General features: G+C 34.1%; 1 protein-coding gene across 1 annotated transcript; it reads left to right on the top strand.

Annotated features, from left to right (window-relative positions):
• The first annotated feature begins 53,237 nt into the window (after window positions 1-53,237).
• On the top strand, window positions 53,238-93,983 carry LOC149575734 (muniscin carboxy-terminal mu-like domain protein). Its single transcript, XM_089815528.1, has 2 exons — window positions 53,238-53,543; window positions 91,252-93,983. Exon 2 carries the CDS (start codon window positions 91,324-91,326, stop codon window positions 93,226-93,228), a length of 1,905 nt encoding a protein of 634 aa, XP_089671654.1. The 5' UTR covers window positions 53,238-53,543; window positions 91,252-91,323; the 3' UTR covers window positions 93,229-93,983.
• The last annotated feature ends 50,196 nt before the right edge of the window (window positions 93,984-144,179 follow it).

The raw sequence follows: 144,179 nt of genomic DNA, 5'->3' as shown, positions 1-144,179 counted from the left end.
TAAAAAGTAATAAAATAATCCAAGAGAGCTTAATGTGAAGAATATTACCATAAACCAAATGAGTTTTCCAATGGATCAACAAGAATGAAGACAAGAGATTTTGAAAGGGGAAAGCAAAGAAAACCCCTTGTGTAATATTAAGAATGTGGCAATAGCCTAAGGAAGGTGAGAGGAGAAAGAATGATTGTGGAGCAAATTAGCTCATTACAATAACATCAAGAAGATATGTAGAAGAAGTTGTTGTAGAATAATGAGAGAGGCATCTCTTTTATAGAGATGAGAAAGGAGTTGCATGTGTAACTCCCATTTCTATGAATGTCAGCATTCATAATAAGTGTGTGCAAAGTGTCAATATCCTCTTAAGGAGGAATAAACTACTTTCCTTAATAAAGGAATTACAAAAAAGAGTTATCGTCACATGTGGACTAGAGGACAAGAAAATAATATGTCCTTCACATGTGTACTAAAGGATAAAATACATAAGGGATACCTTGGTTTATCCCATTTAATAAATAAATAAAACCAAGGAAAGATTACTACTTCTAACAAGATCTACCATCATCTTATCAGTTTTAGTCTTTGTATCGACAAGGTGGGAGATGTAGTTGGCTTCATGAGAGATAACTGATTCAATCCATTCATCAAATGCATAGGAGACTAACATGTCTCTCTTCAACTGGTTGATAAATTATTGATTTTCAAGAGAAGTGATGTCAACCATTGAAATAACATTAGGTTGTGCTTCAGCTTTGACAATTTAAAGTGTATGGATATATTCTGCTAGCAACTAATAGACTATTTTAGGTCTTTCTTGTCCTTCCAATCTTTCCAAATTTGGCTAATGACTCTTGCATGATCAACATCAAGGATTTTCATATCAATAGCTCTAGATGTTGGTCCAAGAACAATCCTTTCCATGGTATAATCTTGGGATGTAATATTATCAAGGTTTTTGTCCACAGATGGTTTATACACATCAGCCACCCAGTGTCTTGTTTTCTCATTTGCTTCTAACTAGGCTTATATCTTGGGCTTTTTTTTTAGGCATTTTGCCCAAGAATTTTTCAACCATGTCTTACACCAAAACATTCACCAGAACTATTCTTCTTTTCTTACTTATAGACAGATCAAACAAATTGAGTGTGGAAGAGCTACACTCAAGTGGAGGAGTCTGTAGAACATGGGAAGTCCTAATAGCCAACAAGTTCAAGGTGTTACCTCCATATACAAATTTTTGGTTGCTTTGATCCATGGTTTCAATCATATTAATAAAAAATTCAACCACGACTTCAATATCAATTGGTTCTATACTAACATTAACCATTGTAGCTTGTTGAGCTCTTTTCCTTTGAGTGCATGAATGAGCCCACCTAGCTGAGGGTGAAGGTTGAACTAAACTCCAAATAATAGATTCAATTTTACCTCCAAAGGAACATGTGACAACTTTATCGGTACAATGAATAAGCAATGTTGACTTGGAACTAGTAGAGTCCTTTTGGAGGTTTAACTCAACTTGTCCTAATTTGGACTTCCTTTTATCCACCAGTTAGTTCTTCATTTTTTTTTATGACAAGGAGATTTATAGCTTGAATATCATCTACTTTGGGCAAATCTTATTCTAGCTTAAGTAGGGGGAAAACCTCGATCAGAGTGACATAGAAAGGATCTACTACCTCTTCATTTTTATTTTCTTTGACATCATTGATATTCATATGTAACTTGAATTCTTTGATTATCTTCAAATTAAATCTAAACCTTCACCTTTTCCTTACTTCATAGTCTTCTTCACAATCTGTCTGCAAATATTCCATTTGAGGAATTTGAGAAAAAGATGGACATAGTTCAAATTGAGCTTGGACAAATCCTTTTCTATTGAACCCAAAGTGGGCAAAGTAAAATTTTGAGTTCATGGTCTTTAGTTCAATCTATATGCACCCTAAAATGGTCGCTTAGACTATGGGCCCCCATTATTCAATTTATCAAATTTCTAGAATCAATGGTTTACAATATTTTATTAAATCAATTCAAACAAATTTATTTGATCAAATTGTAATTAATTCAATTATTTCAACATTTCCTAAGGTTTGATCATTTTATCCTAAGTTTTATTTAATTAAAAGAAAACCTCTCTTTTAATTAAATAATTAATCCACATTTAATTAATTAGGAGAAAAACCCCTCTTTTAATTTTTATTTATTTTAATCAATAAACGGCCAAGGCCTTCAATGAATTTTGTTAATTAAAAGATAAATTACAACAGCTTTTCTCCATTCAAATGAGCACTGGTGGGAAATAACAGAGAAGAAAACCTCCAGTCTCGCCCAAGACAAATGTCCTATATTATTACATTTTTAAAAGGGGCATACCCCAGTGAACTCATTTAAAGGATTATGTTACATACATAAAAGGGGCATACCCCTGATTATTACATCGTCTCAGTAAGCTTCAAAATCTCTGCCATATGGAGCTAGGCCAAGAATCAGAAAATCGTCAAGCCCTTCTTTTAATTTAATTAATATATCCTATTTAATTAAAAGAACTTGCTCCCTTTTAATTAAATAAAATCCCATTTGAGAAAGGAAATTAAATAAATTATTTTTCCCTCTATACTTAAATGCACATATTTCTAATTGGGATTCCATTTAATTTTCCTTCTCTTTTTTCATTGGTGGAATTTTGTCTCACACAGATCATTCTTTCTCCACCCTTGATTAAATCTTATTGCCTCTTAATCTTAATCATCCATTCTTCTTTATAAGGGAGAGCCCTCTCCTCATTTTTGACATCCATGATTATGCTATTGTTATGCTACAATTTTAGAGAGCAATTTTTGGAGAAGGGGTTTGAGCATTAAAGCTTTTTGTAGAGAACTTCTATCTTCTTGTCTTCTTCTCTCATGCATCCATGGCTTCCATCATGATGATCCATCCTTGCATATTCATATTAGCTTAGATCCGTATTTTTTTTCATAGATTAATTTTGCATTGTTATTTCCTTTCATAGATTAGATTTCCTTTCTTGCATTGCTTTGCATTGTTATCATTTAGATTAGCTTGCATCTTCATTTGCATGCATAGTTTGATCTTTGAATCTCTCATTTTATGGTGTACTTGCATGGGCACAAACTAGGTCAAATTGAAGGCCTCTATTACAAACCCTTGCACTCCATGAATAGAGAGCTATGAGCCACCATTCGAGACCTCATTCTTGAGAAATCTTAGATATAATGACTCATAAAAGTGTGCTCATATTTTAGGCATACACAGTCTCCAGCTCAAAAGTATCTTGAATGCTTTTGCACTAATAATGGCCAAGTTCAATGGGGAAACCAGAACCTTTCCTCGATTTACAACTTTTATCCACATCTACCACCTGTCTATTGACTTCAATTAGGACATAGCAATCCAAACAACATTTGGGTAGCTTCAGGGTTTTACCTTCATATCCACCAACTCTTATGTATGTGAATTTGGGAAATTGGATGAAAACACTACCATAAATAGTAATGAACTGGGTCGCCTCTTCAGTCAACCTCCTATGATCTTTACCTTGGAGTTCAACAACCAATTTGGAAAGTAAGGTATCTTGTACCCTTTAAAAGTCTCTAGGATTCTTCTCCTTCTATTTATTTACCCAATCTTGGTGGGGTAAGCCCTCCCACTCTTTACAACAAGCTAGAATATAAAATAGGTAAGAAGCCTATAGTGCCTACCCCTAGTTTACATTTTGTTATTATTGCCAAACTCTTTTAGGCCAGTTTTATGCTTGATGATTAGTAGCATTATCTTTCAGATTATCAGATATTGTTTCATATTCAGTTGATTTTATGATGAGACTACTTGGTACTATTTACTTCATGTATGCATGATAATGATTATTACAGTGATTTTATTTATTTAATGATGATTAGTTAGATGGATTATCATACGTATTTTCTTATAGATACTTACCCCATACTGCATGTGTATGGTGTACATGTATATTTTCTTTATGTATGATGTTTCTAATGTGGTTAAGGAAGGGGGTCATAGTCACCTGCTAGTTGGGATCTACATGATGCACCACTTCCTGCCATTGCCTATTTAGTTTAGAATATATGTGCTTGTACATGCATGAATTTTATGCAAATTGCAGGTACCGGGTATTGACTTCCCTGAATTGCCAGGATGAGTGTACCCTATTGCATTATCTCAATGGTAAGAGAGGGGAGATAAATTCTTGAGTCCAAATCCTAACCTTTAAACCCATTTTTCCTAGAAAATTAGGACAAGTATCTAATATGATTACCTTCTGAATGCATCGTATGACCTAAATTCGTGATTATAACCCTTTAGGTTGATATTGTATGTGGTATTTTATGATGGGTTTTCGTATTTTTTCCTATAGGTCTTTGGTGATTTTTCTATTAATTAAGTCAAATTAAAAGATTAAATTAATGATGTAATTTAATGAAAATTATTATGATATTTTCAATATTTAATTAATTGGGAAATTAATTAAATTAAAAAAAATTATTTTAAAGATAAAATTATAAGTTTAATTTTAGAGCGTAATAATATTTATTTAATTTAATATATTTAGGAGATCTTTTTTTTTTCTTTTTTGGATCGGTAAGAGGCCGAAGCCAAGATTAATTATTATTTATTGTGATTAATTATTATTATTATTATTAAGTGTAAGTAGAATTGAACCCAAGACCTCTTCGATAAGAGGCTCACAATTTACCATTGTTGTGTAGGCTCTTGCCTATATTTAGGAGATCATTTTTACTCTCTTCCCACTTGTAATTCCAATGATTGGTATCAGAGCCAAGTTATTTAAAAGAGAAGCTTTGCAGATTAGAGGAAAGATCTTGAAATGGAAGTCTACAAGTTGGAAAAGACTATTGAGAACCAAGAGATTGAAATACATCTCATACTACATCAACTGAATGAGGCAAGAGATGAACTAAAGAAATCCTTGCAGAGAAGGAAAGAGATTGTTATTGTAGAGAATGACACACTATACAAAGAGATAGACACCACTGAGTTATTTACAGATGGTAACTTCAGTGAATTTGATGTAAAAGTTGTAGATCTAATGGAAAAGAAAAAAATCCAAGCTGAGGAAATCAAAAATCTCAAGCTAGAGCAAGAATCACAAGCTATACTACTATGTGAGGTGATTGAATAAAAGAAGAAAGCCATGAAAAATAAAAGAATTTAGAAGAAGACAAAAGAATTCTGGCAAACAAATTGGAAGAAAAGTCAATAGAGCTAACCAAGATATCCAATATGCAATTGGATACTCCAAGTCAAATGATGAATGCCAACTATGAACTGAATGTCAAGGACATTGAGATAACCACATTGAAGTTGTAGAATGAACAATTGCAGAATGACCTGAAAAGAGAAAATAAATTTGTTGAAAATCTCAACAAGCCAAATGAAGCCATCAAATACTTTGAGCAATTACTAAGATCCCCTAGATCCAACAAAGATACATTAGGATTGTGCTACACAAGCACTGAAAAAGGAGCATCATCCAAAGTCATTGAAGAAAGGAACATCAAAAGTAAGAACTCCAAACCTACTTGTCATAATAGTGGTAAGAAAGGACATACTACTAATGTGTGCAGAAGCAACAATATAAATCAAAATTTTAAGCCTAAGGACATGACTCATTGTCATAAGTGCAACAAGCAAGGTCATCAAGCACATGAATGCAGAACCAGAGCCATGCATAAATAAATATTTGAAGGATATTGCTATAACTATAAGAAGTATGGACATAAAACCTTTGAATGCAAATCCATATCCATGTGGTCATCAAACAAGCCAACAAAGGTAAGAAGCTATGGAAACTTTTATAATTGGGATTATAATATAAGATATAGCTGTCAATATTGTCAAGAATATGAACATGTTCCTGAGAATTGTATTAGAACACACTTCAGTGGTAACTAAAAAAGATGGTTGAGTCAAACTACATGTTTTAGCTATTTGAAGACTAGTCACATTAATAAGCATTGTCCAACTAGGTCAAAGGCACCAAGTTGTCAATTTGATAAAGACAAATGAAAGGCAGATGTTGAACACATCAGAGATGAGATGAACAAGACATGGAAAAAGAAAGATACTTGTAGCACATCAAATGTAGAAGGGATCACTTCACCCAATGGGTTAGGTGATCACACCTCATCAAATTGAACAAACAAGAGGTATGTGGAACTGATATTCAAGTGTAATATCATACATCAGTTCCAAGGGAGATAGTATTGAAAAGATTACATTAAAATGAATAAAGATGCAAGAATTTGTTGTAAATTCAAGTTAAATCTTTAAAGTTTTCATTTCGTTGCCGAGCATGAAATGTTTTATGTGTATGTTGAGTGGAATGGTAGTTGATGTGAAACTGCCAGACTAGCTAGTCGATGTCAAGTCTATAATAGCTATCAAGTGATGATAATATCAATAGATGCCGAATGATTCTAAAATTGAGTTGATGTCGAGTTTACAATTGTACAAGAACTAAGCATTAAATGCAAGGTTTTTGGAGGGTATATGATTTTTTCTTGCTCATTATTCATTATTTCAAATTTGAGCAAGAGTGAGCAGTGTGAAAGGTGATTCAAAAACTTATTCAAGGAATTTGTAGAGAATTTGATAGTGATCTCACACCATTTCTCCATATTTCACAAGGTATTTATCACAAGCTAAGCTATGTAGTTTTACTTTGCATAAACCCTAGTTTGACAAATGGCATCTAGCTTGAAGAATATAGAAGTGAAAGAGGTTTTGAATGTTTAGCTTGTCAGTAACAGAGTTAAACAACCTACATTTAAGGTCATTCCTGACATAGCTTACAGAGAAGACCCTTTTGGCTTTATCCATGATCCTGACAAATGTATTAATGGTGCAAGATGTAAGGAGATGTTATAATTGCAAAATTGGTTGAATTGGGAACTTAGAAATAAGAGAAGCATATGATAGGTTATGTGAAAATGGTTTTCAGAAGGAAGAGTATAAAATAGTTGAGAAGAAGGGTTTGACGCATGCCCTAGATTTTCTCAGTGTATTTAAAATTGAATGGATTAGAATTGTGTTGAGTCGAATACATGATGGATCTTTATGGATAGAGGGTGGACCAATTAAGATTACCAAAAGAATAACTCACGGGGTTACTGGCTACCCAACCCTAGATTAGCCCAAGACTATGAGGAGTGATTCCAAGGAAGTAATAAAGAAAAACACTAGAGCAAAATGGAATAAAAGAGGCATGACAATAGATACTATTACTAATCCATTGTTGAACTTTGATGTTAGGGTAATTTCTCATAAATTCTATCAATCTAGTAGATTGAATAGTGTACCATGTATTGTTGCAAATGTTGGCTACAAGATTGTGAAGAAAGATCATACTTATGATCTGGTTGAGCTTCAACTACAACAACTGATGGAAAATCTTGGAGCAATCAGAAAGACCAAGAGTGCTCAATGTAGATTTGGTTCAATTCTAGTTTGTATAATCTTTTATGTGCAAAATACATTTCCTTCCTTTGGTACTGTAAGTTGGAAAACAAATAGTTCAATTGCAGTGCAGATCAATGAGTTTATTGAACAGATGGGACAAAATTTTGAATCATTGATGACTAGTTATTTTGAAGATTTCAAGAAATCAATGAAGGAAAGAATGAGGATACCTGTTTCATTGGTTGAGCAAAATTATGATGATATATGTTTTCTAGTTGATGCTTATTACACTTTTGTACAAGCTGCCACACCAAGGGTTAGATGGTTAAGGCCACTTGGGTACGAGATTAATGTTGATGAAGCTTCAACAACCATCACAACACTCATAGTAGAGGATATTGACAAAAGTGCAAAGACATTTGGAAACTATGAAATGGTAAAATCAAAGATTACCATGGAGCTGAAAACTACCTCTACACTTAAGAAGAAAGATAAGCTAGTAAAGAAGCTAAAGGATAAATTTGGTGAGGGTGTAGATGAGGAAGAAGACGAAGGAGATGAATAGGATGAAGATGAAGAATAAGAACAAACTCAAGAACCTCTTGCACTGACTCAAGGCATGGGAGAGGATAAGGAAGAGGAAGAAACAAAAGGCGTCGAGGGAGAAGAAGCCAAGGAAGCACCCACACATGTCGAGCCAAAGAAGAGAAAGACTAAGACATACCCAGTGGCTAAGCAAAGAGAACTATTAAACCAAGCACAACCAAGCCTACATCACCTACCACTAGAGTAAGCACATGAGCCACAACACAAAAGGCCAAGGAGAAATCCAAGCAGACAGAGCAAGGTGGCCAAGTGCAAAAGAAACAAAGAAGAAAATATGTTTCACAGCCTGATTCAGATGATGAAAGGGCTGAATCAAATGATATAAGCCAATTCAAAATAGTAAATCACAAACCACTCTTTGATATTGAAAATTTGTGTAAAAATGTCAAGAATAATGCAGATTTATCTAGTTTTGGACATGTAAATTTTGATGATTTGGGTAAAGAGGAGAAAAGGCTAGTGGAAGAAGCCCTATATGCAATGATGTCTAAATTTAAGACAATGCCATTAGAATTTTCCAACTCGGTACCCAAGAAACTATATGACTTAGTTGAGCAAAAATTGCATTATTGTTTAAATTTGGAAAAACAAATAAGGGAAACCACTTTAGCACAAGTAATGAGTGAATTGACAAAAGGGAAGATTGCTAAGGCTACTAAGAAATATGGAGTTAGGTTTACACCTAAATATAGAGCCTTCAGCATACTTCAAAACAATATTAAAGATGTGGTCAAGAAATCTACCCAAATATGGAAACTTATCTATGGGTTGACCATTGTATAACAAGGAAAAGCTAACCCTTTTGAGGGTAAAGATGATGATATAGTGGGGAAGGAAACTGAAAAAACAAATTGATGACAAAGCAACAACTAAATAGCAACAAGATGAACAGAGTGTGCAAGACACACAAGTGTTGAGTGTCAATCCCCCACATGACATAGTCAAGTCTACTGAAACTATAATTACAAAGGATGTCTCTGATCTTTCAACTCAAAACATCAATCCCTTGACTGCAAAAGACTTAAAGAAGATACTAGACCAATCTACACTACAAGCCAAGCTATGTGAAAATCCATTTTTTGTCAATATAGATGAACTCCAAAAGGCAGCAATTGATGTCACAAGGGACAAGGTGAATACACAAGAACCACCTTATGTCATCCCTTCAGTTACTCAAGTACAACCTTTGACTCAAAAAATAGTAGATACATCTACTAAGGTTGATACATTTGTTAAAGTTGGCATACTTGAGTAGAGGTAGACTACAGAAGAAGAAAAAGACATTACTATTGAATAGCAGGAAGTAGAATAGATAGATTCCTCTATACCTGAAGCACAAGGAGTAGGTGCTCATCAAGTCATTGTAATAAACAAGAGAAAATCTAAAGAGAGTGAGAAAACACCTAAGGTAAAGGATCAAGAATCCATCCAAGCATTAGTAACTTTACCAACATATGACACTTCTCCTATAAAAGTTCTTCATAAGCCGAGCACAAAAGCTATACCATTGCAAATCTTAGTGCCAGGTTCTAGCTCTTCAAAAGTTGAAAAGGTAATTTAGTATGGAGATATCACTCTTGATGAAGAGATAGTTATACCTAAATTTGATTATGATACAATGACACTAGACCAAATAGGCGTTTTGCAACAAGCCTTAAAGAAGAAAAAGAATCAAGAAATGCTTAGCAGAGAACACAGGCAAAAGCAAGTGCTTTAAGACATTAAGGACATCTTTCTGGATGCATTTAATTTGCCAACTCCTGAAGAGACCAAGCCACTACAAGAACAATTGTCAAATATAGTGGAAAATATCAATAATGAAGACATTGATAGTAAAGCTAAACTCTTAGAATGGTCTGAAAAGAAATTCCAGAGCAAGGTAAATGAAAAAATATCTGGTGATATAATACTCACTCAAGTTGCATTGGCAACAAAGGTTGAGGATGTGAAGAAGTTACTTGAGAATATATTCTCATTGTACACCAAATTGTGTGACCTTACACTCTTCACCCAAGAGACCAGACATCATATTCTGAGCCTGGAGAGAAATCTTAACATATCAGCTACAAGATTACCTCAAAACCTTGCTTAGAGTGAGAAGCATTTTCATACATTGCTTCAGACACAATGTCAATTAGCTATGTTAACAGTAGGAGAGGCTAGCATAATAGCCAAATTGACATCTATACAAGAATCCCTCACTCCACACATGGAAATACTATACAAGGAACTAGGTTATGCAGAAAATCTACTGAAGAAAAACCCCAATCTTTCTACCTTAGATGGCCTAGTACACCTTGTTGTTGAGCTTGCAATCTAGATCAAATCATTAGATGTTGCATGTGACAACTAGGATGCAGCTCTCAAAATCATAATGGAAGTCCACAACCCTTTTTGGACAAACACACTATATGTGTATAGTCCTTTTGACATAAGTATCAAAAAAGGGTAGATAAATAAAGAGTATTGCGAGAGAATAAAGAAAAGGGGGGAGCTAGAAATAGAGAAATATAGAAAGGGAATATGAACAAAGGGGGAGTGATAAATAAAATAAAGGAAGACAATAAAATAAAGTTATATCATTGGGGTGATATACATATACATTTTTTAGAAGAGTAGTAAACAGATATAGAATACATTTTTTAGAAGAGTAATAAATAGATACATAATCAGCTATGACAAAGCATATCAAATGAAAGAGTATCAAATATAGTGCATTGAAGTCAGAGAGAAACATAGATTATGGATACAAAATAGACACATTAACTCAGGGGCAGTTATCAATTTTGAGGTACATAGGTTATTGCAGAATTTTGAAATTTTGAAGTTTTGTATATAAGTTGAGTCATGGATATGTTATGCTCGAGAAGTTAAGCAGAATATTGTATATTTAAGTGTTTTTAACACTCATGTCAAAGGGGGAGATTTTTTATCTCAGATTGGTTTTGACAAGTGAGTGTCAACACACTTAAACCATTTACTTAATTCATGCCAAACTAGTAATACATGCTGAGCCCACCATCTAAATGTTAGATCGTGATGAGTTGTAATGTGTGCCGAGTCACTCATGTGCCAAGTCACTCGAGTGCCAAGTAGATAGAACAATCCCAAGTGAATTCTAGTGTCGAGTAAATAGTGGATGTCGAGCAATCCAGGTGCCGAGTCAGAAGCAGAAATACAATGTGTGCCAAGCATTAGAGACTTTATATGCCAAGTGACACAATTTGGACATATTTGTTTGTAATAGCACAAACAACTATGTAAACCATTTTCAAGCCAACTTAAGGATAGATTTTGATCTTTTGGAGATAAGGACGAATCTATATGTGGATTCCCCATGCAATTGCATGTAGCCAATCAAAAAAATGGGAAGGTTTAAGCAGAAAAATGGATGAATCTCAGCTATAGATTCATACCTAACCCTAACCCACCAGAGTCTTCTTAAGGAGGACAAAGCCCTAAACTCTTTAAAATGATAAGGACAGTGTTCAAGGGATGAATGATCGAATTGGAAGAGCGAACAAAATTAGTTTGCAGAGCATTCAAGATGACTTAGAAGTAAGAGTGAATTGCAGAATCAGTTAGAGAAAAACAAAGGATAGAGAAGGATATAGCAATGGAGACATCATATCATGAAGGATCAATCAAAGATTATGTAGAGGTGATCTGTTATCAGGCAAGCAAGTGCCAACTGCTAGATCTATGCTAAGACATTTTAACAAGTGATTTTAGTTAAATCTCTTAATAGAGTAGTCCTAACAAGCTGTATGAAATCCTTTAACAGGGTGCTTGCTTAATTTTAAGTTGAAATCCTCTAACCAGGCACAGTTCTAATAGGGTGTTGAAATTCTCTAACAAGGTGGGACTTCACAGTCTTTGTAAGCCTTTAACAAGGTAGGCCTTTCATAGGGCAGACCATGATTCATGGCCAAACCATTGTAACCTTAATTGGATACACTTTATTGTTGCAGTAGTAAAGATTTGTGGGCGTCATCCCCACGCCCGTTTTACCTTCTTACTTGGAGGGTTTCTAGCTAATCATATCTGGTGTTATGTGTGTGATTGATTACATGTTTTGTTGATCTCAAATTGGTTTTGACAAGTGAGTTTCAACACACTTAAGACATTTACTTAGTTCATGTCGAACTAGTAATACATATCGAGTACAACATGTAAATATAAGACCACACTGAGTTGTAATGAGTGTCGAGTCACTCAAGTGCCAATTAGATAGACTATGTCGAGTGGTTCAAGTACTGAGTGAACAATAGATTTCAAACTATTCAGGTGCCAAGTGAACAGTATATGCCAAGCGGTTCAGGTGCCGAGTCAAAAGTAAAATTACAGTATATGCCGAGCATCAATAATTACATATGTTGAGTAACATAGATTGGACATATTTGTTTGATATGGCACAAACAACTATGTAAACCATTTTTTAGCCAACCTAAGGATAGATTATGATCTTTTAGAGATAAAGAAAAATCTATATGTAGATTCCCTATGCAAATTACATGCAGCTAATCAAAAAATGGGAAGGTTTAAGTAGCAAAATGGATGAATCTCAGCTGAAGATTCATACCTAACCCTAAGCCACCAAAATCTTTATAAGGAAGATGAAGCCCTACATTTTGAGAGAGAATCGAAAGCATTACAAAGGGGTGAATGATTGAATTAGAGAAGTGAACTAGATAGTTTGCAGAGCATTCAAGGTGACTTAGCAGTAAGAGTGAATTATAGAATTAGTTAAGTGAAGAACAGAGGATAGAGGATACAACATTGATACATTAGATTGTGAAGGATTAATTATAGATTGGATAGAGGTGATATGTTATCAGGCAAGCAAGTGCCAATCGTAAGATCTATGCTGAGACATTTTGACAGGTGATTTTAGTTAAATCTCCTAGGTGGAGTAGTCCTAACAGGCTTTACTAAATCCTTTAATAGGGTGGCATTCTAAGTGAATGACCTAAAGTCCTTTAACTAGGAACACTTCTAATAGGGTGTTGAAATCCTCTAACAAGGTGGGACTTAACAGTCTTTGTAAGCTTTTAACAGGGTAGGCCTTTCATAGGGTAGATCATGATTCATGGTCAAACCATTGTAACCTTAATTGGCTACACTTTATTGCTGCAATAGTGAAGACTTGTGGGTGTCATCCCCACCCAAGTTTGACCTTCTCATTTGAAGGGTTTCTGGGTAACCATATATGGTGTTATGTGTGTTTGATTACTTACATGTTTTATATGCATTTACTTTCATGTTATTTTAGTTTATATATTGAATGCAGCTAATGAATGGTGAAAGTATTATGGGTCCAAGTTTAAACTCCTAATTCACACCCCCCCCGCTAGAAGTTTATCTTTCCCACTTGTAATTCCAACAATTGGTACCAGAGCCAAGTTCTAAGAAAGAGAAGCTTTGCAGCTTAAAGGAAAGATCTTCAAATGGAAGTCTACAAATTGGGAAAGACTATTGAGAAACAAGAGATTGAAATACATCTTATACTACATCAACTAAATGAAGCTAGAGATGCTTTAAATAGTTCCTTGAAGAGAAGGAAAGAAATTGCTATAGCATAAAATAACATGCAATACAAAGAGATCGACACCACAAAGCTATTTGCAAATGGTAACTCCATTGAATCTGATGTAGTAGTTGTAGATATAATGGAGAAGAATAGAATCCAAGATGAAGAAATTAGAAATCTCAAGTTGGAGCAAGAATCACAAGCTATACTACTATGTGAGGTGACTGAACAAAAGAAGAAAGCCATGGAAGATAAGGGCATGATTGAAGAAGACAAAAGAATTCTGGCAAATAGACTGGAAGAGAAGTTAGTAGAGTTAACCAGGATCTCAAACATGCAATTGGATACCTTGAGCAAAATGATGAATGCTCATCATGAGTTGAATGTCAAGGACATTGAGATAACTAAATTGAAGTTGCAGAGTGAACAACTGCATAACAACCTAAAAAGAGAAAAGGAATTTGTTGAAAGTTTTAGCTAGCCAAATGAAGCCATCAAATACTTTGAGCAATTATTGAGATCCTCTAGATCTAACAAAGATACATCAGGATTGGGCTACACAAGCACTAAAGAAGGAGAATCATCCAAAGTTGTTGAAGAAAGGAACATCAAAGGTAAGAACTCCAAACCTACTTGTCACTTTTGTGGAAAGAAATGACATATTGCTAATGTGTGCAGGAGCAAGAATACAAATCAGAATGCTAAGCCTAAGAACATAGTTCACTGTTATAAGTGTAATAAACAAGGTCATCATGCACATGAATGTAGAACCAGAACCATGTATGCACCAAAATTTGAAGGATATTGCTACAACTGTCAAAAGTATGGACATAGAGCCTTTGAATGTAGATCCAAGTCCATGTGGTCATCAAACAATCTAGCAAGGGTAAGAAGCTATAGAAACTCTTATAATTGGGATTACAATACAAGATATAACTGCCACTGTTATCAAGAATATGGACATATTCATAAGAATTGTATTAGGACTCACTTTAGTGGTAACTACAAAAGGTGGTTGAGTCAAACCACATGCTTTAGCTATTTGAAGATTGGTCATATTAGTAAGCATTGTCCAACTAGGTCAAAGGCACCAAGTTGTGAATTTGATAAAGGCAAAGGCAAGGTAGATGTTGAACACATCAAGAATGAGATGAATAAGACATGGAAGAAGAAATATGGTTGTAGTACATCAAATGGAGAAGGGATCACTTCACCCAATGGGTCAGGTGGTCACACCTCATCAAACTAAGCAAACAAGAGGTATGTGGGACTGATATTTAAAGTATTATATCATACGTTAGTTCCAAAAGAAGTTAGTACTAAAAGGACTACATTAGCATGAATGAAGATGCAAGATGTTGTTGAAAATTCAAGATTAAATTTTTAAGTTTTCATGTAGTTATCGAGCATGAAAATTTTTCAATGGATATTGAGTGGAATACTAGTTAGTGTGGAGTTGCCAAATTAGCTAGTTGATGTCGAGTCTATAGTAGCTGCCGAGTGATGGTAATATCACTAGATTGATAAGTAGGAGATGATTTCCATAGCTAGTCAAATTGTGATGTGAATATCAGGATTTAACTGTGTGATTTTGAGTCAAACTCGATGACCCATGTTTCATGAGTAGTGATTCAACATGAATCCATCTCTCATGAGAATAAATGGAGCACTTAGCACTCATTGGATCTAGGTGATGCTCACAGGGGTGAAGCACCGGGACTTCCCGGGAGGTCACCCATCCCAGTACTACTCCAGCCTGAGTGCGCTTAACTACAGAGTTTCCTCCACAGTTAAACCCAAAGCTTGCAACCCCATTTGCAACCTTCACAGCTTACTAGATGCTGAGTGAATTTGAAATCAAGTTAATGTTGAGTTTATAGCTGTACAAGCACTAAGCATTAATTGCAAGGGTTTTTGAAGGGTATATGGTCATTTTTCACTCATTTCTCATCATTTTGAATTTGAGCAAGAGAAAATAGAATAGAAGGTGATTAAGAAATTTGTTCAAAGCAATTGCGAAGATTTCAGTGACGATTTCACTCCAATTTTTTAGATTCTTAAAGGTATTTATCATCTGAGCTACGCAGTTTGCATTTGCAAAAACCCTAGTTTGTCACAATGGTGTCTAGCTCAAGAAATGTAGAAGGAAAGAGGTCTTGAATGTCCAATTAGTTAGTAACAAGGTGAAATAGCCAAATTTCAAAGCAATTCCAGATGTAGCTTACAAATAACATCCTTCAGGCGCATTTTCCATGATTCCCCCAAATGTCATTATGGTTCAAGATGTCAAAAAATGTTACAACTATAAGATAGGAGGAATGGGTGACATGAAAATTAGGGAATGAAAACAACATCTTGAAAGAAGAATTCAAAATTGTTGAAAGGAAGGGTTTGATGTGTGCCCTAGAATTTCCTAGCATATTCAAGATAGAAGGCATAAGAATAGTATATGATCCAAATACATAGTGGATCCTTATGGTTGAAAGGTGGACCAATAAAGATATCAAATAGAATAATTCATAGGGTGACTGGATACCCAACCCTAGATTGGCCAAAGACTCTACAGAGTGATTCCAAAGAAGCAGTAGAGAAGAATACAGGAGCACAGTGGAACAAATGAGGAATGACAATAGACACTATAACAAATCCATTAATAAACTTCGTAGTAAGGGTTATTTCTCACAAGTTTTATCAATCCAATAGATTAAACAGTGTACCCTATATTGCAATAGATGTTGGATACAAAATTGTGAACAAAGATCATACTTATGATCTAGCTGAGCTTCAACTACAACAATTGATGGAAAACCTTGGAGCAGTAAGGAAGACTAAGAGTGTGTAACGCCCCGCCAAGGGATCCAAAAGAATTAACCTAAAGTTTCACTAAATTTGCTAAACTTTTTTTTTTTTTTTTTTTTTTTTTTTTTTTAAAGTAAGAAAGTATGACATACACATCAAACAAATAGTAGCGGAAGCAATAACATGTAATCATCGACAACCATACATTGCAAGTTACATTTCTTAAAGATCCCATGACGTTGAGTCACGTTTAAATTTAATTAATTCTAAGTCTAACAACTAACACATACATATAAAAGAATAATCAGAAACTCCAATGTCCATAATATACATTTGTTCCGAATGCTCCTTGGCAAATTAATTCGGAATGCTCATTCATCCACTGTACATGTCACAGGGTATGAAAGGCTTAAAAGAATATACATCTGTAAAGATCAAGATACAACATCCTCAAATCCATGATACAAAGTACAGTAAAAATATATGAAACTATTCACCATACATGATACATCCATACATCCATAATGATAAAACATCTATCATAAAATCTAACCATCCATCATAATAATCCAAGAACATAGTGAAGGTAAATGCCAATCACGAAATCTCCAGCCACGGTGACCATGGAACGAATCTCAATGGTAAGAGTAAAAGCACTACCACCCGACCGCGTGGAACCTAAATGGTCCACTCCCACCGCGCTGAGGAGATAGTCTCAAGTCCCAAATAGGATAACAAAACCTATAATCATAAATACTCTCTAAGTCCAGGAAATCCTATAAGTATGCTAACTCAAGGGTTCCTAAAAAGATCGACATCTAAATCCCAGAGGTACGACAAGACACGTAGGAAACCTAATATGCAAGCGGGAAAGTGTCATCGCAAAAGTCATGTAGAAGTTACCCGAGCAATCCCTTAGGAATCCCGGGTCCCTACTGATCCTGCGGCCACTAGTATCCTCTCGTACTGACGAGGCATACTATGGTATGCAAGGTCGTAACCAAGCGTCCTCTCTACCCCATCCTAGTCTGTACTAGCACTCATGGCATGGGAGAGAACATACAATTATCTTGTTAGGTTCATTTTCTCTCATTTAGTGTAAATGTTTTCACTTATTAAAAACAACTTACAATGGGTTTCTCTAGGCAGCCTCTTAGGGCTCCAACCCCCATTGCAAGCCACTTCCCGATTCTACACATAGATAACCTACCCTAGCTCATGAACTCATAAATCAAAGAATCATAATAAAACCATCTCAGTCCTATGCGAGCAACTGAAAATATCATAAAAAGATAATCCACAAAATATATCAGTTCTTCATGAGCAACAGATAACATCAAATAGTAATCAAGTAATCACGACAGTTCTCTATCAGCAACTGAAGGCATCAATGATAAGTCACAAAATCCAATGGTTCTCTAATGAGCAACCAGAAAGTAATACAAGTATAACTGATCGAGACTCGGAAATGGTTATCAAATATAATTGATCGAGACTCAAAAATGGTTAAGTTAGGTATTCTCAAATACATACATCTCAGCTTCACACAAGGAACTGGAAAGCAATCACAAACAGTAAACACAATCATGTCGTAGAGCACTTCATCACATTACCATGGTCAGGTTAAGAAAGATCGAGACCAAATTATCAAGACATCACATTCACAACCCCGAGCCTCTGGTAACAACCTGAACTGGTCAACGCTAAACCAACCCCAAAACATTCAAAGTACAAAGACAACATCAAAAGTCTCCGAGATTGGATCTGAAAGTATATTATTTAAGTTAAGGTAAGGTTTGTGATTTAGTTTAATGTCGAATTCAAGTAACAAAGTTTTCACAACTACCCTTTTTCGAATAACCCATTTCTATAATAACTTTCATTAAATCAATATCCAAATTTATAATTTAGTTAATTAAAATTCATTATTAATTAACTTAATTAAACTAATTTTAATTAATTTAATCAATATTCATTTGATCTAATTACTATTTTTAATCTATCCATTAATTGTTAAATTATTAATAATTTTTTTTTTTTAAACTAAAATTATCAATAATTTAATATTTACCATTTGTGTGAAATACATTTAATATTTATTATTTAAGTATTAATAAAATAAAACTTTTATTAAATAAAAATATATAATAATTTTATTTAAAAAATTTAATTAATAATAAAAATCGTTTTTTTTTTGTAAATAAAATATATTAAAAAAAATAAATGAATTTACAACTATACATATATATATATATATATTTTTTTTTTAAATAATAAAAAAAAACACTTTACAATATCCAACCGCCGGCTTAAATAAGCCGACGGCCTGCCGCAGACCTGCGGACGCAGGGCCTGCGGCAGCAGGTACGTCGTACCTGCTGTCGCAGTACCTGCGACGCAGGTCTGTCGGCTGAGCCGACCGTGGGGGGTGGGCACGGGGTAATTCCCTCCCCCCCCACACACACTTATAAAAACATTATTATATTTAATTTTATTTTATTTTATATATATATATTTTTTTTAAAAAAAACACAATCAATATTATATATGAACATTTTTTTTTAAAAAAACTATATATATATATTAAAATAATTAATTAATCTTTCTTTTTTTTTTTTTTTTTTTTTAAATTTATATATAAATATATGCCTTGAAAGATTGTTTCCTCCTCTATCTTGATATAGAAAATATAGTCATTCATCCAAACGTTAATCTAGAATCTCGGTATTAAATTCAACCCTTCCCATTTAAATCTCATGTTGGAAGAAGTTTATAAACAAGTAACTGATAAATACCAATTTCGTAATGTTTAAGTATTCTTCACAAGGAATTTCAGATTTACAAACCCCAGACACGAAGAAGACAGGAAAGGATAATTGCGTATTAAATCGATAATCGAAAACACCAGACCCTACCTGATTCTGATGCTATTATGCAATCTCCAGGAACTGTGAAAGAATTCGCTCCTCTCAATAATCTTCCTCTGGAAAACTTTCTTGGTATCAGCTTTCTGAAATTCGCTTCCAAAATTGTCTCTCCAAAAATTCTCGTCCAACTTCGTATCTCAAAAATGAACCCCCAAAGTTGTGATAAGCAAATTCTCCTCAATTCGGGGCACTAATTGTGCGTTTACCCGAGAAGACTCTTTGCACAACTCAGTTAACTCAAATTAACTTTTTATTATCTTTTCTAATTCTTTTGCATTCAACTTTCATGCACATTAAGTTGAATTATTAAATAACTTTATTTAAAATTTCACTTGACTTCAATTCTTAATTAATTTATTACTTTAAATCTTATGTGCACTTTTAAGAAATTAAAAATAACATTATTAATTTTTATAATTTAATCTTTTAATTTAATTCTTATATTTAACTCATGATTAGATCATGCGATCTAGAATTTTTTTTTTAATAAATTTATATCTTTCAACTTTTTTAATTTATTTTAGAACTTAATTGATAACATATTTAATTAATTTAAATAACAGTAATATTTAGCATTTATTTAAAAATGAACTTCAAATATATTATTATTAAATTAAATAAATATTATCCTATTCTAAATATATCTTAAACTTTAATTTCCAATTTTAATTCTTTTATTTAATTAATTAATTAATTAATTAAATATAAAGATATCATAATAATTCCTTATTAAATTAAATCATTAATTAGTCTTTTTTAATTAGACTTAATTAATAGAAAATACACCAAGGACTCATAAAGCAACATACGAAAACCCATCATAGAAAAATACATACCAAGTCAAACAGAAGGGTTATAATCACCAAATTACCTCAATTGATGCATTCGGAGGGTACTTAACTCAGATACTTGTCCTAATTATCAATTAGGACAATTGGCTAAAGGGTTTAGGATTTGGACTTAAGAGTTTATCTCCCCTCTCTTACCATTGAGACAGTGCGATAGGGTACGCTCATCCTGACAATTCAGGGAAGTCGATACCCGGTACCTGCAACCTGCATAAAATCCACGCATGTACAAACACAATATTCTAAGCTAAACAGGCAATGGCAGGAAGTGGTGCATCGTGTAGATCCCGACTAGCAGGTGACTACGACTCCCTTCCTTAACCATATCAGAAACACCATACATAAATAAAACAACACGCACACTATACACATGCAGTATGGGGTAAGTATCCATAAGAGGCACATGAAATAATAAGCCATCTAACTAATCATCATCGATAACTAAAACCATTGAATAATCATCATACATGTACGAAATATAGAGTACCAAGTAATCTCATCATATAATAAACTGAGTGTAAACATCCTCTGATAATCTCTAAAATAATAATACTACTCAACAAACATAAATTGGCCTAAAAGAGTTTGGCAATCATATCATAAATGTAGCACGAAAAAATGTAAACTAGGGGCAGGCACTACAAAGTGCACGGTGAAAATTTGGATCAATTCTAGTTTGCATATTTTTCTATGTATAGAATATGTTCCCATCTTTTGGCACTGTAGGATGGAAGACAAAAAGGTCAGTTTTTGTTCAAATAAATGAGTACATTGAACAAATGGGAGAAAATTTTGAAACTATAATGACAAGTTACTTTGAAGACTTTAAGAAGTCTATGAAGCAAGGGATGAGGATACCTATTTCTTTGGTTGAACAGTATTACAATGATATATGTTTTCTTACATATATTGATTACACATATGTATAGGTTGCCACACCTAGGGTAAGATGGCTAAGACCCTTAGGTTATGATATCAATGTTGATGAAGCCTCAATAGCCATCACTACACTTCTAGCAGAGGAAGTTGACAATACAACAAAAATCTTTGGAAACTATGATGTAATGAAGTTAAAGGTAGAAATGGAATTGAAGACAACCTCTACAGTAAAGAAGAAGGATAAACTAGTGAAGAAACTTAAAGCTAAATTTGGTGAAGATGTTGAAGAGGAAGAAGAAAAAGGAGATGAAGAGGATGAAGAGGAAGAAAAAGAACAAACCCAAGAACCTCTTGCATTAACCCAAGGCATGGGTGAGGATAAAGAAGAAGAGGAAATAGAAGGTGCTAAGGAAGAAGAAGTCGAGGAAGCACCAAGACATGCCAAACCAAAGAAGAGAAAGGCCAAGGCACAACCTATGGCTAAAGCAAAGAAAGTTGCTAAACCAAGCCTGACAAAGCCAACAACACCTATCACCAGAGCAAGCACGTGAGCTACCACACAAAAGGCCAAGGAGAAAACCAAGTAGATAGAACAAGGAGGCCAAGAGAAAAAGAAACAAAGAAGGAAATATATTACACAACCTAACTCAGATGAAGAGAGAACTAAATCAGATGACCTTAAGCCAATTCAAAGTGGTAAGTCACACACCACTTTCTGATCTTGAAAATTTGTGTGAAAATGTCAGAAATAATGCATATCTATATGGCCTTAAACACATAAATTTTGATGATTTGGGAAAAGAGGAGAAAAAGTTAGTAGAAGAAGCCCTATATGCAATAATGTCTAAATTTAAAGCTATTCCATTAGAATTTGCTAACTCAGTACCCAAGCAATTATATGATTTAGTTGAACAAAAATGGCATTATTGTTTAAATTTGGAAAAGAAAATAAGGGAAACTACTTTGACCCAAGTAATGCCAAAACTGACAAAAGGTCAGATTGCCAAGGTGAAAAAGAAATATGGAGGAAGGTTCACACCAAAGTATAGAGCCTTTAGCATTCTCCAAAATGACATTGAAGATGTAAAGAAATCCACTCAAATGTGGAAATTAATCTATGGATTAACTATTGTGAAACAAGGAGAAGAGGACCCCTTTGAGGGTAAGAATGATGACAAAGATGACAGAGAAGAGAATGAAAAAGAAGATAGTAAGGAAGGAAGAAATACAATTGAGCAGGAGAGTGAGAAGATGGATACTGACACGACAACAGCTGAACAATAGTAAGAGGAACAGAGTGTGCAAGACACACAAATGTCGAGTGCCAGTCCTCCTCATGACACAAGGGTAACTGCAGAAACTATTATTGTCAAGGATGTCTCTGATGCATCAGCTTATAACATCAATCCATTGACTTCAGAAGATTTGAAAAATATTCTAGATCAATCTACATTGCAAGCACAACTATGTGTAAATCCTATTTTGATCAATGTAGAAGAACTTCAAAAGGTAGTAACTAAAGTTACAAGGGATAAGGTGAATACACAAGAACCACCTTCTGTTATCCCTTCAATTACTAGTGATCAACCTTTGATTCAAACAACTCTAGACACATCTATTAAGGTTGACATTGTAATCACCTAAAAATGGTCATCTAGACTATTAGCCCCCTTCTTAGCATTTTGGCTAATTTAATTAATCATTTATCTAGACCAAATTGCTAATAATCAATTTAATTTGATTATGACCTATAGTTTGACTATGTTATCCTAAGTTCATTATTTGATTAAAAGGACATGTCCCCTTTTAATTGAATAAAAGACCCCATTCTTCTAACCCACTTAAAGTGCACACATAAAGTCCTTTTTCTATTTTGCAATTAAAAGAACAGGATTGTGAGAGTTTTGCCTTATATGACAAGTCAACTTATTTTCTATTGGTTGACTTGTGTGTACATGGATCCCTCCCATTTTTTAATTCAACCGTTGATCATCCACCATCTCAATCTTTATCTCTACTGTTCATACAACTTTAAAAGGGAGAGAGCTTTCACCCTCAAAGGATCCATCTTTTGAGTATTGTTATGCTGCAGGTTTTCTAATAGATTTCTTTGAAGCTTTGTGGAGAACTTCTAATTCCTTGTCTCATTCTATCATCCATTACATACTCGTATAGAATCATGCTTGCATGTAGCTTAAATTTTATTTTGCAAATAGTTTAAATTACATATTAATTAGTTGGATTGGTAACTTTCTTATCTTGTTTTAGCATAGCTTGCATTATGCATCTCATATTAGCATAGCTTCATTCTTGCATTGCATGCTCAAGAGCTCTTTGACACTAGCACTCTTGCTCTTGTCTAAAGAATCTCCCATCTCGTGGTTTACTAGCAAGGGTTGCATTCCTAAGACTCAGCTGAGAGCTCTTTTATGCTCATTTGTATGCCTCTTGCACTCCATGACTAGGGAGCCCTAAGCCGCCATTTCAAGTTGTCTAATCTATGGAAAACCTTGGATAGAAGGGTTTAGGGAAGTGCACTTTTCAAGTGTACAGACACAAGTGCTAAAGTGGATATAGTTGAGTAGAGGCAGACTTCCAAAGAAGAAATAGAGACAACAACAGAGCAAATAGGACAGATAGATTCATTTGTACATGAAGCACAGACACAAGGTGCAAGACAAGTCATTGTCATAGATCAAGATACGCTAGAAAAGCAGGAGCAATTACTGAAGGTAAAGAAACAAGAGGCCATCCAAGCATTGGTAATTTTACCAACGTCTGGCTCTTCACCTAAAAAAGCTCTTTAGAAGCTAAGCACGGAAGCTATACCCTTGCAGATCTTAGTGTCAGGCTCAAGTTCTTCTAAGGTTGATAAGGTAATTCACTATGGTGATATCACTTTAGATGAAGAGATAGTGATTCCTAAATTTGACTGTACGACAATGACATTAGAGCAAATAGGCATTTTGCAACAAACCTTAGAGAAGAAGAAGCATCAAGAAATGCTTAGGAAAGAATATAGGCAAAAGCAAGCACCGCAAGAAATCAAAGGCATCTTTTTAGATGCATTCAGATTGCCACCTTCTGAAGAAACCAAGCCACTACTGGAACAACTGTCAGATAATGTGGAAAAAGGTTAATAATGAAGACTTGGATACAAATGCTAAACTTTTAGAATGGTCTGAAAGAAAGTTTCAAGGGAAAGTAAATGAAAAAATATCTGGTGACATAGCACTGACTCAAGTTGCATTGGAAACCAAGGTTGAGGATTTGAAGAAGGTACTTGAGAATATCTTCTCATTGTACACCAAAATTGTGTGATCCCACACTCTTCACCCAAGAGACCAGACATAAAATTTTGAACCTGGAGAGGAATCTAAACATATCAGGCACATAGCTACCTAAGAACCCAGCTTAGAGTGAGAAGAATTTCCATACATTGCTTCAATCACAAAGTCAATTAGTTATGTTAACAATATAAGAGGCTAACATAAGAGCCAAATTGACAATTATTCAAGCATCTCTCGCCCCACACAATTTTTAGATTTTTTCAAGGTATTTTTGATTATTTATAATTTTTTCTTTATTTTTAATGAAAAATCATTTAAAGGGGAAAATTAGAGATTTTTTTGAAAAAATTTGCATTTTTGGAAACCTCTCTGAATTCTAAATAGAGTTGGTTCTTTGTGTTTTGATTTTAGAGATCATATTAGAGCTCAATAATTTGATTTGCACAAAACTGATATGTTTTGGCAAAATGGCTCCCTAGGGCACAAATGAAAATATATTTTTAAAATTCTAACATTTTTGGAGAGCTCTCTGATTTTTTATAGGGGTCATTTTTCTACATTTAGGGTTTTGGATCCGAATTCATATCATATAGGTCCAATCTTGATAACTAGGTCAAAAATCAATAAAAAAGGACATTTAACGAACAGCTTGCATTTAATTTTTACAATGGATCAATGCATGATGTGAGCTTTCATTTGGATTATTTGTTGATTATTATCACCTTAAAAATTAGATTTTCAAATCTAACCCTAGTTTTGCATAAGTTGGATATATATTGTATATATTGTGTTTGCTTATTTTGCTTGTTGCTTTGTTCATTATAAGTGAGCGTTCAAGCATAAATGAAAGGTACAACAGAGAAAAGATGCATTGCAAGGATTACTAGGTATTTCATTGGATCTCTATAACATTTGGATGTGGAAGTAAAATGAACCCTCTCACGTGTTTGGCTTGAGTGCTTTTACATGCTTTCATAGATTCACACTTTTTTTGGTGCTCTAAAATTGGATCTAGATTTGCTTTCACACATTTGTGTTTCACATAGTAATTAGGCCCTATGAACAATATTTGAGAGATCTTAAGAGACTGAGTTTCATTTACTTGTTTTACATGTGAAGCTCCTCTTGACGATGGATCTCCTTGTAGGTAGGGAATGATATTTGTTATTACCTCACTATTCCACTTGGATTTGTCCTCAACATCTATTAGTCCTTTCTCTTTTGAGATTGGTGATGTTTGTTGTTGGATTTTTTAAATAGTTGGTGAGGTGATTTCAAATTAGCATGTCAAAGAGTCTTGTTTGCTATGTTTGGGTAAGGTAAAGAGGCTAGAGGAGTATGTTATGTTCCCTTTTGGGCACATCAGAAACTTGAAAACCTTGAATCCAAACCAAGTTCCCATGTGGTACAACTTTGTGAGTCTTCCTTCATTAAAGAGGATTAAACCGTAGTGGACATTCTCTTTATTGGCTCAACCATGTAGATGAAACTTCAAGCGGTAATAATCATTTTTGATGTGGTAGTAGCAACCACTATATAAATGTCCTTGTGGGGGGAATCCTCACGGGTGTGCTCTTTTGCTGGGCTGTCAGATCTCCTTAGTATCTCTAATTGATTAAATTCTCGAAATATGTCAAAACCCTGGTATGCCAAGATTGAATTTTGCCCACTCTAGATTGCAAAAGTTGCAGAGTTGAACATTACTAAGAACCTTAGTGCTACCAAATTTTCTTTTTTAGGACTATGTGCATGATTGGAAAATATTTTGAGACCATACACAGTAGTGGTTCTAAGGATTAGATTGATACTACAACACTATTCTTGTTCATGTGCAAGGTTGCTTTGTCCCTTACTCATTATTTGAAGACATTTGCTTGAAATCCCCGATTGTTGTCTTGCATGCCTGGTTCGTGATTAAAAATCTATTGATAGACCTAGTTGGACATTTAAAATGAATAAAATCTGAGTTCCTAAGTCGAGACTTTATGCTCAAACTACTTTATTGTCCTATTATTTCCAATCTCCCTAGGTTGATCCAGTTCAAATTAGGCTACTCACTCCATTGTTAGAAGCTTGTTTGCACCTTGGGTTATCGTGCTTTGACCTCTTGAATTAGTAATCATTTATTTCACAAGAGACCTTGTTTGGAGTTGTTGAGTTAGAGACTATCTTTTTTGAGAAAGATATACTTTGGATTCTTTGATATTACACTTTGAGAGTCTTAGTAATCTCTTGTCCATCCACTTTCATCAAAATTCAATTTCAATTAATTAAAATTTGGATAAATCATCCTCCTAGTCCATATGTGCTAGGGCATTCACCCAAAGTTGTGGGCACCTCTGTGGCACTGTTGGTTTATGCCTGTTGCAATATTTTATCTTATCATTTCTCTTTTGGACAAGTGAGTATTTTTTCTATCCTAGCTTGGTACCAACGTTTCTTAGGGTTATCCTATCAACTAGTACCTTTTATTTCATATTGGTTACAAGTGCTATTACATGTTGCTCAACATTCAAATGAACTCAAATGGTATTAAATTTCATAAAATGACTCTTGGTATTCTTTCTCCTTCATCTTCCATGTCTTTCTAATCTCCCATTTGCATTATTCCTCTTCTTCATATCTTCTTGATTATTTTCCTCCTCTTATCATATAGTCTACCTTCTTCTATTCATCCTTTCTCTTCTTCCATGCTTGATTCTTCTTCTTCTAGAACCATGGATCTTGAATATCTTGTTAGGGACTCTCATTTGAGCATAGATAAGCTCAACCTTCGTAATGAATTTGAAAAGTGTTGTTACTCCAATAGATATATGGATGACAAGCTTGTGACAAAAATGATGGAAAAAGGGAAGAAATTAGACGTTCTTGATAGGATCATAAGTAATATTAGATCACAATATCCCTCTTCAAAATATTCCTTATCTTCCAAGTCTTACCATGATTCTTCTAAATATTGTTCAGATTCTACATCTTCTAAGTCTTAACACGATTCTTCTAAATATCATTCAGATTCTTCATCTTCTAAGTCTTATCACGATTCTTCTAAATATCATTCAGATTCTTCATCTTCAAAGTCTTATCATGATTCTTCTAAATATTATTCACCTTTTTCATATTCCAAGTCTTACCATGATTCTTCTAAGTATCATTCATGTAGGTCTTCACCTACCTCTGCTTCATGATATCATTCTTCTTCTACTTCTACCAAGAGTCTTATTCCTCTTATTAAGACATACCATAATGAACAACATGAAAAGTCTTGTGATATGCCTATCTATAATGCCTATAGTGACAATGATTATGATGACGATGACTATTATATTCCTACGAGTCCTAAAAATCCTCCTAGTCCTATGCTTATGCTTAAAGGGGATGAGTCACAGATAGATATTGATGGTAATCCATATGGCTCAAATTTTGAAAACAACATTGATAAATTTTGTGAATAATACCTAAATTATAAATCTACATTTTTTGAGGAAGAGAAAGAATTTTTTTGTGCTAAAATAAAACATCAATGGCATAAGAGTTCCTCTTCTAAGAACCCTTATGCTGAAAATAATGATTACACTCCTGAGCAAGATTGTGTTAATGTTGAACCTTTGTCTTCTAATGCTCCCCTTCCATCTTCTACTTCCTCCACTATCCATACATCCCCTAAAGATTTTGAGTCTCTCAATTCTTCTACCAATCCTTCATCCAACAAAGATCCTAATGTTTTTCATGTGATTCCCTATAGTTATCCTCAAAGACTACCTCTTAAAGAAACTCAAGCTAACCTTCACTTGGCTGCAAATACTTTTGATAATGCTAAACCTAAAGAAACTAAGCCTTCATGTGCTATAATGCCTACTTCAGCTAGTCCTTTATCATCTATTTCAAAGTCTTCCATACAACTCCAATATGCTTCCTTCTACTTAGGAGTGGCTTCATGTCAAGAGAACTCTAAAAATGATAAAGAAAAGAATATAAAGAAAGATCAAGATCAAGAACCCTCCATGTCATCTAATTATTTTCATGATGTCTCTGATCCATTTCATGGTTCTTTTGATCCTCCATGCCCTTCCTCATTCATTTCACCATGTCTTAAGTCTTCTCCTAAGCAAGATCAAGCTACTACTTACATCACTAAGCTTATTGACAATCAAAATGACCTTAATATAGTTGTGCCTTCCAAAGATGATACTTCCATTAAGGTTATTAAAAATAGTGTTGTTACTTCCAATGTTGAGCCAATTGAAAATCAAAAGAAAATCTCTACACTTATGCTATCCAAAGATCCTTGTCAAGATCAAAGTCTTCCATCTTCTTATTCTACCACTCCATGTTCCCTTCCACTTTCTACTCTTCCTAAGTCTTCTCAAGCTTCAAGTACTCCTATCAAAGAAGTTGCTCCTATTCAAGATGTTCATGATCCTATTGAAAATTCTAATGCTCACTCTAAAGATGTTGATGTCCTTGATTGTCATATAGATGTTGATGAACTTATTGATTACCCTTTTGCATCTTCCACATCCACCCTTGGATCTCCCCACCAATACTAAATGCTTCACATCTTCCTTCCATCTTAGGTCCTTATGTCCCTCCACTTTCCCCTCCCAACTCTACTAATTCATCATCCATCTTGGGTCCTTACATCCCTCTCTCTCCTATATTTCCTCAAGATCAACATAGATGCATATCCTTGAATCCTTTTCATCCACCCACTTACCTAAACCAGTCATATTACCCTTCTTCTCCCACAAGTCCCAAGTCTTTTGGAAGTAATCTGAATGTTCAATACAAGAAAAAAAGCAATTCAAGAATCCATATAAAAAAGAAGATCACCATGTCTCTTCTAATCGACATGGGGGCATAAAGTCAAAAGAGATATCTAAGAAAAAAATTATAAGACAAGTATGGGTTCCAAAATCCATCATTGAAGGTATTATCTCTAAATTATCAAAAATGAATGAAAAGAGGCCTACGACTATATGGATTTGAAAGTCACTCTTGAGGGAGTCTAATGTTGAACAAGAATTGAAATTGACATTCAAACTTCCAAAGGATTCCACTTCATCTTCTTCCAAAAGTATTTTTCCATTCCATGCACCTAATTTGCAACCTCTTCTATCCACTCAACATATTCCTTCACGTATTCCTTCATTCATGTTTTCTCCATCCTCTCGCCACCCTTCAAGGTGTGTGTTGACATTGATCTTGCCTTCATTTCCATTTTCCAATCTCACTCACTTTACATAAAGTCATATCCTCCATTTTTGTCTTCCATCTTCCTTTTTCTATCAGCATCTTTGAGCATATCATTTCAACTATTTTGCAAGTCATAGTTTAAAATTTCAAAGAACATTATCTAAAAAGCTTGACTTCTTCCAAAAAATTGAAAAAAATTGAAAAAAATTTTGTCCTATGGTGAAAACCACTCCCTTGTGGTGCCTTGGATAAGTACCACGATGAAAACTTGACAATCGGGCATCATGCGTAGTTCTTCTACATCTTTCATCCATTACGTCTTCTCTCTTTGATCTTGATAATGTTGACCTATACACAAACATTTGGCTATCTTGTGAGCTATCTTATGATGATCTTGGTTTCATTCCTTTCATGTTTAGCCTTCATATCTATTTTCTTCCATTCATTCTAGTCTTTCGCTATCCTTTTCTCATTTACCTCTTTGGTTTTGATATAATAAAAAAGAGTAAAATATGATGCTATGAAGCCTCTTGACATGTATCCTCCTTTGGATTGTATCTTTCCCACTTTTACATTATACTTTCATGAATTATCTTATGTTGGCCTTTCATTTCTTGTCCAAATGTGCCTTACATGACAAATTTTTCCTTAACTTGGGTACTGTTGAGGAGTTTTCCTTTGAGGATTTCTTCTCTTTATTCTCCTCCATTCTCTTGTCTTTCATTTCTTCCACCAACTTGCTAATCACTCTTGTCCTCCACCTTACTAGACATTGGGATTGCATGATGTGATCTCGCTTGAGAGTTTGGTCCTTATTTCTATCTGAGGCAATTGTATATTATTTATATATATTTAATGATCTTGAAAAAATACAAAAAAATCATATATTTCAAAAAAAATTAAAAATGATATATTGTGAAAATTCTAAAAATTGAAAAATGTCCTAAAAAAATGATCATCTTAGTAATAAGTGCTTTGATGTATCTCTAAAAAAAATTATATATTCCAAAAATAAAATAAAAATCCAAGTGGTGAAAACCTAGAAACAGGTGCTACTTGAGGCCTTTGCACCCTTGTTTCTTAGTGCACGTCCTCGACACTTAGCCTTTCTCCATCATGCCTTGTCCTTGTTGCCTTGGTTTGGAATTGGTCTTTGCCTAGGGAGCATAACTATGTTAGCTTTGGTCTCTTGGATGTGTTAGTCTTTAGGACACCTCACAAACAATGTTTTTCAACATCATCCTAATTGTATTGTTCAATACAACCCCTGACATCGAGTGTTTTTCAACACTTAACAGTTTGGTCTTACCCAGTTTTGTCATGTGATCTTCCCTGCTTGCAAGCATTCAATCCTTATCCTCAGAACTCAGTATCAGTTAACACACTTAAATTTTTAAACATAAACACTTAATGTTTGACTTATGTCATGGCCTTTTCTTTGTGTTGACTGATATTGATTTTTGTTGACTGTCCTTGTCTGATAAGTCTCTCCAGAATGCATAGCTAGAGGACTTGGGGCATGGGGCATGTTTTTATTTATTTTTTGCTTGTGGGTGTGGTCTTGAAACTCTAGAGTGTCTCTTGTTGTCCCCTTGAAATACTTAGGAGATTTGAGGCATCATCCTTGACTGCTTTTGTACAACCGTTCGTATGGTCATCCTAGCATTTATGCCTTGATGCGAGCATGGTTTTGCTACATTAAATTGGGTAAGCTAACATCGAAGCCATCTTGACCTTTATGTCTTTGATGCTTATGTTAGAATCTTTCCACATTCCGATCTGATATAAATCACATTCATATTTTCATAGTTGCACTTGTGACTAGTGATGATAGTGTGATTTTTCGATGTCTATTAATAATGGCCCAATGACAAAAATAAGTTCTTTTACATTCTCTAATGAATGATGAACACAAAATCCTATGTTACAATTGCTCTATTGCAAGTACACCATTGCATTTTCCTGTAACTTGCATTATTAGACTTCATGTTAGTTTGCATTTTTAGGCTACATCATGAGTTTGAGAGGGTTCTCCCTTCATATTTCTTGTGGACTTTTAATCAATTGTGGTCATGTTTTGATCTTCATTTCCTTATCTTCTTCCTTGATCTCAATCAAAATTTCTATCTTAAATAGTTGACTGATTTTGGAGCATTACATTTCTTATGAATTTTTTTTTGTTCTTCTTTTTGTTTCTTTTCATCTCTTCCAAACTTCTATCTTCCATTCTCTTTTACCCCGCTTATTTTCTTCTAATTCAACTTTGGGGCATCATATTTCATGCTTGATGATCTATCTTGGTTCTTTGATTCTTATATCTTTCATCTTACATCAAGAACTTTTTCTTTTGTTCAATTTGATCAAATTTATCAATTTGTTTTTTCTCCTCTATCCCATTTCGATTTCAATCATGAGGGGGCAGTACCTATCGACTTCAATCCTTGATTTAGTTTTATCAATTTTATCCTCAACTCTTTAAGTCAAAATTTATTTGTATTCTTTGTCCTGATGTGTTCCCAAATCGACCACACATCTAGGTTGTTTTGTGATCCCAAATCGACCTCACACTTTAATTTCTTTCTTTGACTACATGTGTTCCCAAATCGATCACACATTAGTCAAAGAGGGGTAAATGTATGCACCCTAAAATGGTTGCCTAGACTATGGGCCCCCAATATTCAATTTATCAATTTATCAAATTTCTTGAATCAATGGTTTGCAATATTTTATTAAATCAAATTTGATTATTTATTTTTCTAAGGTTGATCATTTTATCCTAAGTCTTATTTAATTAAAAGAAAATCTCCCTTTTAATTAAATAAAACAAGTCCCCATTTAATTAAAAGAAAACCTCTCTTTTAATTAAATAATTCATCCACATTTAATTAATTAAGAGAAAACCCCCTCTTTTAATTTAATTTAATATTTCCTTCTTCTTCTTTTTTTATTGGTACGAGGCCGAAGCCAAGATTAATTATTATGTGTTGTAATTAACTATTATTATTATTTATTAAGTGTGATCGTGAGTAGATTTGAACCCAAGATCTCTTTGATAAGAGGCTCACAATTTATCATTGTGTTGTAGGCTCTTGCCTAAATATTTCATGTTTAATTAATAGAACTTGCTCCCTTTTAATTAAATAAATCCCACGTGAAAAAGGAAATGAATTTTTTTTTTTAAATTAAAAAAATAATTTTTCCTTCTCTCATTTAATTCTTCTCCTCTTTTATCATTGGTGGAATTTTGTCTCACATGGATCAAACTCTATTATCCCATATTGGTTGTGAGAAGCTTCCCACCACCACATTTTCCTTTATAAGGGAGAGCCCTCTTCTCATTTTTGACATCCATTATTATGCTATTGTTATGCTGCAAGTTTCGAGGATGATTTTTGAAGGAGTTTGAATACTAAAGCTTTTTGTGGAGAATTTCTATCTTCTTGTTTTCTTCTCTCATGCATCCATGGCTTCCATCACGAGGTTTCATTCTTGCATTTTCATATTAGCTTAGATCTTGCATTGATAGATTAGATCTTGCTTTCATAGATTAGATCTTGCATTGTTTTGCATTGTTATCATATAGATTAGTTTTCATCTCCATTCACATTCATATTTTTATCCTTTAATCTCTTGTTTCATAGTGTACTTGCATGGGCACAAACTAGGTCAAACTGAGGGCCTCCATTACAAACCCTTGCACTCCATGAATAAAGAGCTAGGAGCCTCCATTTGAGACCTCATTTTTGAGAAATCTTGGATATAATGACTCATAAAAGTGTGCCCACATTTTAGGCATACACATAAATCCTTTTTGGACAAATACACTATAAGTGTATAGCCCATTTGACATAAGTGTCAAAAAGGGGGAGTAAGCCAGAAGAAAGGGGGAGTAAGTAAGCAAGGGGGAGAATAATGAAAGGGGGAGAGATACAAATGAAAATATGGGGAATAAGAAAGAGAATAAAGAAAAAGGGGAAACATGAACAAAGGGGAGTTATCAATATTTACCCCAATGATATACATTTTTGAGGAAGGTAGAAAACATATACAAATATCATCTATAATAGAGCGTATCAAATGAAAGAGTATCAGTTACAAGTGCATTGAAGTCAAAGAGTATCAACAGAGATAAATCTACTCAGAATGGAGAACATATTTTGGATACAAACCAAACATATTAACTCAGGGTGAGTTTTGAGGTATATAGGTTATTGCAAAATTTTGAAAATTTTGAAGTTTTATATATAAGCCGAGTCATGGATATGTTATACTTGAGAAGATTAGATCGATTATATATATTCAAGTTTTTTTGATACTCATGTCAAAGGGGGAGATTATTGATCTCATATTGGTTTTGACAAGTGAGTGTCAACACACTTAAGACATTTACTTAGTTCATACCAAACTAGTAATATATGTCAAGTACAACATGTAAATATAAGACCATGTCAAGTTGCAATGAGTGCCGAGTCACTCAAGTGTCGAGAAGATAGACCATGCTACGCAATTCAAGTGCCGAGTGAACAGTAGATGTCAAACTGTTTAGGTGCCAAGTAAATAGTAGATATCGAGCAATTCAGGTGTCGAGTCACAAGTAGAATTATAGTATATGCCGAGCATCAATAACTAGATATGCTGAGTAATGTATATTGGACATATTTGTTTGATATGGCACAAACAACTATGTAAACCATTTTTCAGCCAACCTAAGGATAGATTACAATCTTTTAGAAATAAGGACGAATCTATATGCAGATTCCCTATGCAAATTACATACAGCCAATCAAAGAATGGGAAGTTTTAAGAGAAAAATGGATGAATCTCAATCATAGATTCATACCTAACCCTAAGCCACCAAAGTCTTTATAAGGAAGATGAAGCCCTAAATTTTGAGAGAGAATTGAGAGCATTGCAAAGGGGTGAATGATTGAATTAGAGAAGCAAACTAGATAGTTTGCAGAGCATTCAAGGTGACTTAGCAGTAAGAGTGAATTACAGAATTAGTTAAGTGAAGAACATAAGACAGAGGATACAACATTGATACGTTAGATCATGAAGGATTAATAAGAAATTGAATAGAGGTGATCTGTTATCAGGCAAGCAAGTGCCAACAACAAGATCTATTCTAAGACATTTTGATACGTGATTTTAGTTAAATCTCCTAGGCAGAGTAGTCCTAACAGGCTTTACCAAATCCTTTAACAGGGTGGCATTCCAAGTGAATGACCTAAAGTCCTTTAACTAGGCACACTTCTAATAGGGTGTTGAAATCCTCTAATAAGGTGGGACTTAATAGTCTTTGTAAGCCTTTAACAGGGTAGGCCTTTTAGAGGGAAAATCATGATTTATGGTCAAACCATTGTAACCTTAATTGGCTATAATTTATTGCTGCAGTAGTGAAGATTTGTGCGTGTCATCCCCACCCTTGTTTTACCTTCTCATTTGAATGGTTTCTGGGTAACCATATCTAACATTATGTGTTTCATTACTTAAATGTTTTAGATGCATTTACTTTACATGTTATTTCAGTTTATATATTGAATGCAACTAATGAATGGTGAAAGTTTTATGGGTCCAAATTTAAACTCTTGATTCACCAACCTCCCCCCCACCCCACCCCACCCCTTTTTAGAATTTTATCTTTCACACTTGTAATTCCAACATGTTACATGATTGATGCATATGCTTTATATGTTATTTCAATATATTAATGCATGTGATGTATGAATGGTGAAAATTTTATGGGTCCAAGTCTAAACTCCTGATTCACCGCCCCCCCGCCTCCCCCCCCCCCCCACTCTCTCAAAAGTTTACTTTCTTACCACTTTTAATTCCAACAAAACCCTCTTTCAATAGATTTAAAATTGAAATTATACTAGGAAAGGTTTTGAATGGAAATTTTAAATAGAAAATTATATATATATATTGAGGGGATTGTATTAATTTTTATTTAAATAAAAAAATAAAAAAATTATATATACATTGGTGGGAGGCGAGGCCACCAAACCCCCACCTTCCACCATTTTCCTCACATGGCAGCAAAGGGATTGTCGGGCGGCCATTAAGGGTCGCACGACAGCATAGGGTGTTGGTGGCCATTAAAGGCCACACGACAGTAGGTTTGTCATGACTAGCAAAGTCGGTGGGCTTTATAAATATATGCAAGGACTTTTATTATATGTTTTATTTTATAAAAAAAATTATTATTCCTTTATTATTATTTAATAATTTTATTAAATAAGTTTTCTATTAATTTAATTATTAATAAATTTTTAAGTATATTTAAATATAGTTAATTTTAATAGTGTTATTAAATATTAATAATTAATAAGACATTAACATAGTTATTTTATATAGTTATTAATTAATTTAATTTAATGTAATTTAATTAAGTTTAATTAATATTAGAAGTTATTCAATGAAGTTTTAAATTTATTTATTATTAATATTAATACTAATTTTAATAAAATTATAAATTATTTTATTTGAAAATCAATAAGTATTATTTTAATAATTTAAATAAATAATTACCCTTAAGTTATTTTGGAAGAATGGACTTAAAATCGAATAGGGATAATTGTGCCTTTTATTAATATAAGAATGGGTTAAATTGTAAGGGTAAACTGTGAATGTCATCTACTCGAAACATAAATTGAAACGAAAACTTTACCTTATTGCTAACTTAAAACTATGTGCTTTCAAAATCAAACCAAACTACGAGCTACATTGTTATCTGTATGTTGTCTGTGCTTTGGGTTTGGGTTGACTAGAGTGTTAACCAATTTTATGATGTCTACCAGAGGCTTGGGAGTTTTGTGATTGTGGTATTATGATGATTTGATCTCTCTTTTAAACTCAACCATGGTAATGTGTTGGTATGCTCTATGATGAGTTTGGTTATCTTGTTGGTTATTGCTTTCAGTGTCTTTGTGGGATAACAAGATGGATGTTATGGCATATTGGACTTAACCATTTTGAGTCTTCGATCAATATTTTTGGGGTGTTTTCTAGTTGCTTGTAAAGAACTGATGGGTTATTGTGAACTATCTTTTGATGCTTTCTAGTCACTTGTATAGGACTGAGGTGATATATTATGATTCTTTGATTTGTGATTTCATGAGCTTAGGGTAGGTTACCTATATGTAATGTTAGGAAGTGGCTTGCAATGAAGGTCGGGGCCCAAAGTGGCTGCTAGGGTAATCCATTGTAAGTTGTTAATAATTGAAAACACTACACTAAATGGGAATAAAATGAACCTAATAAGAGTCTTTGTATGTCTCACCCATGCCTCGAGTGCTAGTAGAGACTAGGATGGGAGTAGAGAGAATGCTTGGTTGTGATCATGCAACATTAGTATGCCTTGTTAGTACGAAAGGATACTAGTGTCGCATAGAGTCACTATGGGATCAGAGTCAAGTTAGACTGCTAGGGTAACTCTAGTGTTGATTCATGTAATGACACTTGCCAGCTTATATAATAGATTTCCTACATATCTGTGTTTGCCTTTGGGTCTAGATGTCAATTTATCTTAAAACCTTTGAGTTAGATTACTTTTAGGGTTTCCTTGACTTAGATATTACTTTTGATTTTTGGATTGATATCCTATTTTGGACTTTAGATTATCTCCTCAACATAGTGGGAATGGGCCTTTTTGGGTTACCATGTGGTCGGGTAGTCATGCTTTTTACTCTTACCATTCAAATTCATCCATTGATGGCATGGCTAGAGTTCTCTGTCTGCTTTTCCTTTCATCCTATCTTTTTATATTATGATAGATGGTTATATCTTTACAATGGGTGGTTATATCTTTATGATGGATGATTTCACTTATTGTATTGTATTTGTTTCATGGATTCGAAAGGGATGATGTAACCTCTTTTTATGAACGTATATTCTTTCAATCTTTCATACACTGTGACATGTACAATGGATGATTGAGCATTATGAATTGATTGCCAAGTGGTATTCAAAACAAATGTATATTATTTAAATGGACTTGGACTTGTAATTATTCTTTCATGTGGACGTGGTATTTATTAGAATTACTATTATTTAAATTTAAATGTGACTCAACGTCTTGGGATCCTTAAGGAATGTAATATGTTATGTTTGCTTCTATATGATTGTATGTAATTGCTTCCACTACTTTACGTTTGATGTGTATGTTGTTGTTTATTTATTTATTTTTAAAAATGTTTGGAGAACTTAAGTAAAACTTTAGGTTAATTCTTTTTTATCCCTTGGCGAGGCGTTACAAAGCCATTAAAAACCCAAAAATCGCAAACACTTGTGAAAGCTCTTCATGTAATTTTTTTGCTATAATCTCAGCCCAATCAAGATGTTTCCCTTCACTTAGGATGTTCTAAAAAAAGAAGTACATGCAATTTTCCCAAAAAAGGTATTCTTGTTTCCCTTGACTTGGTTCGAGAGGGTAATTATATCTTTAACTTTGAGGATCATGGGTTCTCATGTGAGAGGGTGAGGAAGACGAGAACCTTCTTTCTCAAGCTTGGGCATCTAGTTTTTAGCAATGGCATTATTGGATTTGTTGGTATCAGTGACAGGTTGGGAATCAAACAGACTGATGGTCCAGGTTTCATATTCCTCATATAGAGGAACTCTCAGGGCACCCATGACTATAGCTTTGTTTACATACACCAACACTTCTCCTACATGTGTTCTAATGCACCTTTCTATAGTGTCATACTTGTTTCTGCATTCAAAAACCAGTTGTGGGCAAGAAATTGCCTCCAAAAAACCCTCAACCAACAACAACCCGCTCAAGGATACTTTCTTTGTAATTGACCTAGGCTTAGGTTTTGAGAACCTCATCATTAGTTTCCCAATATCCTCATTACCACGGAAAGTATCTCCTAGTTTAGCTAAGAAACTAATAAGGGTGGTGATTGCCTTTTCTTTAGGTAACTTAGGGTGGAAAGTGACAATGACATAGCGAAAGATTTCGATTTTATCCACAAGAAAAGACAAATTAAAAGAGGGTCAATATATTTTATCTCTACCTTTAAGCAAGAATAAAATAGATGAGGAAACATAATGAAACTCACCGGGAGGAATATACAATAGATCTCCAGATGAAAAATAGTATGTTGTGGCTCCTTATGTCTCTAGGAAAAATTAGAACACTTACCTCATATGCAGATGACAAAATGAACAAAAAGGTAAACTTTTTAATAGTTTAAATAGGAGAACATATCATAGGTAAATGAGGAAAGTACCATTTTGACAAGGGTTCTTAATAATTAATGATCGCTACTTATCTTCACACAGACCAAATCATTCTACCACCTTTCACACCAATTAGTAATTGTTGGTGTAATTAAATATTCACTAATTACACTTACTTAATCTTACTTAGGATAATATATTGCATAGTAGTTTGTGATTGAGACACTTAGGAGTTTGCACCTCAACTAAACACATGGTGTAGGAGAATTCCACTCTAGGTGGTCATAGTTGTTATCTCATTCCACCTTTAGTGTACTTATCACATTATTATCCTCATCATTGCACATACTTCATTGCATAATGGAGGATGATCCACCTTTGGTGGACATGTGATTCCACCTTGTATGGGTGATAGCTTATCTTCTCCTTATCATTGTCAAATATCGCCTCTCCTATATAAGGAGGCCTATTATGTACATTTCAAATCAATCTGTTGGATGTCAATCAAGTCCATTATCGATAATAGCATTCTTGCATCTTCATGCAATTGTCTTGCCAATCTCTTGTGGAAGTTTTCTTGGTCTTTCATTTGATCTTGGGGGTGTTGTAGAGTCACCTAAAACTCTAACATGGTATCAAAGCTCTCATGGTGTGAAGACCCCTTCTCAAGAAGTGCAATCTTGGCTTGACTTATTGTTGGTGCAAAATTGGCAATTTGGACATCACAATTTGGAGGAGACTTCAAGAGTCCTATTTTGTGTCCTTCTATTATAGGTGAAAATTGGAGCTTGGTGGTGCAAATCAAAGGTTGGCATCATATAGAGGAGGTCCAAAAACCCCTAAAGTGGATTTTGTTTCATCCAAATTGGACATTTGAGGCCAAATATACAACCATTTAATTTTTGAAGGTGCGGCAGCGGTGATTCAAAAAAAAAAATTTCAAATGCAATTTTCAAACACCGATATCTCCCTCATACGAATCCCTTTTTCCAAGCATTTTTTTTTTTGTTTTGGGGTAGAGTTTCACAATCTACATACTGGTGCAGGTGATTTTGGATTTCTGTCTCTGAATTTTAAAAAAAATTGCAAATCCCATTTTTTTACAACTTTCAAGGCTTTGTTTGGGCACATTCGGTAACATTTGCAGGTGCAATTTTTTTGAAAGTACATGATTTTTCCTCTACTTTCCAGATCTATAATTACATTTTAGTGATTTGGAGTGGACATATCACTTTTAGAAATAAGTCTTTTTTGGCTATATTTGCACTTGGTGAATACTTGGATTTCAAATTTCTTAATTGAATCAGTAATTTGAAGGAGTTATCAGTTGATTTCAATATGGATTTTTCAAAAGTTCCATTACTCACTCCATATGACTATCATGAATGGAAACAAATGGTTTCTAATCAGTTGATGAGTATTGGATTACTTAGAATGATTCTTGGATAGGATCTAAAACCAACTATAGGTGTTGTAGAAAGAAGGAAATGGTTTGATAGAAGGGATAAAGCACTTGGCTCTTTTAGATCTACCATCTCCAATGATTTGCTATATCATATTGCATCCTGCACACATCCTCATGATGCCTGGACAACATTGGAAGGAATCTTTGGTAAACTTGATAGAATAAGAAAATTCAAATTGGAGAATGAGCTTATAGGTCTAAGTCCATGTGATTTTGATAATATTCAAGACTTTTTCTCTTAATTCAATTCCATTAGATTGGAGCTTTCTAATTGTGGCATTACTAAAGATGATGAGCAATTCATATTATCTATTCTTTCCAAGCTAGGTCCTAAATATTCAATCTTTGTTTCCACATTCTATGCTACTATGGATGCTCTTGGTAGTGCATACAAAATGCCTTCTCTTTGTGAATTTTCAGCTCAACTCACAAGGGAACAAGAAAAGTTAGCACGCATGGTTCAACTGAAGCCTTTAAAGCATCAAGCATTGGTTGCAAATGACTCCTCTCCAAAGGCTCCCAAAGGAAAGGGAAACAAACACAAGGATCCTAAGCAACATGACAAAGATGATAACTCTCCTTCACTACATAATATTGAATCCAAGTCCTCTTCAAGATAGGAAACATCTAGAAGAAAGAGAGATAAATGTACTTATTGCAAAAATTTAGGACATGATGAGCATAAATGTTTCCATAAGAATATTGATGAGCTCACTCACATCCTTCAAAAGAACCATATCTAATTTCCCTCGTCAGTGTCTTCTCCTTCTTCCACACATCAGGTAGCTTCTACATCTACACCATCATCCAGAGCTAAAGAACAAGCACTCATTGCTTCCACACATCCTGAGCAAGGTAATTGGCTTCTTGATTCAGGTGCATCACATCATATGGCATCTTCTATGGATATGTTTTCTTCTATTGAGCCTTGTACTTCTCCACATATATTGATAGGTAATAATACATATATGAAGGTTTGTGGGAAAGGTTTTATTCCTATGAGACAAGGTACATTTAATGATGTTCTTTGTGTACCATCCTTGACCACTAATATCCTTTCTATTTACCAAATTACTCATGGGGCACAAGGTAAAATTGTTGAGTTCACTCCTAATTATGTCTATAGTAGGGACATGGAGACTATAGATGTCATAGCTATGGGAGTTGTTGATCATACATCACGCTTGTATTCTTTTGCACATTTTGTTGATAATGATGATGATATTCATGATGTACCTAACCCTTTATCAAGGGTGAATAATTCATATGAGGAGAACATTGGACACTTGAATCATTTTTTTCTTGAGACAAGTTTTGAACTTCCTACTCCTCCACCTCCTGCTTCTTTAGACATGAGTTTTTCTATTTAGCGGGATGATTTTTATGCTTTGGATCTTGCAGTTTGGGATGAATTCCTAGATGCTCTTTTAGATGAATCTCATAATGCAGATTTGGTTAATACATCTAAGGAGGTTTCTCTTCAAGATACTTCTTCACCTTATTTGGAGAGTAGATTTCCCAACTCTTCATGTTCTCTTGATTTTTCACATCTCATAGGTCAGCTTGATGGTGTGATAGAATCTTTGAGCTTGGAGACACCTATTCAGTCTTCAGAGATGCATAGATGGAGACCTTCTTCCTCCTTCCTCACTTTTTACATGGAGTGGCTTCTCCATCATTTGATGTATTTATCTCTTCCTAAGGAGAGACATGTTTCTTGTAGGAATTGGATTATATTTGCTTGCAAGTACTCTTCATATACATTGGAGCTTCTTCATTATGGGGGGATATCATGTCTCCTTAATTTCGGATCATTCTTTGTATATACATGATGTATGCAATTTTTGGGGGGTCTTGAGTACTCCATCCATCCATGCATCGTGTTTTCATCTCTCTTTTTGGGGAGGGTTTTTCCCGTGAGGTTTTCTCTCTTTCTCCACTTTATGAGAGATTACATTTCATGTATTGGATTGCGTATTATACATGGGTACCTAAAATGGCCTGAGGCCAGGATCCATCTTGCACTATGAGTTTAAGTGCATTCCCCTAAGTTGCACTTAAGGGGGGTGTTGGTGTAATTAAATATTCACTAATTACACTTACTTAAGCTTACTTAGAATAATGCATTGCATAGTAGTTTGTGATTGAGACACTTAGGAGTTTGCACCTCAATTAAACACATGGTGTAGGAGAATTCTACTCTAGGTGGTCATAGTTGTTATCTCATTCCACCTTCAGTGTACTTATCACATTATCATCCTCATCATCACACATACTTCATTGCATAATGAAGGGTGATCCACCTTCAGTGGACATGTGATTCCACCTTGTATGGGTGATAGCTTATCTTCTTCTTATCATTGTCTATTATTGCCTCTCCTATATAAGGAGACCTATTATGTACATTTCAAATCAATCCACTGGATGTTCATCAAGTCCATTATCAATAACAACATTCTTGCATCTTCATGCAATTGTCTTGCCAATCTCTTGTGGAAGTTTTCTTGGTCTTTTATTTGATCCTAGGGGTGTTGTAGAGTCACTTAAAACTCTAATAGTAATTAATGCATGTATTTTCTACCTTCTCAGGAAAGATTTGACAATCTTTGTACTACCACTTGTCATTATTTGATGAACTTTTAACTCTTGAACCATGGGAAAGGTTTGATGTTCAAGCTTGATAGTCTTAAAATGTGGGGATATGATGCTCATATATCAATCCATCATGATGGGAAAATTTAGCTATCACAAACTTTGAACTTGAACCACTTGACGATTCAAAGTTAAACTTCAAGTAGAGCACTAAAATCCAACTAATACCATCGGTCTTGTTGGGATTTAAGCAATATGTGGGTTGAACCAGTGAACTTTGAACTTTGAACCACTTGCTTCAAGAGATAAAGTTCAAGGTTCAGGTTGAAGGAAAAAATAATGTGGAATCAGGTGTGATCATAGGTGTCTCGATAAGAACAAGGTGACTTGAACCTTTGAACTTTGAAACAATTGGTTCAAGAGTTCAATTTCAAGGTTCATACCAGGATCGAGAACATCACAAAAAGAAAATTAACAAAATAAAGACAGAAGTGCAAAAGTTTAAGACAAAAACATGAGTAGCAAAAGTGAAAAAGAGGGAAAAGGCAAAAATATTATTGTTATTGGGCCATATTCATCTAAAGTCAGGAAAATGCCAACAACTACCCCTTCAACTCCCAAAGTTACAAGATCCAGAACCCAAGATGCTCAAGAGGCCACTCCTACATTAAGGAAAGGTATTGTGAATATCACTAAGCCCACTGAACAACAAGCAAATACTTCTCAAAAAAGGAAGCAAGCCCTCAAGTCCACAAGCAAATAGATTAGAAGACCAAACTAGAGGATAATAAATATCCTAATAAAAGATGATGATGATGGAAAAGAGGATAGTGAGCAAATAGAGTAAGATGAATAGGGGAAAAAATGGTATTCCCTTGCCCAAAAGACCAAAAACCATAGAAGATTTAACCAAGAAAATAAAGAATGGAGAAGGATTCAGTGATTTTGAATATTATAAGTATGTTTTGATGAGTGAATAGGACAAGCAAAAGATCAAGGAAGCATAGATAATACTGATGACAAGAGTTAAGTATACACCCTTGGAGATTGGAAATGAAATTCCTAAAGAATTACATCAAAGAATTGATAGCAGGTGGAAATATGCTCTAAAAATAAAGAAAGAAATGAGGAGCAAGACTCTAGCTAACTTAATGCCTAATTCTGGTCTGGAGGATGTGCTTGAAGCTCTAGAAAAGCATAATAACATATTTGTACAAAAGCATAGAGCTCTTTATGTTTTATCTAGTTAATTGAATATAGTAGATGAAGACACGAAGATGTTATGGAATTTTTTTTATAACATCGAGGATCTACATGTAACAACTGATGTTGATGATGCTCAAATCAAGTAGTATGTTGAGCTTGATAAATTAGATGATGAGGTTGATACCATTTCGTCGCAAGACATTGCAAAATAAGTTCATAAAATGGTGAGTGATATAACTAGAAAACAAGGTAGTGTGACTATTAAAGATATTCTTGATGAGGACCCTATTGAGCATTTAAAGAGAGATGAAGATGTCACAAGTCTACCGAGTCAGAGATTGAGGGAACACCACTTGATGAGCTAACACATACTCATATACCTAGATTTGATCCAATTATACATCAAATTAAAGATTTCCCCAAACCTAAGGAGTTAAATGAAAATGAAATGCCTATAGGCTCCCTACATATGTTAGTTGACATTGTTGTGAATACTGAGCAACAACAAACTAATGGAGAAACTAAGTAATAGGCTAAACTAGCTCAAGCGGGGCGAGGAGATGAAAGCACATGAGATGAGAATTTTGATACAAAACATGCTCAAATTGGAGGAGACTTCACTAAGCATAAGCTAGGTATTTCTATTATAGGTGATAAAGCACTAGCCCACTGCCTTTTAGTGAGGGAACAATTGGTCATGGCCAACTGATTTTATCACAAGATTAGAAAATAGGTGGACTTTCCTTTGTTAGTCCATTATCTAGTTTTTCTATTGATCCAATGTTTTTGCAAAACATTGTCTTCAAACTACTAGAAGTTAAAGTGCAAGCAATATTGAGTGCAAACTATAAGAATAATGAAGATAAAGATACATCACTAAGCATGGGAGTTGTTCCATTTGTGCCTACACCAACTCTATCGAATGTTCAACCATTGAAACAAGAGGAAGTACAAGAGATAGAATCCCAACATATCATTTCCAAATTGAGCAATTCAAGTTGCACAACCATAAAATGTTTCACCAAGTCCTAGCAAAGGAAAGAATCTTACAATGAAAAAGGAGTCTCATACATTTTGATCAAACCTAGTCACCCTAAAAGAGGAAATCATTGTATCGAGCTAGGATCCTAATACTTTAGATGGTGAAAAAATAGCTATTTATCTAGAACTATGTAAAATAAATAAGGAATAAGCAAGATTGAGAAAGGAGAAAAAGTAGAAGTAGGCATTGCATGATGTGAAAGATATACTTCTTGAGGTTGTACCAGATATAGTTGTGAATGAAAAAGTGCCCTATTGGATTAATTGGCTCAAATTGTTGACAAGTCGAATGATCCAGACAGAGACACAAGATCACTGTTGTTTGAAAGAAATGAAAAGAAATTTGAAAAAAAAATCTATTAGAGAAAGTCTTAAGTGATATGACACTTAAGCAAGTAGCTATGTCTACTTCTATTACAGATTTGAGGAGGCTAAAACAAATTGTCATATTAATCTTTCAAAAATAATGTAATATACCACTCTTCACAAGTGGAGTCAAGAAAAAATTACGAAAGGTAAATGAAGAAATGGAGGAGAGTGTAGAGTAATTAAAGAATAAACCAAATACATCTTCTATGTATTACTCCCCAATGAAATATTTGGTTTACAACATGTGTTTTACATGAAGAGAGCAACATAAAAAGATGAGATAAATGAAATCCAGGCTTTATTACTGTGACATCTTGAGGTGATTCAGTCATATTTGAAGAATGTGAGAGAATTAGTTATGACCCCTAGCTTAGTAATTGTAGAGCACATGTCGGGAAATTTTAGATTTTCTCCAAAGTACTAGCTACCACCCATGTTTACTATTCCTCCTATAGGGACCTATTCAAAGCCTCGTACCTCAAGCTTGAATGCCTCTCGAGGGACTTCCTCTGGGCCTCTGATACAGAGTAGCTTGGGATTTGTGTTGTCTTCCAAGGACTCTAGGGGTCAGTGGTCATAATAAGGTTTTCAAAGCCAATCCCCTTCCAGGTTGGCCACTAGTTCACATTTAGGGCACTTTTTTTTCTAAAATAATTTGGAAAGACATTAAATATTGGCTTCGCTGGGCTGGAAATGGGTTCAAAGATGGGCTCTCCACGAACCATCAAAACTTGTGGCGGTCTCCTTTGTTTGTTGTCCAAGGAGTGCCCCTTGGCAAGATTTAAGGGGCTAGCACTCTGCACTTATTCAGAAGGGGAATCAAGACACCCAAACATCTTTTTTCTAGAGTCATTATGAATCTTTGTTCATGGGAGGACCTGCAGGTGCAATTCCAGCTCAACTGTCTAGATTGCCAGATAGTTGATCTTCTAGTTTCCATGGTGCCTCCCCATATGTTACACAAGTTTGGTATCCATTCATCTTGCCCATGGTGGAAGGACATGAAGTGGTATCCTACCACTCCTTTGACTAGTTACAAACCCAAGTTGGGTTATCGGTGACTAGTTCCATGAGACTCAACCAATGTTGGCATTTACAATCCTCTTCCAAGCCTTGGAGTCTTAGATTTTCCACAGGTTGGAAAGCTATCATGTAGCCCAAGATAGCTCACCTTTTTTGGTGTAATCTCTTCTAGGGTCTACCTTTGGGCATTTGGCTTTGGAATTTGGGTGTCCTGGACCCCAAATGTCCTTTTATGGGCAACTAGAAAGTTTCCTGCATATTTTTTGCTTCTGTAGGAGGGAACATAATTACTGGATCTGGATTCATGATTTCTTCAAACCCTTACACCCAAAGGCCTTTTCCTGGCATATGGTTGTTCTAGGAGATTTGACTAGACTCCCTTTTAAGTATTCCTAGATTTGGCATGCTTTCATAATGAAGTTTTTGTTTACTACCTAGAAAGAGCACAATGAAGTTTTATTCTCTTACAACTTTCTTGATATAAATATTGCCATGCATGCTAAAGTGTGTATTTGTAATAATGTCATGATGTATATTCAAGTACAAACTAACAAGGTAGCACTAGAGGTTCCCCATCTACAGGAGCTTTTAGCTCACTAGGGTAACGCCCCTTACATGATCGTCAAGGTTCCATCAGACACTTTATCCGATGATCATACTCCTCCTCACAATCACCAAAGAGGCTATAACAGCTCAACTCACCGCTCACATACTCCCAGATTGCAACCTTCTCATCGCTCTCTTGGTGGCAGATTTGGTGGTTGTCATTACTTGGCCTTGCCTCTACTGAGGTCAGGATTGGGATAGTCTCTGGTGGCTCCTCTTGTTGCCCTTGATGTTGGATGGCCCTCTATCTACATGGACCCTAAATGGGCTTTCCCCCAACTGGATTTGGCTATCTCTCCTCCTAGGCCAGAGGGAGAAAAGGCAAGAGAAGATGTTGCTGCTGCCTTTGCTGATGGATGGACTCCCCTTGAGCCACCCACTAACCCCAATGATTTCTGGGGCTATGATGACAAAGATCCTCCCTCACCTGGCATTGCTCTTGCAACTTGAGGGCTTTGTTCTTGCTTTTTGCTTTGTTGCTTCATATTCAGCCTGAGGGCTTATGTTTTTTGGTGAATAATTGAATTGTCTGACCACGTGCCATGTGAACTTGAGGGTGATCATGTATCCCCCGACCTCTTTTTTTGTGAATATGTATCTTTAATATTTAATAAATAGAAAAGGGACTATTCATGAATTTTTTTTTGGGATAACATAATGGAAATCCTAAAGTTGCACCATAAATATTTTCTTGATCATTATGGATTACACCCCTAGTAAGCTTTCATGTATTATGTTATTTTGACATAAGTGTCAAAAAAGGGGGGATAAAATGTAAAAGAGAATAATGTGATATATTCTTGTATCTGTATATGTTTGTTTGTATTATGTATGTATTCGGAGAGATATAAGGAGTTGATGTAATGCAAACAAAATCAATTTCGAAAAATATTTGGAAACACTTTACAGCTATACCGAGGGCAAGCATATGTATAGGGGGAGCTTATGATTAAGAGTTTTTTTATCAAAATCAATGTAATCTATGCACATATTATTTTTGACATTAATGTCAAAGGGGGAGAATGTTACCCCTACACATAGTTACATTCACTATTAGTGTCAGCATGTGCATGGTAACCGAGTCATTACAGTACCCAGTCTATAAAGGATGAGATGACAAAATGCTATAGTTGTACCTAAGCTCTAGTGGAAATTGAGTGATACTGTATCCATTAAGCATAATTTTTACCTGAGTCAAGCTAAAAGTTATATTGAGAAAGTCAATAGTCACCGAGCAAAGTCTACACAGAGTGTCAGCATGTATGAACATTATATCTATTGAGTGATACATGAATGACATAAAAGTTTGAATTTGCACATAATCTAATGTAAAATGACTACACCAAGCAAGGAAAATGATTTACAATAATTGAGGTAATGATTTGTTAAGATTTTATTGAAGAATATCAAGTGATTGTTGATGATTTTGAGGCATTATACACCAATGAAAATAAAGTTGAAACAAAAGGAAGGAATGGATGACTCCTGGAACATTGATCATGATCAAAGGTATATTCTAGAAGATTCTAAAACCCCAAGTAATCAGGTAAAGCTACAAAATGACAAAAATATACTATAAAAGAGGCAGTTAAGGACAATTTGAAGTTGTTGTTGATGTTATGGTTGAGGATATTTTAATGGAGAAGTAAATGTTGCCGAGGAAGGATTTGAAGCGACAATACAAAACATAGGTTAGAAATTGGAGTTAGTGACAGCACAAAGAGGAATTGTAGATCTATCACATGAAGGTGATAATCATTTAGTAGAAGAGGGATCTAATCAAACAAAGTGAGTTGCTAATATAGGTCATTTTTTGCTACTTTATAATCACTATACTAGTTTCTTAAATCCTTGAAAAAGGTGAACTTGGTAGTCTAATTTGTAGATGTCTTAATCAAGTACACACTTAATGAGTGTTGTAAAATCCTTGTAAAAGGTACAAACTTACAGATCTTATTGTATACCCCTAATTGGGTAAGTCATCAGAAATGAGTAAACATTGTAGCCCTAACAAGGTAACCTCTTACTACAGTTGTGATGGATTTGTGGGTACCATCCCTATTGTAGTTTTCCCTCTAATCAAGGGTTTTTCAATAGCAAATACTTGTGTCAAGTGTTGTGTTTCATGATTTTATATGTTTTAAATTGCGAATGCTAAATAAGTTATTTTAGTTTCATTTACAAAGTAATGTGAAGAATAAAGTAATGTGAAGAAAACTTGTTATTACCGTGTTACAATAGGTGAAGAAAGGAAGGATTAAATTTGTTTGAGTAAGAAAGATTTAGAAGATACCAATTCACCCCCTCTCAAAATCCTATTTATCCTATATTACAACACTTATCAAGTTGAGTAACCAAAACTAAACTTATTATTCATTCATTCATGCATCAATTCATGTTGACTTGTGAAATTCAAGCACAAAAAAACTCATAAAAGCATCCACACAAGAAACAAAACAATACAAATATTTTTTACCATTGAAACCCTTGGTCAGAGGGAAAAATCACAACATGAATTGATACCCACAAGTATCTTGCACTCTTCTAAATCACACTCTGTTAAGAGCTTAGCCTTGTTAGGAACTTATAACAATGTTTGGTTAAGAATAGACGTTGTTACAAGTGACTCGATTAAGGGATTTACTTCTATCCCTATTAGGAGCTTTATTTTGTTAGGAATAACCTCGTTGGAGGATTTCTAACTCAAATTAATGAGCCACTCAATTAAAGGAATTAACTTCAATTTTTACTAAAGATCCTGCTCACCTTGTTAAAAGTGACCTTGTTAGAGGCTTTTATCTTGTCAACATGTTAGGATCAACCAAGTAGAATGATCTAGAAATAAAACTTCACAATTACTTATAAAAATCCTTTTCATTTCACCATTTTCATCTCTTCGCAAGCATTCATCTACCATTGATCACACAACCGTTGTCGATCAGAACTCTTCATCTATAGTTGAAAAATATCTCTCTTCCATATGCATACACTTCTCATCATTAGGTAACCCTAACCCTAAACATGTTAACCATAGAAATTCAATAACATTTGACCAAAACATGTTACACAACCTTAATCCATTATTAGTTGTTACAACATGATCAACATCTTCCATCGTGCATCGATCTGACACCACACATTTATTTTTTCACTTATTCTATTGAACAAACATAGTTCCAATATATTTCATCACAATCTTCAATATATAATTGATCCATAAAATCTCTTTGCTTTCATGTCATTGCCACACCATCAAGCAACTTACAAACTTGAAAGATCTACCACATGTTATTAGTTCAAGATCAAACTTAAATTTTCAACATATTCTTCACTAACCTTCTTCAACTTCATCCAATCGATCAAAACATACCTTCATATAAACCAAATCAAATATAACTATGACATTGATCTAACAACTTAATGACCTTCTTAAATCTTGGATTCATCACTCAAAACAACACATTGATAAACCAACCAAATTATTCACTGATTGTCATAATTTGACCAACTTGATAATAATGTTTCATTTCAATTATTTATAACTCAATCAACATTGATGTGTACTGCATGAAATCGCAAACATATAAAATAGAACATCTTTGAGTCTCCCATACCAATCATAGACACTAACTCATCATACGAATCAATCACACACTTGATTTGTCACCTGCAGAGTAAGGTAAGCTCTTCTTGATAAATAATTCAACACAAACTATTAAGTTGACATCAATGGCAACATAATAAATGCTTCAACCATCATCAAACATGTACTTCAAGACATCAAACTCTCCTATCAACTCTTAAAGACATCTTTATCTATTATGTCAACACTCGTGTATGAGGTTAATAATCAAGTTAGTTGTAATATAAATATTAAGATGCTTGTCATGATCTTGTTTAATCTTGCCTATCAACATTTTATGCATAAGCAAGACATCATATATACATACCGAGTGTCAAATTAATCCACTATGCCCATAATTAGTCCTTGTTTTTATCTATCATGGTAAAATTGCTTTAAATCAACAAGCTCCTTCTTAGATACGAGAGGTAATCAAGCTTGAGCTTTTCTTGGGTGAATGTTGGTGCAAATTGGACCTCATCATTGAAAGCTCTTTTTTATGGCTTCGTATTGTAGGCTCATTCGAAGAATGTTAGTTCAAATCTAGGTTCACCATTGACTAGGTAGTATCCAAGAAAGTTAGATATAGCTTTAATTTCATTCAATTTGGCCATTACTTGTAAATTAAGTTTAAAGCTCTAATCTAGTTAACACCTTTTTATTGGAGCACTTTTAGACCAAATAGATACTATCATTACATTGGGTAAAAGTTAAATAATCTCAATCATCTTATTAAAATTTAACATATTTCTTAATTAATTTAAATAATCTCAATCATCTTATTAGTTCCTGCCCATGGCAGGAATACTTATGCATTCATGTCATGCTAATATTACATTAACACTGACCAATTAAATCAAAATTTTTTAAAGATTATATAAAAGTTCAAATGTTTATATATTTTTTAAATTTTTCATTATTTAATAAATCATATTTTTCATTCATTCTATTGGTCCATACTATTTTTGGTGGGGGAGAAAATTAATTTCCTTCAACCAAAATACAAATATTTTTTAACTTTATCTTGCATTAATGAATGCATTAATTACAACTTTATCTTGTGCTAAGTTGATAAGATTTTTTTATTTTTTTTCAATCATTTTATCTTCCTCCTCACACAACATGTCTAATCAATATTAATTCTCAATAGCAATATAATTTCAATATGTTATATATTTGTATTTGAATTTCTAATTTTTTCAAAACTTTGTTTTTTAATAAAAGTAGTTAAATTATTACTATTATTTTACCTTGTAAAAATAAATTAAATAATATTATTTTTTAATTATATTTTATAATAGTGTTTGTAATATGTATAATTGATAAGTGTTACAATTTGTAAATTATATCATTTATTATTATTAATATTTTATATTTAAACAATTTATCATTTAGTTTAAATATATTTAAAACTTAAATATATATTTTAATATTAAATTAATAATTATATTTTACATCAAAAAAACATACTAAAAGAATTAACCACAAAAAAGAAATAATTCAATTCTATAAAATATGTAAATTATTATTAACTTTTTATAAATTATGTATTAAAATTAAATAGTTATATTCTATTTCTTATTTAATACATTATATATATTCATCAACATGTATTACATGCATTTATTATTTACAAATGTACATATTAAATTATATAGATATTATTTCATAATTAAAAATTACTTAATTTTATGAAAAAATTGGATATACAAAACATTAAATAGTAAACCTTCCCTAATTGTGTAAAATTAAACAATTAATTTTACTTATAAAATATTTTTATATTTCAATACATTTCATTTTTTTTTATACAAATGTGAGTTTTAATATAAAAATTTAATTCTTAGTTTCATTAATTAAAATATAACATATTTTAATTTTTCATTATAACCATGATTTTATTTTGACTATTTGTTTTATTAAGAAAAATAATTATATTTAATTCTCTCTCTCTCTCTCTCTCTCACACACACACACACACACACACACAAAACTTATGTTCGTATCGCTTTATCTTAATATTTTATCTCTCTTCCTCTTCTTCCTACATATTATCTATCATTTTTTCCTCTGCATATATGTTTCTGTTGTTATTGTTCTATACTACTATTTATCTCTATCCAATGTTTAAAATAGTGTGACTTCCATTTGATAATCATGATGAGAATAATACATAGTTGGGGACTTTGGCCTCTTATTATTGGACTTAAATGCCCAAACATATAATAATATAACACAAGAACTTAACAACACAATATGAGCCATCCTTTCAGATCACAACTGCATTTCTAGGACAAGAATTTAACAACAAAATATGAGCCATCCTATCAGATCATAAGTGCATTTCTAGACAAAAACTAATGCATTCACAATGTTAATTTAGAACTATTTAACCTTATTCTCACTCATCTACACCTCTACAACCATTATGCGTTAGGCAGGAACTATGACGCTTTGCGTCTCTTGTTAAAATTTAACATATTTCTTAATTAATAAACAAACCTTCTCAATCTAACTAATCTATAACTACATATTTTTAAATTAAATATAAAGATGATTATCATGTCATACAAAAATTGCTCCACATTCTCTTTCAATTGCTTATGTTTTGTATTTATGTTCCAACAACTAGAAACAATGTATACTAAGGGACCTGCCCCTAGTCAACCTAACATTCATTTATGATATTTTTCGAATCTACGAAACCAAGGGCCAAGTATTCAGACAGAATCCACTTATTTTCTAGACGGTACTCGAATTGAATTTGGCAAACTACGGATCTGCAAACTGGAAATGTTGGGATCAAGTGCTAATGATGTTTGACCAACAACCGTGAGAAATGAAGGATCTACTGTTGGGCTCCCTTTGTGTTCATCTGCTCGATCGAAATAAAAACACTTCAGAATAAGGTACGTATAATGCACGTGACTGAATTTTCTAAATCCTTTGTTGTTTGCATTTTTCTTGGTTGAGATCTGATATGGCGACGAGATCTGATAATTTTTAAAAGAAATTTGTCATTTTAAATTTTTTTATTGAAGCCTTGTCTTTAGGGTTCGTGATGATTAGGATCGGATTATATAGTTTATTTTGCAAGTTGAAGAGAACAATTTAAATAATAGATCGAGTTAGGTATTGGTTTATGGGTTTTGAGAATTAGTGGAGCACTTTAGGGCAACGTTGGCATGGCACAGAATGACAACTTAGCATAATTTTTTTGGGCAACTGGCTGCTAAACGTTTTGTTGGCTGAAAATGGTTGGAATGTTGTACTCTGTCAATTAAGGACCTAGTAGCAGGATGCAGGAGCCAAAATGATAGAAAATCCTTATTTTGGAAGATAGATACTGTGATTTTCTGGTTGTTTGACACTTGATTAGTATTTGGCAAGAGCAGTATTTAGCAGAGAAATATATTCTAGATGACGGTGATTGAATCAAATTTACTGTCCTCCTGTGACGGGATTTAATTCGAGGATCGCATGGCCTCCAGTGAGTGAGCTGTCCGTATTGTCTATTCGAGGATTTCTTAATTGTACTTCATACTTTCATCACAGTAACTTCTGGCTAAGATTGATCCCCAACCTTTACTAGCCCAAAAAAAGCAAGATTTCAAAATTACCACTAGATAAAGCCTTTCAGTTCAGTTTTTTGGTTTGAGTAGTAAATATAGGTGGTGTTTATAAGAGTAATTTTAAGTACTGTTGTGTTCAACACATGATACTGAATGGAGATCGTATATGGTCAAGGACAGAGAACCTCCAAAGGAGATGTCCAATCCTTGCAGTTAGATGTGCTACAGTAATTTCAAGCACTGTTGTGTTCAACACATGATATTGAATGGAGATTGTATACGGTCAAGGACAGAGAACCTCCAAAGGAGATGTCCAATCCTTGCAGCTAGATGTGCTACAGCTGAAATGCCCAAACGAACAAGTAGAAATGAACACCAATGGAAGAAATATCACTAGATTTAATCAAGTTGGTCTGCAAATGCACATAAATGAACCTTGATCTCCGATCACCATTGTCAATAGACAACTGCTAACAAATTAGATACATTCACTGCCTTCATTAACCTAATTGCAGCTGATCATCCCTCAAAATGAAGACACTGATACACACCCTATCTATCCCAGTTGCTTCTATCAATCCTTGTCCACCTAAACACGAACCATTACCCTACTTATATACAAGATTGCCAGCCACAGGTTTGCCTATCTGTTTATTAAATTCTAAGATAAGGAAACATATTACAAAAAATTGGTTAAAACCCGAATGCATAAAAACATTTCCAAATAGATACATCATGTTGTGTAGACACACAAGAGAGTTGATCAATCATAGAGCAACATAGAATAATGCACCACTAAGTATCGCATATTGTGGATCTTCATCGCAAGTCGTAACTCACCACCTTGACCATTAAAATAGGTAAGCTAGAATAAGACTGAACCAAACTTAAGATAACTTTATCTGGAAACATCGGAACAAGCTGCGAAGCTAGACATAGAATGTCCATGATGCCTAGACCACGCTATAAGGATTGCAGAAGATAACAAGCCAACCAGATCAATCGCCTACAAAAACAACTGGAAAATTGTCCAAATGAACATGAAACAAAAAATAAGAAAGGGAAATATTTTTGGGTGATGCAAGATTGCCAACAACCCAAAGATGTTTGTACATTAGGTTGAAATGTAATTATATTATTTTAAGCGATGGAGATGCAAAGGAAACTAAATCACTAAACAGTTCTGGATAAATTCTGCTTAATTGTTTGAAGGAATGTTTTCACATTAAAATTAGTATATGTGCATTGAAATGTAGGGATGTAGAAGCCATGAAGTAAACAAAAGCATTTGGATGGAGTAGTTGCACTTTCTTCCATGGGATTGTGCGATTATCATTTGATAAGAAAACTGTTCATTTTGTAATGTCACCTTATCAATCAAAATCGGTTTGTGGACATTTAGAAATTGGCGAGCAAATGAGAAATACAAAGTTTTTGAAGAGCACAAAATTAGTCAAGCTGTCGTGTTTGTTCAGGGCAGTGAGTTCAAATGGTCCTAGTAAAGCTTACGTTGCACTTAGAATGCAATTTTTCGTCTTTTAGGAGTTTTCCAAACTTCTTGGAGAAGCATGCTATTTTAATACGGGCATCAAGATGCTTCAATTCATTGTCCTAAGTCCTTAGTAACATATCCATATGATTATAATTTCATATTTGGTCTCATTTTGATGCATTTCAGAACTTAGCAACTTGTTAAAAAATTGAAAAATTATTATTTAAGTTGTCCTAAGGGGAAATATTGAAAAAGGAATTTAAGAATTATTGTTTATCTTAAAAGAGTGTGTAAGTGGTGCCTCTTGGGGTATGCCCAGGCAGAAGAGGGCCTTTTGCATATAATGAATTAATAATAATTTGAAAAAAAGAGTTGTGGAGAAAGGGAAATTATCATTTTATTACTTTCTATCTAGAATGTTCTAAAAAGAGGTTGTGAGCTCACTAGTGATGTTAGCCATGTTATGAAATTTGTTTCTATTTTAGAAGGATCCTATGATCATCTATAACTTTCTTGAGCATAAGAATCGTCTTCAAAATACTAGTGTCAGGGGCAAAAATCTCGTAGCTAGTTAAAGTGATTTCATCCAAGGATCAAACTCTGCTTGCAAGTGCAGTTTCAGTATTTGGTTGCTCAAAAATGGAGGTATTTGATCTCTTTTGAGAAGCTGTTTTGTATGTAAAAATCTTTGGTGCTCAAATTGTGTTAGTATTTTTGTATTGGAGTTAGCTAGAAGTGTCGGATCTCAGTTTGAGTGATGTTACTAGGAACTATAATAAGGTTATATCAGACATACACCAGCCTATGTTTCATTCAACAGAGGTACACAGCAATTGATTTATTGACAAGTTGATTTAATGACATTGGGTTCATTTTTGGATTGTTGCAGCAATTATTGAGTTAATAATGTATTTGATGTAACCTTGTGATACCTTGGATGATAGTATGACCAGCGCCTTTGCCATGCACCTTAATGTATTTTCTCACTCCATTGAATAAGTGGAAGTTGCTGCATTGTGTAATTGCACTCCGTTGAATAATCAAGTAGTGCTTGTGCTTTGTAACTGCATTCCATTTTAAGGAGTGGTGCTTGTGATTTGTAATTGGACACTCCTTTGCACAAACATGGAAGTGTTTTCCTTTCAGTTCTTGCATTACACACGCCATTGATGAAGTGAAGATTTGGCCGACATTACCACCTATTATGAGGTTTCACACCATCACCCCATTGTAAATGGGGACCCCTCTTTTGCTTCAGTTGTAGGAGTAGGTGGTCTAGGAATCTTAGATGGGAACAACTTCGAGCCTCCAAGTTTTAAGAAGAGGAGGATGCTAAGAGGTCGAGATGTCAAGGGAAAAGTAAGAAGTTAGTCAAGTCCTTGAATCTAAGTCCAAGTTCAAAAGGGAGGGCTTTGGAAGACATAGAAATGACCATGTCTGGGGTGGTGAGCTAAAGGAGATTCCCTAAGATGGGGTGGATTCTGCCCTCCTCTTTGGATTTCAGTCCCAGCACACCTTCAAACTCCGCCTTGCTCAAAATCCCAACACATAGGCATATTCCGCCCAAGAGTCAGGACCTAGCAATTTAACACCAGTTTCAATGGGCACATCCTTCGGAGAGCGTGAGAAATTAGATCTCACAATGCTCAATTCAGATCAGAAGGAGGATAGAGTTTGCCTCTGAACCCAAATTTCAAGTGCTGATTAAGGTAAGTGAATTCAAAACAAATTGGGGGATGAAAGGTTGAAGTTGAGGAAATTCCCTAATAAGGGGTGGATTCTGCCCTCTTCTTGGGATTTCAGTCCCAAACCCCCCTTCATTTCTGCCTCCCCAATCAGGCCTTCAAAGCATGAGATGATGAAAGAACTTTGAGCTTAAGTAAAACAAGGTGGATTGAGCATGAGTGAGAAAGGTAAACTCACATAGCAGAATTGAAGTTTGAATGAATAGAATCCTGAAAGCATGAGGGAATCTGCTGATCCCTTGGGAAAAATCCCAACTAAACCCAGATTTCCACCCTGTACTAAGGTAAAATCCATGAAGGCATGGGGGAGCAAAGTCAGATCCTTGGAAGATGGAATGGAGGAATTGAAGATAAGTTTTAAATACATAGTCAACCAATGCCAAATGTGGGGAGTTGAGGCAATTTATGACTAAATTTGATAACACCAGGTGGTGGGAAGAGAAAGTGCAGGAATCTGCCCTCTCCTTGCTATTCATAATCCTAAAAGGGGTGAAAATTCTGCCTCTAGACAGATGCAGAATCCCAACACTTAATTTATTTCCACCATCGGTTAGGACTGTTTGAAGCATATACTCATTCCCTAATTCGCATGATGAGGGAATGAAAACGATGACAGGTGCAAACAAAGGCAACACTCGGACAAAATGAATGAGATAGCGAACCAATCAGAGTTGAAAGCGAAATGGTTTTGGACTTAGTTGCTTCAGGTTGAAAGAAGAAAGCAAGGGGAGTGATTGAGATTTGATCAAGGGACATCCCAAGAAGAGGGTGGATTCTACCCTCTCCTTGGGATTTTTATCCCAACAACTCTTTTGTTTTCAACCAGAATTTGGTCTCGGCAAACAAGACAATGAGGGGCTTTGAACTTTGAGTTTTGATAAGTAAAATAATGCCATTTTATCTCTTTGTCCAAGTTGGTCAAGATAAGGATTAGAAGAAATTAAATTAAATTATTATTTTTGGTGCATAAGCCGAGGTCGACCTCCTAGAAAGTTGCACCGCTTGGACCTTAAGGAGAGTCAATGCAGATTATTTTACATAATTTTCAAAAAAAAAAAAAAGTTGTGTGAATTATCCCCTTATTAGGTGTTGAAGATTGTAGCTGCAATAGAGATCTTATATCTTTGATTTTTATCGTTATAACCATTATGGCCATTTTCAGTTGAAGAAGACATTTGTGATAATATTAAATATAGAGACATTTGTCATGCGTTATGCGTAGAGGCATGTGTATGGAAATATGAAGAGTTTTATATTTGGAAATTGAAGAGAACTTCAGTGGTGTAATGAAGAGTCTCTCTATTCTTTGTATATGTTGTATCAAGCAAAAAGTATTGTACACTTGAATTTTTATTTATTAATAAAAGTGATTTTTTTGTGGTGTGTCTGGGTTTTTTCCTTCAAGTGGAAGGGTTTTCCCAAGATAATCTCTTGTCTCTTGTACCTATTTTGTTCTTCTCTTATTACTATTTATCTTTATTTTTGGGCATAACTTTAACATGGTATTAGAGCTAGGTTGGATAACAATATATAAGGGTTCTTGTCATTGTCTTTATTTTATGTTGAGATCATTATTGGGTGATTCATTCATTCCAAGAAGATGGTGATGTGGTTTTTTGTGTTCTCCCAAATGAGCATTGTATTATCGTTCAGCTCTGTACTACACGGTGTTTTATTTTCTTGAACATTGTCTGGATTGGTTGTATTCATTGGAGACTCATGTCACATCAAAACCTATAGTAAGATTGGGAGGAATATTTTTGAGTATCATGTTAGAGGATAGGTAATATATTTGTGAACAGTGCTGGGTGGTTAACAGTCACAGTAACCTTTGAATGTGGTCAAGCAGTAGTATTCCTAATTTGGGAAAAAGTCATATAAATAGGGATGTGTGCGCATGTGCATGGTGATGATATATATATATATATATATGTTTTAGGGAAATATTCTAGGAGGCAATTGTTTGTTCTTTTTTTGAGATATTTCATAGTCCATTGGTGATATTACTCATGGGGTGCATCGGCATCCTTTTCCTCTTATTTTGCTTTGTCTGTGCAATCATGGCGGAAAGAGGCAAATTTGGACATGGACTTGGGCGTTGCGAAAGAGGCCATGGCATATGTGATTAAGGTGATCATTACCAAGCTAGGTTGCCTTGTAAAGGAGTGAAAAATCAAGTCTCTTAAACAAATTTATTTCTAATGGTGATTTCATCATTTATCTTTGTAGTTTATTGTTTGTCTTACCATCTTTGGGCATATTATCATTCGCAACTACTTGTTATTAATATTTAATGTTTTGGCTATGCTAAGTCTTGCTAAATCTTCATCGTACTACTTCATTTTCTTCTTTGAATAAATTGCTCCATATTGACATAAAAGGCGTTGCAAGTCATCACGGGTTCAAGATGCATGGAGAGGAGTGACCTATGCGCAAAATCAAGACAATTGTTTCTTCTCAGACTATAGTTTACTAACAAATGATGTGGAGAAAGTCATATCGTGGGCCAAAAAGGCATTGGGTTTGAAGCCAAAGGCAAAGAATCAATGGATAGGGCTTTCAGATCATGACATAGCACCATTATGTCTATATTTTGGTAGTTTAAGTTTGAAGCTCATCATGTTGGTAAATTAATTGGAGACTCAACTCGATGATCTTGACGTAAAAGACAATGAGACTCTTTTTGAAGGCTACTGTTCATTTATCATGGTTGCAATGTATTTCTTGTAACTTCCGATGGCTTTGGATTGTAGAATCAACTTCTTAATGCTGAGCAGTGGCAAGATTCTTTTGCAGACAATCAACATAGGTGTTGCAACTCTGCATATTGAGCAGAGTGACAATATTGCATGTGCAATTTTGTGGGAGAATGGGTGTCTAGCTTCCTATATATCATTGTTGTTATTTTCTCAAATATATGAGATTGATTTATGGTTAGTGATTTGTGTGGTGCACTGATTCAAGCACTAGTATTTCCATATTCATGGTTGGAGCATGAGTAGCATATTGAAGACTCTTGTCATTGCTCGTATTATTTTCATTGGTATTCAAAGCTGGAAACTATTGCGTCATGGCTTTTTTAAAGTGGTTATGCATTAGTAGTATCTTGTCATTTTTGGAGATCATAATCTGAAAAAACAATCATGAGATAAGTTTTCTTTTATTCTTGAATATTGGTTGTTATATCATTGAAAATAATGTATGCTTTTTAGCATTCATCTATATATTTCTTTATGAGAGGTTGATTTTTATTAATATCTCTCTTGGTTGCAGGATGTAACAAGAAGCAATAAGATGAATGTTGCTTTGATGATACATATTCGGAGGGAGATGCTTCAACTTCAGAGGGATGTTACATCAAATATCTTATTGTGGTGAACAAAGCTGTCTCAGCTGTGATTTTTCTTCATGTTGATTATGAGTTCTTATTCATGTGAAATTAATAAAGTTGTAAGGACAGCTATGAAAACTCTTCCACTTATGAGGGAAATCATAGGGAACATCATGTAGAGAGAGTCCATGATGTCATCACGTTGAAAGATTTCATGATAGGAGTTGGATGTCATGTTGAGAGATTCCATAACAACATCATGTTGAGAGTTCATGATGCAAGTTGTTTGTGATCCTTGTATGCAAGTAATGTTGAGAGTTTTCATGACAACATCACGTTGAGAGAGTCTGTGATGTAAGTTACTTGTGATCCTTACTGACCTATCATGTTGAGAGATTCCATGACAACATCACGTTGAGAGAGTCCATGATGTAAGCTGGTGGTGATCCTTGCAAGCCTTTCATGTTAAGTGATTACATGAATATAAAAAAATTACTTGTTCCTTTATTGTTAGGTTGAGAGAGTCCATGTCTGATAAATTTATTAATGAGGGAGAATTGCAGTTATTAATGCATTCTTCTCCGAGAGAAGTTTGAGGTGAAAGCTCTTCGATCCACCCTTTGCGTTGAGGCATGGTGGAATTATGTTATGTTGAGATAACTTATTTTTTATAATGTGATGAGAATTTGTCATTTACATTTTGTGGTTGCATCTATGTGTGATTGCTATACTAAATACTTGTCTTTTGCTAAGAGGGAGTGTTGAAGATTATAGCTGCAACAGAGATCTTTATCTCTGATTTTTTATTGTTATGACCGTTATGGGCATTTTCAGTTGAAGAAGATATCTTTGATAATATTAAATATACACATCTTGCGTCATGCGTAGAGGCTTGCACATGGCATTATGAAGAGTTCTATATTTGGAAATTGGAGAGACCTTCAGTGGCATAATGAAGAGCCTATCTATTCTTTACATATGTTGTATGAAGGGAAAAGTATTGTACACTCGAACATTTTTTTTATCAATAAAAGTGATTTTTTGTTGTGTGGTTAGGTTTTTCCCACAATTATCTTTTGTGTCTCTTGTACCTATTTTGTTCTTCTCTTCTTGTTGTTTATCTTTATTTTTGGGGGTAACTTTAATATTAGGAAGCAAAGTATCTTTTAGAGGGTGACAGATCCAAATGAGAGGGCATCAAGGATGACGGACCTAAGTGAGAGGGCATACCTCTTTTAAAGAATAAAATATGAAGGGTGGTAGAAGAGGCAAAAATCTAGGCATGTCATGCATTGCAAAGATCATGTAGAATCCACATTTTTTAAGTCTTCCATTTAACATTGCAATAACAAGATGATTTTATCAAAAGAAAATCAGAACTGAAAATTTGCGAAAGGAAAAGGTTTTGGTATTAAGGTTAAGAAATATCATTTTAACTCTTTGACGTTGATGTAATTATCTCATGGGGACTTTCAGATTTCCTTCCCTTTGCTTATCAATTTCATGAAGTTAAATGCCTTTCTTTTCCTTTGTTTTGCAAGGGGAATTCAAAAAGGTGGAGCATGGAAGGAAAAGAAATTCTAGGAGATCAAGTTTAACCTCAAGAACTTCACGCTCGTGCTCAAGAGTTTCAAGTGAGAAGGAAATACAAATCAAGTTGCCTAGGAAAAAATTCGAAGATGAAGACTAAGTCTACAAGTTCAAGATGCAAATTCAAGTCAAGCAATGAGAAAATTCTCGTGAAAGAAGATAAAGAAAACTTGAGAAGAGGAAGCAATTTGGGAATATGCCATCACAATTGAAGGCTTGATAATGTGAAGTTACAAAAGGATTGATCAAGTCTACGAGATAAGTACATGAAGGTGACACCTAGTTGTCTTCTACTGATCAAGAAATACCAATTTCAACATGTATTAATCACATCGTGCCAAGTGTACAATTTTACCATTGGCTATCAAAGTATTATAATCTTCTTATTGGTTTACAAGGTGGTGCATTCCTATAATTGGTTGACAGTTTGGCAACCCTGATTAGGGTTTGTAGGGATAAATATTGTTTCATCATTGTAATTGAGCAACTAGGAATGGCCAAGTCCTTCTCATTTGTAAAGTAGAGTTAGATAGTAGAAGATTAGACTTGGTTAGCAAAGGGAGAGACTTGTTGAACTTGTTGCCATAATGTTGTCAAAGTGATTGATGATTCATTGTTGGTCTTCATGGTGAATTACGTAATGTTGCTTTGAAGTTTTGCATGGTTTCTTTGATTGCTAACTTGGGGTAGATTTCATTTCATGTTGTTTAGAAGTAGTTTAGTTGGATGAAATAAATTGTGGATGTTTACTTGATTGACTCAAATTTAAACTAGGCCATTGGCCTCTCACTGAGGGTAAGAGCGCCTTGTGTGGTTAGATGGTGATTGTACTAATTACTCGCTTTATTATCCCTAGCAAGCTTAATTACATGTGTAGGAAAAACCTAAGAATAGGAAATAAATTTACTAACTAGGAAATAAAAAACTACGTTAACATCTTCTCTTAAACACAACTTGGGGCAAAAAAAGATAGGTACCCAAGTACAATAAAATTCCTCCAAACATAAGTTGTCCCAAAGAGAAAGAACACTACCAAAAGTGAGAGAGTAAAGAGGACTAATAATCCCCCAAACTAGACACCTGCCACTCCCCATCAAAGTTCACAAAGGAAGGGTTTGGCGAAGATGTCTACAAATTGGGCTGATGTCAGACTTGATACTTGAGATTAATGATCTGCTCATGAATCAACTCCCAAATGTAGTGAATGTGGAGATCAATCTGTTTTGTCTTTGATGATGGACCAAATTACAAGAGATTTGTATGGCACTCTGGTTGTCACAAAAGATGACAATGGGCTTTTGAAAACAATGCCGAACTCATTGAATGTTTTGATACCAAATAGCCTCAATAGCATCAATAATTGCTCCTCAATACTTAGCTTATGTAGACGAAAGAGCAATTCTAGAGTGCTTATTGCTCAACCGACAAAGTGGACTAGAATCAAGAGAGAAACAATAACTTGAAGTGGACTTGCGATCGTGAGAATTGCTTGCCCAATCCTAATTTGTTTATTCCACCATGCTCACAGCTTAGTGAATCTCATAATTTTGTGTACCTTGAATGTAGTGAGGAATCCTCTTAGTTGCTTTCTTGTGCAACTTATGAGGCTCCTGTATGAATCGAGATACCTTGCCTACAACATATGAAATATTAGGTCTAGTGAATCAAGTATTTGAGACTACCTAGAAGCTGTCAACGCAAAGTGCCATATGCCAAAGGTGAATAACATTTAGCCTCAACTTTCACGCCAAATAAAATGTAGTTTCAGCCATGAGAAATGTAGAGAACATATCAAGAGCATACTTATGTTGTGCAACAAACATCCTTGAAGAAGACTGAGTGATATCAATCCTCGAGAAGTAGTGCAAAAGGTGTAAGTAAAATTGTCAACATAGAGAACCAAAAAATAAGTATCATCCTAGTACACGACATAGACATTTGGATCATAATGGCAACAAGCGAACCCCACTATCAAAAGGAAGGAGTTAATTTGGCATGAGGCCATAGAGAGACTTTCAAAGATGAAAAACAAGTGAAGGATCCTAAATGAACCCCTATGGTTGCTCTATGTATATTTTCTACTAAAAGTTCAGCATAAAGAAATGTACTCTTCACATTCGTTTGATAAACTTCCTATCTATTAGCTGCAAAAATAGTAAGAACAAGTTAGATGGAATTCATTTTGGCGACTTGTGTAAAAGTCTCAACATAGTCAATTTTGGGAACTTGGGAAAACCATTTAGCAACCAAGTGATCCTTATGTTTATCAAATGACCTGTGTGAAGCAAATCATGTTTAATACATCCACTTGCATCAAGCAAGTCCCTCTTCCCTCTTCCTCTTCCTTACATGATCCGAAGTACGATTCCTCTCCAAGCAATTTAACTCTTCCTCCATAACTGCATCCCACTTAGAAACAATTGAAGCTTCTCTAAAAGATTACGATTTAAAATTGAAAAGATGAAGAGATGGGGATCTTGCTGAAATTGTGACCTTGTTCTTTTGGCATTTGAAGGATCACCAACCTAATCACTTGCTGATTTTATGTCTTTCAAGACCAAAGAGGTCTCGAGATTGGAGAATATGGAAGAAAATCATCATCCTTTAAATTATGATTGTGGAAGGAATGTAAACCCTCATCATTATTGTTGTTGAGAGTGTTGACCTGGTGGTCAACACCTCCTTGGAGATTTGTGTCGTGGATCTGGGTAAGTCTCGACATTTGTATTGAGTATTAATAGTTCGAGCTTTTGGTTCAACGAAAAATACTACCTACAATTGGTAGAGCCCTTGGGTCAGAGGTTCAAGTCTCCCTTCAGTTGGTGTTGAAGGTTCAATCGGTGCTAAGGGGGAGATTGTTGAGAGTTAACTTGGTGGTCATCACCTCCATGGAGATTTGTGTCGTGGATCTGGGGAAGTCTCAACATTTGTATCGGGCATTAACAATTCGAGCTTTTGGTGCAACAACAAAGGCTACCTATAGTTGCCACCATTTGAAGTGAAGGAAAATGGCTCCTCATCTAAAGTAGGGAGATTAAAATCCTCAGATTAACTATCGTCATGATACATTGGCTCCAAAGTGATAATAGAAGTAGTAGAAGTACAACTCATGAATGGTAGGATTTAAAAGTTTGCATCCTTGTACATCACTTGGTTAGCCAATAAATATGCAAGGTTGGTTTGCGGATCCATGGTATTGCATTTCTCTATTAGTGGGTGCATGTATGAGAACCAAACAATCAAAAGTGATGAACTTAGGGTTTTCAACCAATCCAAGCTTCAAAGGGAGTAACTTCTTTTGTAGCTTTGTGAGGAACTCCGTTCTATATATGGCACACACAGTTTAGGGCTTTTGCCCAATCCGTTGGTGCTAAAGTTTTGAAGGTATTGAAACTTTAAAAAATGGGATTAAATTGTATTTATTAATACATTGAATATATAGATTTTACAAATGCTATAGAAAGTGCTAACTAAAAAGCAAAGTTGTCTAAATAAAGACATTAAAAAATAGAACAAATTAAGATTACTAAAAATAAGCTTAAATGACCATTAACTAAGCTTCTAGAATAATGAGCTAAATATAGAAAGAACCCAAGATACTAAAAATATTCTCATACCCTCATTCTATTAACTACCCAATAGAAGATTGTACATGTCTTGTCATAAATTTTTCGAAACATTATGCTGCTATCGAGACCCTCCCTAGATTAGTAGAATGGCGATGACAAAGAATAGCCTAGAAAATAATAGAGATGGTTGTCGCCTTTGTAAAAATGTCTTGCACTAGGAGACAAGAGCTTTCCATTGACTCTTTCACTAAGATGAGTTTGTCACTAACCCTCCCAGAATCCACCAAACCTTTGGCTAGGAATCATCACAAAATATCTGATGTGATGTTAGATAATTGAATCTTGGATCCTTGGAAATAGAGATGCATACTAAGAACAACTGTCTTACTTGAATATGCTAACTAGTTCCATTAGCTTTTAACTTCCTCTTTGACAATGCACTTTAGATTGTTGACATCAAATTCCTCCTTACTATTGCAAACGAGCAAGATGCCCCAAAACAAACTGCAAGATAACATGATTTGAAGTGAACAAAACTTCATTTTTTTGGAAAAAGGGTAAAAAGCCAAAAATAGGAACACCTGACATAAAATCCCACGTGAATGTGAATTACAGAAACCAATAACGATTTTTGAGGAGAAAAATCAATCAAAACCAAACACAATTTTTGAGATGAAAAGTTGATCAAAATCAAACTCAAAATTCAAGACACGGATTGGAGAATATGAAATAGATAATTTGATGAAAAATTTGTAAAAACCAAACAAATATTTTTTGAGATTTTTAAATTTAAACTCACGAGATAATTGTTGAGGACACAATTGTTATAACCCTCCCACAAGGGAGTCATACCCACATTGATGCCATGAGACTTTGAGAAAATGGAACTAAATTGTATTATCAATACATTGAATATATAGAATTTACATATGCTATAAAAACTATTAACTAAAAAGATAAGTTGTCTAATAAAGGCAATGTCTAAATATAGACCAACTAAGATCACTAAAAATAAAGCCTAAAATGACCTTTGACTAAGCTTCTAAAATAACAAGTTAAATATAGAACCTAGGATACTAAAAATATTCTAGTATTGTATCCATACATTTCATTATTTCTTTCAAGGATTAATTCTTCCATTTGGTAACTCTTTATCTTTTGAGGACTATAGGGAATGGTATGTTGCAAGTCAATGCCTTTTGAAGTACAAAATTGCCCAAACCTATTGTTAATATATTCGCTTCATTATCTGTATACAAAACTTTGATAGACTTCTCAAATTGTATCTCTAGAAAAGCTTTGAAGTCCAAGAATGAATTGAATACTTGACTTTTGTTTGAGAAAACATATGAAAAGTGTATATGGAAGAATCATCAATAAAGGTAAAAAAATATTGAGCTCTAACGAAAGATGGATGTGTGAATGATCCAACCAAATCATTGTGTACCAACTCCAAAAGATGTGAAACTCTCCAAGCTTTGGTTTCTTACATTTCTCTTCCCAATGTTTGCTAGAATGAATATTTGACAAACACCATAAAAAAAGCAGTAGAGGCAATCCTATAACGATGTGATACTAAGTTGTTGCAAATTGTGGTAGGCTAAGTGGTCAAACCGTCGATGTCACAAATTACTCACTTCTTCAGAATGAGGGAGCAAAACAATTGAAGGATGATCAAGATCAAAATGAGAAAATAGATGAAGTCATGACTTACAATCTACTCTATCAAATGCAATTGTAGAATCATTTTGCAACTTAATAATTACAATTGAATCATGAGAGAACTCAATACACTTGCTTAAACTTGTGTGAGTGATCTAATATATTGATAATAAATTAGTTGATAATGATGATACTTTAAGAGCATCATGAAATGTTCCATCTGCCACATTAATAGACCCTCTCCCATACACCTCAAAAAGAGTGTCATTACCCATCAAAATAGAAGGTATAGAACATCTCTCTAATTTTGCATGTTCATCCTTCGATGAAGCCATGTGGTGCAAGGCACCCAAATCAAGAACCCAAGTTGATGGTGGTGAAGCAAACACATCAAGGGCCTTTTTCTATTTTCTTTAGCCTTGTTAGACCCCTCATTTGAACATTGTTTTATCAATTCAGGAATTATTCTTTTTAATAATGTGTGTCAAGTTTTTATTGTGTTTCTTTAAACATTTATGCTCATCATTACCAAGGCTTTTACAATAGAGAAATTTGACCGCATCATTCCTAGTCTTGAAACCATAAGAAGATTCGGTCTCACTTGTTGCTTGGGGTAGCTTGTTTTTACCCTTCTTCTCGTTGCTATTCTTTTGTTTCTTATCCTTATTGTTACTACTTTGTTCTTTTTGTTCATATTCAATATTTGAAAAGAGTGACAAAGAATCAAACTCAATATGGATGGAAAGTTCTCATCCTTATCTTTCCAACTATATCTTGTTCATTGAAATTTGAGGCAAAAGTTATGAATTTTTGGAAAACTGAATTTGTTTTACTGTAACAACCTTCTTTCAGCAAAAAAAATGATACTTCCAATTTCTACAAAATCTGTTATTTAAATGAGAAAGATGATAGAAACTCAAAAATGTTTTTGGACTACAAAATAAAGGGTTTTTTTTTTAAATCTTGAAAGTTGAAGATAAAACAAAATAAGTTCAACTTTCAACAAGCTGAAATTAAATGAGAATGGAGAGACGTGGGAGTGGAAGTGTGTTTAGGAAGGGTGGTTGTCTTAGGGTTTTTGATGAATGCAATGATGGTGGGAGACCTAGAGAATGACGACGACGTTGTTTGGGACGGAGGTTGTTTTTGTGCTTGTGCTTGAGTTTTTTGGCTCTTGGGTCCCTTTACTAGCACTGTTGTTTCCTTATGCTCGAGGTGCTTGTGCAAATGATTTGTGTCTGCTTGTTTTCGTGGCGTTGAGCCCCCTCTTGAGGTTGGAGCTTCCCTTGTATCTTCTCCTCTGTCCACCTTCCCCTGCTAGTGGGTGTGGAGTCAGGGTTTTCTTTCTTCGATGCACTTATCTCCCTTGGCGGATGCTGTAACATGCTAATATTTCAGGAACTAATTAATTGTTAAATAAAGAAATCGTATCCCATTCTTAACCGATTGAAAAGAGATATAGTTAAATTAGTTACTCAACTTCTTTGTATGAAAAGGAAATACAAGTTACTATATTCTATAATTTCAAAGTAATTAGAAATTAACAACGATCTAACTACTAGCTCACATGACATTCTGATATTAACTACCATTTCACTATCATTACATATTAGAAATATTCTAATGGAAGCAACATAAATTAGCAAAAGAAGTACAAAGCGAAACATGAAACGGGTTACCAGAAATTAAGCAGTTGATGTCATTGAGTTGTACAAGTCTTGGCATCTGGAAGAGAGGAGAAGCATTGCCATGGGCTTAACCTCCTAGCTGCATACCCTTAGTATCCTCACACAATCTCCAACGAGAAAGGCCCTCCCTATATTGGGAGTTGGCTTGGGACACCCTTATCTAGCCACTGAGCATCTTGGTTTAGAGTGTCAACTAATCAACTGTCAAGACTGTGGACACATTCCAATCAGCCTATCTTACAATTGCTAGCACTCTAACCTCTGGTGATCATGGTGACAAACACACCATTAACTACCTTGGCCAAGGATTTCAGATGGGCAACTTATGTGCCTGACCACCCACCGCTCGACTTGAGAACAAGAAAAATACAAGGATTTTCATGAGCTATCTTTATGTTTGATTTAAATGTTATTACTGATTATATCCTTCTTTTCATTACAAGAATTCTTCCCATTCCTTTCTCCCCTTAAGTTGACCTTGAAGGTCCTCATTATTCGTGAGATTCATAATATGATTTTTGGTTTCATGAGAACTTATTCCTTTGCCATGCTTCATGCCAATTTCGGCCTATGGCATCATAAGTTATTGTGCTTTTCTTTCTGTTTGATATCAATCATAAGAGAAATATTCCCTCTTAGAGGTATATTGATTATATTCTTGTATGGTACTTGTTAAATCATAACATATGCATATCTACACAACAATCATTCCCAAACAAAGCATATTGAGGTAACAATTCGATTGTGATGGAAATATTTATGACATTCGATTATGAACTTGCTATTAAAAAGAGGGCTGAAGCTGACAAGTAGTTGGCATATAGAGGATATTAAATGTGGTGGTAAACAAACGGCATGACCTGACTAAATCGGTGTAGATTGTGGTCTACTAGGTTTCACTACGCCGACACTCGTGATTTCAGTGATGCTCGATGAGAGTTGTAGACTTGACACATGATTTTGTCTTGGCAAATGATATTTACTATTGAGCACTCTTGTTGGAGTTCGAACCAAGAGCACAATGGTGTAAATAGTGAGAGAAATTAAGAAATGCTAAGAACAATGAGCAATGCCTGTATGTGCCCCCGCAGCAAGAACAAAGAGCATAAACAAGGGAACAAGTATCAGTCAAGACGAGCAGTGGTCACCCACGGTGGCTCGGTTATACCAAGATTGGGGTGGCAAGATATGTTGCAAGACTTTTAAATTCAAAATATGATAGCCGATGCCATAAGGTGGTAGATACAAAACAAGTGGTTGCTCCAACTAAAATATTTAAACGACCATAGTTCAAAGTCGAGAATATTTTTTTTAAAAAAGGTGACAACATAAACCTAACCCATGCCTAATATATTAATGCCATTCCTATATATTCATGCTCGCCTGAGTAATTATGATATGTAGGTATATAGATATGTGCGTGCGTGCACGCGTGCACGCGTGTGTGTGTGTGTGTTAATGATGAAATTCACATATATATATATATATATATATATATATATATATATATATATATATATATATATATATATATATATACACACACACACATATATTTGTATACACATGTACATACTTCATACCCATCCAAATATGAGTATAGATGTGATATTACTAAGGCATGATAGCTTGCAAGGTACACAAATCATTCCACAATGAAGGTAACATTTCTTATTTAGTTCTTTGTAATGTTTTGCTTATATGGATAACTCATGGTAGTCCTTGTATGTTCTTGCTTGTCTAGCTTGTTCTAGTCCTTGGTCTAGGTGGTTAGGCTCATACTTGTTGGCTTGTCGATGGATTTGGGTTTCCCCTTCCTAACTCACATTTTGGCAACACTTCCCCTCATTGTCATGCTCCTACAAAATGAAAATGCTCCTAGATAGTAACATATTTCCAATAATTTGAAATAGATTAAAAAAAAATCACATAATCAATTTCAATTTTTGAGGTGTTCATTTTCCAAATTCATCTTAACAGTTGACTAACATGTCACGTGACACATTATCTAAAAACCAAATTTATATTTTACAAAAATCAAAATATCATCAACAACTTTATTGATAAATCAATTTCTCATGAACCATAACTCTTTGCAAATTTATCAAATAACTAACTTCACATGAGTTTTTCCAATGGCTAGAATATTATTTATTGTAGCAAAATTTGGGATGTAATATATGCAAGGCGCTGTCTTTGAGATCTAGCTAGGGGGTCTTCCCTTTTGGGATCTGTTTCCTTGCTGGTGTGGCCAGGTGCGGATTGGGACCTTTTAGTTAGCTTCAACAGTGTTTGGTGGGAGGTCTCTCCCTATTTTGGTGAGTAGCTTTTGGTGTTCCATGTTTGTGTTTCCTTCTGGTGGTGTTCCAACTTGTGGGTTTCAAGCTCCCTTGTGGATGGACTTTTCTTTTCCTTCAGTGGGCTTGTGGCCTGGTGGGGTTCTTAGCTCTTGCTTGGAGGTTGGGTGTTGTCAAGTCGGAGGTTTTTGTGTGGTGTCTTTGGTGGCCATGAAGACCCTAGCTATTTATGGTGGCGTTGTCCTTTTTTCCTTCCAAAATCTTTCCATTAAGATCTAGATGGGGGAGACTTCTATTGAGTTGAAGTTCCTCCCGTGGCCGTTGAGGTTATTAAATCTCCTCTTGGAGATTTTTCAGTTGTGAGGATGGTCCCCTGTTGATGTATCCTTTGCACTCTGCTCCTATTGAGGTGGAGCTGCCATCTATGGAGGTGATGATTTGCTTTGAGTGTGTATTTTATGGTTTGCAAACTCCACTTCTTCTTGTTGGGTTTTGGATTGCTGCTCTATTTTGCAAGAGATCTTCCTTTTGGAGTTTCTCCTCTCCCTATCTCCCTTTTCAAGAGAGACCCCTTTCTATAGAGGTGGAAGGGTTTTTTAATGAGAGCTTGGTTTCTTTATTTTTGGAAACCTGTGTTACTTTTCTTTGGTTTATTCAAGGTTCCTCCTCAAACCCCTTTGTATCGGTCTCTTTTGAAGCTAGTTTTTGTCCTATGGCATTCTTTGGCCTCCTCTATGGTTGTGGGTACCATTTCAAATCCCATCATGGCTTTGGGTGCCAAGAGTTTACGTGGAAGTGGTGTGTAGAGTTTCCCTCTCCTTTTTTCCTCTCTTTTCAGTTGCTGGGTTTATAGTTTTCCTTCTTGCTGATCTTTGTTTTTCCATTCAATTTTGGAGGTTTATTGTTGCCTTTTGGGGTTGCTCTAGTTTAGTTTCTTCTTCTAGTTTCCTTCTCTGTTCCTCTTCCTTGTCTCTCCTTTCTCGGGAGCAAGGTTTATTCTTTGGTTTCTAGTTTCTGGTTCAGGGTTTTTGTCTAAACCCTTACGTTTTTCAAAATTTAATCTTGTAATGGACCCTGGGTCATTTTAGTTGTGGCTCCTTTTAAAAGCATTTTGAATTCACCTCTCGTGAATTCCTTTCCTCTTGTTGTTTCGACTTGATCTTACTTTTATGATCTTGTTGTTTTTTTATTATACAGGTTTGGGCTCTCCTGCTTTATCTAATTAGAAAAAGCCAAAATTAAATTGCACAACTCTTTTTGGGCAACAACGTTTGTTGGATTCGTTCACTATTTACAAAATCCAAAAGATACTTGGATAGTTTCTGGGGTAGAGAAAAATATCCAAAAACCGTTTTTTGATTTGACTAACAAAAGACCCATATTTCATGCAAAAATGAAAATGCGTCCATTGTATCTCTGTTTTTTGGTCTCTAGTTTTGGTGAATGGAAGCCAAATCTTTCTTTCTTGAGTCTTTCAGATGCTATGAAATAATTGAAGAAGCCACCAAAATTACCAGAATGCTCCAAACACCTAGAGTTTACAAAATATTTGCACAAAACCCCAATTTTTAAATTTTTTTAATGTCCTATGATATGTTTAGATTCAGTTATTACATTGTTGCCCTATGACGTGTATAGCCAATTTTAAAAAAATCCGGGTCAAATTTTCAATCAAATCAATATGGCTCGAGTGTCAATAAAAATAAATAATTAAAGTAATTTTTCAAAGTGTTTTAATTATTTAATTGTTCTCCTCCTTTTCTTCGAAACGAGCCTACTCGTGTAAAAAGCGAACTTAAATTGCCCATCTTGTGCCCTGTTGCTCAAATTGTCACCATTTCTAACTCAAAAGGTTTCAAAATGCATAAAATGCTCAAAATATGAAAAATTCTAACCTAAAAAGTCCGAAATGCTCAAAGACAGTGCACTTACAACCAAAAGGAGTTCGAGATGCTCAAAATTCGAGTAATCAAAACTAAAAAGTTATTTATGCTGGAAAAGCAAGCATGCATAACCTAAGAAGGTTGTTAGTGCGCAAAAAGTAAGCGGAGAAAACTAAAGAAAAGGTTATTAATGCTCAAAAATTGAGCAGCATTCAAAACTAAACAAGTTATTAATGCTTAAATATGGAGCTCAAGTAACTTAAAGGCTCGAAAGGACTGGAAGATGAGCATTAATAAACAAATGCTTGAAAAAGTCAAATTACAAACCTATATGCTCATAAAAGTCAAATTCAAAATTGATCAAGAGGTTACTTATGCTCGAAAGTTGAGCATTTCTAACTTTTTCTTTTAAATGCTTAAGAAAGTCAAAGGTAAAACCAGATGTTTAAAAAGGTCAAGCTCATAAGTTTGTTTTGAATTGTGAGTGCTCAAAATCTGAGCAGACATAACGTAGGTGTGGTTCAAAAAGCTCCCAAATCGAGCATTTCTAACTTTACGATCAAACTCTATTCCAAGAAACAGTTATTAATTGATTTCAAGATGGTGAAAACTTCAGAGGATTCTTGTAGAAGGATTCACAATATGAAATGGGTTGAGGTGAAGGTTTAGTGAAAAACTTGGAGATTTTCCCAGAATTGGATGCACAGTATGGATTGGTTTGAATAAGGATCGATTTCCATTGCCATGATCAAACAAATGCACTTGGCAGATTTGAAGTCAAGTTCCATAATTATTACTAATATCCTCGCTGTTTGAGATGCAGATCTTCAGAAACACTCAGGCTGTTTCATCAATGTCTCCTCATTAGATTTAATGATTTTGAGCTTCATTAACAATAAATTTATTTCAAGAGAAGCATTACAATAATGCAAATATCAAATCCTCTAATTTCTTCTCACGAGGTGTAACATTTGGGACTGCATGCAATGAATTTATTGTAAGGTTTTAAGAACTTTTAAGTATACGTGACTGGCAGACACATGAGGGATTTCTTAAAGAGGTGTAGAAAGTCTGTGAGAAAATGCGCTTGGCGGGTTGAAGTCAAATGCTACAACCTCTGCTAAGATACTCATTGAAATTGTGTAGAAATTTCATCCTTTCAAATATAGCATGAATATCACTCATAGATTGGTCAAAGTCTGATTACTACCAATGTTTTTAATTTGGAACTGCTCACGGTAAACAAGTCTGCAAAATGTGGAATCATAGATAGGGAACTTGCAAGTAGTTTGACCAAATGCCTCACAGAGTGAATGTGGAACTACAAATAAGATACGTGAGCAGCAAATTGTTTGACGTAATGCCTTCAAGGAGCATGATAAATGTTTGATCTAATACCATTAAAGAGATAAAGGAAATGAACACAACATGTATGCAAATATGACATTGTTCAAGCACATCATATGGAACCATTAGCAATGCACATGATGGATTTGGTAAAATATTTTAAATCTTGTAGATGATAGTCTAAGAAACAAGGTATTGACATCCACCAAAGCATTTTTGTGAGATTCTATACTTGGTGATAGTCTCATGGAGCTGCATGCAAGATGGAAGACCATGGATGATGCATCTATACTTTTGTTGGGCTGTCAAAGAGACACATTGTGTGTGCATGGAAATTGTATTAAAGTATACCACATGAAGATGTCCATCCAAGAGAAATGCATGACCAAGTTTGCCAATAGCTGCCACATCTGCAAGAATACATTCAAATTGGGAAATACATGAAGTGTTTTAGAAAATACCAAATGATAAACTATCTCATGGAGTGTACATGAAGTGTTTTACATAATACCAAATGATAAACTATCTCATGGAGTGTAATGGTAGGTGGATATGCTCAAAATGTAATATGTTTAAAAAGTTTAAAACTTTGGAAAGAAAACATTTGGATGGCCTATTGAGTTCAACAACTCCTGATAATGTTCTCATTGCATACACCAATGAGGAATGGGTTTGTATACTCATCAAAACTTACAAAAGAGGAGTCCTTGTTAGCCAACGTACTGGTAACAGCCTTTGTAAGCATGGACGCAAGGTATTGATGATGGTTATAATAACCAACCAAAGAATATGAACACAATCAAAGTGGCTATTTGAAGTTTTTAAAGGAAATTCAATTATTCATCATCCTTTGCTAGCATCCTTTGGCATGCACCATAAGGGAGATATCAAAGAGCAAGGTAAAGAAGTATATTGAACCATTAAACAATAGGCATAAAAGTGTTTGAAATAGCGGAGATGAATTTTATCAAATATGGGAGTTGACACCCAGTAAGCCATTAGATTGTTTGACATTATTCGTCAAAGAGGTGCTAACCCTTTGAATGAAGTGCAAGAATGCATAAGAAAAGAATGAACTATTTGACTAAATGGTTCAATGAATGTCACCTCATGGAACAAAATAGTAGTGGGAGAAAGACTTTCAAAAGTTGCCATCGACAACATCTGTGCCATCCTCCTTACATGTACCATGGTGGAAGTTTTTGAACAATCAAGGTCATCCTACGATGTATGGAGATCCATCAAAGCACATAGATATGCTTGATGATGTGTCCATGTGATGTGGCGTGACTAGAGAATTACTCGAAAAGCATGCCAATGTGAAATATCAATTGGTTAGGGTCTTTAATGACTGCAAGAAAATGCATTTAGTAGATGTGATATGCAAACCATGACAATATCCTCCCTATCTACGGTGATATGAACAACTTGGATAAATGTATGGACATGCATTTGAGGATTCCTTATGAATTCTATAGGACCAAATTCCATTGAGGTCACTAGTGTGAAGATGTTGAACAACCTTGGACCAAATTCCATCGAGGTCACTAGTTTGAAGATTTTGAACAACTATAAGCATCTAATTTGAGCTTGAAAGATTTTTATCGAATGATGTCATGCTCGAATATGGGAATTATTGAAAGTGGCAAGTAGATGTTTTGAAGTGGCAATGGTAGAGGGAGTTTTGCGTTGATAGTCAATGTTCTCTCCTCCATGGTTGGGCAGTATTAGATTTGTTTAAGAGATTCCAAGATCTCGAGTATATGCCAAAAACATACCACTATAGATATGCTTAAGGTAAAACGTAAAACATTTAGCTAAATAGATTAAAGAGATAGCATGTGAAGTATTTATCAAAGTTCTCATGGGTATATAGAAACATATGAAAGCATATAGCAGAAAGGAACCTCGGAGATGCCTTCTTTGTGGAAGATCTACAATGAGCTATAATATTGATAATGAAGAAATTGATACCATGCTATCCTAGTTGGAAACGCTTTGGAAAATTTACATTGAAGCTTGGAAATCAGAATCATTGTCAAGAAATACACATCTTATATTAGGAGCAGATCCAAGTATAGCTGTTGATGGAAGAGAAAAGAAAAGAAAAGTCTTATGAAGAATACAAACAATGGTCCATAGTTACTCCACAACAAAAAAGGAAAAGGAAGAATCATGGATAGGTAACAAGGCCAATGGACAATCCTATGATAGACTATATAAAATGTGACAGTGAGGACTATTTTTCAAATGGTAGAGCTGAAATGCTTTTTGACATGTATGCACAAAAGTGGGATCATAAACTTGCACTAAAATAATCCATGTTATATCGTCTATGAATGGGAAGGGTGATAAGAATAATAAAGGTACAATAGAGGAATTTGACTGCACTAATAATCTTTCAATGGAATTTGAATGGATCTGCTTGAAGAATTAGTTGTTCATGATAACAAGATGGTACATTAGTCATTTGTCCCGAGGCAAAACATCCAGTTTAACATGCTGATCATGATGTTTTCATTGTACATGTTCCTCAATTGTGGTAAGAAAGAGAAATCGTTAGAATAGTGACTTTTGTCACTTTTGCTCAAGGTTGGGAAGTTGACTCTTTTTGCACGAAATTTGTAAGGTTAATAATTTTTTTGAAATTGCGCAAAAATAAGTTGGTTACCAACCCGAAGAAAGTAGTTGTCCAAGGAAGCCTATAAAGGAAAGGCAATTTGTAATGTAAAGTGGGGAACTCTTATGGAGGAGAAATCTTGGAGAAATTTGTAAAGGGACTTTTGGATATGCATTATATACCGAATGTTTTTGAACTTTATCTCTTCAAGAAAATAATGAGGAGCTCATTTCGTTGTATGTCTTGAATGTGTTCATCTATTACATCACTTACTTTTCGTATGTTAAGTCAATGATCTCTTTTGCAATATTGCAATCTCCCTAATCTATGCACCAAATTGGGAAAAATGTATTCATTTCATGGTATCTTGTTGTAAATATATCAGATTGGCATGTCTTTTCGTTGTCAAGGTTTGTTATTGATATTTTGTCATCATTACACTTATCTACTTGAACCCCCTTGTAATCAATTATTCACTGTGAAATCCCATTCGGTATTCGTATGTTTATCAGTTGGGTTTCTTTTATTCATCTTGTTTACTTTTGTGTTTCTACCTTTATGTGCTTTCAAGTTAAAAGTACAGAAGAAATTACAAATAACCCAATCATACAAGGGAGCAGACGAAGATTCTAATTTGATCGTGTGATCAGATTGCAGTCTATCCAACTATTGGCACAATTGTCACCACCCGTAGGGCAAATAGGGTCAATTCTAAAGAAACACTTGCAGTGACAAATATGTTTACCAACATACATATTTAACTCAAAATCTACATTGTATGTCCCAAGATACAATGATTCAAGCTAATAGATTCATAGTAAAAGGAATTCTTTATTCATTGAATTAGATTAATTATATATATGTAACATTAATACCCCATATCCAATCTTATCTCTATTTCAACTTAATGACGAAAGGAGTAGATGTTATCCAAGCTGTCTAGAGATCAGCTGCAATGGGCTCCCTCAATAGTTTACAAGTCCAAGCCCATATACTATATTGGAACTTTCCATCAAGGCTTCTGGGATGCTCACCCCTACCTTGTCTTGGGACTGTTAGACAAGCTCCTCCTTAGTAACATCACATAATTCCTTTCTTACCAAATAGTAAATAGGATTGGTTATGGTTTCAATCTTTATTTATCTATTTTAAGTTTATTCATCACTTACTCAACAAGAGTTTCAGGCCTCTGTACATTCCTGGTATAAAATAATATATTTATTGATATAACAGTTTGTACTCTGTCTTATAAAGTGATGATGCTTTCCGATAAAGGAATATATATATATATATATATATATATATATATATATATATATATATATATATATATATATATATATATATATATATATAAACTGCCGTTCTACGTCCTAAAATGCATTCTTTCTATTTCCTCAATCAATAATGAACTAAATAATGGAGAACGTTTTCTTATATCTTGCTATTTGAAATGATGGCAACCATTTATAATATGGGACACAACTCTTGCTAGTTGATCCTCTTCATGACAACGATTAGATTTTTTTAGTCATTAATCACACCATCTATTACAAAATTGGTTAGTTGACTTCAACACTATCAGTTCTTTTTGATTGTTGGTCCAAAGTCATAATCAGTAGCTTATTACATGCCTCTTGATATCGCAAATAATAATCACTAACTATAAGAATGTATTTTCTTAATCACCAACTATGTTTATTTGCTACCCTTTATATGATTGAGGTATATTATCAATTGATATTTATTATCATCTCTTTCCCTCAAATCGAATTTATACTAGTTGATAATTTAACTCGAAATGTAAGTCGATAGTTTGACATGTTTGTCGAAATCGATATCTTTGAGATTTGCCGCTTATAGTTATAATAGCTTTGTTCTTTGTTGAATTGCGATCAACATAATCATTGTCTTCATGTTATAATTGTTTTATCTGAATCGCTTGATTGGATCTTACCTTAACTACTATACAGCCTCCACAAATCATATCAAGTATGATGACTTGTAATTATATTTGGTTGTTCTTGAATATATATTTATTATTATAATATTATTAATTTATTTATAAAACTATTTATTATTATTATTATTTAATTATATATTATTAAATTCTATTTCTGAAGGGGCACATCAAAGTCCTTCCCTCTCCAAATTTGCTTGTCCTCAAGCAAGGATATGTCTTCCTCCTCATAATTTAATAGTAATGTTTGGTGACTTGAGTTTTCTTTCATTTTTTAGAGACATGATATTAGGCCATCTTATAATGGTGTCATTCAAATTTGTCCAAAATCTTATTTCCATGATAGTATGTCTCAAATTTATCCCTCTCTAGTTAATCTATTACACTAGATAAACCAAACTAGAACCACACATGGGATGTGCACTTGAAAATATGAAATGATTGAAGACACGAAGCATACATGGTGTATACATGTTATAATGCATGAAGACAGAGAGCATACACAAAGTATAGACGGTTAGATTTTTTTTCTTTACTAGAATGATTCATTTATTCATGTTTACCATGCAAGATGGTAGGATCATAGCTTTGATACCATTTGTAATGTCCCCTTCATTAATGTTTGGTAGCTTCAATTGGATAAACTCAAGAGACTAAACTGAAGTTATATATGTGTGTGTGTATGTGTAGTTAAATTATAAATTGTTATATTAATCAAATATTAATGAATAGACGTGTCCCATAAAGGGACATGTTTATCCATATCTCGTTCCCAATAAAAAGAGAGATTGGTGCACTTGGAACACACATGCCAAGAAGACAACATTATTACATCTGCAAGTGATCCTTGTAAAACAACATGGTATCAGAGCCTAAATGCATATGCAAATCGAATGAAGAGTATAAGAAAGGGATCGTACTAAATATAATAAGAGGGCACCATTGAAGAAGTACAAATCAGGCGAAAGGTACATGCTAGAAAACATAGGGAAGTTGAGTAATGTGTAACTTGGATACAGAAGGACCGTAATAACTGCAAACCTTTCATTTACTACCCATATCAGGTTGGAGATTGTTATCGTTAGCAATTTTGAGACGACAAGGAGATTTCTAGGAACGATAGCAGCAGATATTGCGTGTTGCGTGTTCATTGGAAATACCAATTTTCTAATTCGTGTTAGTATTTGGAGTTAAGACAACATGGGAGCATCAATATAAGAGAAGTCATCCAAGTTGGAAATTGGTCGTATTCCCTTCTTTCTTCAAAGCAACAAGCATTGAAGGAGTATGAGTTGCACTTTTTACATGGGCTTGTTGTCGAACCAAGTTTGAGAAGGGTTAGTTGCTGAAAAAAGACCATGGAATACTAATAGGGTATGATCTAATAGAGTCTTTCGCCCAAGTTCTAGAACACAATTATATGTTGTTGTTTACAGCCAACATGTGGGAAGAATGTAGTCAGACAACATAGGAAGAAAATCTTAGGAATTTGAACCAAACAAACTATTAGCTGGAATATGAGTAATACCATTACTCGTGAGTCATGAGTCGCTAGAATATGGTATGGAAATCTGAAGCATTAATTTATCGAGCCAAGGTTGACCATTATTAAAGCATTAAATGAAATCATAAAGCAACCAAGAATTAAAACGCTGTATGTATATATTTTGTGGCAATAACAATATTCTGAAGGTGCTATCGTCAGTGAAGTGTCGCGTTAATAGGAAAATGTGGAGAAGATCGTGGGAAGAGAATTATCTTGGTCAAAATAGAAATTTGATAATACGAGCAGCTTAACATAAAGAGGAAGACTTGGTAAGCTCGTAGCCATGGGTACGCGGAGGACCCATCTATCGGAAGAGCCAGATTGAGATTCAGAGGGAGCCTGACATTTCATTAGAGGAGACCTTGAAAGAGACGGAGGAGATAGAGGATATGGTTCAAACTTCAATCAATCTTTGGTGATCTTGGTTGTATTGATTTAGAGGGAGTTTGATAACCCATGTGAGTGACTACATGATTTTGATGGGCCTACCCCTTGTGTACATCATGAGGAAGGGATGACTTACAAATGATTATCCCTTATATTTGCAGAAGTTATTGAAAGGTAACAATCTTACAATAACTTAATTTTCTGTTATGATGGATGTCTTACGATGTCTATATAGATCATGATAGATTATGGTGGATCTTTATATGGTATGCATTATGAGAATGCGTGTGCACATACTTTATGAACATTTTTTAGTACATGGTGAATGTTATGCAACTTGATGTTCAGGAGGCCATTACATAGAGTACTTGGTGAATGCCAAATGAGTTGACATTCAATAGGCCATTACTCACAGTATTTGGTAAATATCTTGGAACTCGACATTTAGGAGGCCATTGCTCAAAGAGTACTTGGTGAATGCCAATTGAGTTGACATTCAAGAGGCCATTACAACCAATATAATTAGTGAGTATTTGGTGAATATCATATGTTGATATTCTGGAGGCAAATACTCATAATATCAAAATATTGAATATCTTCTGATCAAAGATATTCTTATATTACATTGAGGCAACATGTGTTTATCCTCCCTAGCTAAGAGGGAATGTTAATGTTTGGTAGCTTCAGTTGGATAAACTCAAGAGACTAAACTGAAGTGTTATATGTGTGTGTGTAGTTAAATTATAAATTGTTATATTAATTATTAAATATTAATGAATAGACATGTCCCATTATGGGACATGTCTTTCCATATCTCATTCACAATATAAAGAGAGATTGTTGTACTTGTAACACACATACCAAGAAGACAGTGTTATTACATTTGCACGTGATCCTCGTGAAACAACACCCCTTATATCTTTAAACTTAGTTATTACATATTTTAACCCAAACTCTATATTGTATGTCCCAAGATACAATGATTCAAGTCAAGACATTCATAGTAAAAGGAATTATTTATTCATTCAATCAAATTAATTATCAATTTGTAACATCAATACCCCATATCCTATCTTTTATTATTATGTCAACTCAATGATGGAAGGAGTAGGCATTATCCAAGGTCTCTAGAGACTGTGTGCAATGGGTTCCTTCAAAGCTTACAAGACCAAGCTCGTATTCTATCTTGGGACTTGCTCCCAAGGCTTCCAGGGTGCTGACCCCTACACTGTCTTGGGACTGTTAGCCATTGCTTCGATTTAGACAAGCCCCTCCTTTGTAACATCACAAACATCCTTTCTTACCAAATAGTAAAAAGGATTGAATATGGTTATAATATTTCTTTGAATGTTTGAAGTTTTTTTATCACTTACTTAACAAGAGTTTCAGGCCTTTGTAAATACCTGGTACAAAATTATATATTTATAGATATAACAGTTTGATGTTGGTTGCCAATATATCTATATATATATGTATGTATGTGTATGTTCATAGAACTACCATTTTGTGTCTTAAAATGCTTCCTTTCTATTTCCCCAATCCATAATGAATTGAATGATGGAGAACGTCTTATTACATCTTGCTATTAGAAAGGATTGCAACCCTTCATAATAGATGGGCCACAACTCTTGGTGGCCAATCCTCTTCATAATAGAGGTTAGATTTTATTAGTCACTAATTATAGCCAATCCTCTTCATAATAGGGGTTAGATTTTATTAGTCACTAATTACACCATCTTATATATAATTGGTTAGTTGACTTCAAGAATATTGATTCTTATTAATCGTTGGTCTTAAGTCATAATTGGTAGCTTCTTACATATTATCACTGACTATAATGATGTATTTTCTCAATCACCGATTATGTTTATTCATTACCCGTGATATGATTAAGGTATGCTATCAATTGATAGTTCTTATCATCTGTTTCCCTCAAATTGAATTTATATCTGTTGATAATTTAACTTGAAATGTAAGTTGATAGTTTGACATGTTTGTTGAAATTGATATTTCAATTGATATCTTTGAGATTCATTGCTTATAGTACTAATAGCATTGATCTTTATTGAATTGCAATTAACGTAATCATTTTCTCGATGTTATAGTTGTTTTATCTGAATCGCTTGAGTAGATCTTACCTTAACTACTCTACCGCCTCCACAAATCATATTAAGTATGATTAAAGGAAACTAAATCTATTCTTTCACTAGAATAGCTCTGATATTATATTAAATTTTGAAAAGATAAATGATAGGGGGAACTAGTGCAAACGAATAGAAATAAAATTGTAAATGTAAATGATACAAGATCAAAATAATCTTTGAGATTCATTGCTTATAGTACTAATAGCATTGATCTTTATTGAATTGCAATTAACGTAATCATTTTCTCAATGTTATAGTTGTTTTATCTGAATCGCTTGAGTAGATCTTACCTTAACTACTCTACCGCCTCCACAAATCATATTAAGTATGATTAAAGGAAACTAAATCTATTCTTTCACTAGAATAGCTCTGATATTATATTAAATTTTGAAAAGATAAATGATAGGGGAAACTAGTGCAAACGAATAGAAATAAAATTGTAAATGTAAATGATACAAGATCAAAATAACAACATAACTAGCCTCTACGAGAGAACTGCAAATGCCAAAGAAGCAAAAAAGCATTAGGAGAATGCAAGAGCGACAAAATGCAATCATGATGCAATAGAATGAAATAAGACTAGCTAGGTGTGAGTGTATATAGGAAATGAGAGAGGGGAGAGATGATAAATACAACCAATGGGGAGAAACATCCACAATAGCCTAAAAAAGGCAAGTGTGAGTCTCATTGATGATGTCAACACCTTGCACCTGCTTACACTAATAATAATTACTCTATTATCCTAAGTAGGCTTAATTAAAAGTGCAGGCAAAACCTAGGAATAGGAAATTAAATAACCAATGAGAAAATATAACCTGCACTAGCAATAAGAATGTCAAGGTAGGAACACTAATAAAATCAAAATTTAATTAAAAAATCAAAATTCTCTTAACTCACAGTGGACCACCAGTCATCATCAACGATATCACAGTTCACTATTTCTCTTTCTATGTTGTTTGCATTATGCTATCTGCCTCATTTTGATTAAGCATCATGACTATAGATGGTCCTACACCTTAAACGTTCTCTCTAACAAAATTAAATAATTAGACCATCTTGTCTCCATAGATTTGCTGAGTTCAAGAGCGAATGCCAATAAATAAATGAATAAGAATATCAAGTTACAAACATAACTCTATTAATAGTTTAATGAAAAAGGTAAATTTCTCTTAGCTCATTGCGGACCACCAATCATCAAGGATCTTTTGGTTCACAACTTTTCGTTTTGTGTTGTTTGCATCATGTTGTCTGGCCCACTTTGGATCAACCATCGTTGACTATAGAGCCTTCTTCACCTTAAGCATTCTCTATAACAAAATTAAATAACTAGAACATCTTATCTCCTTAGATTTGAGAAGTGGGAGATACTTTCCACAAGTCAAATTGTGATAATGCTATCAAGATTCAATTGTGTAGCTTTTAAGTCAAACTAATTGACTCATGTTTCATGAGCAATGGTTCACAAGAACCCATCTCTCATGAGAATGAATAGAACACTTGCACTCATTGCATCTAGGTGATGCTAATGGGTTGGAAGCATTGGACCTTGTTGGGAAATCACCCATCCTAGTATTTTGCAACTCAATCATGCTTAACCATGGAGTTTTTTCCAAGATTAAGCCCACTTGGGCCTTCTTCGGAAATCACCCATCCTAGTATTTTGCAACTCAATCATGCTTAAACATGGAGTTTCTTCCAAGATGAAGCCCACTTAGCTTGCTATCTCCATAAATTTGCTGAATTCTTTCTTGATTTTTTTGAGGGTGTGGTGGTTGCAAACGGACATTTGATTATCTCTAGCTCTTGCCACCTCTTTTGTAATTGCATGAACACAAGACAAGGTTCAAAAGATGTGCTTGTAAGTGCTTTCAAATATTGTGACAGCTGATTCACACACATGTGGATCAGTGACTATTTGCATAACATTTGAAGCCCTAAGCTTCTTTATGTTCTCTGTGAAATTTTGAAACTAGAAGTCTACATCATTGCATTGCCTTTAGCAATCAACAACTCCAAGAGAATAAGATTTAGTCGCACATGTGACTATGATGTTGATGACTGACCAGTGCCTACTGTTGGTCTACCCATCCATGTCAAACAAAAACTCATCTTCATCCAAGTTTGTCTTTTATTGTCCATCACAAAATTTGCCTCCAAATATTCTTTGTCAAGGATGATAGTATGTAGTTGGTGTTCTCTAGGGATAGAGGTGGACCAATAGAAATTGCATGTTTGAATATTTGTTTGAAATAAGGAGAATGTGTCACATGATACGGAATGTTATGAAAAATGGCAATGGAAGAGTCTACCAATTTTGTGCATATTGAATACAGTAGCAAAAATCTTTTGGGTAAAAAATTGTGAAACCAAAACTATAAGATATTTATTTTAAATGAGGGAAAAATTAGAGTTTTTTAAATTTTTAAATGTGATAATATGTAGGAAAAGGGACAGTTAACTTGTCTTTGAAATGTAAGAACATTTCAACATCATAAAGATACATAGATCAAATAAAATTGAGTTTATCCCGTGAATTGTGGAAAATAAATTTCTGTTTTGTTACATTGCATTGCACAATGCATACTTAATGCTAAGGATTTTCCCAATTTGGTATAAAAGGGTACTCAAGATTTCATTGGAGGGGAGCAATCTGTATATATTTGGAGTGTTTGAATTTCCTAGTAAACTACAATTGCTGGGACAAAAACCATAGTTACCCAGTTCTCCCCTTGGCCCTTCGAACCAGGTGAATTTTGAACCCGTTCTTGGTCCTGATCCTGGCTCCCTTTTGGGTTCCACTTGGGTTCGAACACAAGCAGATTGGTTCCTCCAGGTCGAACCTAGGTCAAACCATGATCGAACCAGAGCAGACCCAGGTAGACCGAGTGCAAACCAAGTACAATTTCATTGGAAGCATTCTATAATTTAGTGTAGAAAACAGTTATTACAGAATTTGAATAAAGATTTTTTACATTACAAAATAAAATTTGCTGATGTTCAAATATTTATTACATCAAATTAAACTAGCCCTTAAGATTTCTTCTAGTGAAATTTTTATATCCAATTGCTGATAATGACCCTTGTCCAAATAATTGGAAGCTCTGTATAGTGATAAATCATATTTGAAACATTAAATAACATCTTCAATAGGTGAAGGGAGTTGCAAGCTACTTATATAACATTTTTCAAGTAGGATGTTAATTACAAACAAACAGGCTCTTTATACAATGAAAAAGTAATAAGCATTGGACAACTTGGAAAGCAGGAATGTTATTAGTGCAGTTGATCCCAATAACATTGACAATGTTTGCGAACCAACTAATGCCTTTGATAAAGAAGAAGATGATGATTTAGAGAGTCCATTAGGTGATTGAAACTTAGTAAAAGTTCTAATTGTTGAAAGTCTAAACAATGATACTCAAACTTGATATTATTCTAATATTTTGGTGTTGATAATGGATATGATGCTAAGATTACAAGTTTATAGAGTTTTTGTTGTTTTTATGATACTATGTAGCATTCTAAATCTTAATTCATTTTTTTTGGCTGCATAATGAGGTTGCATGGGGACTGGGGTACTTGGGTACTTAGGGTACGGGTATGGCTATTTTTCAAAATAGGGGACAGGGGTACTTGGGCACATCAATTTTTTATATATAATTTAATATTTATAGAAAATCTGAAAATACGAGTCATGACAATGGTTTTTCAAAAAAAAGTATAGTGATCAATTTTGTAGATGTAATATATTGTTTTCAGTTTTAGATTTGAAGTATGTAATAATAATATATGATACATGTTTAGATACATAACAGAGAAGGCAGACTTTAAACATGAAGAAGAAGATCATAAATCATACAGCAATGGCATATTGTAAATAATAAACTTCTGACTTTTCACAATGACAATGTTTACTATTAAAGTTTCTAACTGATTACGTATTGAATTAAGCTTGATAAACAACAAGATGATACACAGACAAAAAACTGCAACATAAATCGAGATTTTTATCAATTTCCTTAACTATGATGCTTTCCACTGAGTACTCAGTAGTTCGGTAAGTGGGTACGTGTCCTAGGGGTGTGGGTACGCGTACCTATGCAACCTAGTTGTATACATATGTATATATATAATCTTTACCTGTTTTTGTACTAACGAGCCCAAACGAACCTACACCCCATTGCAAGATTTTTCTGTACCAGCGAACTGTTTTTTTGAACCCGAACTTGAACCTGAACTCGAACTGGTAACTTAGACAAAAACCTTGCTTTCATGCATCAGGGCATTTGGATGGACATTCAGGGTTTACAGTTGAGGTTACATTCTTGAACATTTGTCAATTTTTACGTTGGGGCATTAGATGATAGTCTAAGCATTGCTGATCACCTCCTATAGTTTCATCTACTAAGGTGTAGTCTCAGTTGGAGTCATCTTTAGATCTGCAGAAATGTCTTGAAGAATCCCATTGTTACAGTAAGGTTCGGATCAGATCTGCTACCCTCCAGTTGTCATCTACCAAGATACATTGAATCTGCTTATATCACTGCACCTGAAATCTAAGTGTTATACAGGACAGGAGAAGCCCTACTAATTGTAATAAAGCTAGCCAATTCAGCATGTAAATCAGCAACTAATCAGGCTGAACCAGTAATTTCTTCAGCAATGGGTGAATCATTATATTAAGTCTACCTAGCCAATGTGGAGTCTTCAAATGTTTGGAACAGATATATTCAGGTTTCGGTCTAGATTTTGTTTTAGACCCCTGGTTTAACTAAACAAGTAGAGAAATTGGATAGCCAATCACCAGCGTTGCGTATAACAGCCTATGGTGATGCGAAAAGGACAGGTGCAACACATATGATCAGCCCAGGTTAAGTCTGTTTAATGCCAGATCCACCATTGGGTCGAGTACTAAGCTGTCATAGGAGGAAGTTCAGTTCTGCAAACAAATCAAAACTGTGTAAACCCTAGGGTCAGGTCTGTAAGCAGACTAATACTAAGTGTGCTTAATTTCTGGATTCAATTGTGTAAGAGATATTTGTATCCATGTTTTGGATCAAAATATCTTTTTAACAGCTTTTTTATTCTGATAATGGATCTTGGAGTGCAATCTGAAATGATGATGCAAATAACTCTTAACACAGTTGAATTTAGAAACTAAGCACATTTATCATTATGGACTCTGGAAATCTAATGTTTTAACAGATTATGCTGTGTAAGGGTTGCCGAAGTGTGCTTAATTTCTGGATTCAATTGTGTAAGAGATATTTGTATCCATGTGTTGGATCAAAATTTCTTTTAACAGCTTTTTTATTCTGATAATGGATCTTGGAGTGCAATCTGAAACAACGATGCAAATAACTCTAACTCAGTTGAATCCAGAAATTAAGCACATTTATCATTATGGACTCTGGAAATGTAATATTTTTAACAGACCATGTAAGGGTTGCCTACGGTCATTCATTAATTCATAATTGTGAGGAATTGAAGGTAGCAGATCAATTTACGACATTAATCTTGAGAGAATGGTAATGTAAAAAATTCCAGATCTTTCCTATAGGTAAAGAAATTAAATAGAAATAAAAATAAATATTATGCATATCACAACACAGATTGCATGGGAAGAACCCTTTCCGGAGAAACATAAATTCAGTTCTGATTGTATGCATGAAACATCTGATTTGCAAATTTGAATACACAGCAGTGGATGGAAATATTTAATGCCCAACTTCTTGCTCAGATCCGACTTATGAACACTAGTTTCATATCCTATCATGTTTGACTGTTCAGTTCTCCGTTCTTGAGTAATAAGGGTGCATTTAGTGGACACTCTGTGTAGCTTAACAGTCAAGGATCATATCATATATCATGGGCCATATAGTGTAGATTAAAATTAAACTTCCATCTTACAAAAGCAAATTTACATTCTGCATGTGACTTGAACTGCATAAGATTTCCTTAAACTAATCATGTCAATGTCGGACATTAGATTTGAGGAAACTTGGTTTATCTGTCATACTATTATTATGAATTTCAAATCATACTCTGTGAGTCTAAACGTGATGTATCTTTTTAATGTCACTGAATCTGAGGTGATTGAGGCTGGCAATGAAGTGAGTAATTTAATGTGGGTAGGAGGAAAATGTTTTGTTTTTGACCTGAGAATATTTGACCACCAATGAAGAAAAACAATCGAGGCTACATTGATTGATATAACTATTTTTGTGTGTGGATAAGAGGTAGATGGTTTGATTTGCACTTGAGAATTTGTGACTGCTGCTGAAGACAATGCAATGATGCAAATAATTTCATGTGGAGATGAGGAAAGTGTTTTGTTCTGCACTTTAAGATGTTTGTAAATTAGTGACAAAAAAATGTTGCAAAAGGGTAGTAGCTTTGACTGTGGTAAAAGTGCTTGGAGTCTGGATGTTTTTTTTGTATCCTTTAGTTATGGGGGGAAAGTTGAAACACATCCAGATATTTATTGGAGGCATTTAAATATTTAAGCTTTGATTTGGTTAAATTGCTTCTCAGAATTGTAGTTACCAGGTTTGAAAATTCCATTCAGATTGGCATGCCAAAAATTGGAAAATCCAAAAAAGTCCAGATGCAGACTGATTTGAATAAGATCTGGGTAGTTTCTGATAATAGAGCTAAGAATACCGTTGGAAGTAGATGACAACAATGTCTCATGACTACCCTTCTCATTCAATGTCTGGAGTTCTTGGATTTTGTCAAAGAGAACTGAGAGGTTTTTGGAGGAATCCCTTAGTTCTTGGTTACGAGTGTCTGTCTTCTAAATTTGGACGTAGAGTTTCGAAAGTTATAGGAGACCCCAGTCCATGCAAATTGTGATGGATAGGACCAAAAAATGTATAATGGCAATTTGTAGCTTGATATTAATGGGACATGTCACTAGATGGAAGTACAGGAAACTTCTGCAGGTTTATGATTGTCAAGGCTAACAACATCGGCTTAAAAACTTCTGCATCTTTGTTCCTCTAGAATTATAAATTACCGAGTCTTAACACACTTTATTTGTTTATACTAATCTCACTATCTCTGCATTTGTGTTTTTATTGAGTGTCATTTGGATTAATCTTTGATCATTTTTTGAATTCCTTAAGTAGATTTATGTTTAAAATGCCAGCAACTTGGTAATTTTATAGCATTTGCCTTCAAATGAGAGTTCATCAGTTGTCCATTGCTTGTGATCCTCAAAATAGATTATGCTTATGTGGATAAATCCCAGTATGTGGATTACTGCAAACATGGTAACCAACTAGTGAGGTTTTGGTACTAGGAAGTCTGTTACAAGGCTGAAGCAGGCAATTATCAGGAAAGAGTACCTCAGGTGCAGCTTTTCCAGTCAAACCTCCTCCAACAAGTAAAATATCTTATATTGGCTTTCAGACAAGATAGTTATTGGCTTTTTATTATATTACTATCTTCGGTCCATTGTCAAAGTGTATCACACAATTGTATTGAGAATCAAGTCGTGCTATCTATGATTGATCTATTTCAATGCTAAAGTTATTATGTTTTTGTAGGCTTTAGTATGTCACATTTGCAATATGTTCAGTATATTTTTGTAGACTTTATTATGTCACCTTTGGTATTCCTTTTGCTTTTAGTTCTAGTGCACAAATGTATCTTGGAATCTTTTTCTTTGGCTTATTGTTTTGTTGCATGGTTATTTTAACTGTATGGGATTGTTATGGTGCATAGTACTTATTGTATCACTACAGATTAACTATATTTCAAATGGTGGTTCTATTTTGCAGCTTAATTTATCATTCACAGACTGAAGGCAAAGCTCTTAGATTTGAAGGAATTATTTTTTAGGAGTAGGTACGATGGCATGCCTAGCACTTTCTCTACAGCCAATAAAAGGACCTGACATTCTGCTTCAAACCCGGGAATGGTTCCCTCCAGCAAGAGCATTGGTAGCTGTATCTAGTTTTAAAGCCACTCGTCTCGCCTTTTCAAGTGGAAAAAGTACTACAGCTGATGATGGTGATCAAAGTCTTGGTGATGATCCTTTGGCAGCATCAAGTGGGCAAGTAATAGTTGGAAAGGAGAGCAAATATCGAATAGTATACCGTTTGGTGAATAGCATCTATGTTCTTGGTATTACAACTGCAGATCAGGACGATACTGTCAATGTATTTGAATGTACTGGAATAGTAAATCAAGCAGTAAGTGTAGTTGTGGCTGCTTGTAGAGGTGTTGATGTTACTCCTGACAAGCTTCATCGCAAGTATACAGAGATTTACATGGCTCTCGATATAGTTTTACGTGGGGCAACTAGTACAAGACTTGCAACTATTTTAGCATCTATGCATGGGGAGGGTATTGCAAAGATGGTTCTTTCAGCCATAGATGCAGAGAATCGTGCACGTGGTGCGGAAAGCTGGAATCAACTAGAAGGACAGTCTCTTGAGCAACAGGCAAATGTACAAGTTCTCTCACAGGCTATGTTTGAGTTGCCAGAAGAGACTCTAGCTGCTGGTGATGAGGTGGCAGCAACTCTTACTCCTGCCTCACAAACCTCTGCAGCACAGACTTCACAACAGAAATCAGATGAAAAACCAGCTAATGAGGACCCTTTTGCAGTTAGTGATGCTGTAAACAAAACTGATGAACTTGCAGGTGGATTTAAAAAGAATAAAGAGTCGCCATCTGATGTCACATTAGCTCTTGCTGAGCTGGAAGTTACAACCTTGAAAACAAGTTCAACGGCAGAGTCCACATTTATTGGAGTGGAGGGATTTGAAGGAGATTATGGAGGAATTGAGTTTGGTAATGAGCAGGCCTCATTAGCTGAGGCATTTGAAGGTCTGGATGATGCCTTTGGTGGAGGTTTAGATGCATCTGAATTTGGAGCAACTATAGAAGCAACAACTACAAAAGGGCTTGGAGGCCTTGAATTGTTAGAGAGTGGACAGACAACATCAAAGACATCATCTGGACCAACTCTTCCTCCTGGGGAAGCTCTGACTGCAGGAACAGCATCTACAAACAAAGGTCCTCTATTATACCTGCATGAGGAGGTTAATGCCGAGTTCAAAGAATCAGTACTCAAAAAGATAGGGGTTCAGGGTACACTGTTCCTAAAGACTACATCCCCAAAAGATTCCAGCATCAAGGATAATGAGTTTTCATTTCGACTTGATGGATCAGCTGGCATCAGGGGTGCTATCATGCAGGATGCCATTGTAAGCAGCCTTGGGAAGGGTTTATTTCACATCAGAACTCCAGTTTCAGAAGACCCTTTAACAATTTTGAAATATCGTTTGCAGCCCCGTTTTACTCCTGTACCTTTGAGGGTCCGATTGCTCACACGTCAAAGTGGAACTTTGCTCTCCTTGATGATACAATATGTAGCCAATCCTTTTTTGCCTACACCTCTTAAAGATGTAGTTTTCGTTGTAAAATTGCCAGAGGATCCTACATTATTGAAAGTATCCCCTAAAGCTACTTTGAACCGGCAAAGCCAAGAGTTAAGATGGCATGTTCAGGAGATCGCACTACAAGGTCGTCCTGGTTGCTTAAGAGCTCAGATGCCAGTCAACTCTGAGACAAAGGGCTCCACAGATAAGGCTCCTCGCAGGAAAGACCCTGAAATTAAAGGTCGTGTAGAATTTTCTGTCCAAGGGCACACACTTTCTGGAATTACTGTCGCTTCTGTTTCTGAAGGGCTTACAGACTTTTACTTGGGAGAAAACAGCTATAAAACTGGCAATTATCTGTGTTTGTAACAATAAGAAATGGTTTTGAAAAAGGGACGACAGCATCTTCACTCTTTTATTTTTAGAAAGTATTTTAGTCAAAGGTTGTTTGAATCTTAAAAAGTTAGTGATCTCATTTGTCTGTGTTTTTAAATGGTTTTCCCAGAGTGTTGTTTGGTTGGTTACTCCATTCTCATTTATTCAAAGTTTCAGTCTTGGGTAGTTGCGTCATTTTGGGTCTATATGTTTGAAATGTGTAGAATCAGTTCCCTAAGCAGCAGTGATGAGGGGCTAGGTTGAAGCATTGACACGAGCTTATTGGTCCTACCTCAGTTAGGAATCGCGGTGGTGGGCTTTTGCTGTAATGGTTATAAGATAATTGGCAATGTATTCCACTAAATGTTGATGATCTGATAGAGATGTCTGGACAAAAGACAATCCTTCCTCATGGTGTTTTCATATATTTGGTACCCACCTGGGACCCCAATTGATTTTGACCAAACTTTCAGTGCTTGCATTATAATTTGAAAGAAAGAATTGTGTGCTGGAAGTTCCAACCTTGGAACTGCTGAACATCAGAAAGAGGAAAATGATATATTGGCTTTCATTTGTATTGCATGTGAAAGGAGTAAATATTGTTGTCTATGCAGAATCTCAACATAGCATATGGTTGAGAATTAGTGATGATTTGTATCAAAACAGGTCTATAAATTTTTCTGTGCTGGAAGTTCCAACTGTGGAATTGTCAAATATCAAAAAAGATCAAAGCAATTTATTGGCCTTCATTTGTACTGTATGTGAAAAATCGTTCAATTGTCGTCTATGCAGAATGCCAACATAGTAGATGGTTGAGAATTACCACAATGACTTCAACCAAAATAGGCCTGCAAGTTGTGTTTATGTATATATTAAAGAATATGTTTCAAAATACCCTTACATATATGTTTCAAACGCATTATACTACATAAATTATTGCTGAACTTGCTGGATCTGATAAGCTTAAAGCTTCTATAACTCAAACTCCAAAAATGTAAGTGTTGCTTTGTTTGGTATTAGTAATGCTTTATGTTTCAAGATTTCCTTTCCCTCGAATGATCTCGCTATTTTTCCATAGTGTCTTTGCGACATGATGCACCCTTTTATTTGCTTCTTTGTAGCATTGCAAATTTCTCATTATTTTTCCATAACATCTTTGTGACATGCAGCACCCTTTTATTTGCCTGTTTGTAGCATTGCTAAACTATATGGCCATCTCAAGTATTTAACAAATGAATGAATGAAGAATTTTAATGACGTTCACAAGATTGATTAGTATGAGGGACCACAAAATCACAACCTTAAGCTAACTTTATATTCCTTTCCATGTGTGATCTTCTGCTATGAATCTTACCAGTCAAACTTGCAGTCTGTTTGATCTTATCCTCCTCAAATGATCTTTGCATATTGTTGACTTTCAAGATGATTTTGTGTTAAGCCTGAATGTCTTCATATGTTGTTGTACTTAATGAGAAAGTGTCATTTAGTCTCAATCACACACATTTCACAGATTTTGCAAGTCCTCCCATCCTACTCTTTGGGCCTTTGACATCTATTTAACTCTTATATGAGATGTTGTGAACTTGTCCTCGATTAAACTACTAAAAACCTAGCATGCCCTTTAATAGTTGGCCCTAGGTAAGCTTTGTCACCATGTTCCCAGGTTGGGTTGAACATTTTGGTATAAGGAACCTTTTTCTGACCATCTGATCAGTCCACATGGCAGCTTGAAATTTTCCTATGACAAACATATTTATTTCCACATTGGCCCTAGGTAAGCTTTGTGACCATGTTCCCAGATTGGGTTGAACATTTTGACCATGTGATCAGTCCACATGGCAGCTTGAAATTTTCCTATGACAAACATATTTATTTCCACATTGATATTAGGACAATTGTAACTTGATGTTCCACATGATCAACCACTTCATGGTTTGTCTCATCCAAGTTTTCTTCCTTCTAACAAAACCATCTTTCATCGCAGTTTTTGGGTCATTGTTGGTTATCCATATTTTCGAGTTTCTCTAAACAGTGTACTAATTGAGTTATCATTGCCACCTTTATCGGGAAAATGTTGACTTTTGCAAATCGAATATCATATGGCAGAGTCTCGACTTTATGAACCTTAATAAAGTAAATGCAATTTTATCCAACTTTAATGAATAGTCTCATGTTCCATCACATCAGTATATTCGGTATCAGCTAGGGCACTGAGTAAGGCTTTCTTAGCAAACATGTTGCAATAAAATTTCTTCATATATTCTTCATCTGTTTCTCAAGATTTGGAATCTATTGGGGGCCTTTGTAATGTTTCAATTATCTATACCCATTCAAATCAAATGTGTAATCATCCTTCCTTTCCATTGTGCATAGTTAGTTCCATCAAATTTTGGACTTCCCTTCTCAAAGGCCATTGCAAATCTCCTCAAGTAGTTAAGCTTCAAAAAGAGGACCAAAACATTAAACCAGTTGTTAGGAATTGTTGTGCACAACACACAATTGAGGGGTGGGGAGTTGAATCAGTTGTCACCAAATCAAAACATTAAACCATCTATCACATATTAGATCTGCAAATTTAAATGTCATGCAAAGCAAATAGCACCATAACACATAACACCAGATTTTTTTGCATTGAAACCCGTCTAAGGGAAAAAAAACACAATGGGGATTAAACCCACTAAATGATGTATTGGCACATATAAAATCTTGGCAAATATTGATGGGGAATGGACATACATTTAGGCACTCACTTGGAGCTCATTGCTGTATTACAAGGAAAACAACCTTGATTGGTCAACAACCCAAATACATTAAGGGCAAAAACCCAATGAGTGAACAATAATTCAATGGGGACAACAATCCATTGAGGTGAAGTGACTAAAAGTGTCAACTATGCTAATATAGTTCCTTTAGAGTACAGTATTCGATTCCACTCATACATCTTTTCAATCAACTTTGATCTTTTATCTGATCCAAACTTACATCATATCACTCTTTTTATATTTGTACACAATCTCTCACTCATATTCACACTTTTGAATTGACAAATGAACTCACTCTCTTATACAAGTCTAACACGTATTAGGTGAGCTCAGAATAATATGTAATGACAAAATAAATTACATCAACCAATGAGAATCCATTAGAATTGGCTAGAACACAGAATATATTACAATATCAAATAACATGCTGTCATCCAATATTTAACCATAATAATCCATACAACATGTTTCCTAACTTAGTCAACCAAGATAAATTATTTCACTATCCAACAAGAGGACCAACTTCCGAGTCACCAATTCCCAAGAAAATATGTAGGTAGACATTAATGTGCATCTTCATGAAGGATCCTAAATCGTAGGATGAAACTATGCTCCACTGAAACTTACCAAAAAAATATCAAATCACTATTTGAAATAATTCTCAATAAATATTTATATATTTCTAGTCTTCAACAAATATTTTTCTTGCACTAATCATCAACAAGAACATTATTTGATAGGCAAATATATTGACATCAATGAAAAACATTAATGCTAAACATAACCACCAATGGTTCCAAAATAGAATCTCTAATAATCTCCAACATGAGCAGTTTGAGATGCAAACATGAATATTAGTCGTCTAGACATAAGTTGATCTTATTTGTAACAAGATGCATCAAAAGTTTTCATGAATGAGTACACACTTGTTGCTTCACAACTATTCATCATGTGCACCACACATACTTCTCTATATTAACAAAAAATCTATGTTCTATGCCTTCGACAATCAACTCATTCATATTATAGTTCTTTGATTCATGTCTTCAATAATTAGCTCATTCATGTTACAATTATCTACTCTATGCCTTCAACAATTTAGCTCCTTATAATAGGTATTAATGTCATAGGTTGACATCAAGAATATCAAACATACACAACACCTTCATTTACATCCATCCATCTGTTAGCATACAAGTATTACCAGAATGAAATTAGTGATAATCACAACAACATGTCGCAACAATCTCATCTTATCAAATAAGAATATAACAAAGGTTGGCATCAATGACAACATTATGCAACAGTTTGCACCTTGTCAATGGTCAAGGAATAGTAATGACCCCTTCTAAGAGGATCAAGTATCTAGCATTGGATTTCTTGGTTGCGATATTGTAATAAGAGGTTTGTCTTGGATAAGTATAGCTTTCCATTTTATCATTCTCATGTTGTGTTGTGTAGTATTCTAATAAAAGTGTTATGTATCTAGTTGATAGATGAGTCATGGTTGTGATTCAAAGATACACCATAAAGTACATACATTATGTTGTATCTTTGAATCATGTATTGGTTTGAAATATGTACATATAATAGTTCATTAGGTATATTTTATGGTAAAACCTTGATATTCACTTTCGTTCATTAGGCAACAGCCAATTCCATAGTCCAATTCATAGTAACACCATACAAAATTAACCAATAGTTAAATGACATCTAATACATTTTATAAAAGTATTTTTGCATGATCAACACACCTAATTACCTGTAAACAAACATAATGCAGAGGACGAAAATATCTCAGGGAATTAAAGAATACCACACCAGTATTAAGCCTTTTTTGTATTTTTCATAGGCTCAGTATACTAATGATCCTATGAGCCATATTTTACCATCTTGCCCATGTCTTTCTTAGTGGCCCACTTCTCCATCTTCTGATTTTCATGTTCCATTCACTCATGGGCATGTAGGAATCCTTCAATGACTCGTCCATAGTTTGTCCTTGCATGCATCTCTCCTCTCCGATTCTAATTTTTTCAAACATATTTCAAACCAATACCTTCGTTTGGATTTTCCCAAATAGGCCCATTAATGGGTTGGATGCCTAGTTTATTTTTATGATTCAAAGCTATGTCAATTAGATATGGACACCAAGAGTCATCTAAGGAGAATGTAGCTAGGTATGTTAATGATTTTAGACTTAAGAATCAAGATGAGTCGACGAGGATTAATAACATTGAGGATGCTTATTAGTAGGCCTTGAAGAAAAAAGATAAGTTGAGAAGAAGACAAGGTTACCCTAGGGGAAGGGATAAGTACATATGATTATTGTTATTATTGTAGAATCATTGAATTTGTTTGTTTCCTCTTTATGTTGGAACCTTTGCTTTATCTATGAATAACAATGTAATGTTGAAAGAATAAAACATTCCAAATAATTGCACAATTAGAACATGACATTTATGTGGAAAACCCAAACCATGGTGAAAAATCTTACAAACACAACATTTTTTTAGGGTCACAACTCAAGGAAGCAAGTACTCTATGAAATAAGAGGTCTATGACTAAACCAAATGAAGCTCATCCCTTCCAGAGAACAATAACACTTATAGGAGGGGGCTACAACCTTAGAATTTTATGAAACACAATTGGCTATCCATAGCAACACACTATGATTATCAACTCACTACTTTTGGTGTGTGTTGGCATTTTTCTCACATGCTTTACATCGCAACACACCTCCACACCTTTCTTAATCTTCAAATGACTTAACCTTTCATTAATATCCTTTACAAGCTCAATACTCTTCTCCAAGTCAATAATGATCAAACATAAACATGAAATGTGCAATGGCCGAATAAGTTCGTCCCTAACACTTTTATAATGGAGGGAAAGTGAAAGAGGGTCAAAGCAGAAGATAAACCCACTAGGACATATTGATACTCTTCTCCACACTGTGCAATTAATCCAAGTCATCTAGGCATCCAATAATCCTATCAATCATTCAATTTAATCAATAAAGGGTATTGGAACAATCCAAAGATAACATACGAAGTACAAAGCAACATCATATGACATTCAAAAATAGTCCAACACCATTCATCATATAATTTGGTCCAAATAAGCTATTGCAAACATACTAAACTTGAAGAACCTAATAATATATGAAACCATTCAATTAGTTTAGAGATATAGAAATTAGAACCATACTTGTTGAATATCTAACCATCTTAGACTTCAATTGGAGTAATATACAAACAATATGTACAAGCTCACCTAATCCTAAGAGAAAAAACTAAGATGTAAAGAAATATTGAGTCAAAATGTAGTCCAATACACAATCAACTCTAAGTTTTTCTATAGAAGGAATTGTGACATGAAAATTTGGATACAACATCTTTCAAGCTCTATCATTAACCCTCAAACCACATAAGCATATCTTCAAAAATGGAGAAATGTAATACAATTTATTGAGATAAATACTAACATGACATAAGTTACTAAACATCAACGATATATCATTCAAACATTTTGACATCCAACCACAAACTTTACAACATCTTAACTTTACATTTGACCATGAGTTGCTATAGGATCATCACGTTAAAACATTTTCACATCCAACCATGAACATCAAATCATATATTCGATAAATGACCATGATCTTTTGATCATATATTTGACGTCTAACTATGAAGTTCATATCAACAACCACTTTGACATTCAACCCTTAATAATAACTATTCACACATCTAGGTTGATGCTATCTTCAACAAGATGTATCAAAGGTTGTCATGAATGACTAACATACCCACTACTCATCAAGTGCACCACACATATTGCACTATACATACTTATCTATGTCAACAACAAATATCTATTTTATGTCTTCAACAATTAGATCATTCAGAATACAATTTTTTGCTCTATGTATTCAATAACTAGCTCCACATATTAAAAAATAATATCACATGTTAGACATCAAGAATATCAAGCAGACACAACATCTTGATTTGCATCAATCCATCCATTGTCATATAATTATACTATAATTTGACATCAATTGAAATTGAGCGATAGGATCTCATCATATCAAACTTAAATATATCGGAGGTTGGCAACAATGACAGCATAATGCAACAATTATTACCTTGCCAGTAATAATGGAGTAATAATGACCCGTAATAAGAAAATGACGTATTTGACATTAGATTTTTAGATTTTCATATTGTAATAAGAGATTTAAAGATATAGATACAGATATAGATACAAATGCATATACACATATAGATACATTCTATGATATAAATAAAAGCTCTAAGAAAAATTAGATTACTCAATATCATAATAGCCAATCCAAACATTATTCTTTTCTCACATAATTACAATGCATCCATAATATTTGTGCCCCTTTGTGTATTAGACTACTACCTATATATTTCCCCTCTCTATCTCTCACTCTCTCTATAACTCTATATCTTTATTAGTTATCTTTGTCACCTTTTCTCTCTCTCTCTCTTGTCCCCTCCATCTTTAGCTTTCTTCCTCTCCCTCTCTTCATATATATCTCATTATCTTTAACTATGTGTTATTAATTCCACCTTTTCTACTCTATATCTCTATCTTTTTATTTATATCTCTATTTCCATCTCGTTTCTCTCTATCTCTTTCTATGCATGTAATCTACCAATTAGGAGGTTGTCAATTTTTAATGTTTACCATACATTATTGTGCATCACATGCAATAAGAAAAGTAACCAAGGTAGATTGCCCCTCCTTTTCCTAATGCCCAATTGGAAGGAAGATGACCCAATATCCTCAAGTAGGACTTAAACTCTACATGTGTCAACGATCCTTTGCAATAATGATTTTATGGTGATGATTCATTGGAAAATGCTATGATGATGCAAACTAGATATCTAAATGAGAAAATATAAGAAATTTCAAAAAAGATAGATTGATGAAAAATAGTTAGGAAACCAAGATCACCTAAAATATAAATATGAGATTGTACTGACCTACAAACTGAATTTGAAAAGTGGTTAATTAGAAAAGTGGTTAATTAGAAACAAAATTTATTGGGCCCTTTGTTCCCATGGTTTTGCATGAATCAAGATGCAAACCTTGTAACAAAGTTTTTCATTGTCAGATCAAAGCCTAACAATTGTGTTACCTAAAACCTGCACAAAAAAATAAGGACGAAGATTGGATAGAGGAGTTTGCCTCAGTCACCTCTCTTTAGAATCAACCTTGAAATAAAATGAAAAAAATAAAAGCATGGTTTCATATAGTTGAAGCTAGATCTAAAAAAATAAATATATCATACATTAGAAATAAAAATGTTGAATGTGACCAAATATGTTGATGTGATAGCTTATACTCAAGACAAAAATCCTGAAGAAAATCATGAAAGACAAAACTTTTTATAATGGAAGTTGTAGTATACCACAACACATGATTGAGAAGAAGAAATACGACTTGTATGAATCTAGATGTGTGTGTATCTCCTTGCTTGATAGATGAATCCTTCACTAGGCCTTGATGAGGGAAATAAGCTTGATCTATGAAGAAGAACCCTTGAGTGCTTGAGAAGAAGTGTAGATCTTGAACGTTTGAATAATTGTCTTGATTTATTAGACAAATATGCTTGACAATGAATGCAAAATTTTGGTTCATTGTTGGTTGCAAAAATGAGGAGAGATAGGGGCTTTAGATGATAACCAAATCCACCACTGAGCACATGCTCATTGATACTCTGCATCATAGCCTACTATTTTTCGTATCAATAGAAAAAAGTTTCCTTAACACATTCATATTCATTTCATGAAACAAATGAATTCCTTGCTCTTCTTATATTGGTTGATGTTTTAAAACTTGTCAGATTTGAAACCGATCACACTGAGAATATCCCACGGTGGTGAGGAATTAAACATGGATCATCTTAATCAATACATCGTTCCTCTATTAATACAAAATGCAACACCATCACCAAGAACTTCGATTCTAAGGGATATATTCAGTATGCTATATGCTAGTAGCTAGGACCAAAACATAAATGACATGCTCCAAATATGACTGAACCAAAATAGATGATCCACCACATGTTGCATGCAAATAAGATCTAATACCAAAATAGATAAGACATTTAAAGCACATCCTTTAGAGAATACTTTTACCAATAGACATAGGTTATCAATGCACATCAATTGGTATGCCAAACCTATTGGTACATAACAATTGATATACAAAAATTGCTTAAACATAATTGAATCTTCTCTAAACATTGGATATTTTGAATTCTCTCAATTTTAACAATCACAAAGGGCCAAGAACTTGCCCCCTACTAACACACTCTTCTCCCCTAAGAGGAAGCCATTGAGAATTGATCCAAAAAAGAAAGAAATGAAAATTAATGGACCAATGCACTCACTTATGCATTTATTGAATTCTAGGAAGAGGTAGAACATCAATTTCGCTCTTAGACACTCAAAAGTATCCTTGCACAAATGTTCATTAAATATGCATGATTGTTTCTCCTTTGTGGCTACATACCCAAGCTTAACTTCACTTTCCAATACCTTATCTTTGATAAAGTGATATTTGATATAGATATAATATATTTTTTAATTTTATATATTTCTGGAATGTAAGATTGGATTCTTTGATCTTATGGCACATGTATTATTATGCATAAATTGGAACTAGTTCACCACAACTGATTCATATATCCTCCAACTTTGATTTCATCCATAATACCTAATAAACATAAGGATGTCACACAATATATTCTGATTCAGTAGTTGATAAAGTTACTAAGTGTTGCTTCTTGCTTGACTAATTAACTAAGTGTGAGCCCAAAACTCATCCACTAATACTCCTTTAATTATCTAAGAAACTTGCCCAATCTATATTTGTATATGTTGTTAGCATAAAATTTGATCCATTTGTATATGATAATCCAAATTCTTTTATTCTTTTCAAGATTCTAAAAATCTTCTTTAGTGCCATAACATGTGATTCTTTTGAATCTTCCTAAAGTTTGGTTCTCAAACATACTATATACATGATATCCAATCTAGAAGTATTTAGTTATACTAATCCTCCAATTGTTGATTTATATTTACTTGCATCTACTGTTGGTGAATCATCCTCCTTAAAGGGCTTTCATTTAGTGATAATAACAATGCATATTGGTTGAGAATGTTCTAAATCAAACTTCTTCAACAACTCTTTTTTATACTAGGAGTGAGGAATGAAAATGTATGATTTTTATTTACTTACAATCCAAAAAAGAAATTCAACTCAGCAATTATGAAAATTTCAAATCCATTTTCTATTTTTTCTATGAATCTTTTACATAGATCATCCTTACCTCCAAAGATAATGTCATCAACATATACAACAATAATCAAGAAATGATCTAAATATGTCTTTAAGTATAGATTTCCATTTGTTGATCCTTTCTTTAACCCTTGATGGATCAGGTACTTATCTAATCTTTCATGCCAGGATCTAGATGTCTACTTCAATCTGTGATGCCTTTTTCAATCTACATATTATATTAGAGTCTTTCTTTATTCAGGATCCTTTTGGTTGTTCAATTTAAACCTTTTCCTTTAATTCAACATTTAGTAATGCAAACTTGACATCTATCTTAGAGACTTAAAATTCATATATATAACAAATGCCTAAACATCCTAATTGCCTCCATATGAGAAATAAGGGCATAAGGCTAACCAAATTCAATTCCTTAAATTTGATTCTAACCCTTGATTACTAGCCTTGTCTTGTTTCTTGTTTTCTTACCATTCTCATCTAGCTTATTCGAATACAACCATTATGTACCTATCACATTTTTGTATGTCAGTCTATGCACAAGTTCCCAAGTGTTATTCTTTTTTATCTAATGAAGTTATTCCTTTGTTGCATTAATCCAACTTTGATTATTACATGCTTCTTGTATATATTTAGGTTCAATCTTTGATAGTAAAAAAATACGGTTGTTCTTGTGTTGATTTACTCCTACTAATAACTCCTTTGTTCTTATCACCAATAATCTAGTTCTCAAAGTGATATTTTTGTACACACCTTGGTATCTATCTTGATTCCTCTTTCTGGTACTCTTCATTGTCCTTTGTATCATGCTCATAATCAAAGTGTTTCTTTGGCATCTCCTGAAAATATTTATCAACCCTCATATTTTCACTTTTAACTATCTTGTCCATCCTCTTGTTATAACATCAATACACTTTTCTCTTAGTGGAGTATCCCAAAAATATTTTGTCATTTTCTTTGTTATCAAACTTGCCCAATTTTTTTTCATTTCTTCAAATGTGTCATTTTCTTCCAAATATTTTGAAGTAGTTCACATTAGGTTTATGAAGTTTTTTCATCTTTTTTTTTTTGTACACAACAATGGGTACAACTTCTATACAATATACTTCAGATAGACTTGCTCCTTTCACCATTGTCATTTCTACTTCCTGTATTGTTTGATTCATCCTCCCCGCATTACTATTATGTTGTGGTGCTCTAGTTGCTACAAATTATCTCCTAATGTCAGGCTTCTTATGTTAGAGTAATTAAATATTTCCTAATTAACTCTAGTTCACTTAAGCTAAACTTTAGGCATCTAATAATTAATTTGTTTTTTAAATTATTATGATGAAACCTAGGTTAGACCTTTTTAGGGTTTCAATTCCTTTATAAGGACGATATCTCATTGTAAATTGAGAATTGAGACTAATTCATTGTTGATTATAGCAATCTACTTTTTGGCTCATCAAGAATGTCTCGTCTATGGATTTGGCAATTCTTGCCTCCATAGCCTTTTGTTTCTCTCTTCTATAACAAGTGTTTGTGTGTAGGTGATTCTTGGGAGTTGTGGGGTTGATCTTTCATCAACTTCAATATCTTACAATTTCTTTCAAACTCATCAAAAGTAAACATTGGACTCCTTTCTCAGATCTTAAACATTTAAACTTTCTACCAAATCCATTTTCAACTCTAGCCTTGAATATTTTGAACTTCTCAAAAGATTCTAATTTTTCTCTTAGAAGTGAAACCCAAGTATATCTTAAATAATCATTAATAAAGTGTATGAACTAACTCTCATTGAAAACTTCTTTTTTTGGTAGGACCACATATGTTGGTATGCATAAGTTCTAGTAAATAGGTAGATCAATGATTTTTGTCTTCAAAGATTCTCTTCTCTATTTTCCTTCATGAAATCCTTTAAATATAATTTTTTTTGGTTTCCCAAGTCTTGGTAAATATTTTACAGCGTGAGATGAACTTATTCTTACCAAATTATCAAAGATGATGTGGGATATCCTCTGATGTCAAAGCCAACTATCATTAACTAGAGATATCAAGCACTTCTATATCTTCTTCAAGATGGTACATGTTTCTTCTAATCCTTTTTCCAATTGTAATTATTACTTCAATTATATTTAATGATCTTACACCCTTCATTCTTGAATATGGAATCATAACCACTCTCACACATTTCTCCAACACTTAAAATATCGTGACATAAATCCTTCACATAATAGATATTGTTGGCAATATTCTTTCCATCAAAAGTAATTGATCCTTTACCGACAACATATGCTACCTTGTCATCACCAAATCTAACAAGATGGACATCATATTTTTCAAGTATTAAAAACTTACTTTTATCTCTAGTTATATAATGAGAGGAACCACTATCAATTAGCCACTCATTTTTGTTCCAATATCAACATTATCATCAACTTAAGCACAAATGTTAGAAATATTAATTGTTATTTTCCCATTTTCTTCTTCAACATAAAATGAGCTTTCTTCTCCTTTATATTAATCATCCAAATACCATTATCTTCATTAACATGGTAAGACTATTTATTGAACCTTTTGAATTTATGTCTAGGACTTATCTCTAGTCATGTAGTAGTGAAATGACCAATATTACCACATGTAAAATATTTCAAAGGTAACATAGCTTTGTACTTTTCAATAAATTTATTCAATTTCCTTGCAAATTTAGCTTCTATCTCTTCTTCATCTTCAATATTAGGTTCTTCTTCTTATTTAGTTTCCTTGAGAGCTATCTTAGAGCTACTCTTGCCTCTTTCAAACTTCTCAACTCAAATGCACATTTTCATATCATAAACCTTCTCTATAGTTGAGATGTTTTCAAAGAAACTATCTTGTAATGTCATTAAAATATTATTAATGAAACACCCATCAATAATAGTGCCTTCTTAATTCTCAACTTCATTCACCACATTCTCAATTCTTTGAAATATATGAAATAATAGATGCAATTAGATTGCTATGCGTAGTAAAATAATGAAATATGCAAAAATGTTTTCTTTATTAATGTCAAACCCAATACATCGATCCATATTATATAATCTCAGGGATAAACAATATATAAATAGACCCAATTCGTCAATGAGAACCTATTCAAACTCCCTCAACTACCCATAAAACCATCTTTTTGGTCAGCTGGTCTATGGTTACTCCTTACTCTATGGTTGTTACATATTGTTCCATCATAAACTTTTGACTTTCTTGTACTAAGAGGCCCTTAAACATTATTATTACAACAATATGGTCTTACGAGACCTTAGGAAACTTAAAAATACTCGCCAAACTCCTGAACTAACCATTGAACCCCTTACATTCCTCATTTTGACATTGTTTACCCATATGAAAAATTTTACAATTTGATTAGAAAATAGCTCAATGTGTAAATATGGCTTTGATAGCCTCAAATACATTGTCAAATAGTTATTTTGAACTTATAAAATTAAGATATCCTTTCCCTTCATTGGGGTCTCATGATGGTCATGCTTTTCTTGGGGTTCTCTACACCATACTCCCAAGGGTTCAAAGTTTCTATGTCGCTTGGAAAGAATCTATAAAATAAACTTTAGAAATAATTAAAAAAACTTCATCTTGAATTTTGGCTTGCATTCATCCTGTTGTTGCAACCACATTCTTGCCTAGCTCTTAACCTCTTAGCTACCCATGCTCTTTCATCTTCACTTTTGGTTTGTCATACCTTGGCAATATGAACACTTCATGTTTATCACTTCTCTCCATCATGTCAAAAATCTTCATTTTCATCATCTGTGTTGCATAGATCTACAACTTGGCCACATGCACCTCCCAAAGATAACCATTTGCCTTGGTACCAAAAAAAAAACCATATCTCCATGCTTGGTGAATGCACCATCTCTTGAGCCACTCATGTTCCACCAACTTATTATCATCAGTCTCCTCCCTTGAGACCAAATAAGACTTCTCAATCTGAATCATTTCCTTATGCCATTTCTCTTTGAATTCCATGTCTTTCCTCACCCTTAAGGCTACATCATGAGCCACTTCAACTCTTTCTCTTGTTTCCACAATGGCATTCCTTAATAGTTTCCTTCTTTTTACTAGCCTTTTTACATGCCAATATATCTTCCTTTTGAATTTTAGAGACCAATTTGTTGCTATCCTATGTAATCTCTCTCTATGCTTTTCTTCCCTCTTCTCACTCGTTCTCCTATCTTCCTCTAGGAGTGTTCCAAACATTTATGTCCTTGTTTTTTCTTCCTCTATAGCCTTCATTAAGATTTTAATTTCTCCTTGTCTCTGTATCTCTTCATGTTTCCTTGACTCTTCTTTCTCTCTTTTCTTTTTCCCATACAATAACTCTTTCAATTCTTTGTACATTTCAAACATCTCCCTATCTAACTTTGACATAACCATCTCCACCTTGCAAAGATATAACCCCTTATTGAAGTACCGATATGGTGTAGAGGAATTATGGGCCCTTCCAAAAACACAATGAAATTCTTCATCTTCCCCTCATTTTCATTCAACAAACAATGTCCTTTGAAACAAATCTTCATTCTCATGTTTTAGATACAACTTCTCATATAATGTGTCATGTCACAACACCCTATTCTAATATTTTCTTCAATAGTGAACTCATTACTCAAACTCTCTCAATATGATCATAACTTATCTCTACTTAGTTATCCATATTCCACTCATCTTATCAAACTCTGATTGAACTTTCTTTATGTATGATTTCATATGCTTCTTTGGATGATTGCATGCCACAAGTTAATTGATTATAAATTCTCCTTCCATTCCCCATGACAATATCAAACCCTTGAATCATTATCCTTACTCATCATATAAACTAGAATCCACTCCCTTTGATTATACTCAAGACCTTAATTTACTTTTCATGTCCTCAATACAATGGACCACTAACTACACTATGGCTATCCCTTTATCTTCCCACTAGAACAGACCCCTCAATCAACCCCTTTTCTTGGTCTATCCTTGCACTTTGGAATCTCCACTTCTCTTGCATGTAGGAAACTCCTATCACATTGTCCTAAACAAATAATACACCAATCATTCATCAATCATTGTTAATGATACAACTAAACAACTAATGATACCAACAAATTGTTAACTTTTGACAGTTATAAAATTACTTGAGATAGTCACAAATTCAAATACCACAATGTATTCCTTTTTCTTATAAACACTGGAAAACATCTAGGTCTCACCCTTTGGTGCTACTAAACCCTCATCTTCCTTTACAATAACTTCTTTGATAGATTCATACCCAATCCCATATATAATTATGTCTATGAAAATTTATAACAATATTTTCATGCCTTTCCCCAATCAAAAAAATCTGCAACTTATTGCATGCTGACCTACAACTTTGAGAGGATAAAATATATGTTGTTCCCCATCTTTCAACCAAGTTTGGGGGCTTAACACAAGTGAAATATGGAGAAACTATATTTTAGGTGACTTATTGGTTACCATGAAGGGTTTAAACCCAATTTTACCAAAATTGGGATATCTTGTTGAATAATTTAATGAAATTGAGTGATTCCAAGGCTAAATTAAAATAGACCCACATCTTCATTGAATCTAATATGTTATATAGTCATGCACTAATTTTATGTATGAAATAATATTTGTAATCATATTTTTATGCAAAAGTAAATAAATGAAATTTGTAAAAATAATTCTTTATTAATTTTATACCCAATACATTGACCCATATTATATATTTTAGGCATAGATTGCAAGGAAAATTTCAAGAAAGAATATAACCATATCCACATAACCCATAATAGATCTAAAATAAATATGTAATTGAAATCCACATGCGAGAGAATAGACAACATACCCACAAAAATGTGACACAAAATATACCTTGGGAAATCCTCGTTGAGGGAAAAACCCAGCCTCCAAAAGCATCCATCACCATGTATTATTCAACAAATACCATTGCAATACAACCACAAAAGCCTTTAAAGTCATAGCCACAACCAAGCAATCTATGTGAATGAGCATGAATCCACACATCCCATGCCATGCTTCGAACCTTCACAAATGGTCCTTTGGCTAAGCTATCAAGCCTTGTCTTGCTTGACTTTTTTTTTTTCATTTTTCCCTTCCATCATTTTATCTTATCTCTACAACTACTCTTGTGGCTGCTTATATAGTAGCAAGTCCCACAAAAACACCAAGTGGTATTACATAAACTATGTGCTACCTAACCCATTGATCTCACGTTTAATATTGGATATTTAATCCTTTTCCCCAATATTAAATAATTAATCAAATATTATCACAATGTTACAATACAACTAATCAATAATATTTAATGGAAATCTTTACATGTTGCACATCCATCTAGGTGCTCCTAGGTGCAACATTACATAATAAAATATAACAATATTATGCAATGTGTGCAACACACAAAATCTCAACAATCTTCCACTTGTTGTATACATTGCATAGGGTCAATTTGTAGCCACATAAATGAATAAGGAAACAATCCCTCCTAGCACATCCACCATCATAGATCAAAGTACACCACACGTTCTATCCTGGTACCTGCAACAAAATCAAAGTATCCAACATCTCAAACATGAACGATGCCACCTCCTATTATGTCACTACCACCAGACATACATAAAAGCCATCCAAAGAGAAAGCCACCCAACCTCTCACATTAGAGTCATTAAATCCTATACCAACTAAAATGCCAAACACAAAAATCTGATCTAGAAAGTAATCATATTTATCCATAGCTATAAAAAGCCATAGCTGAAATAGCACGCACAACAATGGCCAACCCCATCCAACCATCCATAAATCCAAAGGTATACCAAGTGAATCTCACATCATCAACATATCTAATCTCAAACTTGCAATCACAAGCCTCAAGAGAAATACCTGCCACATATATACGAAGAAGCTCTCACTACAAAAGGTAATGTCAAATCTGTAACCAATCCACTCACAACATACCATATAAATGAATCTATGTAGTATCAAGGATATCCAAAATACATATACCAATAACCTATAAGAACAACTCTCATAACAAGTCTCCAATGCTCTCCCAATTTCTCCACAACCAATAGAGGAAAGAGATAAAAGAATAACCATGTCATATCTTACATGACATACATGAACACAAATGAGTGATCACAATCTCTAACCAATCTACAATCCAATGTCAGTGAAATTGAACATCTAGGAAGATAACCAAGACCAAAGATAAACCATAAAAATCATAACTTGTATCATGTCCTTTTACACACACCTCTAGATGTAAAATATGTCAAGTAAGATCTCCTCCATAAAACCCCAACCAAGAAGCCACAACAATACCCAAATCATACCATATAACTGTTGGTCATTTTGCCTTCTTGCCAAAATCACCACATTTGAATTTAAAAGAAAAATGACCACTCCCCATTTAATATTTAATACCATGAAAATGTAATATCGTAAGGTTGGGAGCCAAAGAAAAGGGCCTACGATGCTATGAAAGTTCGTAAGGTCACACAAGGAAAGGTGGGGGCTTGTGATGTTATGGTGGTTGTAAGATTGGGGAGTCCAGATTATGAAGATGAGATGCTAAACAAGGGGCCCATTGTAAGATCATAATAGGCAAGGTCATCATAGAATCGGTAAGGTGAAACATAAGGTTTACGATATTACAATATGGAATAATATCGGTAAAGTAAAGCAAGGGTCTTCTGATATTATGATATGGCATAGCATCAGGAGGGAAATTTAAAAGGTTCACGATGCTATGATGTGATCAAGAGATCATGGGGAAAATTTTCAAAGGTTCTGATGTTACGCTAGACTCGTAAGATTGGGAGTCGTAAGATTAGCGAACCGTAGCATTGGGAAGGAGAAATGTTAGTGATATGATGATATGCTGGAACAACCAAAGAGGATATTGTAAGATCAGAGATGTCATAGGATTGTAAGGCCAAAGATGAAGACATGAGATCATATGAAGTTTTTGGATTTGTAAGGTTGTAAAGGAGAATTTTCTTTGTTTTGATCTTACGCTTGGAGAACATGTGGGGCCAGCTATTTCGAGGGGTATCAAATAGGTGCTGAGGTGGATTAAATGATATGGTCAACCATGTGGAGACCTTACTAAGGTGGAAAAATGAAATAATATTATTGGCCCACGTGGCCCATCTTGGATGTAGAATTTAGTTGACTTTTTGACTTTGTTGATTCGTCAAGCCAAAAGTGAGAAAGATAGGGTTTCTTGCATGATTCGATCTTCATGATTGATTTCAACCACTCTCTAATGAATGCTGCACCCAATGAATGAAGGAGAACACTCCACCATCTCTAGTCCTATCCATCTAATTGGTCAGAGTAATTTAATGGTGCCGTTCTATCTTCCCAAGGCTCAGTTTTGCAAAATATTGGATTTCATTGTATTTGAATCTGTACCAGGATCAAATTTTCCCAGATCTGTATGATTATTCATTGAAACATTTAAGACAGTGGTTATGGAGCAACTTCAGTTAGAAATATTTTAGTTATACCTGAGCTATAAAGGTAGTTTTTGTAAATTTTGTAAATGTCAACTCTTCTCTATTTTCTTTGATATTGCTTTGCGAGTTCACTATAAATTCCATTTGCCTTTGAACTTATATGACATTCTACTTTATCTCTTCAAACATTGATGCATTGTGCAAAGACCTATTTGCCTCTCATTAGTGTATTGTGGGTATTTGCAATCTTGCATGACTATATCTCCTTTTGGCCTATGAATGATATATAAGTGAATTCTCTTCTTTCTTGTGTCATTTATTTGGGTTTTCTGATCTGCATGTGATTGTTAGATTAAAAAAAGTTTGGATGTGTATATCTTTTGGTGTCACGATGGTTCAAAAGTGCATGTATGGGCAAAGATTAGTTTGAACACTCTATTTTGGTGCATCACCCCTTTAGGTTAGAATAGGTAGATTTTCTTTCAATCATTCCTTCTCCCTTTTCCTCTCTAAGTGTAGTTAGGTGCACTTTGATAGCAAAGGAAGTTGACCTTCTCCCAAGATTCAACCTCATAGTTCAAGTCCCATAGCTTGGAGGTTGTTTCCATGTTTCACAAGGTTTTCTTTAGGTACAAACTTTGGACAAGGGTGCAATCTTTTGTGACTATAATAACTAATAATGGATGTAAGCCTCTCACAATAAGATCAAACTCCTAAACCATTCCTAAACCAAGGAATAACCATTCCTAATCCAAGAAATATGCCCAATATAAAACCATCTCCCAAACTCAACAAGCATAATTATTGAGATTATGTGTGTTGCACACATTGCATAATATTGATATATTGTATTATTTTATTTTATTATAAAATGTTGCACCTAGGATCACCTAAATGGACGTGCAACGTGTAAAGATTCTAATGGGATATACTTGATGAGTTGTATACATTGTGATAATATTTGATGTAATTATTTTATATTGGGGAAAATAATGAAATGTCCAATATTAAATGTGGGGTCAATGGGTTAGGTAATACATGGTTTTAGCATATGGTTTATGTAATATCACTTGGTAATTTTGTGAGACTTGCTACTATATAAGCAATCGCAAGGGTGGTTGTAGAGACAAGGTAGAAGGAAAAAAGACGAAAAAGACAAAAAAAAAAAACAAGGAAAGTCGAGCAAGATAAGGCTTTACAAGTTAGCCAAGGGAACGTTTATGAAGGTTGGAAGCATGGCATGGGATATGTGAATTCATACTTGTTCATATGGATTGCTTGGTGGTGCTTATGGATTTGAAGGCTTCCATGGTTGTATTGCAATGGTATTTTGCTGAATAATACATTATGTTGGATGCTTTTGGAGGTTGAGGTTTTCCCCTCAATGAGGGTTTCCCAGGGTATATCTTGGGTCACATTTTTTGTGGGTATGTTTTTCATTCTATTGCATGTGGATTTTAATTGTATATTTATTTCATATCTATAATGGATAATGTGGAAAAAAATTTATTTTCTGGTGGAATTTTCCTTACAAGTGGTATCAGAGCTATGGTTTTGTTATTGTAACCCTAGATTGAATCTATGAGAATACATGCGGGGATAAAAGAGATTGCAAGATATATGGGTTTTGTAAGTTGTTTATTGCAGATCTGAGGGTTCATGATTTGCTGTTATGATGGGATGTTCACAGATTTTGGGTATGTGAAATAATTAGTCAAATAGATTTTTTGGATGTTTCATTTAAATAAGGTTTTAAAGGGGAAGCTTGCAAAAATGACCTTCTAGGCAAAAATAAACCTCACCATTGGGTCTAGGTTGACATTTCCATAAATTTTGATATATAATATGCCCTAGTTTGTCCATGTTGATAGAAAATGCAAAGGGGTTTTAGTTTCATCCTTTGACGCCCATCAAATTTAAACACGTTGGAATTTTTCTCACAAAAAAAAACTGCTATAAAATGGTAAAAATACTATCTTGGTAAAATGACCATAACTTTCACTCAGTATATTGGATTTTGGACTTCTTATAGTCATTGGAAAGCTAATTTAGAGCACTACAACTTGGTGTGGGTTTGATTATATGATTTTAACATTTGATTAGATTTTAAGAGCCCAAAAAATAGATGTAGTTTATTTTGAGCATAGATTAGGGCATAACTTGAACATACAGAGTTAGATTTTGGACTTTGAGTAGTCAACAGAAAGCTCTTGGAGAGCTCTACACATTTTTTCATATTTAGTGTAGGTGTGACATGGTTTATTTGGTGATATATTGATCTAAATATTTTATGACATATATTGACTATGGTAACATTATGAGTTTATGACATTGTATGTTTTGGAGATTTGAGATTTGATGTCATTGTATAGTCAACTTATATTTCAGATTGGTCTCATGATGATATGGTTATTAGTGTTTGATTGGATATGTATGATGACTTGTTGAGTCTGCAAGTTGTGCAGTGTTGTAAGTGGTCTATACTTACAAGTTGCATTTATGGCTTGGTTATGGGTTGTCTTTGCCTAATGTTCTTTCATTATTAATGCATATTCAGATTGGTGACTTGGATTTGGGTTGTCTATGTCCTAAGTCACATGATTTTATTACTTTTCTTCTTGTAGAAGGGATGATATATTATTATTAGGTACACTCATGGAAAAGGTGTGTGATTGATTATTTTATGCTGACAAGTTGGACACATTGAGAGTTAGTTGCTTAGTTCATGGATGTGATCATGGTGCCATAGATTTTGGAATGATGTGATTTGATATACAGGTACATCCTTGATGTTCATTGGTTTGGATTCCTGATTTTGTTACGGTGGTATTATCTTCTTGGTTGAGGATCATGGTTATTTGGTTTTTTTTGAGGAGCTCATGACGTACACTTTGAGTTCTTTGACGATTTGATGCCTTGGTTGATTCTCATGGCTAGAGGATGTTTGTTTTTTCATCATGATTTCAAGCATAACTTGGACATATGGTCTAGTGGGAGCTTGTGATAGTGATGAGGTGGCTGTGCAAGATTAATTCTTGGTTAGGTTTGTATTTTCTTGGTTTGAAGATTTTGGTTTCACTTGGTATTGACGCTTTGGTTGTGTGTGTAGACATGGAGGATCTTCATGTAGAAGATGAATTTTACGATGTCATGGGTGACTCGATACCATGGTTGAGTGGGAGTTTTGGCATTGATATATTTATTGAGTGTTAGTAGATGTTGGAGATTTTTCTTAGATCCTGTTGCTGTAGAAGCATCTTTGACATTTGCATGGTGCATGATGGGGTGTTTCTTCACTTAGAGCCTTATTGCTCTACCAAGGCTACTTATTAGCCTTCTTAGGGCCTCTTATCCAACCCCATCCTAGAGGAATATTTTCTAATCCCCTCTCTCAAAGAAACTCAACCAATCAATTTAGTTTCTACTCCTTCTAACTCCAAAAACCCTAACTAAGCATGTTTTGGCTTAGCAAGCCAAAACTCCACCAAATGCCATGAGAAAATAAAAATCAAGAATATACCTCCCTTATGAGGTTCTTGGATTATTTCAATCCATTCTTCATCCTTTTGATAAGTCTTACACATCCAAAATCCAAATTCACCCTGTTTGACCTTGTAGCCTTAAGGGCTCCCATTAGTCCTCTTAGAAACAAGGAATCTGCAATAACTTGAAAAACCCCTTAACAAGGTCTATTGATGTCTATTAGAAATTATTATACATTGACTAGGGATTGAATATTTTATCAATTTTAAACCTCCATGGTGTCCGTACAATATGTTTTCTGAAAACCCTTATTTTAAGGGTTTCAAGGCAATGGTAGCAACTTTTAAAAAAGAAGAAGAAGTTGATATTAAATCTAACCTTCCTCCTATGGTTCTTGGACACCTAACACACCATTCTACCATTTATCCTTAAATATTTGCATGTGCCAATCTACTAATCACATTAAAACTTACTTGTAAGCCTCTCCGTACCTTGCTAAGCCTTTATTTGCTTGCCTAGGGCTTGCTTGCAAAAATGGCCAACTGACTCCCACAAACTCCAAAATTTCTATTTAAATAATATATAGAGGCTAGTTCTTGATTCCCAAAATCCATAGTGTTTTAACCATGGGAATTCAAGCTATAGCCATTTTAATTCTGATTGCTAAAAAATGGACAACTAGAAAGTAAAAACTAGATAATTTTGTAAACCTGGAAAAAATGAAGGCCAAAGATCAAAAAAAGAATGTACAAAGTTAATAAATGGTGACAAGTATCTATTCCATTTGAAATAGTCAAACACCAATCCAATAAAATAAGACATCCTTCCAAAATCCATTTTCTGTTAGGAAAATTGCTCCTTCTCACATGTGATGTCCGTACAAGTGCATAACCAACCCTTAAAAATGAGTTGGAAGGTATTTATATAGATTACCCTAATTAAATTTTCCCTTTGTTTGAGTTATAATCACCAATTTTTCCTTTTCTTAGAAAAGTGCAAAAATTGCAAAGTTGTCAATGAGCAATTTTGACAACTTTTGCAATTTTGCATTCTAAGTCTCCAAACTTGTCCAGTTTGGTTTCAACACTTATAAATTAAACCTAAAAAAAATAAGGAACTTATTTAACGCTTATTTTTCTATTTTAAACATTTTTTCATGTTTGGCCTTATAGAGAAACTTCGAGCAATTTTAGGCTTATCAAGACCTAATTGGTTAAAACTTGACTCAAACTTAACTCTTACCTAACCAAACCTCCTAAACCTACCTTGGGACTTTCCATTTAGTTCTTATCACCTAAATGGTTCACTGGACCATTTACAAACCAAAACTTGTGTTAGGATTTTACCTTACCCCAAGGTGATTTGCACCAACGCACTTGGTTCTTCATGGTGCATGGAGATGGTTTCAACTTGATGACTTACGGGGTTTTTGGTAAAGGTGTGGTTTATGCTTTCATTTGACATGTTATCCTTGGTGTTAGTATGGTTTCATTATTATGTTATATTATAGTCTTGATATGCATTTAGAGTTGTGACATGTTATGGTATATTCATATGGAGCATGTTATCTCTTTGGTTGAGATGGTTTAGATCATGTTGTCATGTTTATGTTCCAGAGGACATGGTTGGAACTTTGACATTGATCTTTATTTAGTTCTTTGCATTGAGTACAATAATCATTTTTTGGATACTTCATGATATTTCTATGTTGCATTTGGAGTTGGCACGGATTGATTGATTACAAGTGCTCATTGATACTTAGAAACGAAGGTGATGCTGATTTCTCTTGTGATTAGAGAAGTATTTGTTGGGACATTTTTTGGGTTTCAATAGGAAGTCTGAGGGGTATTCACCTAATATGGACTTGAAATAATATTTTTCCTAGACAAGTCTTGGTTGGAGACTTGGATATCTTGATGAGCATTCTCATTCCCCACTCTTGGTCTACTTGAAGGTTCACTACTTGAGAGGTATAGCCCATTGTTTCTCTCAAGTACATTAATTTTATGCTTTTCTTTCATGGATATGGATCTGGAGCTATGGTACATGAGTTAGTTCTAGAGGGTTCATTTGAAAGGTGGATTAGCATTGGTTATCTCCTTGTGCATAAGTTTTTTTTATGTTGGTTGATTTTGGGAGATGGTTTTTATTGGGCATATTCATTGGATTAGGAATGGTTATTCATTGGTTTAGGAATGGTTTATGAGTTTGATCTTCTTTTACAAGGATTATATCCATGATTAGTTATGAGTTTTGGGTATTTTTGTGGCTTCTTGGTTGAGGTTTTATGGAGGAAATCATACTTGCAAAGTTTACATCTAGAGGTGTGTGTAGAAGGTCATGGTATAGGTTATGATTTATATAGTTTCTTTGGTCTTGGTTATCTTCTTGGATGTTTGGTTTCACTTACATTGGGTTTGAGATTGGTTGGAGATTGCGGTCATTGGTTTGTGTTCATGTATGTCATGTGAGAGATGGCACAATTATTACTTTATCTCTTTCATTTTTTGGTTGTGGAGAACTTGGGAGCATTTTGTTGGGTGATGCGATGCGCTTCCCTGCCCACAGGTGGTTAATTATGTGGTGTTCCATGTTCACTAACAGTCATGGCTTTTGGTGCAACGGTAAATGGGCCCAACAATTGGTATCAGAGCCTGGTTTTGGCCTAGTCATGGGTTCAAATCTCCCTGGTGCCTTCCCGACCCGCGTAAGCACCTGGTATGCGCATCGAGGGGGATATTGTTGGGTGATGTGACGCGCTCCCCTGCCCACAAGTGGTTAATTATGTGGTGTTCCATCTTCACTAACAGTCATGGCTTTTGGTGCAACGGTAAATGGGCCCAACATGTTTTGGAGACTTATTATGAGAGATGTTCTTTCAGGGTATTAGTTTATGTCTTGTGGATGTCCTTAATACTACATGGATTCACTTCTTTGAGATGTTGTGATTGGATTGGTTGCAGATTTGACATTATCTTTTGTAGTGAGAGCTTCTTGGTATATGTGTGGAAGATATTTCTCTTGAGGCTTGTGATCGTAGGTTATAAATTAGATATGTTGATGATGTGAGATTCACTTGGTATACCTTTGGAGGTATGGATAGTTGGATGGGTTAGCACTTGTTGTGTGTAATATTTCAACTATGGAGTTTTAAAAACTAAGGATACACGTGATTACCTTTGGATCAGGTGTTTGTGCTTGGCATTTCAGTTGGTATAGGATTTTATGATTCTTAATCGATAAGTTGGGTGGCTTTCTCTTTCGATGACTTCTATGTATGTCTGGTGGTAGTGGTATAATAGGAGATGGGATCATTCATGTTTTAGAAGTTGGATACTTTGATTTTTTTGCAGTACCAAGATGGAGCACTTGGTGTAATTTGATCAATGATGGTGGATGTGCTAGGAGGGATTATTTCCTTTTTCATTTATGTGGGTACGGATTGACCCTATGCAATGCATACAACAAGTGGGAGATTAGTGAGATTATGTGTGTTGCACTCATTTCATAATATTGTTATATTACATTATTTTATTTTATTATGTAATGTTGCACCTAGGAGCATCTAGATGGACATGCAACATGTAAATATTCTAATGGGATATACTTGATCAATTGCATTGTAACATTGTGATAATATTTGAAGTAATTATTTAATATTGGAGAAAATAATTAAATGTCGAATATTACATATGGGGCCAATAGGTTAGGTAGCACATGATTTTAGCATATGGCTTATGTAATACCACTTTGTCATTTTTTTGGGCTTGCTACTATATAAGAAACCACAAGGGTAGTTGTAGAGACAAGGTAGAAGGGAAAGTGTGAAAAGGAAAAAAAGGATAATCGAGCAAGACAAGGCTTGATAGGTTATCCAAGGGACAATTTGTGAAGGTTGAAAGCATGGCATGGATGTGTGGGTTCATGCTTGTTCACATAGATTTCTTGGTGGTGGCCATGGCTTTGAAGACTTCCATGGTTGTATTGAAATGGTATTTTTCTGAACAATACATGGTGTTGGATGCTTTTGGAGGCTGATTTTTTTCCCTCAATGAGGGTTTCCCAGGGTATATCTCGTGTCACATTATTTGTGGGTACATTTTCTATTCTCTTGCATGTGAATTTAAATTTCATATTTATTTTAGATCTATTATGGGTTATGTGGAAATAATTATATTTTTTGTTGCAATTTTCCTTACAATAACAACGTATGCACATGGAGATAACCAATACTAAACCATCTCTTAAATGAATCCTCTAGAACTAATTCATGTACGATAGCTCAAGATCTATATCCATGAAAATAAGCATAAATATAATGCACTCAAGAGAAAAAAAAATGGGCTATACCTCTCAAGTAGTAAAATATTGAGTAGACCAAGAGTGGGGAATGAGAATGCTCATCAAGATATCCAAGTCTCCAACCAAGACTCATCTAAGAACAATCTCCTCTCAGGTCATATCAGGTGAATTCCCCTTAGACTTCCTTCTAAAACTATCAACTATCCCAACCAATACATCTCTAATCATAAGATAAATCAACATCACCACCATCTCTAAGTATCCATGAGCACCTATAACAAATCATCCATATCAACTCCAAATGCAACATAGAAATATCATGAAGTATCTAGCAAATGATCAATGTACTCAATACCAATAAACTAAACCAAGATCAATGTCAAAGTTCCAACCATGGCCTCAAGAACATAGACATGACAACATTGTTGTCTAGTATGGAGTCTGATCAGTCCCCAAGTGGGAGATTATTAGTTTGTGGTGACTGATCAAGAAAGTACTATACATAATTCATAAATTTTTTGGGGCTACTATTCACCATTGGCCAATTGGTTATTGTTTATATTCACAAATGGCACAAAATTTTGGGCTACTATTCACCAATTGGTTATTTTTTATATTCACCAATGGCACAAAATTTTGGGCTACTATTTTCCAATTGGTTATTGTTTATATTCGCCAATGTATGGCCGACATGTTGTAACTAATTTTAACCATAAAGTGGGAAAAATACTTGTATAAAAGGGCTTAGGTTTAGGGATTGTTTCTTTGTTGTGATGTGAAAATTGGTTCTTACGGTGATATTGAATTGTAAGGGATTACAAATTGTAATCAGGTTGTAATCATTGGATCGTAATAATATTGGACTTGATGTTTGGTGGATGTAGCCCAGGGATTGGGTGAACCATGTTAAATCTTGGTGTTTTGTGTTTTTTTCATGTGATCTATTATTTTCTGATATTGGTTATATTTGCATGTAATTGTTATTTCTATCTGTGGTTTAATCGTAACAAGTGATATCATAGCCTAGTTGTTTTTCAGTTATCTTGTCTCGCAGTTGAGTGGGAGTGATGGAAGACAAGGGTAAGCTGAGGGTTGATAGATTTAATGGGCAGAAATTTTAGTTATGGAATATGAAAATGGAAGACTATGTTTATCAGAAGGATTTATGGAAGCCGTTGGAAGGCAAAACCAAGAATCAGGGATCTATGTGAAATGATAATTGGGATCTTTTGGACAGAAAGACACTTGGAAGCATTTGATTATGCCTGGCACCATCGGTGGCATTTAATATTACAAAAGTAAAGACAATAGAAGAGTTGATGCAAACTCTAGCGAAACTGTATGAAAAGCCCTCCGCTTCAAACAAGGTATTTCTCATGAAGCGTTTATTTAATATGAAAATGACAGAAGGTGGATTTGTTGCAGATCATTTAAATGAGTTTAATACTATTACTAGTCAATATCTTCTGTGGGTATCAATTTTGATGCATAAATTAGGGCTCTCTTAATTTTGTTTTCTTTTCCTGAAAGCTAGAATGGCTTGGTAATGGTTGTGAGTAATTTTGTTCCTGGATCTAGTACCCTAAAATATGATGATATGATTGATGTTATTTTAATGAGGAAACTAGTAGGAAAACCTCAGGTGGATCTACATCACGAAGTGCTTGGAATGCACAAAGTCGAGGAAAAACAACTAAGAGAGGAAGTAATTCTAAAAATTGTGGGAAATCAAGAGGAAAGCCAAAGGGGAGGAGGTCTCAATCGAGAGGACCGAACAACTACTGGTACTGTGGGAAACCAAGGCATAAAAAGAAAGATTGTTGGACTCGAAAGAAAAATGAAGGAGATAAACGATATGGAGACAATGAGGTAAATGTGGTAAGTAACAAATCTAAAGAGGATGCTTTGCTGTTGTCTTTAGAAAGTGTTGATGATTCATGGGTTTTAGATTCTAGTGCTTCATTTCATGCTACACCTCATAGAGGTTATTTCATTGATTATCTCCAAGGGGATTTTGGACTTGTTTATTTGAGGGATAATGTAGCCTATTAGATTGTTGGAAAGAGAAAAGTTAAGATTAATTTTTATAATGGGAATCATTGGGTACTACATGAGGTAAGACATGTTCCAAGTTTGAGTAGGAATTTAATTTTGATAGGGCAACTTGGTGATGAGGGTTCTGTAGTTACTTTTAATGATAAAAATTGGAAGGTTTCAAAAGGTTCCCTTTTAGTAGAAAAATTTATCTTTGTACAGGTCATATTGTTCCTTCTAATTTAATTTTTTTAGAGAAAAATGAATGTTTAGGAACAGTTGCTACAGTTGAATAGGGAGAACAAATAGCTGCTGCATATTCTGATATAGCGCTATGGTACAATAGACTTGGGCACATGAGTGAGAAAGGAATAAAAGTACTTCATTCAAAGAAAGTTTTACCAGGTTTCAAATGTGTTAATATGGATTTTTGTGAAAGTTGTGTGTATGGAAAACAAAAGAGAGTGAGTTTTGTGGAGAATGGGAAGGAAAATACAAAGGAGAAATTAGAACTTGTGCATACCAATGTATGGGGACCGACTTAGATATCTTCCCTTGGTGGCTCTCATTATTATGTTACCTTTATTGATGATGCAGCTAGAAAAGTATGGATTTATTTCCTTAGACATAAATATGATATATTTCAAACTTTCAAGAAATGGAAATGCTTGGTTGAAAATGAGACTAGTAAGAAATTAAAATGTCTTAGATCTGATAATGTCTCAGATCTTTTGTAATCTGACTTGTCTAAGGAAAGGTATTCTCTTGGTTGCTTGATGATGATGTTTGAGGCTGCAGTGCTTTTGACGAGCCATCATTATCTTGTTATATATTTTCTCCAGAGTCTCCCTCTTCAAGTGGGTTTGCAGAATTAAAGGGAACCTTCCTTGAGCATGATTCTGCAATGTCCTCATAATAAGATTTGTTAGAAAAAAGTGGAGTGGCTTCATCTTGAAAAGTGAAATAATTTAGGATAGGAACATCAACTTCAGACATGAAATTAAAAACTTCATATTCAGGTTGCATATGAATTTGAAAATTTTCATTCTCTATATTTGTAGCAGCAGGGTGATTCTTTAGATTTCCAGAATTGGAGCTTTCAATGTTTGAGAGAAAAGTAAAATCAAACTTAGCATTTCCTTTCTTTGTATCAACTACGATATCTTCTTGCTCAAGTGAATTTTAGGAGTCACAAGACTCTATCTTAAAGTAAGCTTCTTGCTACTTTAGCCCTTACTTTCTCAAGAACTTTCTTGGTCTTTCTCTTAGCCTATTAGGGTTCCATTTTGTGCCCTGATCTCTAGAGGATCTCTACTCTATCCTCTAACTACTCACTACCTAATTACACCAATGGTTTTAGCTTCTTCCTTCACCAAATGCCTTTGTAAGTTGCCTTGCCAATGTCATTTCTTAGCCTTTCTTGATTATTTTTCTAACCACATAGAGTGAGGGGATATTATAAGAGATATTAAAAATTCTCCTAGGCTTTTGGACTCAAATTCCACAACTCTCCTTCAAGTTCTTTACTCCTATTCCAAAATTGCCAAAAATAGGCCTAATAGAATTAGCCATCCTACTTGGGTTTTTGGACTTTAAATCTAATTTTATCTAACCAAGGTGAAATTTTTTTATGGATTCGAATGCCCTTTTGGTAAATGTAAAGGATTTTGCGGGTCTCAAATATCCAAGCCATCCATCCACCTGAAAGCAATTTTTATGCCTATAATTAAGGGATTCACAATAAGAATAACATGACTGACTAGGGTCTAATCATTCTCTCAACAAAATTTTTTATGAGACCTTCTTCTTTGGTATATAGTGATATCTCTCACCCCTCCTCCTTCTACAACTCTTGGTTTGAAGTATCCTTCACATTTAAACCCCAAAACCTTCTTGCCAATACTGTGATCACATAACCAAGTATCAATGACTTGCCTAGGGTGTCACATTTGAATTACTTACCCAAATCTCTAGGGGCCCAAAAAATATGTACATTATGTACACTGGCTCCACTCCCATTCCTCCTAAATCCATTAAGAACTCATAGTGGGATCTCATGGGGGGGATTCTTGCACAAATGGTCAAAACTAGACCAACACATAGAGTATTTACAAATGAATTTCAAAATCTACTTAAATGAATACCTACCAACTTGAAATATGAATGGAAAAGTACTTTAATAACATCAAAAAAAAGGATCCAACACTAGAATGAGTATCTCAATCCATTCTTGGGATGGGTTTTATTTGTGGATTTATAAGTTCCCCAAGAGGTTGAGATTAGTTGGAATAACCACCAACCCCTTTCTTGCGTTATGCAACTTTCCTTTCAAAAAATTGTCAAGCAACTTTTCAAAAAATGCTGACAACTTTGATAACTTTTTGCATTTTTGAGAAACTTTGTTTTCCTTAACTTGAGAACTTCCAAACCTATCCATTATGATCCATTAATGATGTCTAGGCATGATTTATCCTTCAAGACATCAATTTGCATGATTTTTTCCATTCTTGCCTATTTGACAACTCTTGCACAATTGACATCTTTTTGACATATTTTCCCTTTCTTGCTCCAAATGACATGTAGGATCTCCCATCCATGCAATAGGGTGAAAAAACAAAATGAAGAACAAGATATGTTAAAACCTACATCTTCCTCATGCTGTGTGGTCCTAGACCCATGACCCCTAACACAAGCAACACTAAACAATCAAACCAAAAACTCCTAGAATGGAAACTTCACCTAGGAACAACTCAAACAAGGAGACAGCCTTGAAAGGTCCAAATTCACACTCCTGACTTGGCTAGAGTTAATACATGCCAAAAATTCAACTAGAAACCAAAACAAGGAAATAGTCCCAAGGAGTTTGATTAAAGTGCTCCTACACCACTTCCACTTTATTTTCAGTATATGCATCATTAGATAAACATGGAACACAATTATCTTGACAATGGAAAGACTCAAGAGAATGATTGTTACATTCATCAAGGCAAAGAGAACTTTCAACTACTAGTATCAACTTAAAGTTTTCATATTTTGGAAACATAGAACTCTAAAAGTTTTCATATTCTAGCCTTCTTATAGTGGAATGATCTTTTAGAGTTTCAAAACTAAAACCTTGAAATTTAGGCAAATAAGTGGAATCATGTATAATATTTTCTTCCAGATTGATTGGGTTTTCCATACCTTTTTCATTTGGACTCACCCATGCATTCTTTTTGTGGGGATTTGAGATTTATTTCTGAACTTCTTTCCCATCCATAATAAGGTAGTTGTACGAGAGGGACAAAGCCCGAATAACTGAAGCTTCATCTTCACCCACCTCTAGCTCTTTCTCAAGCCATTGAACTATTTTCTTGCATTCTTCCAAATCCTTTAACTTGTGAAACTGGTGACACAAACTTCTCCACAAGAGGCTAGAAATGTGATCATCTTCAATGTCAAGGTTTATTTTCATAGTGTAAGAGATACTTTCTTTACAATGCTCCCAAAAGTCCTACAACACTTTGTTTGATGTTTGGAGGATTTCAAAGATGGTAGGATCAAGTCTCATCTTTGTGACCTATCTAGTCAGCATGGTCATTACATAGAGTCACCAGTATCTTGTACACAAAGATGAAATGAAAAACAAGAAACCAAATGTCAAGCATTGAATCTTCATTGTTGGTTCCCCAACAATCACGAGAAATCTTGTTAGTGAACATATTTGTCTTTCAAGAAGAAATGTAAATAATGAATCAATTGCCCGAATGAAGGCACAAATTCCACTAACAGTTGGATGAGTTATCATTGGTTGATAACTCTACTCTGAATTGAGAGGTACTACCCCCTCCAAGAAAATTATTCAATGAATTAGATAACTGGATGTGTCTTTGACTTGAAGACACAAAGGCTTTAACATCCATCCATAAACATGAAATGAATGTGCTTACAAGGTTTACAAATAGAATAAAGAGAAAAATAATAGAAAATAGCCATACGACCAATCATTCAATTCTCTTTACATCACATAGAAATGAAGAAAAACATTATTTACTTTGTAAATATAAATAGTCACAAGACTAGATCCAAAACATGAAAGTAGTGACCATACAATCAACAACAATCCAAAAATTACACCTTCAGACTATAAGATCTGATAAACATAATCTATCTCTATTATGAAAACATAACAAGAAACCCTACTATTAACCTGTCCCTGCAACTATAATTGAAATAAAAAAATAACAAAACTCATCCCTCTTCTCTGTTACAAACAAAATTTAAAATATGTCTTCCTCATGTAGCCTTAGGACTGTTTAGAAAAAGAAGAACCCCTCTACTCCCAAGATTTTCCCAATAAATAGTTACATTTTCCTATCTTTTAGTTTTTGTAACCGAATCTTGAGATTACATTTTCTTCTTTCCTCTTAATACTTCTCATCACTTGACAATACGATGTTTAAATCAATCAGGATAGTCTGACATTACAACTTTATAACATATGTTACTAAAGTTGCAATTTTAATTATCGAGGTAGACATGTCATACATACATACATATATATATATTCTTGGAAAATCACATAAAATCCCATTAGGCCTACACTATGTTTATGTGTCTAGAAGACTCCACTACTATCAGTGGCATTATATGACAAGGGGTTGTGTCCAAAAAATTTTTGAATATCAAGGAGGCTCAACTACCATTAGCATAAACTTGTCCATAAAATAGGAGTGACCTTCACACAGTTTCTACATGCGCACAATTTGAGGGAGGGCCAATTACACCAAATTTTTGAGGAAACAAGACTACATAAAATAGGCAGCTTCTTATAGAAGATTCACAATAGACGGGCTAACATTAAATAAAGGATGAAAAGGGTCCTATAGATTGGTTGGTATCGTAGAAATTATTAAAATACCTTCATTCATTCATTCATTCACAATGTCAGCCATTGGACATGCACAAATGTATCATGCTTTGATCTAACTGAATTTGCTTCGAACCATCTACACTTGACACTTCATGGAGTCAGTTGCACTCAGGTTTGTTGTGGATGATTCTAGATGCTCCCATGTGCCTTGATTACAACTTCCATGGGCATTGACTACTTTATCTTGATATTCCCTTTGTGATCCACACGTACTTTGACTATTTTTGTGTCCATGAAATCACTATTCATAGGCAATACTAAACTTCAACACTCGAAAGACTTGCACACCCCATCTTGCAGTTGGGCTCTATGTCCTTTGATGGAATTGGTCTTCAAATTGTGAGAAAGGTTTTGTAGTAGATTAATCATGGATTATCTACCTCACCATTACAGAGGCGACCAAGATAGTTGGAGTTGTGTCAGCATTTTGTCAAATATCTGATGCATGTTCTCCTCTATTGTAAGTTTGAACAATTTTTTTATGAAGAGAAGCATTAGCAAGAATCATATTATCATTTCTCTTTTAGTTGGCTATGATGGGTTTCTTTCTAGCAAAACTCGATAATTCGAGGGTTTTCCCTATGTGCTTGATATGCCTTGATAGGGTTTTCCTTTGTTTATTGTCAGGACTCCCTCATGACTTGTAAATTTCTCAAAATTATAAGTCCATTGTGTTAACCTTGAGCTGAGGTTATGAATTGGTGATTTTTAACTAAACACGAACCTTGAGACTTGAGAACTTGCATCTCAAACTTGATTTAGGATCCATACTTCTGGAAAAGAGCACTTTTGAACCTAGAGGTTTGAATATACATTTCTGAACTTGGAACCTTTAATTAAAGAATATGCACTTTGAATTTTGAACCATGAACCTCAAATCGCTGAATTTGAACTATGAATTTGAACTATGATGCTTGGACCTCTTGTATGTTAGAACTTGAACTTTGAATCTCAAATCTCAAATCAATGAATCTACATTTCAAACTTTAAACTTGAATGCTACTCCTTGAACCTGCATTTGAACCATGAACCAATGAACCATCAAACATTGAACTTTGAAGTTGAACTCCTAAAATTTGAATATGCATCCTTGAATTGTAGATTTTTGAGCCTTCAAACTCTAAACCTTCAAACTTGAACTTCTGAACCAATGAATCTGTATTTCAAACTTTGAACTTTGAACTTTGAACCTTTGCACTTTTAGATTCAAGTTCAAGTTCAACATGGGTATTGAACACTCCTACACAGCTCAGACTTTACAAAGTCATCATTAATAACAAAACCAACAAGAAACTAATATAATTTCCCCATCAGACCAATTTGCAAAGTTTAAAAACTTGGGTGCAAAATCATGCTTATAGTACTGATGGGTCTTTGTGTATCCTTTGTGTCAATAAAATTCTAGTCTTCTAATAATACTACTTTTATATGTTTGTCCTATCTGTCGATTAGACTTAGTTTACCTATTTGATTTCTATTTGTTGATAAGGTTCCTTCTTTTCGATAGTGTATGACTATTTACCTATTGAATTTAACTCTTTACCTATTTGACTCATTGACCAATAATGATAATATCTATACTGTTATTTAAAAAACAATGGCAAACATAACATCAAAACCATAATCGATGGGTATTGTTTGATTCATCACTCAACAATCTCCTCCTTTGGCATTGGTGGAAAATGTTCTCCAAATTTTAGAAAAGATTTTGAATAGGTATCATAGTAACTTGTCTTTATCCTCTATACATTGTTGGTTCAAAACTTCTAACTCCAAAACCATATTTTTCTCCCCCTAAGTTTCTATTTTTGTTCTCCTTTATATTATATTCTCCCCCTTAGATAATTTATCTCTTCAAATTTTTGAAATACAAAATTTTTCTTCCTATTTTTTGAAATAATGCCAAATCTAATAAAAGTTTATATGTACATAGGGTTGCATACCTATAATAGTTTATCAAAGATAAACTTGTAATGATCAGTTGCATTGTCCAATGAAATCTCCCATGAGTCTTGAAATTCTCTTAGTGAGATCATTTGACCTTATAGGTCATAAGTGAGCTCCTCCATACTGTCTATATTAATGAGCTTTGGTGTTTGAACCAATTCTTTTTCTTTCTTTAAATGAGATTGTATGATATCCATATGAGGAGTAATCATACCTTGTAACTCTTGTACTCTTAGATTTAGTCTCTCCTCCTCTAATCCTAACTATTGTTCTTTGAAAGTTGGTTCCCTCATCTTTGTTGTGTGGTCTATCATCTATAAGCTTGAGGATTTTTTATTATAAATATGCAGTGATAGTTCATCATGCAATGTTGCAATCTTTACTTGTACCTCTGATGTAAAAGTGGTGAAAATACATAGGTTTTCATATATTGTTTCTCCATCCTCTTCTTGGCTTTCATTTCTAGCTCAGTTTCAAGCTAATGTTCAAATTTGTTAATGAAATCAATATAAACTTTCAACTGATCAATGTAGAGCTCATTTGAATAAACATTAACATGGGTACTAGGTCTTCAAATAGATATAGTGTATTCCTTAGTAACCTCGTCTTCATTTTCTTCCTCTTGATTCTATCAATCTCATCCTTCTTCTTTACCACCTCTACATATAACATTTTCTCCTTATAGCTCATCTTCTTTAGATTTCTCTTGAGTATCTCAACTTGGGACCATCATCATCAATTGGTGGCTCTTCCTCTTCTTCTTCTTCTTCAACTCTTTTCTTCTTTCCTTTAATGAATTTTCACTCTTTTTTCTCTTCTTGACCTATATCCTTCTCCTTCTATTTGTCTTCTTTGTCTTCTTTCTTTTTCTCTCCTCAATTTTCATTTTCCTTCTCCTTACTAATAGAATAAGCTACAACCTATGATGATTGGGCATTATCCTTTCCTTATTTTTTATGCTCGCCTATGTCTTAGTGTTTTTCCTTTTCATGTTCTTGTTTGTTCTCTTAATTTTTCTCAATATCCTTATTTTCTTCTTAGGGTGAGTGTTGATACTCAACATGTGTATCAGTCTGCTCATTTGTGTCATTTACTTCTTCTAAAGTTCCTTCTATTTGTTTATTCATTTCTAGTATCTTATGTAGAATGCAATTGGGGCTCTAGTAACTCTATAGGCTACACATTATGGGCTTCAAATTGTTCTTCTTTACGTCTCTTTCTCGTTTGCCTTGTTGAACTAAGTGTCAACTTTATCTACTTCCTTCTTAACAATATTTGTTTGCAATGGTTCTTGTATTTGTTCATCTTCAACATCAATTTCCTTAGGATCAGTAATGACTTCTTCTATTACCTCTTCAACTTGATTCATTGCAAAATCACCTTCATCTTTTGCATTTCCAACAAGTTCATTAATTGTGAATGTGTCATCCACATTAGATGGTCCAATTTCCTCATATACTTGAGGTTGGACAATATATAATACTCTCTTCCAAATTTGAGTATCTCCTCTTCCACTATGGCTTCATGATCTACTAATAGTGTAGAAATCATGCTCATTCTCTTGAATTTACTTTCATGTTCTTCATGAAGCCAATTTTTGCATCATTTGTAGATATGGATGATATTAATCTTTTCAATATCCTCATCCTTGTTTCTTCTTCATGTGAGTAAGTAGAGTTCCATATAATCTTTAAAGATTCATATAGTTCTTAATGAATCCTTCCTTTTACATTTTCTTTGGAATGCACGAAAGTGAAATGCTAATGTGTCTTCTAAGAGGTTTTTCTTGTCATCTGAGAATTTAGAAAATCTTGTGGCACTTATTGATCCTATAAGTATAGTTTATTTAATGTGCTCTGCAATTTCAATATTGGTCATGGGAAACCTAAATGTTTCCTTGCTATTTTTCTTACCCAACTTCCTATGGGAAACCTAAATATCTCCTTGCTACTTCCTTCACCACTTCCATACTTTGCTTCCAAATCTAATATCATTTTCCTTTTCTTCCTTTCTATCTTGCAATTTTTGATGTCCAGGTTGATTATCCTATATGCTTCTTTAAAGGTTCCAAATATTTTAGCATTTATATCCTTATGTAAACTCAATATATAATCAACATTCATGACTATAACATTTTCACTTACTTCATATCCCATTGTCGATACCCATGAGGTTCTTAGCTTTAGAACATGTATCCTACAAGTGTCAACTACAAAACAAATGGCATCTTTGTATTTCTCTGCCATGGATGGAGGGATCCAAAACCTTTTGTGTATTCTAACCTGAAACTCCTTAAAGTAACCCCACATAATTATATTGAATTCATCACCTTGTTGTTCAATGTAATCGTTAATCTAATACACTACAGGTCTTGTGACATTTGCCTTCAAATTTTGGTTTCTCTTTGCATTCATTTGCCCTATGACCATGCTGATTACAATTGTAGCATTTTCCATTGAATTTTCCTTTCCCATTGCTCCAACAATTATTTGATGTACGACCTATCTTACCACAGTGACTGCAAGTAGGTTTTTGATTCTTTTGAGCTCCTTGCTTGGATGATTCACCTTCTTCTGTATATCAAATTCCCACTTTTCCTTTTTGTCTATAATGACTTTTCTCATTCAACTAATTCATGTCTACTTGAGAGTTTATCATCCTTTCATTGGTTTTCCTTTCAGTGTTTAGATCATTCTGCAATCTTTCATTTTCTAATCTTAGATTCATGATTTCTTCATTTGCATTGGTGAGATGATCAGTAAAGTCTTCTTGCTGAAGGGATAGATGCTGAATTTCATTGTTCTTTCCTTCTATCTCTTCTCTTATCTTATTTTTCTCTTCCATGACTTCACACAATCTAACTGACTGTATTTCTTTCTCTCTTCTTAGTTTTCTTACTTCTTCTTGAAGAGTACTATTCTTTTCCAATATTTCTTTGATTGCTTTATCAACTTCATTTGATTTTCTTGAATGGATGTCTTCAATTCTTTCTTCAATGTAGAGTGGATCATTCATCTGGATTGCAAGATCTTTTCTTCTTTTTAGGGATTGAGAGAGTTGCTCTTTTGTTTTCTTGAGTTGTCCACTAACCAATTCCAAATCTAGCTTCTCATTGTCAATAGCCTTGTCAAGTATGAATACCTCCATTGCCTTTGATCTTTGCTCAAGCTGTTAAACTTTTCTTTGAGAACCACAAAGCTCTGATGCCAATTGTTGGAAATATTATGAAAGGCTAAGTTACTGAGAGGGGAGGGGTGAATCAATAACCAATAAAACTTAATCCATAATTAGTAATTAATCCTTCATGAGTATACTGATCTAATTGCATGCATGAGAAACTGAAAACATTTAACCATACATAACACTTTTTGACACACAACTTTGGTGACCCAAAAACCTTCCAAATAGAAAGTAAAACTAGGGTGGGGATGATACCCACAAGCTTTAGTACTACAATATAAAGTTGGCATGTTAAGGCTTATAATGATCACTTCTAATGATCTGCCCTATTAGGAGCAATAAGGACTGCTAGGTCCACCTTGCAAAAGGATTTACAAACATATAATGAAGCATGCACCTGATAAAGAGATTTACATAAGTACTACATTATAAAGTTGGCATGTTAAGGCTTGCAATGATCACTTCTAATGATCTGCCCTGTTAGGAGCAATAAGGGCAACTAGGTCTACCTTGCAAAAGGATTTACAAACATACAATGAAGTATGCACTCAATAAAGAGATTTAAAAAAGACTGTTAGGTCTACCTTGTTAAAGAATTTAACTAATCCACCTGTTAGGATGAAGCAATAGCTGATCTCTGATCTACAACTTGGTTTTCTGAATGAGATTTCTGTGAGTGTACAAATCACCTTTTTGTGATAGATAAATCTTTGTTGCTCCTTATACTATTGTAGGCTTTGCAATTCACTTTTCTGCTCATCTCTAATTATTACATTACTTCCATTTATTACTTTGGATGTGATATAATACATTACATATATACCAACCCAATTAAAAAATTACAAAGTCAACCACAATACAAGCTTACACAAAAATCACAAAATCAGTCGAAGTGTAGAAATTCGGGTTTTGAAGACTGGCTTAGTGAGGTTCTGACACTTGGCATCCACTGTCAATTCTTGACATCATCATGAACTCGGTAGATGTAGAAGCTTGGTCCATACTAAACACTTCCAAGTAGTCTTAAACTTAGTCTGCATTGGTGATTCGGTGAATATTGTGAAACTCAACATATAAATTGAATCACTTGATTCACACTACATAGATCAGTCAATGCTATCACTACAAGCTCAGTATAAACTGACTCACTTGGTTAACACTGAGTAGCTTAGTTAACACTAGACTCACATCACATCAACTACAAACTTTGTAAGTATTGCACAACTCAATTTCTACTGGAAAACTTAGCATACACTAAGATGCTCAGTTTACATTTTCGTTCATCACCATAGTAGTGTATGTTGGGTAAATACTTACAATATGAATAAGTGTATCTCACTAATAACAAACATGATTGGAATGTCAACATAGAAGATATAAGGATAAAACAATTGAATGAGGTTTTGGAAAAAAGGTTGCTGGTGATAGAAGGCTACAAATAAGAAATGATGTGGAGGGGTGATAGTCAAGGAAGGGACCACCCTCATTGGTCAAGCACACTAATTTTGGTACAAACATACCTATAAATGATCCACAATAACCATCAAACCTTAAAATTCAAACCATAGTATGCCACACAAGAGGATCAATGGAATAAGAGGACTATGGGACCACCATTGAGGCATCATTGAATTGTAAAAGAACCATAGGAATATATGGACAATAATTTGAGTATGAAATAAAAGCAAGGGACCACAAAAATAAGTTGAAGTAAAAGTACTTGCGTGGACTTAATAAACATCAAATAAAGTGTGGAGTGTAAAGAGCAATATATAAACATCTCTACACCTTCAAAAAGATAACCCATTTGGATACCATCAAAGTGGTGGTAGGGACCATTATTCATACATTTATGTGGTAATATCACCTGCTAGTTGGGGAGTTAGTATAATATATGATAGAGATCTTAGGCAATGGAGATGTAAGTGTTGGAAATGGAAAGGAGTAAATTAGAGATGAGGGGTGAATTAGTTACTAAAAAAAAAAAATCCAAAAGTTCATTTAAGATGTCAACACAACATAAAACCAATAACGTTGTAACTCGATTAACATCAAATATATTACTATCACTCAGTTAGCACTGAACATCTAGATCTTAATATATTTAAATATGCTTAAGCTTTATTAACTTGGTTGCAGAAACATAAAGAAAATAACATGAACACATGAGACACCAAGATTTAATGTGGAAACCCAATTTGGGAAAACCACAAATTGCAACTAGTTATTGTTTTTTACTCTTCTAAAGTGAGCCTTGTTAGGAGTCAACCCTATTAAAGGTTGTTAAACACATTGTTAGGTGTGACCCTATTAGAGGATTTAATTAACCCTATTAGGAGTGGCCTTGTTAGAGGTATTTGGACATTTTAATATAGAAATGCCACCTTGTTAGAGAATTTACCAAATAGTTGTTAGGCTAACTCTATTAGGTTATTTGATTCACTGCTACAATTATTAGAGAGTAACAATGAATTGACCTGATTGATGATGCAACTATCTTTGTTGATTTTAGATCTTTGTTCTTGCTTGAATACTTGATCCTCTTTAATTAGAATGTTCTTTGTAGCTCGATCAAATTAGATACTTTGATATCCTTCCAATTCACTTCCTTAATTCATCTTTTTCAGTCCCATGCTTCCTCAATTCAATCCTCAACTTGAAATTATACTTATATGAATAATCTTGTCAAGTCAGCTTGAATATACTTTTAATAATAAAAAATTCATCCCTTAAGTCAGCTTGAATTAACCCATTAATCTATTAGACTCAATATGTTGTCAGTCGGCTAATATAAATCTGAGTACTCGGTCAACTCAGAGAAAACCTTCATGTTAGAAATAGATACTGCTGAGAGGGGGGTGAATAATTATTATCAATCTTTTTTCCCACAACTGGATATTATTAATTACTTTACCAAATGCATAAGAAAGTAAACCAATAATGCTGAACTGTATAAACAACCATACAAAAAGAGAGCTCATAACAGCATATTTGTTAACTAGGGAAACCCTGGCCAAGGGAAAACCTTGGTGGTGATGAAACCCACTAGATGATTCACTATATAAAGAATTTGGTTAAAGATATTGACCTTGTTAGGAGTCTATGAAGAATGTATAGTGTCTTAAGTCCCTATTAGGAGACTAGGCCTTGTTAGAAGCCTCAACCTTGTTAGGAGTTGGTAGATCATCTAAAAATGTGTGTAAGAAGAACCCACTGCCCTAACATGCAACTATATAGTTAAGTTCTTCAAAGAAATAGATATACATACAATATTGGATCACTTTTTGTACTTTACAATTCTTTTGATTATCAGATCTTGATACAAGCCTTAGTAGACTATAGACAATCTTTCCTCTAGTTTGCTCAATGTCATAAACAAGGAGTAACTACGCATATATCAACTTGCATTATATCTCACATTATCATATCATACCACATCTTCTTACATCTTCTTTTCATAAATGGAGTTCTTTACTTATATCAAACATATTGATAAATCCTTCCTTAGTTGGCTCACATATCATCCTTAGAGTTAGCTCATCAAGACTTAATAATCAAAATAATACTTTAAGTCGTACAACTCAACTTGTTGACATGCTTTTTTCTGTACTATGAAGTATCTGCATCGATATAACTTGAACTTTATTATACGTACATACAAGCACACTGGTACACATCATCAGGACGATGTCATGCATCACTAGTCAACTGTGCAAGAGAATATTCTTAAGGAATATTCTATTATGAATAGAACTCATCATGATGCTATATCATTGTCCAATACTTAGACAATTTTCCATCACAAATAATCATAACTAAACTATAAAACATATGTTTCCATAAATGACAACCACATATCTCATCTTATTTGACTGATTGGCCATAATGCTAATAATCTCCCCCTTTGGCATTGATGGAAACATTTTCAGAAAATTGGTTGAGTCCCAAAAATGTTCTCATACCAATCAAAGTAAATAAACATACATAACACAATATATCTTAAAAAGATTACATCCCTTGTAACTCTGATTACAAAGCTTGCTTGAAGCAAAGCTTACTGTTATACTTCAAAAACTACTATACTTCAAAATACAACTATACACTATACACTTTACAATTATAATTTTCCTTATGTCTCCCCCTTTGACATCAATGATAAAGGTGTCAACAAAAGAAAAATCTTGTCAATTTTTTTATAAAAAATGCATCAAAATCTAGAAAAGCAATCACTGAAGTCAGTCTCCAACTATGCAAGATGTTTGTTACAACTGTCTTTCAGTGCATCTGACACACTTATTAGTACACATAGAGCATATGCAGCTAACTTTGCCACATTCAAGTTTGTAACCACAAACTTTTCATATGAATTTTTGGCTGCCAAGCATTCCTCCAACTAATTGTATAACAATGTAATTTGTCAGGATAAATGGTTTCTCAAAAATGAAAATCTTTTTAGGGCTTTCTCCTTTTCTATTTGTATATCCCAAATGCTACCATGAATTGCTTCCATTGTATGCTCAAATCTCTCTAGCTTCTGATCTTGTTTCAGAAAGTTATCTGGTTTCCATATTTACTTCTTCATAATTTCCTCCCATAAGAAGAATGGATCTCTTCTTATTCCTCAACAAGGGTGCTATACCTTTCAAAATTTCCCTTAACCCTTCTTCCTTGTTTACTATACATATCTTTTTCACTCTATTTATCTCTATTTTTTTTTCTTCCTCAATTGCTCTACTCTTTCTATTTCTTAGTCTTTTATACAAATCTTTAGGGATTTGACCTTTTATGCTATCAAATCTTTTATCTGTTACAATCATATTTCTAACTATAGCAATCTCTAGTTTTCCCCTACCCATATTATTGTACAAGTCATAATACTTATTCAATTGCAAAAAAATGTTGTCATTAATAATTTGCATATTAAGATTTTCTACCTTAGGTTTCCATGCTCTCCTTCCTGCTGAAGTCTTTACTTCCTTTTCTATAGGCTCTACTAGTTTGTCACCAATCTCTTCTTCACATTCTGAGGAACTGACCTGCAAGGTTTTCCTCCTCTTACTCAATCCACTTGTTTTTTTCTTAACTCTCTTCTCAGGAGAGGGGGTCTGCACGGATTTTGTTTTCTCAAGTCTTGTAGACTTTCTTGGCACTGATGCTTCCTCTATTTTATTTTCCACTGATTCCTTTTGGTTACTCAAGGTTTGTTACTATGCAACTACTGCATATGGAACTATAGGTGCTTGCTCACTTGTCTATGCAACTGTGATCTCTACATTAGGTTTGGCCATTGCAATAGGTGTAGGAGTTAGTATTTTAGTTTTACCACTAGCCTTCATCTCTAAGGCTATCCCTTTAACCTCTTCAAATTATTTTCTAGACATCCTTGATTCTTTTAAGATAGAATCAATTACTTTATCTATCTTCTTCTTGATGTCCTTATCCATTAGATTTTTTTGAACCTCTTTCATCTTTTCAGTATATGTTCCCCATCTAGGGCATCCAAAATCTACTTCAAATGTAGACTTATCTACGCATAGCCTTCAATTAGTTCAGTGCTCATTTCATAACCCATAGGTTCAATGAATTTTAATCAAGGGACTACTGCCTCCATGCATGTGAAATTTGTTTCTACCATGAAACACAGTTCATCCTTGTATTTCTCTATCAGTGCAAGTGGTATCCTATACCTCTGCTTCATTTCAGCTTGGATGATTTCATAATTTTATCAATATCATTGTCTTTGACTATTTCTAATTTAGATATGTAAACTTGAGTGATAATTTGTATTGTGCACTCACTTTCATTCCAATTTGAAATACCAAGAAACTTCTTTGTTGCGTGGAAGAATATATGAGTCAATAGGGATTCAAACTTAAAGACTGCACTCTTAGAATTCTTGATCTTTGTTATGTTATTCAATAGCTAAGTTTGGATAATATCACATAAATTTTTTTTTTCACCCTTTACTACCATCACATAAGTTGCGTGAAGAAATCCAATTGGGACTGAATCTAACCTAGATCCATGGTTAAACTTAAAACCCAAAATTTTGCTGAGGAGTCTTACTCCATCATCTTGAATGGTGTTAACCTTCATGTTTCTATCATCAAATCTTTTGTTGAGGTTTATTTCAACTATTTTGCACACATTCTTTATGTTCAGAGGATTACATCTATTGTTGCTCAAACTAGTGACCTTGTGAATTAGGTCATTATCTATGCATATAAGCGAATCTCCTAATCATAGAAGCTCACCATGAATTCTACTCAAAATGATTCTTGTCCACTCATGGTTTTCAAAGTCTGTATAGAACATGTACTTAACTAGGTTAAGTGGTTTTAGGTTTGCATGTTTTGGTTTCAATGATAAATCATTGTTGCACATTTTCTCCAATTCTTTATAGATCTTAGTATCTCTTATGCTTTCTATCTTACAATGAATATAACTTCTTATATCCTCAACATGAAGAACATTTTTTGGTACTTGCAAAAATGCTCCAATGGAATCATCAAGTAGAGAAATAAATGGGTGTTTATTGAAGGTATACCTAGGTCTTTCATTGATATCAAACACTTCTTGTGTTTCTATAGCTGATTTTACTGAAAATATGCTCAATAAATTCAAAGAAATACCTCAACTTCGCATTTAGGGCTTTCAATGATCACGCGTATCTGCAAACTTCTTCATCACTTCAAATAGCTATCAAATCACTCTTCAATAGTGCATATAAGATTTCATGCAAATAAATGATGCTCATAAATCAATTTGCACCCTTTAAATCTTTTACAATTTTTACTTTGCATTAAATGTGTATCTGCCACAAATTCAAAACATTGTGTCTATGTAATAGAGAGATTATTTTTTGCATAACCTTATAATGATCATATCAAGCAATGCACAATTTATTGTAGACTTCTCTCAATGTCTAGTATATACTGCTAACTGTGAAACTTGTGATATTCTATCTAACATCAATTTTATTTAAATTGGCATGTCGTCTTACTGAGAATGCTTAATTTAGGTAGGACAAGTCACAAAAAATAAGTGACTTTACTATCTTATTAGGTGTATTCGGATGTACTTCTTCCAAAACTATATGAGAACTTCCAGATTCTTTTGCCTTTACAAATGTTTTCTTGAAATCTTATGTTTGCTCCTTCATTTCTTCCTTCAGACTATCATCATTTCTTCTATTGTTCCTTCTATAATTCTGATTCATGTTCAAGTTTCTTCTATCCATTATGCATAATCTTGTTGTGTGTCCAAAGTTATTACATAACTGACATATAGGTACATTCCTTCTCTATTTGTTATACTAGTTGTTAGGTGCTCTATAATTCTTTGCAATGTGTCAAAGATTATTACATTTGTAACAAACAATTTGCCTTCTTTCTCCACTCTCATTGCTGTGAGATCTTCTTTTGTCGCCTACATAGTTAGTGTTTCTAAACATTCTACTATTTGCATTATCATTATCAAATTTAGGTTTCTTACAATCTACTGCATAATGTCCATATCCACAATAATTATGGCAATAAAAATTTGAAATAGGTTTAAAAGACTTACCTTTATAATCATCTCTAGTATGTTCAGGTTCATCACATCTGACATGATATTCCTTTCTCATTTCTCTATTTTCCTCATCTTGATCAGATTCTTTGGATTTCTCAGAGTGAGTAACATTCTCTTTGTCTTTAGATGTATCATCAAATTTTCTCATGTTTAGATCTTTCTTGACTTCAACAGTATTAGGTTCTTTTCTCTAAATAGATTTCTTAGCTAATTATCAAGGAAAGAATCCAAGTCCAATCTTATTGTAGCTAGGTCTTTGTACATATATTTTTTCTTCAATCTTTTCACTGTTGGTATACAATTTCTCAAGTTGTTGTTTAGTTTGCACCAATTCACCTTTCACAATAGTATTGTATTTATCTAATTCTGCATGTTCCAACTTGATAGATTCTAATTCAGATGTTACTATTCTTAATTGGGATCTTAGATTTGCATTTTCAGCTTTTATTTCAAAATCATTCTTACCTCCATTTTCCTTAAGACTTATCTTAAATTCTACTATTTTTAACTCATTTTTAAAATCTCATTTTCTTTCTTTAGATCTTCAATATCATCATCACCAGTCTACTTACTAGGTCCTTTTTGCTTCAGATTATCTATCTTGTCCTTTAGTTTACCAATATAAGCTTTTGCATCTTCATATCTATACTTTAGGCCATCTCTTTAATCAGTAAGAAGATCAATTTTCTCAAGAGCTTCTTCAAGATTCTTCTTCAACTATTCCATATCCATAGGGATTTTATTCAAGTTGTTAAGCTTCTTCTAAATAACTAAGCTCTAATACCAATTGTTTAAAAAAGATAATACTGAGGGGGGGGGGGGAAGGTAAATCAGTATTATCAATCTTTTTGCCCACAACTGGATATTATTAATTACTTTTCCAAATGCATAAGAAAGCAAACCAATAATGCTAAATAGTATAAAAAACCATACACAAAGAGAGCTCATAACACGATATTTGTTTACTAGGGAAACCATGGCCTAGGAAAAACCTCGATGGGGATGAAACCCACTAGATGATTCACTATATAAAGAATCCAATTAAGGATATTGAACCTATTAGGAGTCTCTGAATAATGTATAGTGTCTCGAGTCCTTGTTAGGAGACTAGACCTTGTTAGAAGCCTCAACCCTATTAGGAGTTGCTTCAACCCTATTATGAGTTGGTAGATCATATACAAATGTGTGGAAGAAGAGCCCACTGCCCTAACATGAAACTATACAGTTAAGTTCTTCAAAGAAATAGATATACATAAAATACTGGATCACTTGTTGTACTTTTCAATTATTCTTATTATCAAATCTTCATACAAGCCTTTAGTAGATTGTAGACAATCTTTTCTCTGGTTTGTTCAATATCGTAAACAAGGAGTAACTATGCATATATCAACTTGCATTATATCTTGCATTATCACATTGTATCATATCATATCACATCTTCTTACATATTCTTTTTGCAAATGGAGTTCTTTACTCATATCAAACATATTGATAAATCCTTCCTTAGTCGGCTCACATATCATCCTTAGAGTTGGCTAATCCAGACTTAATAATCAAAACAATATTTTAAGTCATGCAATTGAACTTGTTGGCATGTTCTGTTATGTATTGTGAAGTATCCGCATTGATATAACTTGAACTCGGTTATATGTACATACACATGCACTAGTACACATCATCAAGACAATGTCATGCATCAATAATCAATTGTGCAAGAGAATATTTTGTTATCAATAGAACCCATCATTTTTTTGTATCATTATCCAATACTTTTACAATTTTCCATCACAATAATCATAACTGAACTATAAACATATGTTGAAATAAATGAGAACCACATATCTCATCTTATTTGACTGATTGGCCATAATGCCAACACTTTGTTAACCAACCTAACTCGGTCAATATTGATTTTGAACTAACTTTCCTTTGGTAACCAAGTCAACACAATCAATACAGGATCCATGCCAACTTTCCTTTGTTAACTAAGTGAACTCGATTAACATAGGATCTGCCTCTGATTCTTGAGTGAGCTTGGTAAGAACTAAATCTAAACTTGGTTATAACATGAATGATTAGCATACATAGGAAACTATCTTCAATGCTTAAGTGAACTCAGGAATCACTGATTTGCTCAGTAAGGCTTGACATTTTTTGTAACATCAAAGACAACATACAATTGCATAATTATTTTCAACAATCTTCCTCTTTGGCATTGATGGCAACACAATATGTCATAGTACAATGAAATTTAAGAGAAAAAATTAGAAGGATAATATCCTTAGTTTCATTTTGATTCTCATCTATGAGAACTCCGTCTATCAATGAGAACTCCATCTGACATCAAACTCTTCCTCTGGAACGATTCTTGAATTTATTTGACTATAATTAATCTCTCTGACAAAAAAATCTCCCTCTTTATTGGTACAAAATTTCTCTTATATGACCACAAACTCTCTCTCTTTGAAATCTCATTACAAAGATAGAAATCAATGGATATGCCATGTACCTAATGTACTAATTCATATGCAATATACTCTAAAAATTACTGCATCAACTTGTTTGATCTTCAAAATGCTTGGTTGTTGCATCACTAAAATTTGATTATTGAGCTTCAGATAGGAGAATGGCCCCTAGCTTACCTCTTAAATAAAAAAATACATCCTTAGGTAATGGATTGGTGAATATGTCTACAATTTTTTCTTTTGTAATCACATATTCCAATCTCACCTCCTTTTCTTTCACTAATTCTCTCAAAAAATGATATATTATTGCAATGTGTTTAATCTTGGTATGCATCACAAGATTCTTGGAAATGTTAATTGCGCTGGTGTTATTACAGAAGATAACTATTGGATTCTTGATTTCTTCCTTCATACCTGTTAGCAGTTGCTTGAAACAAATGATGTTGGAACAATTAACTATTACTGCAACATATTGTGCTTCTATTATAGACTGAGAGATGCAATTTTTTTTCTTGCTTATCCAAGACACTAGCCTCTTTCCAAGAAAGAATGCTTCACCACTAGTGTTTTTCCTGTCATCAATACTTCCTGCCCAATCAACATTAGTGAAGGCTTTCAATTCAAAGTTACCTCCTTTCTTATACCACAGACCATAATCTTTAGTACCTTTTAGATACCTCATAATTCTTTTTATTTCTATCATATGATTTTCCTTTGGATTAGCAGAGAATCTTGCCACCATACCAACTACTAATGCAATATAAGGTCTTGTGTGTACCACATACTAAAGTTTTCCAATCATTGATTTGTATGTAGTCTGATCTACCTCTTTGGAATCATCATTTTTAGAAAGCTTATGTCCAATAGACATAGGTGTTCCAACTGATTTGGAGTCTTCCATTCCAAATTTTGTCAATGTCTCCTTGATGTACTTTGATTGAGTAATGTAGATACCATCTTTCTTCTATTGAATTTACAAGCCAACAAAGAATTTAATCTCTTCAAACATTGACATTTCAAATTCTTTACTCATTTCCTTGAAAAAAGATTTGTATAAATCATCATGTCTAGTGAATAATGTATTATCTACAAAGATTTCTGCCAGCAGTATCTTCTTATCTTGTCCTTCCTTGATGTATAGGTTATTGTTGTCATTTGTCCTTTGAAAACCAATCTTTACTAGATGACTGTGCAATCTTTCATACGAGGCTATAGGGGCTTGTTTGAGACCATATGAAGCTTTATGTAGTCTGTGAACCATATCCCTTTTGTTAGGATCTATGAAACCTTCAAGTTACTCAATGTAGACTTCTTCTTCTAGGATTCCATTCAAGAAAGTTAACTTTACATCAATCTGATATACTTTGAATCCTTTATGTGCAACATAAACAAGTAGCATTCTAACACCTTCTAGTCTTGCAATAGGAGCATGGTAGGATTAACCTCAGATAGAAATAATAATTACATGCAAATATATTCAATATCATAAAATAATAAATCACATAGAAGATAACACATGACACTAAGATTTAACATAGTTCACCCAAACCCTAGGCTACACCCACCAAATAGAAAGTCCAATATCATTACAATCTAGTGATTACAACTTGATTACAATTTGTAATCCCTTACAACTCAATACTGCCACAAGAAGCAATTTTTGCATCACACCTTATGAAAAACAATCCCTAACCCTAAGCCCTTTTATAAAAGTATTTTTGTCACTTTAGGGTTAAAATTAGTTACAACATGTTGGCCATAAATTGGCAAATAATCAGCCATAAATTGGAAAATAATAGCCAATTGGCAAAAAATAGCCAAAAAAATTATAAAGTATGTACAATACTTCCCTAATCAATCACCACAAACTAACACTGAGGACACCACAATAGAATGATATTGTTGAAAGGAGAAATAGATCTATCATGGACTGCACAAGGACACTGATGATTGAGAAGGACTCTCAGATATTTTGGAGAGAAGCAATTAGTACTATTATGTACACTCTCAATTGAGTTCAATTGAAAAAAGGATCAAACAAGACATCATATGAGCTATGTTATGGTCATACACCGAATGTAATTTATTTCAAAATCTTTTGAAGTGGATGTTACATTCACAAGCATGCTAGGAATTATAAACTTGATATTAAAGGTGATGAAGGTATATTCCTAGGATATTCATCTAAGAGAAAGTCTTACAAATGTTTGAACAAGGCTACTAATGAGATGATTGAAAGTGAAAATGTAAGACTTGATGAGTTTGTAGAGAAGAATAATATAGAAAAAAGAACCTAAATACTACAAAAAATTTGACACTCTACCTGAGTTATAACACAAATCTACTTAGCATCAAATAGTTGCACTCGAGTATTAGATTTTGGTTACCAAGTCTTAAACAATTATACCCAAGCACTAGATAGTACAACTTGAACAAGAAGTTGTACCCCTACAAA

Source organism: Cupressus sempervirens, chromosome 2, assembly GCF_028749045.1.
Source record: "Cupressus sempervirens isolate cs-2001-9-10 chromosome 2, ASM2874904v1, whole genome shotgun sequence".
NCBI classification, from domain to species: Eukaryota; Viridiplantae; Streptophyta; class Pinopsida; order Cupressales; family Cupressaceae; genus Cupressus; species Cupressus sempervirens.
The sequence above is the reverse complement of the archived record's forward strand: the minus strand, read 5'-3'. Positions and strand labels throughout refer to the sequence as shown.

What these genes read in the sequence shown, in the direction of transcription:
- LOC149575734 (XM_089815528.1), top strand. Translation starts at nt 91,324, where the DNA reads ATGGCATGCCTAGCACTTTCTCTACAGCCAATAAAAGGACCTGACATT.